The sequence below is a fragment of the Pelophylax lessonae genome (assembly GCF_965119305.1).
Source record: "Pelophylax lessonae genome assembly, chromosome: 11".
In the NCBI taxonomy this organism is placed as follows: domain Eukaryota; kingdom Metazoa; phylum Chordata; class Amphibia; order Anura; family Ranidae; genus Pelophylax; species Pelophylax lessonae.
The window spans coordinates 234,633,656-234,772,339 of record NC_138778.1 but is presented as its reverse complement, the minus strand read 5'-3'; the positions used below and the strand labels follow the sequence as shown (position 1 = coordinate 234,772,339).

The window sequence follows — 138,684 nt, the reverse complement described above, 5'->3', positions numbered from 1 at the left end:
GGGCTGGAAGATTGTATTAGAATGTTTTTTGTTTTTCTTTGGCATTCTGTAAACTTCGAGAAACCCCTTTTTATATTGGTGAGATACGCTCAACTTGAATAGCTCTTCCATTCTTCTGAAAAAGTAAAAAAAACTTAAAAAAAAAAAAATAGTGTAAGATTTTAGAAGAAATATCAAAAAACAGAATAAAAAATAAAAGAATAGTTATTTTGTTGAGATAAAGATTGTGTGTGGAATTGTATGTGTGAGAGCTTCCAAAGTTTTCTTTGGTCTCCACCTTCTCTGAGGGACTGCCTTCAATTTCATCTGTGCCTTGTAATCCCACGACCCCCTCTCCAGTGTCACCCTGGAATGTCTGGCAGAGGGGGTGGGGGGGGGGGGAGTTTATCTATAGGCTTGCTTGAAACTACAAATAAAACTTATAAAATACTATAAAAGTCTGCAGACCAACACTTGTACAGCGCACCTCTTAGCACTGTCTAACCATAAAGTGCTTAATATGGATCTCTATTCATTATTTGTGCAGAAACATAATATTTAAATCCCAATACATAATACTTTTAGAAAATGAAAGCGCAAACAGTGCAAAAAATCAAAAAATGTGCATGAACAATAATTAGTCCTTTAACCAATTTCTGGACTGGAAGGATTTTCCCCCTTAACCACTTAAGCCCCGGAAGATTTTACCCCCATTCCGACCAGGGGGTATTTTGCGATTCGGCACTGCGTGACTTTAACGGACAATTGCGCGGTCGTGCAACGCTGTACCTAAACGAATTTGGCGTCCTTTTTTTCCCACAAACAGAGCTTTCTTTTGGTGGTATTTGATCACCTGTGCGATTTTTTGATCACGCGCTATAAACAAAAAAAGAGCGTCAATTTTGCAAAAATAGCAATATTTTTCACATTTTTTTTATATGAAATTCCCCCCCAAAAAAATGTAAAAATCCAAATTTTTTAACATTTTCGGCCAATTTGTTTTATGCTACATATGTTTGGTAAAAAAAATCGCAAAAAGCGTATTTTGATTGGTTTGCGCAAAAGTTATCGCGTTTACTAACAAAGGGAAAGATTTTTGTCATTTTTGTTGTTTTTTTTAACGCGTAATGGCGGCGATCTGCGATTTTTTTTTTTTTTTTTTTTGCGGTACTGCGACATTGCGGCGGACAGATCGGACCCTTGACTGACATTTTTGACACTTTTGGGGTTACCAGTGACATTTCTACAGTAATCAGTGCTATATATATGCACTGTTACTGTAAAAATACACTGGTAGTGAAGGGGTTAACTTTATTTGGGAGGGAGGGGCTGTGTGTGTCCCTAGGGGCGTTCTTTCTACTGTGATTGGCTGTGGCTTGAGCTGTAAGGACACTGATCAACGGATCTACATAGTAGATCCATGTGATCAGTGTCTTTACAGCGAGGAGAATGACAGGTGGCTTGTTTACACAAGCTGCCTGACATTCTCCCTCTCCCCCGCCGATCGCCGAGTGGCCGGCGGACATCGGGTCCGCTGGTCACACGCGCGGGGGGGTCCGTGACCATGCGGGAGCGGGAGCGCGCCTCCGGGGGCGCGCGCTCGCTCCCTAGACCCTCACAAGCAAGCAACGTAGCCCTACGTTAGTTTGCCTGTGAGGGGCTGACCGCCGACGTAGATAGTCGTGCGGCGGTCGGCAAGTGGTTAATGACCAGGCCATTTTTTGCGATTCGGCACTGCGTTACTTTAACTGACAATTGCGCGGTCGTGCAACGTTGTACCCAAATAAAATTGATTTTATTTCCCCATAAATAGAGCTTTATTTTGGTGGTATTTGGTCACCTGTGCGATTTTTTTTTTTTTTTTTTTTTTTTTTTTCTTTTTTTTTTTTTTTTGCGCTATAAACAAAAAAAAAAGAGCGACAATTCTGAAAAAAAAAAAACAATTTTTTTCACATTCTGCTATATAACATTCCCCCAAAAAAATGGTAAAAATCATTTTGTATTCTGCCACATATTTTTGGTAAAAAAAAAAAATCCCAATAAATGTATATTGATTGGTTTGTGCAAAAGTTATCGCGTCTTCAAACTAGGGAATAGATTTATGTAATTTTTATTGTTTTTTTTACTAATGGCGGCGATCAGCAATTTTTTTGCGGGACTGCGACATTGCGGCGGACAGATCGGACCCCTGACTGACAAACAAAGAGCTGGCGGGGGCACACCCTGAACATGCATTTCTAAAGCTGGTGCAGCTATGAACCAAGCAACCAACATGCATATTTACAGAGAATAGCGCACACATGCAAAAGAAATGACTATCAAAAAAGACAATCCATAAATATAAATGGGGATTTGGTCCCACCATATGGCCATATCGTGCGCAAGCCCACCACTACGTCAAAGTACCCCATTATCAGTGGGTCCTACACTATCCATAAAAAGAAGGATGAATCCAGACCCCCTAACTGACATTTTTGACACTTTTGGGGGGACCAGTGACATTACTACAGTAATCAGTGCTAAAAATATGCACTGTCACTGTACTAATGACACTGGCAGGGAAGGGGTTAACCCAGGTGTGATCAAAGGGTTAAATGTGAGCCTAGGGGGTGCTTTCTAACTGTGTGGGGGATGGGCTTGCTGAATGAACACAGAGACCAGTGTTCCTAAATAAAGATCTCTGTGTTCATTGCTGACAGAACAGCAGTCTGCCTTGCTTACAACATCAGACTGCCGCTCTGTGAGTGATCACGGGTGCCCGGCGGACATCATGGCTGCCGGACCCTCTGATTGACTCCCCCTATGGCCAATTGGCGTCCCCGTGCCCCCACTAGCGGTCCCAGGAAGAGACGTACAGGTGCGTCATTTGACAGGACAGAGTTGACCTGCCGCAGTAAAACTACGGCGGCTGGGCGGCAAGTGGTTAACCACTTCAGCCCCGGAAGATTTTACCCCCCTTCCTGACAAGGCACTATTTTGCGTTTCAGCACTGTGTTATTTTAACGGACAATTGCGCGGTCGTGCGACGCTGTACCCAAACAAAATTTACGTTCTATTTTTCCCACATTTTCAATGACAGGAACTGGGAGACTAGTCAGGATCGAAGGAAAGATGAATGCAGCAATGTACAGAGACATCCTTGATGAAAACCTTCTCCAGAGCGCTCTGGACCTCAGACTGGGGCGAAGGTTCATCTTCCAACAGGACAACGACCCTAAGCACACAGCCAAGATAACAAAGGAGTGGATACGGGACAACTCTGTGAATGTCCTTGAGTGGCCCAGCCAGAGCCCAGACTTGAACCCGATTGGACATCTCTGGAGAGATCTGAAAATGGCTGTGCACCGACCCTCCCCCATCCAACCTGATGGAGCTTGAGAGGTCCTGCAAAGAAGAATGGGAGAAACTGCCCAAAAATAGGAGTGCCAAGCTTGTAGCATCATACTCAGAAATACTGGAGGCTGGAATTGGTGCCAAAGGAGCTTCACCAAAGTATTGAGCAAAGGGGGTGAATACTTATGTACATGGGATTTTTTTTCCTTTTTTGTTATTTTTAATAAACTTGCAAAGATTTCAAACAAACTTCTCTCACATTCTCATTATGGGGGAGGGGTTTGTAGAATTTTGAGGAAAATAATGAAGTGAATCCATTTTGGAATAAAGCTGTAACGTGGAAGAAGTGAAGCGCTGTGAATACATTCCGGATGCTCTGTATACTCAATGCAAAGTTCCTTCCCATAGAATATTCTAGTATAAATCGGTATGTTTGTGATGATTCCCATACATCGGAGATTCATGGCACATGGAATCCTGGGTGGCGCGCCGGTTTTCCCTGTTGATCCCAATGATCTCTCTGCGATGGATCTGCGGATCATCCTGCGATGTCGGTGTTCCAGTTACAGTATTACACGGACTTCTCTATTCCGGTCAGTCTGATATTATTATTATTAGCATTGCTGGACATTTCTGATTCACATAATCCGTTATTCCATGACGGCTGTCTTCTCTAAGGAAGTATTGTTCTGTCTCATCCATACAGCCAGTTTATTTGTCCCAGGACTTTAAATGAGGCACAGCCCATACAACCAATAAATAACTCCTGTCCAACATTGTTGTTTAACCACAAGGGCACACCGGCCTAGTGCATTATCTCTTAGACAGGTTTATTAAAATAATAGTTAAAAAATACTCACAAACGAGTTTCTTGATAAAAAGCACATCAAATAGATATAAAATCCTCAGCAACAAGATCGGGATTGAATCGTCCCCTGAAGCTGTGCAGGCTTACGCGTTTCGAGGCGGCGCCTCTTCCTCAGGGCCTGAAGAGCATGTCTAAACACATGCTTTATATATGAACAATGAACAAAGACTCAGTGGATTCATTACAATTAGGTGGGTTCAGTACAATTAGGTGGAGTCCCTCCCACTCCAGGGCGTGTGCATGAAGTACCCACCCACAAGCTATCGTCTATCAAGGATGGAGTCATACCCCCAGAGACTAGGGAGGACACAGTTAAAATTAAATGATTCATATATTTTTCCCATTTTTCTATATGAAATTCCCCCCCAAAAAAATGTAAAAATCTAAATTTTATAACATTTTAGGCCAATTTGTTTTCTGCTACATATTTTTGGTAAAAAAAAAATCGCAACAAGCGTATTTTGATTGGTTTGCGCGAAAGTTATTGCGTTTACTAACTACGGGAAAGATTTATGTCCTTTTTTTTATTGTTTGTTTTTTTTTAACTATTAATGGCGGCGATCTGCAATTTTTTTTTTTTTTTTTGCGGGACTGCGACATTGCGGCGGACAGATCGGACCCTTGACTGACATTTTTGACACTTTTGGGGTTACCAGTGACATTACTGCAGTAATCAGTGCTATACATATGCACTGTTACTGTAAAAATGACACTGGCAGGGAAGGGGTTAACTTTATTGGTGATCAGTGGGTTCAATGTATCCCTAGGGGGGTGTTTCTAACTGTGGGGGGGCGTGGCTTGTGATGTAACCACAGACATATACGATCCTACATAGCAGGATTGTATGATCTCTGCAGTTACACCAGGGAGAATGACAGACGGCTTTGTTTACATCAGCCGCCTGTCTTTCTCCAGCGGGAGATTGCGAGTGGCCGGCGGACATCGGAGGCGCCGGTCACTCGCACGGGGATGTCAGGGAATGAGCGGGGGTGGGAGCGCGCCTCCGGCGGGAAGCGCTCGCCCACTAGAGGCTCCTGGGTGAGCGACATAGCCCTACCTCGGTTTGCCCAGGAGAGCCAGACTGCCGCAGTAAATAGTCGTGCGGCAGTCGGCAAGTGGTTAATAAATGGAAAAAAAAGGATAAAATGGTAACAAGCTGAGTTGTAATAAATCCATATTAATGCATTTCATACATAATTACCCCCTTCATGCCTAAAACCTTTTTCTGACATTTGTTGCTTACATGTTAGCCACTTTAGCACCGGAGGATTTTCCTGCTTTACCTCCAGGCCACTTTTTGCGATCCGGCACTGTGCAACTTTAACTGACAATTGCGCAGTCATGCAACACTGTACCCAAACGAAATTTACGTCCTTTTTTCCCACAAACAGAGCTTTCTTTTGGTGGTATTTGATCACCTCTGCGCTTTTTTTTATTTTTTAGGATATTAATAAAAAAATGCGACAATTTTGAAAAAATAACAATATTTTTCTACTTTGACAGTTAAAAAATATCCAATATATTAAATTTTTGTCATATATTTAGGCCAAAATGTATTTAGCTACATGTCTTTGACAAAAAAATTCTCAATGAGCGTATTTTTAACCGCTTTAAGACCCGAAGATTTTACCCCATTCCTGACCAGGCTATATTTTGTGATTCGGCACTGCGTTATTTTAATGGACAATTGCGCGGTCGTGCGACGCTGTACCCAAATTAAATTGACGCCTTTTTTTTCCCCCCACAAATATAGATTTCTTTTGGTGGTATTTGATCACCTGCGATTTTTACTTTTTGTACTAATAAACCAAAAAACAGCGACAATTTTGAAAAAATAACAATATTTTTCACATTTTTTTTTATATGAAATTCCCCCCCCCAAAAAAATGTAAAAATCAAAATTTTTTTTAACATTTTAGGTCAATTTGTTTTCTGCTACATATGTTTGGTAAAAAAAAAAAATCGCAATAAGTGTATTTTGATTGGTTTGAGCAAAAGTTATCACAGCTACTAACTACGGGAAATTTACGTAATTTTTATTGTGTGTTTTTTTTTTTTTAACTAGTAATGGCGGCGATCTGCGTTTTTTTTTTTTTTTTTTTGTGGGACTGCGACATTGCGGCGGACAGATCGGACCCCTGACTGACATTTTTGACACTTTTGGGGGTACCAGTGACATTATTACAGTAATCTGTGCTATACATATGCACTGTTACTGTAATAATGACAGTGAAGGGGTTAACTTTTATTGGTGATCAAGGGGTTAAATGTATGCCTGGTGCTTACTGACGTGTGTGGGGGAGGGGATTGTGTGACACAGACACAGATCGCAGGTTGAGCTATGCTGAATCCTGTAATCTGTCCCTGGCTGTCACAGAGGAGATCTGCCTGCTTTGTTTACACAAGCGGGTGGATTTCCACACTCGATCCCCGACGATCGGGGAAGAGCAGCGGTGATCACCGCCTCTCCCCCCCTGGTCCGACTCCCACTGTGACTGAGAACAGCGGGAGCGAGCCTCCGGCGGCGCGCACGTGCCGCCGAGAGAGGAGAATGTCTGGTGACGTAGGTCTACGTCGCCAGACGATAACGAGCCACTGTGCCGCAGTAGCAGCACAGTGAGCAGTGGGAAAGTGGTTAAAATTCATATTTTCTGCTAGAAAATGACTTAGAACCCCCAAACATTTTATATATATATAGCAGAGACCCTAGAGCAGGGGGTCTTCAAACTTTGGCCCTCCAGCTGTTCGGGAACTACAATTCCCATCATGCCTAGCCATGTCTGTGAGTCTCAGAGTTTTACAATACCTCATGGGATGTGTAGTTCCGGTACAGCTGAAGGACCAGGGTTTGAGGATCCCTGCCATAGAGAATAAATTGGGATTGTTGCAATATTTTATGTCACGCCGTATTTGCGCAGCGGTCTTTCAAATGCAATTTTCTAGGAGGAAATACACTTTCGTGAATTAAAAAAAAAAAAAAAAAAAACAGTAAAGTTAGCCCAATTTTTTTGTATATTGTAAAAGATGATGTTGCACTGAGTAAATAGATACCGAACATGTCACGCTTTAAAATTGCACACACTTTCTCACTGAGACGCTGGAACATATTGGTTTTCGGAGTCGTCTGATGTCCTGGATTCGGGCTATTTACTCCAGACCCTCGGCGAAGGTCAAAGTTAATGGCTCACTTTCGGGCCCCCTTGAGATATCTAACGGGATTTGTCAGGGATGCCCTCTTTCCCCCCCTGATTTTTGTCTTGACGTTGGAGCCCTTTTTACGATCGGTGCGGGCCAATGTAGATGTCGCTGGATTGTCAGTATCTGCGACAAAGTCGCCAAAGGTGGCAGCGTACGCGGATGATCTCCTTTTCTTCCTCACTAAACCTCTCACCTCTCTTCCCAATCTTATGAAGGAATTTCAAATATATGAATCCCTCTCGTTCTATTAAATAAACCATCAGAAATCTGAGGCACTTGCGGTCGCAATGCCGTCTGCTCTATCGGCTCTACTTGGAGACGATTTCCCTTTTAAATGGAGTTCTTTGTATATTCGATATCTGGGAATTTCTCTCCCGAATTGCCCGGATAAGATTTTTGACTACAACTTCCCTCCTCTACTAATCTGAATTAAAAAGGATCTGGAGGGTTGGCGGAGTGGTTTATTCTCCTGGTTCGAGCGTTGCAATATTATAAAGGTGAATGTGGTGCCTCGCCTTCTTTATGTGCTACAGGCACTACCTATAGCCATCCCTTCCTCCTTTCTCAGGAAAGTGAATCGCTCCTTTTGGGAGTTCCTTTGGATTAGGGCCCCCCCCGCCTGGCTTTGAAAATCCTCCGCATGCCTAAACTATGTGAAGGTATGGCATTACTGGATGCTACGGTTTACTATGAGGCCGGTCATCTGGCTCGGGTCTTAGACTGGTACCGACATGGATCCTTGAAACAGTGGGTGCATCTGGTGAGACATTCGGTGGGTTCTCCCCCCGAGTCTTTTCTCTGGAGCCCCTCCCCCAAGCCCAGGGAGATGGCGACCCACCCCGACCATAGGCGCCACTTTAGCCGTTGGCAGATGGATGTGCCATGGTGGCCGGTTGGCTACTCTGCCGTCGCCTTTATTCCCGGTGATCGATAACAGGACAGCAGACGCGTTTCACACCTTGTGCTTATTCATTGCTCAGTTCAGGAGTGACCTGGAAGTCCACCGACTATCCCGCACAAAATGGCGGGCTTGGTGGAAACCTTTAGCCTTCAGAGAGCGGAATCCGGACTCATCGACACCCGACACGAAGTCCGGATTCCGCTCTCTGAAGGCTAAAGGTTTCCACCAAGCCCGCCATTTTGTGCGGGATAGTCGGTGGACTTCCAGGTCACTCCTGAACTGAGCAATGAATAAGCACAAGGTGTGAAACGCGTCTGCTGTCCTGTTTGTCTTGTGTTCCTGTCTGATGTACCTTTTGATTTGAAGAATAAAACTCAAGTTTCCAAGTTCCTGGGTCTGGAAGTGCCACTTTCTTTTCTACTTACATGCACTCCTGAACTCTGACATTACATTTAACACTCTGTCCTTTTGGCAGAAGATACGGCTTACTCATTTTTTACAATCTCTTCCGTCAGCGCCCTTGTTTGCCCGACGCCTCACTCACTTTGAAGATCTTTGTGCTGATCTCTCCCCATAAGATTTCCCTGTTATATAGTATGCTGACTACACCCGAATCCTCGTTCCGGCCTCCGTATATCGCCCATTGGAAAAAGGACTTAAACCTGACCTTTTCGGACTACCAGGTAGACCGATTGCTGTTCTTCGCATACAAAATCTCGTCATGCACTAAATACCAGGAAGCTGGTTATAAGTGACTTTCTTGATGGTTCTACACCCTGACTAAACTCCACAAGATGTTCCCTGCCTGCTCCGACGTATGTTGGAGATGCGGAGAAGAAGTGGGCTCCTTTCTCCATGTCTTCACCTGATCACAGTCTTTCTGGACGTCAGTGCTTCACATTACTCAAAAATTTACGGAACATACCCTCATGCTCCACCCGGCCCTTTTCCTCCTCCATCATCGCGACTTTCCGAGAGCGTCTTACCGGAAATCAATCTTACCGCTTCTGCTTACAGCTGCCAAGAGCTGCATCCCCCTTCTCTGGAAACAGACCCAGCCCCTTACGGTAGCTATGTGGCTACGCAAAGTGGCATACCTTAATGAAATGGAGGACCTCGTAGCGGCCGAGCGCGGCTCTAGAGACAAAGTCCTGAAACACTGGTATTATTGGCATGAATTTACGTTCTCTGCGGAGTACAAGGATTTGATTTCTTAAAGCGGATGGGGCATGGGGGTTGGCAAGCCATCAGTACCCACCAGCAGTACCAGCCAGCAGTACCCCCCACCACCTTCCTTCCCACCCCCTCTTCTTCTTTCTTATCATTACTTTTCTTCCCAACCTCTTTCTTTTCTAATCCCCTAGCACTATACCTCCTTTCCTGCTCTTTCTATTAGAAATGAGCCCGTCTCATGGGCACGAAACTTGTTTCCCCCTCCCCGGGGGCATACGTGTAGATGACTTCCTCTATAGACGCTACTATGGTTGCTATCACCCTGGGTATTTCTTCCAAGTTCCCGTTTGCCGGCCATATGATGGATGCCGGTGGGGACGGAGAATTCTCCAGAGTTGTCTTGCTATTCTACCATTATTTTACCACTCACTTTGCTTATTACCAAGGTGGCCCTAGCGAAGTAGACTAATTTGCTTCATGATTTCTCAGGCGTACCATTTCAGTTTAACGAGTACTCCTATGTTCAGTTTAATGAGGTTTCTGTATGGCGGGGTTACATTTTTCCCTCCATGTCTTCCCCGTTTTCATTTTATATACATATGTATATTTGTTTATTGAGTACTGTTTTTCCTGGTACATTTCATTTGTTTTACTGTATGCCTTCATGTTTCCATAAATAAAGAATTTATAAAAAAATTGCGCACACTCGCGGAATGTCAACAAACTTTGGTACTTAACCACTTGCCTACTAGGCCTATTTTTGACATTTGGTGTTTACAAGCTAAAATCGGTTGTTTTTTTAAGAAAACTACTTAGAACCCCCAAACATTATATATATATATATATATATATATATATATATAATTTTTTTTGCAGAGACCCTAGAGAATAAAATGGAGATTATTGCAATATTTTTTATCCCACCGTATTTGCGCAGCGGTCTTCCAAACGCAATTTTTTGGGAAAAAATTCACTTTTTTTAATTAAAAAATTAGAGACCAGTAAAGTTAGCCCAATTTTTTTCCATAATGTGAAAGATAATGTTAAAAATGTAAAATGTAAACATTCCTTGTAATAGAAAAAGGCACGACAGGACCTCTTTTTTTGTGAGATCTGGGGTCAAAAAGTCCTCAGATCCCACACGTACACTAAAAGATAGAAAAAAAAAAAAAAAAAAACGGACCTTTAAGCCGGTTGCTAGGCAACAATGTTTGCTGTCACTCCGGTCCTCCAAGACCATAGAGTCGAGTGAGGGCAAGCTTGCCCTCACTCGACATCCTGTCTGTGAGGATTCGGGACCCGATTGTTTTCCCCGCTGCCGGCAGGTCCGGGAAGCGGGGAAAAGGACCGGGACGCGGCGAGAGGGGGGGGGCGGTGCACCTCTTCCGCCATCCCGGTAGGGTGATCCCGCGGCGTATCTGCCACTGGGACCACCCTTATCGGAAAACCGACCGCCTGCAGTTAAAAAAAATACCAGGGTTATGGCAACTATCTGCTGCCATAATACCGGTATTTAGGTTTAAAAGCAGGACATATATATACATTGGCCGGTAGGGAGGTGGTTAAAAATCTTCAGAGGCGAAGATTTAAAAAATTGTAACGGTTACCAGTTTAGAGTTACAGAGGAGGTCCAGGGCTAGAAATATTGCTCTCGCTCTAACGATTGTGGCGATACCTCACATGTGGTTTGAGCACCGTTTACATATGTGGGCGGGACTTGCGTATGCGTTCGCTTCTGCGTGTGCGCACGGAAGGATGGGGAGCTTTAAGTTTATTTATTTTTTTCTTAATATATTTTATTTTATGTAATATTTTTTTTTTTTTCACTGTCCATTTAAAATTCATTTTTTGATCACTTTTATTGCTGAGAGAAGGAATCTAAACATCCCATGTGACAGTAATAGGAGTGACAGGTACTCTTTATGGAGGGATCTAAAAGACCCCAAATCTCTCCTCTGCACTAAAAAGCATTAAAAACACCAAGTTTGGCTGTTTTGAATGCCTTTTTGTTTTTTTAAATCTGGCGCCTTTAGGGTCCATTCACACTAGTGCGACTGGTCAGGCGACTTGGTCGCCTGACAAGTCGCGGTCGGTCGCTCGCCATTGAATAGTACAAGACCCGTTCTAATTGGAGCGACACAAGTTACTCCGACTTAGAAAAAGTGTCCTGTACTACTTTGGGGCGACCTGGAGGCGACTTGCATTGACTTCAATTATATGAAGTCCGTGCAAGTCACGCTGTGCACCGCGACTTCACAGGTCGCCCCACAAAGTCGTGTCACGCCAGTCTGAATGGGCGCTTAAGGCTTCAGTACCCGGAAGTAATTTCATGATGTCACTTCCGGGTTGTTACATCAGGGACCCGATCAGAGCTGAATGCGGCTGTGTTCAGGTCTTCAGCAAACCGGTGGACGTGCCGACTGGTGGGAGAGGAGACCTGGGCGAGCCGTGGAAGGCAGCAGGAGAGGCGCGGGGGGGGGGGTAAAACCCCAATCCTCTCCCACTCCTTGTAATGCTGAGCTGCATCGGTTGTCATTATAAGAAAGCCGAGTGTCGGCTTTAAAAAACGGTACCGGGGTGACGCCTCCTATCTGTATATCCTCCCGCTGAAACCCCCCAGGGCCGTACAGGGACCTTTGGAGGGGCAGCTGCTCGAAGTATAAAAGGGGCACATGGAACACGGCTTTATATAGGGCTGTGCTCAAAATATCAATACAGCAATGTATGGTGACACATTCCTGATACACGTATCCACACGGATGATTTTCTATTGATAGGGCAGGAAAATGCTGGGATGCAGCTTTGAAAAAGAAACGGAACAGAAAAGACTATTTTAAGTTTCAAAGTTAAATTTTTTTGTGTCTTAAGTTGTGCCGACCTGAAAACTTTTTCTTCTCTGTTATACAGAATAATAAAGAAGGTGCTGCTGGTGGTTACTGCTGGTGGTTACTGCTGGCTGGTACTGCTGGCTGGTACTGATGGGAGTAACTTCTGGCTGGGTACTGCTGGCTTGTACTGCTGGTGGGTACTGCTGGCTTGCACTGCTGGCAGATACTGCTGGCCAGTTCTTCTGGCGGGTACCACTGGCTGATACTGCTGGCGGGTACCACTGGCTGATACTGCTGGCGGGTACCACTGGCTGATACTGCTGGTGGGTACTGCTGGCCAGTTCTGCTGGCGGGTACCACTGGCTGATACTGCTGGCGGGTACCGCTGGCTGGTGCTACTGGTGCGTACTGCTGGCTGGGTACTGCTGGCTGTTACTGCTGGCTGGGTACTGCCGGCTCCTCTGAGATGGAGAGTATGAGGTGCGGCACTGGAGGAAGCATGTGACTGCAGTAGAGAGCAGAGCCGATTGTTTCCTGTATCTCTCGGTCTCCTCACAGGCGTACTGCATTTGATATCACTCCGCCTGTGACAGGACGGAGCCGGAACTATACAGGAGGCATCGGCTCCGTTCCGACTCAGGAATGCGCTGACAGCTGGGACATCACGCAGCACTTGCGGGTGTCGGGGAGCTGAAGCTCAAATGCGGGAGACTCCCGAACCTCACAGGAGACTTGGGATGTTTGCCTTGACAAAAGGGCACTTTGGGCATCAAGGGGCAAAGGAGCAAGTGCTCAAGCACCCTCCCCCTCTGCATGTGCCTGCAACCTCCTGAAGCCGAGGCCCCATATTTGCGCTCCGTCGGTGCAAAGGGGTTAAATACCGGGAACATAAAAAGTCTACACACCCCGGGTAAAATGTCAGCTTTCTTCCCACTGGAAGACCCGAGCGACCAGCCGTCTGGCCGGAGTCCCGGACAAAGCCGGAATCGCCACTGATTGGGTCTCCAATGTAGTAACCCAAAAGTGACGTCACTTCCGGTTTAGTCGGCTGCCAATGGCGCCGATTTAAAAAAATCCAAAGTATTCAAAAATGCCAAAATTACGTTCTGTGTAATAAAATAGGACGCCGGGACAAGGTATTGAACCCGCTAACTGAAATATATGTAACCACTTCCCCCACAATCATGTCCCTGTACCTCATTAGGAGGAAGTGGTTGTAGTGCGATGATCTGCAGATGCGGGCGTCACCCCCCGGTGCCGCTTTTTAGAGCCGGTAGTCGGCTTTCATGTGATGACAACCAATGTGGCTCATGCCATTATCACAACAGAGCGGGAGGGGACGCTCACTGATGTGTGCTGATGAGGCTGCACTAATGGGCACTGCTTAGGTGGCACTGATGGGCTGTACTAGTGACGTGGCACTGCTAGGCAGCACTGACAGGTGGCACTGATAAAGTGGCACTTCATGTCCACAGCGGCGGTAAGGAACGGGCGACCGATCAAGTCCGCAATCACAACCAGTGGCCAAACTACCAGGGTCGCAGAGGCAGACACTGAAAGACTGAAAGGGAGGCATCAGCTGAGAAGCTGACGACCAATAGGATGAAAGAAGAGGAACTCTCACTCTGCAAGGAGACCCCAAGACACAGAGGCATCCCTGGAGACACGCGACTGACTAAGTGATTAACTGCCAGATGACAGTGCAACTGATCCCATCTTCCACTGCCACTGATCCCATCCCCTCGCCACCACTGCCACTGATCCCACCCCCCTCACCACCACTGCCACCGATCTCATCCAACTTACCACCACTGCCACTGATCCCACCCCCCTCACCACCACTGCCACTGATCCCACCCCCCTCACCACCACCGCTGCCATGGACTCACCCTCTTCACCACCACCGCAGCCACTGATCCCATCTTCCTCACCACCACTGATCCCACCCCCTTTCACCACCACCGCTGCACTTATCCCACCCCCCTTGACCACCACAGCTCCGAATGATCCCATCACCTTCACCACCACCCCTGCCACTGATACCATCCCCCTCACTACCATTGTCACAGATTTTTTTTTTCCCCCTCACCACCACTGCCAGGGACCCACGTCATTCACCACCACCACTGCCAGGGACCCACGTCATTCACCACTACTGCAGCCACTGATCCCATCCATCTCCTCACCACCACCACAACTGCCACAGATCCCATTCCCCTAACCACCACCACTGCTGCTGCTGATCCCATCCCCCTTCACCACCATGGCTGCCACTGATCCCACTCCCCTTTACCACCACTGAAGCCACTGGTCCCATCCTCCTGACCACCACTACCGCTGCCACAGATCCCATTCCCTTCACCACCCCCACCGCTGCCACTGATCCCACCCCACTCACCACCACTGCCAACAGATCCACCCCTCTCATCACCACCAACGCTGCCACAGATCCCACCCCCCTCACCACTGCCACTTATCCCACCCCGCTCACCACCACCGCTGCCACTGATCCCAGCCCCCTCACCACTACCATTGCCACGGATCCCACCCCCTTCACCACTGCCACGGATCCCACCCTGTTTACCACCACTGCTGCCATTGATCCCACCTCCTTTCACCACTGCCATGGATCCCACCCCCTCACCACTAGGGATGATCGAATTTTTCAAAAGTTTGGTTCGACCAGAACTTCCAGAAAGTTCGGCCCGGATTTCAGAACCCCATTGAAATCAATGGGACCCGAACTTCGGTAATCAAAAAAACCCATTTTGAAGCCCTAAAACCCAATAAATGCCCCTAAAAAGTGCCTAGGGTTCTGGGTCATGCCCCAGAGACTATTAATCACACAACAAAAAAGTTCTTAAAAATTGTCATTTTTGATAGAAAGCCAATTATTGAAAAGATTATTGAAAAAAAAAAAGAGATTTTTTTGATTTTGACTTTGGATTTAGCATCTGGTGGGTCTAAAAAGTGTACATGTGAAGTTTCAGCTCTGTAACATGTCCAGAACCAGAAAAAAAAAAGATTGTTTCTCTTAGGTCACTTATAGAACAGGGATATGGCTCCGCTATTTTCACACTTTGCCGGTTTTGTAGCAAGTGTTTTTTTGGGCATTTTTTGGGGGTTATTGGAGGCAGGCATAACATCAGAACTTCTGTGTAGGGGTATATATACACACACACTTATATGTATATATACACATACACATATATAGGTGTGAAAGTAGCAGAACACTATGCTTGCACTAATGAAATGATTAACAGGCATATGGCTCCGCTCCTATCACACCTATATATGTGTATATATACATACATGTGTGTGTATATATATACCCCTATACAGAAGTTCAGATGTTTTGCCTGCCTCCAAAGACCCCAAAAAAAACGCCTGCATTAAAACACCTGGGTGTTTTTTTTTTTTGGGCATTTTTTTGGGGTCTTTGGAGGCAGGCAAAACATCTGAACTTCTGTATAGGGGTATATATACACACACATGTATGTATATATACACATATATAGGTGTGATAGGAGCGGAGCCATATGCCTGTTAATTATTTCATTAGCGCAAGCATAGTGTTCTGCTATTTTCACACCTATATATGTGTATGTGTATATATACATACATGTGTGTGTATATATACCCCTATACACAAGTTCAGATGTCATGCTTGATTCCAAACATGTCCTCAAAAAAGCCCTATAAATGCCTGCAGCAAAAAGCAGGCTGACCGGAGAGAAGCCATATCGCTGCTCTGTAAGTCACCTAAGAGAAACGATCTTTTCTCTATAGCGGTCACCCTGACATGGAAGGGTTTGGTCACCCTGCCATAGCAGTCAGTGTCAGTTCACCCTACACTACGGTCACCCTGACACTTAACACTTTCCCTACAGAAACTACATTTTTTAAGCTAACTAAAGTGGAAAATAGCACCCTAACTACACTAGATATCCCTTTCCTCACACTAATAAATGCTAAATGACACTTTTGAAGCAGAAGTAACAGAACTGTTTCGACTCTCTTCCATGTCCCTGTATTAAAATGGTAGAGATTTGGCGGGGCTATCTTATATACTGGGGGGCGTATTCACTAATGATTGGCCTCTGGACCCCCTAGTCACTCCAATCACATTCCTAGCATTCTCCTGCCCCATCAATTGGCTTTTACTGATGGTTCTGGTCCAATCACAGGCTTTTAAAGCCCATTTCCTGTCCCATTGCATTTTGGTCGGTTCTGGTTGCCGAATTCCGAACTTTTTCAGCAAAAAGTTCTAAATTCGGCCGAACCTCGAACATTCAACCGTTCGATCATCCCTACTCACCACCACTGCTGCCACGGACCCACCCCCCTTTCACCACCACCGCAGCCACTGATCGTCAATTCCCCTCACCACCACGTGGGGGCCACATGGGAGGAATTCAGACTACTGCTGTGGTGTAGCCCAGGCACCAGGAAACAATTTCCAGTTGCCATTGTGACCTGGCACCTGGGCTGCTTTATTGGGTTTTTTGCCTTCCTCTGGATCAGCTGTTGGTATAGGATGATGTATATGGAAGTTTTCTAATTCAGTGTTACTTTTTGTTTTTCTCTATTGGTGGAACTGGATGGACTGTATGTTTTTTAACAAGAATATCTATGTAACCATGTAATTATGTAACTATGTAACAATGTAATTATTTGTCACATGGTAGCTGGCTGGACGGGATGAATGAACACAGAAGTGATCCAGTATGTGAGGATCCGGGTCTGCTGGAAGAAGTGCAGCTCATGTCCTCGGCATGTAGAGAATGTAAATCCTCTGATCTCCAGGCTGGCGCTCTCTCTGGTCAGGTTGGGGGTAAAGGTCTTGTTTGCTGAGCTGCTTGTAAAAGGCGTTCCTTTACAGATAAATACCCGGATAAATTTTACTATCCCACAAAAAAACAACCCGAGCCTCCGATCGCTTTTCCCTCTTCTCACCAGAAGTGATCCTTTCGTTTCTCCCAGGCGTCCGCCTCTAAATCAAAGATCATCTAGAGCCCAGGGCAAGCATGCCAAACTTCACCCCCCCCCGAAGATGTATGAGCATTATGTGTCAGAAAAATTCACCCACAAAAATCTGCACGCCTAACCCCTAAGCATAAATTCCTCCTCCGCCCAGTACAAATCCACCCCCTACTGAAATCCTCCCTCTCAATACAAAACCTTGCCCACACCATCCCCCAAATCCCCCCAGCTTAAATGCCCCCCCCCCTTCCCTCAACCCCCCCAAAAAAACAAAATTCACCCCTCGTAGCACAAATCCTCTACTACTAAAATGTCCCCTCCTAGTACTCATCCTCTCCCCCTCACTTTAATCCCTTCCTCCCAACACAAATTCCCTCCAAGTCCCCCCTCCAAACAACAAATCCCCCCTAAATCACCACTCTTAGCACCTCCCCCCCCCCATCTCCCCTCCTACAACAATACTTACCCACTGCCATCCCTCCAAATTCCCTCCAAGTCCCCCCTCCAAACAACAAATCCCCCCTAAATCACCACTCTTAGCATCCCCCCCCCCATCTCCCCTCCTACAACAATACTTACCCACTGCCATCCCTCCAAATTCCCTCCAAGTCCCCCCTCCAAACAACAAATCCCCCCTAAATCACCACTCTTAGCACCCCCCCCCCATCTCCCCTCCTACAACAATACTTACCCACTGCCATCCCTCCAAATTCCCTCCAAGTCCCCCCTCCAAACAACAAATCCCCCCTAAATCACCACTCTTAGCACCTCCCCCCCCCCATCTCCCCTCCTACAACAATACTTACCCACTGCCATCCCTCCAAATTCCCTCCAAGTCCCCCCTCCAAACAACAAATCCCCCCTAAATCACCACTCTTAGCATCCCCCCCCCCATCTCCCCTCCTACAACAATACTTACCCACTGCCATCCCTCCAAATTCCCTCCAAGTCCCCCCTCCAAACAACAAATCCCCCCTAAATCACCACTCTTAGCACCCCCCCCCCATCTCCCCTCCTACAACAATACTTACCCACTGCCATCCCTCCAAATTCCCTCCAAGTCCCCCCTCCAAACAACAAATCCCCCCTAAATCACCACTCTTAGCACCCCCCCCCCCCATCTCCCCTCCTACAACAATACTTACCCACTGCCATCCCTCCAAATTCCCCCTTTCAACACAAATTCCCTCCACCAATCTCCTTGTGGCACCCCCCATGATACCAAAGTACCCCTTGTCCCGATGTACTGCCGATATTTTCAACTTGCCGGAAGTTTCAACCACACACGTCACTTCGTCTGCGAGTATGAGACTTCTAATGCAATGCCCTGGCCGTGAGAGTCCATGCCCCTGCACAGTGGAAAACACTGTGCACGAGAGTTGTAGTTTTCGGCAAGATGTTTCAATGCAACTGCGCATGCGCCCAACATTTGGAAACTCCAACTATATGCAGCTCCAAATGTCGGGCGCATGCGCAGTTGCATTGAAACATCTTGCTGAAAACTACAACTCTCGTGCACAGTGTTCTCCACTGTGCACGGGCATGGACTCTCGCGGCCAGGGCATTGCATTAGAAGTCTCGTACTCGCAGCGGAAGTGACGTGTGTGGTTGAAACTTCCGGCAAGTTGAAAATATCGGCAGTACACCAGCTCTGCCCAAAACTCTCAAAGTTTACCCAGGAATCCTCCTAACTACCTCAATACTGACCAGTTCCCCCCACCCCCCGTCCTGCCCAGCCCAATTCTCAGCTTTCAGCGCTCTCACACTTTGAATGACAATTACGCGCTCAAACAACGCCGCACCCATATGACAGTTTTATCATTTTCTTCACCCAGATAGAACTTTCTTTTGTTGGTATTTAATCACCATAAAATGGCCTGGTCATTAAGGGGGGTAAATCTTCCACGGGGGAAGATGGTTAAGTCATTTTATTGCCAAAAATTAAGATTTTTACATGTGCAAAAAATGTTCTGTAGAGCCGAACCGGAATCCGGAGTGCAATACCGAATACACGGGGGAGAGGAGGGGGGCGGAGAATACCGATTTCTGAGCGATCGTCTGATAATTAGATCGCTGCTACACCGCTTTTCAGGGACAAACTGGACTGTTCATTGTCAGTGTCATGATTGCACTTTCCTATGTTCTGGTTGGTGTCATGATTGCACTTTCCTCCGTTCTGGTCGGTGTCATGATTGCCCTTTCCTACGTTCTGGTCGGTGTCATGATTGCACTCTCCTACGTTCTGCTCTGTGTCATGATTGCACTTTCCTCCGTTCTGGTCGGTGTCATGATTGCACTTTCCTATGTTCTGGTCGGTGTCATGATTGCACTTTCCTACGTTCTGGTCGGTGTCATGGTTGCACTCTCCTACGTTCTGGTCGGTGTCATGATTGCCCTTTCCTACGTTCTGGTCGGTGTCATGATTGCACTTTCCTACGTTCTGGTCGGTGTCATGATTGCACTTTCCTACGTTCTGCTCGGTGTCATGGTTGCACTTTCCTACGTTCTGGTCAGTGTCATGATTGCACTTTCCTACGTTCTGGTCAGTGTCATGATTGCACTTTCCTACGTTCTGGTCGGTGTCATGGTTGCACTCTCCTACGTTCTGGTCGGTGTCATGATTGCACTTTCCTTCGTTCTGGTCGGTGTCATGGTTGCACTCTCCTACGTTCTGGTCGGTGTCATGATTGCACTTTCCTACGTTCTGGTTGGTGTCATGATTGCACTTTCCTACGTTCTGGTCGGTGTCATGGTTGCACTCTCCTACGTTCTGGTCGGTGTCATGATTGCACTTTCCTACGTTCTGGTTGGTGTCATGATTGCACTTTCCTACGTTCTGGTCGGTGTCATGATTGCACTTTCCTCCGTTCTGGTCGGTGTCATGATTGTACTTTCCTACGTTCTAGTCGGTGTCATGGTTGCACTTTCCTTCGTTCTGGACGGTGTCATGATTGCACTTTCCTATGTTCTGGTTGGTGTCATGATTGCACTTTCCTACATTCTGGTCGGTGTCATGGTTGCACTTTCCTTCGTTCTGGTCGGTGTCATGATTGCACTTTCCTACGTTCTGGTCGGTGTCATGGTTGCACTTTCCTTCGTTCTGGTCGATGTCATGATTGCACTTTCCTACGTTCTGGTCGGTGTCATGATTGCACTTTCCTATGTTCTGCTCGGTGTCATGGTTGCACTCTCCTATGTTCTGGTCGGTGTCATGGTTGCACTTTCCTACGTTCTGGTCGGGGTCATGATTGCACTTTCCTTCGTTCTGGTCGGGGTCATGATTGCACTTTCCTACGTTCTGGTTGGTGTCATGATTGCACTTTCCTACATTCTGGTCGGTGTCATGATTGCACTTTCCTTCGTTCTGGTCGGGGTCATGATTGCACTTTCCTTCGTTCTGGTCGGGGTCATGATTGCACTTTCCTACGTTCTGGTTGGTGTCATGATTGCACTTTCCTACATTCTGGTCGGTGTCATGATTGCACTTTCCTTCGTTCTGGTCGGTGTCATGATTGCCCTTTCCTACGTTCTGGTCGGTGTCATGGTTGCACTTTCCTTCGTTCTGGTCGGTGTCATGATTGCACTTTCCTTCGTTCTGGTCGTGTCATGATTGCACTTTCCTACGTTCTGGTCGGTGCCATGATTGCCCTTTCCTACATTCTGGTCGGTGTCATGATTGCCCTTAACTAACGTTCTGGTCGGTGTCATGATTGCACTCTCCTACGTTCTGCTCTGTGTCATGATTGCACTTTCCTCCGTTCTGGTCGGTGTCATGATTGCACTTTCCTATGTTCTGCTCGGTGTCATGGTTGCACTTTCCTACGTTCTGGTCGGTGTCATGATTGCACTTTCCTACGTTCTGGTCGGTGTCATGGTTGCACTCTCCTACGTTCTGGTCGGTGTCATGATTGCCCTTTCCTACGTTCTGGTCGGTGTCATGATTGCACTTTCCTACGTTCTGGTCGGTGTCATGATTGCACTTTCCTACGTTCTGCTCGGTGTCATGGTTGCACTTTCCTACGTTCTGGTCAGTGTCATGATTGCACTTTCCTACGTTCTGGTCAGTGTCATGATTGCACTTTCCTACGTTCTGGTCGGTGTCATGGTTGCACTCTCCTACGTTCTGGTCGGTGTCATGATTGCACTTTCCTTCGTTCTGGTCGTGTCATGATTGCACTTTCCTACGTTCTGGTCGGTGTCATGGTTGCACTCTCCTACGTTCTGGTCGGTGTCATGATTGCACTTTCCTACGTTCTGGTTGGTGTCATGATTGCACTTTCCTACGTTCTGGTCGGTGTCATGATTGCACTTTCCTCCGTTCTGGTCGGTGTCATGATTGTACTTTCCTACGTTCTAGTCGGTGTCATGGTTGCACTTTCCTTCGTTCTGGACGGTGTCATGATTGCACTTTCCTATGTTCTGGTTGGTGTCATGATTGCACTTTCCTACATTCTGGTCGGTGTCATGGTTGCACTTTCCTTCGTTCTGGTCGGTGTCATGATTGCACTTTCCTACGTTCTGGTCGGTGTCATGGTTGCACTTTCCTTCGTTCTGGTCGATGTCATGATTGCACTTTCCTACGTTCTGGTCGGTGTCATGATTGCACTTTCCTATGTTCTGCTCGGTGTCATGGTTGCACTCTCCTATGTTCTGGTCGGTGTCATGGTTGCACTTTCCTACGTTCTGGTCGGGGTCATGATTGCACTTTCCTTCGTTCTGGTCGGTGTCATGATTGCACTTTCCTACGTTCTGGTCGGTGTCATGATTGCACTTTCCTTCGTTCTGGTCGGTGTCATGATTGCACTTTCCTACATTCTGCTCGGTGTCATGGTTGCACTTTCCTACGTTCTGGTCGGTGTCATGATTGCACTTTCCTTCGTTCTGGTCGGGGTCATGATTGCACTTTCCTTCGTTCTGGTCGGGGTCATGATTGCACTTTCCTTCGTTCTGGTCGGGATCATGATTGCACTTTCCTACGTTCTGCTCGGTGTCATGGTTGCACTTTCCTTCGTTCTGGTCGGTGTCATGATTGCACTTTCCTACGTTCTGGTCGGTGCCATGATTGCCCTTTCCTACATTCTGGTCGGTGTCATGATTGCCCTTTCCTTCGTTCTGGTCGGGGTCATGATTGCACTTTCCTTCGTTCTGGTCGGGATCATGATTGCACTTTCCTACGTTCTGCTCGGTGTCATGGTTGCACTTTCCTTCGTTCTGGTCGGTGTCATGATTGCACTTTCCTACGTTCTGGTTGGTGTCATGATTGCACTTTCCTACGTTCTGGTTGGTGTCATGATTGCCCTTTCCTACGTTCTGGTCGGTGCCATGGTTGCACTTTCCTTCGTTCTGGTCGGTGTCATGATTGCCCTTTCCTACGTTCTGGTCGGTGCCATGGTTGCACTTTCCTTCGTTCTGGTCGGTGTCATGATTGCACTTTCCTACGTTCTGGTCGGTGCCATGATTGCCCTTTCCTACATTCTGGTCGGTGTCATGATTGCCCTTTCCTACGTTCTGGTCGGTGTCATGATTGCACTTTCCTACGTTCTGGTCGGTGTCATGGTTGCACTTTCCTATGTTCTGGTCGGTGTCATGATTGCACTTTCCTCTGTTCTGGTCGGGGTCATGATTGCACTTTCCTACGTTCTGCTCGGTGTCATGATTGCACTTTCCTACGTTCTGCTCGGTGTCATGATTGCACTTTCCTACGTTCTGGTTGGTGTCATGATTGCACTTTCCTACATTCTGGTCGGTGTCATGATTGCACTCTCCTACGTTCTGGTCGGTGTCATGGTTGCACTTTCCTTCGTTCTGGTCGGTGTCATGGTTGCCCTTTCTTTCGTTCTGGTCGGTGTCATGATTGCACTTTCCTTTGTTCTGGTCGGTGTCATGGTTGCACTTTCCTACGTTCTGGTCGGTGTCATGGTTGCACTTTCCTATGTTCTGCTGGGTGTCATGATTGCACTTTCCTATGTTCTGGTCGGTGCCATGATTGCACTTTCCTACGTTCTGGTCGGTGTCATGGTTGCACTTTCCTACGTTCTGGTCAGTGTCATGATTGCACTTTCCTACGTTCTGGTCGGTGTCATGGTTGCACTTTCCTATGTTCTGGTCGGTGTCATGATTGCACTTTCCTCTGTTCTGGTCGGGGTCATGATTGCACTTTCCTACGTTCTGCTCGGTGTCATGATTGCACTTTCCTACGTTCTGGTCGGTGTCATGATTGCACTTTCCTTCGTTCTGGTCGGGGTCATGATTGCACTTTCCTTCGTTCTGGTCGGGGTCATGATTGCACTTTCCTTCGTTCTGGTCTGTGTCATGGTTGCACTTTCCTACGTTCTGGTCGGGGTCATGATTGCACTTTCCTTCGTTCTGGTCGGGATCATGATTGCACTTTCCTACGTTCTGCTCGGTGTCATGGTTGCACTTTCCTTCGTTCTGGTCGGTGTCATGATTGCACTTTCCTACGTTCTGGTCGGGGTCATGATTGCACTTTCCTTCGTTCTGGTCGGGGTCATGATTGCACTTTCCTTCGTTCTGGTCGGGATCATGATTGCACTTTCCTTCGTTCTGGTCGGTGTCATGATTGCACTTTCCTTCGTTCTGGTCGGTGTCATGGTTGCACTTTCCTTCGTTCTGGTCGGTGTCATGATTGCCCTTTCCTACATTCTGGTCGGTGTCATGATTGCACTTTCCTACGTTCTGGTCGGTGTCATGATTGCACTTTCCTACGTTCTGGTCGGTGTCATGGTTGCACTTTCCTATGTTCTGGTCGGTGTCATGATTGCACTTTCCTACGTTCTGCTCGGTGTCATGATTGCACTTTCCTACGTTCTGCTCGGTGTCATGATTGCACTTTCCTACGTTCTGGTCGGTGTCATGATTGCACTTTCCTACGTTCTGCTCGGTGTCATGATTGCACTTTCCTACGTTCTGCTCGGTGTCATGATTGCACTTTCCTACGTTCTGGTCGGTGTCATGATTGCACTTTCCTACGTTCTGCTCGGTGTCATGATTGCACTTTCCTACGTTCTGCTCGGTGTCATGATTGCACTTTCCTACTTTCTGGTTGGTGTCATGATTGCACTTTCCTACATTCTGGTCGGTGTCATGGTTGCACTTTCCTTCGTTCTGGTCGGTGTCATCATGATTGCACTTTCCTTTGTTCTGGTCGGTGTCATGATTGCACTTTCCTTTGTTCTGGTCGGTGTCATGGTTGCACTTTCCTACGTTCTGGTCGGTGTCATGATTGCACTTTCCTTTGTTCTGGTCGGTGTCATGGTTGCACTTTCCTGTGCTCTGCTCGGTGCCATGATTGCACTTTCCTGTGCTCTGCTCGGTGTCATGATTGCACTTTCCTGTGCTCTGCTCGGTGTCATGATTGCACTTTCCTATGTTCTGCTCGGTGTCATGATTGCACTTTCCTGTGCTCTGCTCGGTGTCATGATTGCACTTTCCTATGTTCTGCTCGGTGTCATGATTGCACTTTCCTGTGCTCTGGTCGGTGTCATGGTTCCTCCATTGAGAATGTTGCTCTCCCCCTCCCTCTATCGGTTTGCAGAGTGGCTCCGCCTCTGACAAGGAAACGAAACTGCTAAGCAGAGTATATATATAGAAATTCTCTGGTGGAGTGCAGAGGACACCGAGCTCTAGAGAAGATCACCAGCCTCTATCTCTGCCCTCACCCGGCCTCTATCTCTGCCCTCACCCGGCCTCTATCTCTGCCCTCACCCGGCCTCTATCTCTGCCCTCACCCGGCCTCTATCTCTGCCCTCACCCGGCCTCTATCTCTGCCCTCACCCGGCCTCTATCTCTGCCCTCACCCGCCCTCTATCTCTGCCCTAACCCGGCCTCTATCTCTGCCCTCACCCGGCCTCTATCTCTGCCCTCACCCGGCCTCTATCTCTGCCCTCACCCGGCCTCTATCTCTGCCCTCACCATGGCTCAGTCTCTGGATGAGATGCTAGAAGAGCTGACCTGTTCCATCTGTCTGAGTCTCTTCTCCACCCCGGTCACCATACCCTGCGGTCACAACTTCTGCTCCCAGTGCCTGGAACTCTGCTGGAAGGACTCTGCCTATACCTGTCCCCAGTGCCGCTACGCCTTCACCAGCAAGCCTGAGCTGAGGAAGAACACCCTGCTGAGTAACCTGGTGAGCATGGCCCAGAATGCCCAGGGGGACGAGGGCACCGCTGACCCCGAACAGCAGGAGGTGAAAACTGATGAGGAGCCCGAAGAGGAGGAGGAGGAGGAGAGGGTCAGGGAGGGCACCGTGCTGTGTGACAGCTGTATGAGGAACCCCGCTGCTAAAACCTGCCTCACCTGCATGGCTTCCTTCTGCCAGGACCATCTTCTGCCCCACCTGGACAGCCCGGCCTTCAGTGACCACCAGCTCAGCCAGCCCCTAGGGGACCTGCAGCAGAGGAAATGCCCGGAGCACAATAAGCTCATGGACCACTACTGCTGGGACCACGGGAAGTGCATCTGCTGCTATTGTGCCCTCAACCACAAAAAGTGCCAGACGTATACCCTGGAGGAGGGCAAGAAGAGGAAGGAGGTAAGCCTATCCCTGTCTGTGTGCCATATTATGTGTATCTGTGCCAGGTGTACATCCTGGAGGGGGCAAATAGAGGGAAGATATGGGCCTATCCCTGTCTGTGTGCCATATTATGTGTATCTGTGCCAGGTATATACCCTGGAGGGGGGCAAGAAGAGGAAGGAGGTGAGCCTATCCCTGTGTGCCATATTATGTGTACCTGTGCCAGGTGTACAACCCGGAGGGGGCAAGTAGAGGGAAGATATGGGCCTATCCCTGTATATCTCTTATATGGTGCCAGGTGTACACCCTGGAGGGGGGCAAGTAGAGGAAATGGATCAGCCAATCAGCTTCCAGGTTTTATTATCAAAGCTTAACTGAACAAGGTGAAGGTAGAAGCTGATTGGCTCCCACGCACAGCTGCACCAGGTTCTGAGTGCTCCAGTTTTAGTAAATCTCCCCCCATTATGTCACGTATGGTGTGAGTTATACACCCCACTGGGGGGCAAATAGAGGCGAGACGATCATATTGTACATGTCAATAGAACAACCCAATCCAACCCAATAACAACCTAATCCAACCCAAACCAACCCAATCCAACCCAAACCAACCCAATCCAACCCAATCCAACCCAATCCAACCCAATCCAACCCAATCCAACCCAATCCAACCCAAACCAACCCAATCCAACCCAAACCAACCCAATCCAATATGTCCGAGGATTGGTGAGTGAAGTGTATAAATATATAATGATATAAATATACGGCGGGTAAAATAATCATTCAACCCGGCACCATTTTTCTCGGTAAATCTATTTCTATGACATGAAATGTCCCCCACATATCAGTAACAAGCCATGCAATCCATCCATACACAGACACCAAATCCAATCCATCCATACACAGACACCGAATCCAATCCATCCATACACAGACACCGAATCCAATCCATCCATACACAGACACCGAATCCAATCCATCCATACACAGACACCGAATCCAATCCATCCATACACAGACACCGAATCCAATCCATCCATACACAGACACCGAATCCAATCCATCCATACAGAATCGGCAGTGGTCACCCAGTGTAGACTTTGGCTAAAATAGTTGCCTTCGGATCAGACTTCTAAGAAGGCCTTGACTGATCTACCCTTTCAGGGTGATCGCCTGTTTGGGGCTACCCTTGTTGACATTATTAAAGGTATTACAGGGGGTAAGAGTACCTTTCTCCCACAGGCTAACAAGGGTTAGGACCCTCATCACAGACGGGGTCCCTCCTTCAGCACATAAAAAGTTTTTTCCTCCCTCAGAGACGAGTGATAAAGGATCAAAGTCTTCCAAGGCCTCCTCCGGTGGCTGCAAATGACCATGACCTGGAAAACAGAAATCCGGTTTCTCCAGACCAGCAGATAAGGCCCCTTCAGCCTGAATCTGCGCCCTCACCCGTATCTGGGGTTGGGGGGACGTCTTTGCCGGTCTCCGGATCTGTGGCTATCCCGGATACAAGACAAGTGGATGCACGAGGTCATACGGTCCGGCTACACGAGGTCATACGGTCAGGCTACACGAGGTCATACGGTCCGGCTACAAGATCGAGTTTCGATCTGTCAGTCAGGTAAGGTTTTTCCCTTCCAATGTCCTCAGATCGCTTACAGGCTCTCTTTGGGGCGGTACAGGACCTGGTACAACAAGGAGTAACCGTTACGGTTTCCGTTCTTGGATCGTTTTCAGGGCTTTTACTCAAACCTGTTTACGGTCCCCAGGAAGGAGGGCAAGGTGCGTCCTATTCTGGACCTGAAGGCACTGAATGGCTTTGTGGGAGTTCAAAAATTCAAAATGGAATCCATTCGCAAGGTGGGGGCCTCCCTACACCAGGGGGATTTCCTGGCCTCCATAGTCTACCTTCACATCCCAATATGTGCAAGACATCAACGGTTTCTGTATTTTGCCATGGGAGAGGATCACTATCCGTTTGTGGCGTTACCCTTTGGTCTCGCCTCTGCTCCTCGGGTCTTCACAAAGGTGTTGGCTCCGGTCCTGGCTTTGTTATGCCAGCGGGGGATTTCGGTCCTGGGTTACCTGGACGATCTGCTTCTCTGTGCGGAGTCTCCCACGGTGCCGGTGACAAACTTAGAGATCACCATGTGAACTCTGGAGGAGTTCGGGTGGATTGTGAATCTCCAGAAGTCGTCCCTGGTTCCTTTCATGAGGCTGGACTATCTGGGCCTGACTTTGGACTCATCCTCAGCCAGGGTGTAACTTCAAAAACTCCAGTCTGGGATTCAGCTGTTGCTGTCCAGAAAATGGTTGTCCCTTCGAACTTGTATGAGAGTTCTGGGACTGATAGTGTTGTCCTTCGAGGCGGGAACCTTATGCTCAATTTGACACGAGAATATGCCAGAAGGAAATTCTTCTCAAATGGAACAAAGATCCAAGTTCTCTGGACAATCAGATCCAGTTGAGCCTGGTGACCAGGGGGTCCCTCTTATGGTGGCTTCGGTCTCCGACGCTCAATCAAGGAAAATCCTTCTTCCCCATATATTGGACAGTGATCACCACGGATGCCAGTCTGTCCTGGTGGGGAGGTGTTCTTGACAAGCTTTCTGCTCAGGCGGTCTGGTCTCTGGAGAAATCCAGGTTACCAATCAATGATCTGGAGCTAAGAGCGATCAGGCTTTGCCTAATCCACTGGACGAAGCACCTTGGGGGCTGTCCAGTGCGCATTCAATCGGACAATGCCATGGCTGTGGCTTATGTCAACCACCAAGGGGGCACCAGAAGTGTCCTTGTGGCCTTGGAGGTGGCAGGAATCCTTTGGTGGGTGGAACGCTTTGTTCCAGCTCTTTCTGGCGTTCACATTCCAGGAGTGGAAAATTGGCAGGCGGATTACCTCAGTCAGCAGACCTTGGCTCCAGGGGAATGGTCTCTCCATCCGGAGGTGTTCCAGCAATTGTGCCTTCATTGGGGCACTCCAGACGTAGATCTGTTGGCGTCTCGGAGCAACAGGAAAGTGCAGAGGTTTGTGGCCCGCTTTTTGGACCCTCTGGCAGACGCCACAGAAACGCTGGTGGCTCTGAGGGGTCAGTATCGGCTGATGTATGCTTTTCCTCCGCTCAAATTGCTGCCGAAACTTCTTTGCAGGATTGAGGCAGAAAGGATTCTGGTCATCCTTGTGACTCCGGAATGGCCTCGCCGGGCTTGGTACGCCGACCTGCTCAGGCTAGTCGCAGGCGTTCCTTGGAGACTTCCTCTCAGAGAGGATCTGCTGTCTAAAGGACCAATCTTCCATCCTGCTTTACGATCGCTGGCTTTGGCGGCTTGGCTGTTAAAAGCCAGGTGCTGAAGGACAGGGGATTGTCTGCTTCTGTGATTTCCACTCTGCTTTAAAATGAGCAAAGCAACTTCTAGAAAGATCTATCATCGCACTTGGAAGTAGTATATTGCGTGGTGTGAGTCTCGTGAGGTTCCCCCTCGCTCTTACTCGGTGACTCGGATCTTGGCTTTCCTTCCTTTTCCTTCAATTTTTGATCAAAATTTGGCCTTGAGTACTATCAAGGGTCAGGTTTTGGCCATGGCAATTTTCTTCCAAAGGCCATTAGCCACCCATTCCCTTGTACATAGTTTTAGCCAAGGGGTGCGACACTTGGCTCTTCCGGTGCGACCTCCGTTGCTACATTGGGACCTTAATTTGGTGCTGTCAGTTCTCCAGAAACCTACCTTTGAAAATATTCGTGAGATTCCCCTGCTTACTTTATCTCATAAGGTGGCCTTCTTGGTGGCTATCACTCCTGTGCGCAGGGTGTCGGAACTGGCGGCGTTGTCCTGTCGTTCTCCCTATCTGGTGGTTCACAGGGATAAAGTGGTACTTCGTCTGGATCCGTCCTTTCTTCCGAAGGTGGTTTCCAGGTTCCATTTAAATGAGGACATTGTGTTACCCTCCTTATGTCCTAAGCCTAAACATTCGAAGGAATTTGCATTGCATACTTTGGATGTGGTTTGGGCAATCAGGGTGTACTTGGCGACTACTAAGTCTTTTCGAAAGTCAGATTCACTCTTTCTCATGGATGAACCAAAGAAAGGGCGTCTGCTGTGACTATTTCCAGATGGATCAGACAGACAGTTGTGCAGGCTTATTCAATTAAGGGTCAGGTTCCTCCTTTCCCTGTTAAGGTGCACTCTACTTGGGCGCTTAGTGCTTACTGGGCTTTTCGCCATCAGGCATCTGTGGTTCTGGTTTGCAAGGCGGCTACCTGGTCGTCTGTTTATACTTTCACAAAGTTTTGTAAAGTGGATGTGCTGGCATCTGCAGATGCTTCCTTTGGCCGCAAAATTTTGCAGGCCACCGTTTAAGTGTGTTTTTAGTCTCACTCGAGGGTGTTTAATGTTTTTTCAGGTGGGTCTCCTCTTGTTGTTCTGTTGAGTCCTAGGTTGCCTGGTTGGCTATGGTTCAGCCTTGGGGAATTATTTTCTGCTGTTCCCACCCGTCATGGTTTATGGCACTTCTTTGGGACATCCCTACTGCTATTGAGAACAGAAGACTGAGTCCGTCAATGACCGATAAAGAAAATGGGATTTTTGTCTTACCGTAAAATCCTTTTCTCTGAAGTTTATTGACAGACGCAGTACCCGCCCCTCTGTTATTGAGTTGGGTTGGTATTGTTTTCTCTGACACTACTTTGATACAAAACTGACATCCTATGGCAGGGAGAGAGGGTATACCCCCTGGGATTGCCCATAGGCGTAGCCATAACTTTTTTTCTGCCTAGTGTCCTACTCCTGTAGGGGGCAGTATAACCCTACTGATATTGAGAACAGAAGACTGCACCAGTCAATGAACTTCGGAGAAAAGGATTTTACGGTAAGACAAAAATCCCATTTTCTGAATCATGGGATTGCTGGTCAGTAAATATCTGTATCTACCAACATTTGCTCTAATTTTCGGATGATCATGTGATAATGTGATAACATTCTTATCATTATGTTCTGTGAGTGGAATAACGGCTCCTCTCTGGTCCCTATTATTAGATTTGTCAAAAAAACAGCTCCTTCCCGGTTCTGAGAGATGCTTTTTATTATGTTCTCTTCAGACATTTAGATGTTGCATATGGAGCCAGCTTTGTATTGGGTCGGGTCTACATCCTGGAGGAGGGCAGGGGGAGGAAGGAGTTGAGACCATCCCTGTGTGTAACCACATGTTATGTATTGGGTCAGGTCTACACCCTGGAGGAGGGCAGGAGGAGGAAGGAAGTGAGACCATCCCCGTGTGTAACATTGTTACATGTTATATATTGGGTCGGGTCTACACCCTGGAGGAGGGCAGGAGGAGGAAGGAAGTGAGACCATCCCCGTGTGTAGCATTGTTACATGTTATATATTGGGTCGGGTCTTCACCCTGGAGGAGGGCAGGAGGAGGAAGGAGGTGAGACCATCCCCGTGTGTAACCGCATGTTATGTATTGGGTCGGGTCTACACCCTGGAGGAGGGCAGGAGGAGGAAGAAGGTGAGACCATCCCCGTGTGTAACATTGTTACATGTTATATATTGGGTCGGGTCTACACCCTGGAGGAGGGCAGGAGGAGGAAGGAGGTCAGACCATCCCTGTGTGTAACATTGTTACATGTTATATTGGGTCGGGTCTTCACCCTGGAGGAGGGCAAGAGGAGGAAGGAGGTGAGACCATCCCTGTGTGTAACCACATGTTATGTATTGGGTTGAGTCTACACCCTGGAGGAGTGCAGGAGGAGGAAGGAGGTGAGACCATCCCCGTGTGTAACCACATGTTATGTATTGGGTCAGGTCTACACCCTGGAGGAGGGCAGGAGGAAGAAGGAAGTGAGACCATCCCCGTGTGTAACATGTTATGTATTGGGTCGGGTCTTCGCCCTGGAGGAGGGCAGGAGGAGGAAGAAGGTGAGACCATCCTTGTGTGTAACATGTTATGTATTGGGTTGGGTCTACACCCTGGAAGAGGGCTTGAGGAGAAAAGAGGTGAGACTATCCCTTTCTATCATATAGTGTATGTCACATATGGTGCCAAGCTCACGCCCTAAAGGAGAGCTGTATGTGGAGAGGTAAGAAAACGAATGTACGTCAGGCCAGCAGGGAAATACCAATTTTGTAGAATATTTGCTGGAATTACTGCCACTGAATATTGTTCTTTTTCAGCTTTTTTACACAGATCTGCTGCGATCTTTGGACCAGAAGATAGAAAAAGCCACCAACACTGCCGAAGACATCAATTATGAGCAGCGCAAAGTAATGGTGAGTTGACTTTTGGAGGATTTGAGGAGCACTTAGAACTTTCTTTGTGTCCAGCCATCCGATGGATTGCAATGTTTCACCTCTTGGACTTAGTCCTCAGGATAGTGTGCCCACCAGACATACTTCTAAGTCCTAGCACAGATCTCTTCTCTAAGGCTACAGCTGCACCAAGCATGAGGCCACAGTACCCTGGGCCTTGGACCGCATATAGGTGTTATACCTGTACCTTCCTGTCAGAGTGCACTTAAGGAAGCAAAGTACTCCAAATGAACCCGTTATTTGTGCAGATGGCCACCAATCATCTAGCTTCATCCTTTGCTGCTTTTTTGCAGGACAACAAAATCTATTCTACAGGGTCAGTTCCCCAAGGGTAACACCATAAGGGCCTGTGCTGACAGGGAGCTGCATATTTCTTAAATACAGCTCATTGCCTGGGGCATTTGACCTTCTTTTGAGGGGGGGAAGGGGGAGTGCCAACAATGAATAGGCATTGGGAGTGGGTGGGTGATGTCATGGCTCCAGGAGTTCAGAGCTGTTGTTGAGCGCTTCCTGACCCAGGGGAGCCAGAGCTTCTCAATCACATGACCACAACAGATTAAAAAATGTATTTCCAAAGACCTGTTATGCTGCATACTGTAGGTAGGAGGAGGGAGGCTGCTTTTGGAACCCTTGCTTTTTCATAGGTTTGTAAATAATATTGAGTCTGGGATTTCAGTCTTTGCAGATGACACCAAGCTTTGCAGTGGAATAACGTCCTTACAGGATGTTTCCAACTTACAAGCTGACCTCAATGCAATGTTTCATTGGGCAACTATGTGGCAAATGAGGTGTAATGTTGATAAATGTAAAGTTCTGCACTTGGGGACTAAGAATGTGCATCATACTGTATATGCTAGGGGGAGTACAACTGGGGGATACAATGGTGGAGAAGGATCTGGGGGAGACAATGGTGGAGAAGGATCTGGGGGAGTCAATGGTGGAGAAGGATCTGGGAGAGACAATGGTGGAGAAGGATCTGGGAGAGACAATGGTGAAGGACCTGGGGGATACAATGCTGGAGAAGGATCTGGGGATACAATGGTGGAGAAGGATCTGGGGGAGACAATGGTGGAGAAGGATCTGGGAGAGACAATAGTGGAGAAGGATCTGGGAGAGACAATGGTGGAGAAGGATCTGGGGGAGACATTGGTGGAGAAGGATCTGGGGGATACAATGGTGGAGAAGGATCTGGGAGAGACAATGGTGGAGAAGGATCTGGGAGAGACAATAGTGGAGAAGGATCTGGGAGAGACAATGGTGGAGAAGGATCTGGGAGAGACAATGGTGGAGAAGGATCTGGGAGAGACAATGGTGGAGAAGGATCTGGGAGAGACAATGGTGGAGAAGGATCTGGGAGAGACAATGGTGGAGAAGGATCTGGGAGAGACAATGGTGGAGAAGGATCTGGGAGAGACAATAGTGGAGAAGGATCTGGGAGAGACAATGGTGGAGAAGGATCTGGGGGAGACAATGGTGGAGAAGGATCTGGGAGAGACAATGGTGGAGAAGGATCTGGGAGAGACAATGATGGAGAAGGATCTGGGGGAGACAATGGTGGAGAAGGATCTGGGGGAGACAATGGTGGAGAAGGATCTGGGAGAGACAATGGTGGAGAAGGATCTGGGAGAGACAATGGTGGAGAAGGATCTGGGGGAGACAATGGTGGAGAAGGATCTGGGGGAGACAATGGTGGAGAAGGATCTGGGAGAGACAATGGTGGAGAAGGATCTGGGGGAGACAATGGTAGCAAAGGATCTGGGGGAGACAATGGTAGAGAAGGATCTGGGGGAGATAATGGTGGAGAAGGATCTGGGAGAGGCAATGGTGGAGAAGGATCTGGGAGAGACAATGGTGAAGGACCTGGGGAGACAATGGTGGAGAAGGATTTGGTGGAGACAATGGTGGAGAAGGATCTGGGGGAGACAATGGTGGAGAAGGATCTGGGGGAGACAATGGTAGAGAAGGATCTGGGGGAGATAATGGTGGAGATAAATCTGGGGGAGACAATGATGGAGAAGGCCCTGGGGGAGACAATGATGGAGGAGGCCCTGGGGGAGACAATGGTGGAGAAGGATCTGTGGGAGACAATGGTGGAGAAGGACCCGGGGGAGACAAACCTGGAGAAGGATCTGGGGGAGACAAAGGTGGAGATAGATCTGGGGGAGACAATGAGGGAGAAGGATCTGGGGGAGACAATGGTGGAGATAGATCTGGGGGAGACAATGATGAAGGCCCTGGGGGAGACAATAGTGGAGAAGAATCTAGGGGAAACAATGGTGGCGATAGATCTGGGGGAGACAATGATGGAGAAGGCCCTGGAGGAGACAATGGTGGAAAAGGATCTGGGGGAGATAATGTTGGAGATAGATCTGGGGGAGACAATGATGGAGAAGGCACGGGGGGGGGGGGCAATGGTGGAGAAGGATCTGGGGGGAGACAATGGTGGAGAAGGATCCGGGGGAGACAATGTGGAGAAGGATCTGGGGGAGTCAATGTTGGAGAAGGATCTGGGGAAGACAATTGTGGAGAAGGATCTGGGGGAGACAACGATGGAAAGGGACCTGAGGGAGACAATGGTGGAGAGAGATCTGGGGGAGACAATGGTGGAGAAGGATTTGGGGGAGACAATGGTGGAGAAGGACCCGGGGAAGACAATTGTGGAGAAGGATCTGGGGGAGACAACGATGGAAAGGGACCTGAGGGAGACAATGGGGGAGAAAGATCTGGGGGAGACAATGGTGGAGAAGGATTTGGGGGAGACAATGGTGGAGAAGGGTCTGGGGGAGACAATGGTGGAGAAGGATTTGGGGGAGACAATGGTGGAGAAGGGGATATGATCGCCATGTATAAATATATAAGGGGGTATATGATCACCATGTATAAATACATAAGGGGGGATATGATCACCATGTATAAATACATAAGGGAGGGATATGATCTCCATGTATAAATACATAAGGGGGGATATGATCTCCATGTATAAATACATAAGGGGGGATATGATCACCATGTATAAATACATAAGGGGGGATATGATCTCCATGTATAAATACATAAGGGGGGATATGATCACCATGTATAAATACATAAGGGGGGATATGATCACCATGTATAAATACATAAGGGGGGATACGATCTCCATGTATAAATACATAAGGGGGGATACGATCTCCATGTATAAATACATAAGGGGGGTATGATCTCCATGTATAAATCTATAAAGGGTGTTGAGTTTTTCACTTTAAGCACAACAAAGAGGACAAGGGGGCGCTCTTTATGTCTAGAGGAAAAGAGATTTCATCTCCAAATACGGAAAGGTTTCTTCACCGTAAGAGCTGTGAAAATGTGGAATAGACTCCCTCCAGAGGTGGTTCTGGCCAGCTCACTACATTGCTTTAAGAAAGGTTTGGATTCTAACTGGATAGTAACATTTATAGGTCAAGCTGATCCAGGGAATATTAGATTGCCTCTCTTTTCCTCTGCTGTAGTAAATTGGATCATGCTTTGCTGGGTTTTTCGCCTTCATCTGGATCAACTGCGGGTATAGAATTGTGTATATGGGATTTATGATTTTCTTTTCCACCTCTATTGGTTTAACTCGATGGACTTGTGTCTTTTTTCAACCAGACTAACTAGGTAACTATGGCGCTATGTAACCATGGCACTATGTAACCATGGCACTATGTAACTGTGGCACTATGTAACTATGGCGCTATGTAACCATGGCACTATGTAACCATGGCACTATGTAACTATGGCACTATGTAACTATGGCACTATGTAACCATGGCACTATGTAACCATGGCACTATGTAACCATGGCACTATGTAACCATGGCACTATGGCACTATGTAACTATGGCGCTATGTAACCATGGCGCTATGTAACTATGGCACTATGTAACCATGGCGCTATGTAACCATGGCGCTATGTAACCATGGCACTATGTAACCATGGCACTATGTAACTATGGCACTATGTAACTATGGCGCTATGTAACTATGGCGCTATGTAACTATGGCGCTATGACACTATGTAACTATGGCACTATGTAACTATGGCGCTATGTAACCATGGCACTATGTAACTATGGCGCTATGTAACTATGGCACTATGTAACTATGGCGCTATGACACTATGTAACTATGGCACTATGTAACTATGGCGCTATGTAACCATGGCGCTATGTAACCATGGCGCTATGTAACCATGGCGCTATGTAACCATGGCACTATGTAACTATGGCACTATGTAACTATGGCGCTGTGTAACTATGGCACTATGACACTATGTAACTATGGCGCTATGTAACTATGGCACTATGTAACTATGGTGCTATGTAACCATGGCACTATGTAACTATGGCGCTATGTAACTATGGCACTATGTAACTATGACACTATGTAACTATGGCTCCATGCCTTTTTTTAACCCTTGTAGTTAACTTTTACTTCCACTTTTTCACATTCAGGAAAATGCCAGAATGAAGAAGGAGTTGTTGGAAGCGGAGTTTGAGGAAATAAAGGTCCTGATTGAAGAAGAGCGGATGAAGGCCATGGGTAAGATTGAGGAGGAGGAGAATAAACTGAAAAACAAGTTTAACTTCACCAAGAACGTCCTGAGCAAGAAGAAAAATGAGTTTGAATCCACGAGAAGCAAAGTCCAATCTCTTCTGCAGGAGGAAGACGACCTTCAGTTCCTGAAGGTAAGAATCCGTTCTCTTAAGGCGTATGTGAACCCGGAACTTATAAAACAACCCATGCTGTACACTATACACCTACCAGGCAAAACATTTGTGCAAATATATAAAAAAATGATCTATATAAGTGATCACATGACCTCTGTTCTCAGCTACATAGGGTCAGGTTCACACATACCACATTGGATCCCTGCATCCAATTCACATGACAGGAGAGTGTGCCAGCTCTCAATGGACACACAGCTCCGGGGCGGCCACGTTCCCTATTGGGTCCTGTGCGTCTTTGAGTCAGATTCAGGTGCAAATCCCGACAGAAATTCGAACCTGATTCGCACTTGAATCGGTGAACAGGGACGCACTGGACCCCATTCTGGGAACCACAGCATATGTGAGCCCAGCCTCAGGGGCTTAGAAAGCTGCGGGGTGGAGACTGCAGGGAAGGCGTGTCAGAAGGAGACAGAGAAACAGCAGTACACTGATCTTTTAAGTAAAATGTTGTGCAGAGGGCGTGTCAGCACAAGTATGACCAATGGAGGACATGCAGGCTTTGCTCTCAAGTAGAATGCAAAGAAGAAAACTGACTGCGTTGGGATGGATTTGCTTCCATGTCTAGTGTGGTCAGTTTGTAATAGGAAAACAGAGTGACTGGTAGGAACATTGGGTATTTCACACAAAGGAAGCAATACACAGAGAACAAGAGACATTTTAATGCAATCACGTGACAATATGACAAATATGAAATGTTTTAGTAACACGCACTGTCTGTCTCCCCATGAGTACTGACCTCTGCATGTCTGCACTCATCAACTCCTGCTAATTCTGAACCCACATACTACTAAAACCTACAGGACAATGGGACATGTCCCTCCATATAAGTCATACTGCCATATTACCTCTCACCCTTCTGCTTCTTCTAACATCTGGAGATGTTTCCCACCATCAATTACCTTTGACCAACACACCGGCACCCCCTATCCTTTAACAGCGGCCACAATCCATACAATCTGGTTTCTATTCCTCTTCTTCCTAGAACCAGCCTCCCCTTTTCCTGTGCCCTTAGGAATGCCCTCTCTGTCCGTAACAGACCTCTGTCCAGGACCTTTTTATCACAAACTCCTTTAACCTACTTGCAATTACTGAGACCTGGCTTCATGAATCTGACTGTCCCTCTCCTGCTGCCCTCTCCCATGGTGGCCGCCTCTGGACTCTCTCCCAGGTCTAGTGGATGGAAGGGAGGCGGAGTTGGAATCCTCATTTGAAGCTCACTGTATTTGTCTATTCCTTTATTCTCTCCAGGTTCTTTGAGAATTGATGTGATCTATCGGCCTCCTGGACCAGTATCAGGCTTCCTTGAAGACTTCTCTGCCTGGCTACCCTACCTTCTCTGTTCTGAGATTCCCACAATTATTCTCGGTGACTTCAACATCTCTGTTAATGTTGACACCCCTCCTGCTACTTCTGCTACTTCTGAGCCTAACCTCCTCTTTTGACCTAAAACAATGGACACATGCTTCTTCTCACTCTGATGGCAACTGCCTTTGCCTCTCCCTGATTACCACCTTATTAGCTTCACTCTCTCTTTGTTTTCCTCCACCTTGCCTTCCAACTAACGGACAGTTACCTGTAGACACCTTCACCATCTTAACCCTTTTCTTCTTTTTTCTGCAACAGATCTCCTCTATGACAAAATCTCATCTCTGTCCTGCCCCAACCTATCTACTTCTGTCTACAATAGCTCACTATCATCCTACCTGGACAAACTGCCCCTCTCACTACACAAAGAATCAGGCCTGACCCCTACAACCCCGGCAAACAGATGACACCAGAAGTCTCAGAAAATGTAGCCATGCTCTTAAGCACCTGTGGTGTAAGACTAAATCCCAGAAAGACTTCAACCAATACGAATCTGCCTTCCAAAAATACATTTCCGGCCTCCTCACTGCCAAGCAGACCTATTTTATCACTCTCATTAACCCCCCTTTTACACAGTCCCCATCAACTCTTCTCTACCTTTAACCACTTAAGCCCCGGAGGATTTGGCTGCTAAACGACCAGAGGGCATTTTGCGATTCGGCACTGCGTGACTTTAACGGACAATTGCGCGGTCGTGCGACGCTGTACCGAAACGAATTTGGCGTCCTTTTTTTCCCACAAACAGAGCTTTCTTTTGGTGGTATTTGATCACCTGTGCGATTTTTTGATCACGCGCTATAAACAAAAAAAGAGCGTCAATTTTGCAAAAATAGCAATATTTTTCCCTTTTTTTTATATGAAATTCCCCCAAAAAAAAATGTAAAAATCAAAATTTTTTAATATTTTCGGCCAATTTGTTTTATGCTACCTATGTTTGGTAAAAAAAATCGCAAAAAGCGTATTTTGATTGGTTTGCGCAAAAGTTATTGCGTTTACTAACAAAGGGAAAGATTTTTGTCATTTTTGTTGTTTTTTTTTTTAACGCGTAATGGCGGCGATCTGCGATTTTTTTTGCGGTACTGCGACATTGCGGCGGACAGATCGGACCCTTGACTGACATTTTTGACACTTTTGGGGTTACCAGTGACATTTCTACAGTAATCAGTGCTATACATATGCACTGTTACTGTAAAAATGCACTGGTAGTGAAGGGGTTAACTTTATTTGAGAGGGAGGGGCTGTGTGTGTCCCTAGGGGCGTGATTCTAACTGTGATTGGCTGTGGCTTCAACTGTATGCAGAGTGATCAATGGATCTACATAGTAGATCCATGTGATCAGCTCTCATACAGAGAGGAGAATGACAGGCAGCTTGTTTACACAAGCTGCCTGACTATCTCCCTCTCCCCCGCCGATCGCAGAGTGGCCGGCGGCGATCGGGTCCGCCGGTCACGCGCGCGGGGGGGTCCGTGACCACGCGGGAGCGGGAGCGCGCCTCCGGCGGCGCGCGCTCGCTCCCTAAACCCTCACAGGCGAGCGACGTAGACCTACGTCACTTTGCCTGTGAGGGGCTGACCGCCCACGTAGATAGTCGTGCGGCGGTCGGCAAGTGGTTAACCACTTAAGCCCCGGAGGATTTGGCTGCTTAAAGACCAGGGCCTATTTTGCGATTTGGCACTGCGTGACTTTACCGGACAATTGCGCGGTTGCGCGACGCTGTACCTAAATGAAATTGACGTCCTTTTTTTCCCACAAACAGAGCTTTCTTTTGGAGGTATTTGATCACCTGTGCGATTTTTACTTTTGCACTATAAACAAAAAAAGAGCGACAATTTTTGAAAAAATAATATTTTTCACATTTTTTTATATGAAATTCCCCCAAAACAATGTAAAAATCAAAATTTTTTAACATTTTAGGCCAATTTGTTTTCTGCTACATATTTTTGTTAAAAAAAATCTCAATAAGCGTATTTTGATTGGTTTGCGCAAAAGTTATTGCGTTTACTAACTACGAGAAAGATTTGTAATTTTTATTGGTTTTTTTTTTACTAGTAATGGCGGCGATCTGCGATTTTTTTTTTTTTTTGCAGGACTGCGACATTGCGGCGGACAGATCGGACCCCTAACTGACATTTTTGACACTTTTGGGGGTACCAGTGACATTACTACAGTAATCAGTGCTATACATATGCACTGTTACTGTAAAAATGACACTGGCAGGGAAGGGGTTAACTTTATTGGTGATCAGTGGGTTAAATGTATCCCTAGGGGTGTGATTCTAACTGTGGGGGGCGTGGCTTGTGATGTAACCACAGAGACATATGATCCTACATAGCAGGATTGTATGATCTCTGCAGTTACATCAGGGAGAATGACAGATGGCTTTGTTTACATCAGCTGCCTGCCTTTCTCCCTCTCCAGCGGGAGATTGCGAGTGACCGGCGGACATCGGAGCGCGAGTGACTGAGCGGGGGCGGGAGCGCGCCTCCGGCGGCATGCGCTTGCCCCCTAGAGGCTCGCGGCCGAGCGATATAGCCCTACGTTGTTTTGCCTGTAGGGAGCTGACTGCCGCCGTAAATAGTCGTACGGTGGTCGGCAAGTGGTTAACACCCTCTCACACAGTCCCCATCAACTCTTCTCTACCTTAACTCTATACTTTGTCCTCCACTGCCTCCACCAACTAACTCACTCACTGCCCAGGAGATCGGCAATCACTTAAAAAATAAGATTGATCCAATTTGTGATGAGATCTCCACTGTACAGATATCTCCCTTACCTTACACTCCTTGTCCACCTGCACAATCAATACTTCCCTCATTTAACCCAAACACTCTAAAGGAAGTCACTAAACCTTTTTCTAACGGCCACCTAACCACCGGTCCCCTGGACCCTGTTCCCGCTCAAATACTACACTCACCCTCTGACTCTATCCTACATTCTCTAACTTACATCTTCAAATTCTCCCTCTCTTCTGGCATCTTCCCCAACTCTGTAAAACATGCACTAATCACCCTCCATAAAAAGGCCTCTGTAGACCCCACCTATCTTAACAACCTGTGCCCCATCTCCTTACTCCTTTTTGTTTCAACTCCTTGAACGCCTGGTCTACAACCAACTAACTGAGCACAAACTTCCTGATCTCCTTCAGTCCAGATTTTGGCCTCAACCCTCCACAGAAACTGCCTATCACGTACCTGGTGGAGATCGAGCTGTAGAGGGGGCTTCTCTTGCACCTCCTGTCCCACACCCCTGGTATAGATGACAGGCGGTGTAGGACACAGAGTGGCACGAGGGCCGGTATAGCAGGTGGTGCCTTGCCAGGAGACTGATGGCTGTGGATCACCGGATGAGCACCTGGAACTGGAACTCGGTGATGCTGGATTAAAAGGCAGGAGCGAAGCCGGAACACAAGCCAAGGAGTCGTCAACAGCCGGGCAGCGCGGGTACAGGAACGTGAGACAGAAGCGGAGTCAGGATACAAGCCGAAGTCGGTACACAGTCTGACAGCGAGGTACAAAGGCACGAAGACAGGAGCAGGGTCAAACACAGGAAGGGGTCACAGGTAGGCAGGCAGGAATCCAAAGGAGAGACAAGGGCAAGCCGGGTCGGTATGGGTAATCCAGAAGCAGGTCAGGGCACAGGTAAACAGGAACAAGCTGAAAGACCACTCAGCAATGTTCTCCTGTCACTGCTCAGTTTAAATAGGCCGCTTGGCGCCAAATGCGTGTTCGCGTGTGCATGTGTACGCTTCCACCAATGCCTGTTTGGGTCCAGCTGAGCGTCTCTTACACTGCCCTCCTAAAACTCACAACTCCTTACTAACAGCTAAAACCAATAAATACTATTCTATACACCTACTCTTGGACCTCTCTGATGCCTTTAATACAGTTGACCACCCCCTCCTCAAAAACTCTATTTCCTTGTTGTCCGTGACTGTACTCACTTTCAGTGTCACGTCCAACTCTACTTCTTCCTCTCATATTCCTCTTACCATCGGAATCCCCCCAAGGTCCTGTCCTTGGACCTCTCCTATTCTCAATCTACACCTCTTCGATGCCAATGACACCCCATCATTCTCCTCACACATCACTAGTTTACTAACAGACATATCAGCCTGCATGTCAAACCACTTCCTAAAACTCAATCTGTCCAAAACCGAGCTCATAATAATTCCTTCACCATGTGCCCCTTCCCCCGACTTCTCTGTCTACATCAGCCTTTCTCAACCTTTTCAACACAGAGGAACCCTTGAAATAAATGTCTGGTCTCTGGGAACCCCTGCTAAAAATTAAAAATCTACAACTCATGACACATTAATGTGACAGTCATTGGGAAGAATTACATAGTTAGTGAGGTTGAAAAAAGACATCAGTCCATCCAGTTCAACCTATGATGTGTGTGTGTGTTTGCTGTTAACCGTACATTGTATACCCCTGTATGTTGTACATTGTATACCCCTGTATGTTGTACATTGTATACCCCTGTATGTTGTACATTGTATACCCCTGTATGTTGTACATTGTATACCCCTGTATGTTGTACATTGTATACCCCTGTATGTTGTACATTGTATACCCCTGTATGTTGTACATTGTATACCCCTGTATGTTGTACATTGTATACCCCTGTATGTTGTACATTGTATACCCCTGTATGTTGTACATTGTATACCCCTGTATGTTGTACATTGTATACCCCTGTATGTTGTGGTCTCTAAGGTGCCCATCTAATAGTTTTTTGAAACTATCAATGCTTCCTGCTGATACGACTGCTTGTGGAAGAGAATTCCACATCCTTACTGCTCTTACAGTGACGCCTTTCCTCTAGTTTTAGTGAGTGGCCACGTGTCTTATTGTGTTCCCTTACTCTGAATAGTTTGTTCCTTATGCTCGGGTCACCAGTACGGTATTTGTACATTGATATCATATCCCCCCTCAATCGTCTCTTCTCCAGAGAGAATAAGTTCAGTGCTTGTAGTCTTTCCTCATAGCTGATGTCCTCCATTCCCCTAATTATTTTTGTTGCCCTTCTCTGGACTCTCTCCAGTTCCAGCACATCCTTCCTGAGGACCGGTGCCCAGAACTGGACAGCATACTCCAGATGTGGCCGGACCAGAGTCTTGTAGAGCGGGAGAATAATCTCTTTATTTCTGGAGTGAATCCCCTTTTTTATACATCCCAGTATTCTGTTGGCTTTGCTTGCAGCGGCTTGGCATTGCATGCCACTGCCAAGCCTGTTGTCTACCAGTACCCCCAGGTCCCTTTCCATCCTAGACTCCCCCAGAGGCCCCCCCCCCCCCTAGTGAGTAGCTTGCTTTCTGGTTTCTGGCCCCCAAGTGTATTACTTTACATTTTTCAACATTAAACCTCATCTGCCATGTAGTTGCCCCTCCCCCACCCCGTTATTTTGTTCAGGTCCGCTTATAAGGTTTCCACATCCTGCATAGAAGATATTGGCATGCTTAGTTTAGTATCATCCGCAAATACTGAGATTGTACTCGATATCCCCTCCTCTAGATCATTTATGAATAAATTAAACAGGATTGGTCCCAGGACAGAACCCTGGGGGACCCCACTTTCCACACCTGCCCAATCCGAGTACTCCCCATTAATCACCACCCTCTGGACTCTCCCCTGGAGCCAGTTCTCTATCCAGGTACTCACCCTATGGTCCATACCTACCTTCCTTAGTTTGTACAGTAAGCGTTTGTGGGGAACGGTGTCAAAGGCCTTTGCAAAGTCCAGATACACCACATCCACAGACCTTCCATTATCCAGATACACCACATCCACAGGCTTACCTTTATCCAGATACACCACATCCACAGGCTTACCTTTATCCAGATACACCACATCCACAGGCTTACCTTTATCTAGGTGGCAGCTCACTTCATCGTAGAAGGTTAATAGATTGGTTTGGCAAGAACGATTTTTCATGAATCCATGCTGATTACTACTTATAATACCGTTTTCATTACTAATGTCTTGTATGTGGTCCCTTAACATCCCCTCCAAAATCTTGCAGACTACTGATGTTAGGCTCACAGGTCTGTAGTTACCCGGGATACACCTCGGCCCCTTTTTAAATATTGGTACTACGTTGGCCTTTTTCCAATCGGCTGGCACCATACCCGTCTGTAAACTATCCTTAAAGATCAAGAATAACGGTCTGGCAATCACCTGGCTGAGCTCTTTAAGAACCCTCGGGTGCAAGCCACTCACCCAACAAATTAAATTCAAGATACTAACAACTTTACAAAGCCATCCACAGCTCTGCCCCCAGCTATATCACTAACCTGGTCTCAAATAACCTACCAAGACCTCCTCCTTTCTAGTTCCCTTGTCACCGCCTTCCATGCTCACCTCCAGGATATCTCCCAAGCCTCTCTCATCCTATGGAACTCCCTTTCCCAATCTGTCTAACTGTCTCTGAATCTATCCATCTATAGACAATCCCTGAAAACCCTTCTCTTTAAAGAAGCTTATCCTGCTTCTAACTAATACAATGAGTTTTTACTTTCTCAGTCAGCTCATCCCCCACAGTTATTACCTTTGTATCACTTGACCCCCCTTTGACCTTTCCTTTTGTACCAAATTGTATTGTAACTGTAATGTCTGCCTTCTTTTTGTAAAGAGCCAAACAAACTGTTGGCGCTATATAAATCCTGTAAAAATAATGTTTGTTCTCCTTTGAATTCCATTTTCTATATTGCCAGTCCACTCATGAGTCCCATTCCTTGTACACCTGTCCCCCCCATGAGCACTGCCAACTGTATGTCTGTCCCCCCCAGGAGTCCTGTTCTCTATATGTCAGTCCCCCCAGGAGTCCTGTTCTCTATATGCCTGTCCCCCAGGAGTCCTGTTCTCTATATGTCTGTCCCCCCCAGGAGTCCTGTTCTCTATATGTCAGTCCCCCCAGGAGTCCTGTTCTCTATATGCCTGTCCCCCAGGAGTCCTGTTCTCTATATGTCTGTCCCCCCCAGGGGTCCTGTTCTCTATATGTCAGTCCCCCCAGGAGTCCTGTTCTCTATATGCCTGTTCCATGAGGAGTCCTGTTCTCTATATGTCTGTCCCCCCCAGGAGTCCTGTTCTCTATATGTCAGTCCCCCCAGGAGTCCTGTTCTCTATATGCCTGTTCCATGAGGAGTCCTGTTCTCTATATGTCTGTCCCCCCCAGGAGTCCTGTTCTCTATATGTCTGTCCCCCCCAGGAGTCCTGTTCTCTATATGTCTGTCCCCCCCAGGAGTCCTGTTCTCTATATGTCTGTCCCCCCAGGAGTCCTGTTCTCTATATGTCTGTCCCCCCCAGGAGTCCTGTTCTCTATATGTCTGTCCCCCCCAGGAGTCCTGTTCTCTATATGTCTGTCCCCCCCAGGAGTCCTGTTCTCTATATGTCTGTCCCCCCCAGGAGTCCTGTTCTCTATATGTCTGCCCCCCCCCCCCCCCCATGAGTCCCCTTCCCTATACTGTATGTCTTCCTTTCACAAGCCCTGTTCTCCTTTCATCAGTCTCCCCTAAGCAACTTCATTGCTTTAAAGCAAAGTTCAGTGGTGAGAAAGTTGCCCCGCGTGGGCGGGTACTTGGCTGAGGAGATCTTATTACTTGAGGCCACAGAGATATAAGAAGCCAGCGAGTTATTAAGCGACCCAACCCCCAAATATTTATAAATTACCATTTTGGTTGGAGTGTAAACCATCAGTAAACCAAAGCTGGATTATGTATTTTTTTATTTTTTGCTTTATGGCAGAGAGCCACCAAAATGAAAGACACCACATCCAAAGAGCCATTCAAGCCGAAGATCACCTTCGATGAGAAGCTACTGCAACAAATATATAAGAACACCAAATCCCTCAAAGAGACCGTCAAACACAAGATCGCCAGCCCAGGTAAGGGCTCTGCTCATTGTCACCTCCAGGGGGCATTACTGGGTTTACACTAATAGGTGGCACTGATAGGCACTAATAGGTGGCACTGATGGGCACTGATAGGTGGTACTGTTGTTTTAGGATTGAAGTTTAATAGTGCCTTCTAATCTGTATCCTCTAATGCAGTACTGATAGGTGGCACTGATAGGTGGCACTGATGGGCATTGATAGGTGGCACTGATGGGCACTAATAGGTGGCACTGATGGGCACTGATAGCTGGCACTGATAGGTGGCACTGATGGGCACTAATAGGTAGCACTGATAGCAAGCAATGATGGACACTGATAGCCGGCAATGATAGGCACTGATGGGTGGCATTGATGGGCACTGATAGGTGGCACTGATGGGCAATAATAGGTGGCACTGATGGGCACTGATAGCCGGCAATGATAGGCACTGATAGGCAGCACTGATAGGTGGCACTGATGGGCACTAATAGTTGGCACTGATGGGCACTGATAGCTGGCAATGATGGGCACTGATAGGCGGCAATGATAGGCACTGGTAGGCAGCACTGATAGTTGGCACTGATGGGCACTAATAGTTGGCACTGATGGGCACTGATAGCTGGCGATGATGGGCACTGATAGGCGGCGCTATTGGCACTAATGCGCACTAATAGGTGGCACTGATGGGCACTGATAGCCTGCAGCGTGAACTGAGGAAAGTCGATTACTGGCACTTCCTGGTTGCCGCTGTGATTGGTCACAGCTGATCATGTGGTAAAGAGCTTACGCCATAGGCTCTTTACCGAGATCAGAGATGCGGTGTGTCCGAGCGACACACACAGCACCACTGATCGCCACTCTGCGTGCCCCAGCGGCTTTTCCTGCTGGACGTCATATGACGCCCCCAGTCGGGATAACTGGTCCCCCGCCCGGCCATCATTCTGCTATAGGCCGGGTGGGACATCGTTAAAATCAAGTTGAAAGAAGGCATATCCTAAAATGAAGGGAAGTCATCTCAGGGGCCCACGCCAACCCGCAGCAATCCAGGGAGGTGCAGGGAGAAGCCGTCTGCAGCATATAGAGCGACTAACAACATCAGAGCCAGTTGGACAGCGTGGGAATATTCAAGGATGACCTCAGATGCCAGGGGCGTGGTTACACATTTTAAGGTAGTAACGCCTCTTTTTCAAGCCTGTCACAGGCTTGAGAAAAAGGCATTACCGCCTTGAAACGCGTAGCCACGCCCCTGGCACCTGACTTTAATCCACTGAGCAGCTGCTCTGGGGCTAAGCAAGCTGTCATTGTGTGGACTTAGGAACTGTGTTTAGCTCTTCTCATTTTTGAGGCTACTGGCGGTGTTTGCACCATAAACTCATTTTACTAAATGTGGTACAGACCAATACTGATCTCTGACTTCACTCTCGCTCCAAGAACCCTGAAACCATCTAACCTCTTCCTCTCCCTTCCATACAGAGGAAGCTCCAGAATGGAGATCAACCAGGACGCCAGAGCCGGGGTCCAAACCGGAGCCAGGTAGAGACGTTGTGATATGATGGAATAATACGGGAGGGGTCAAAGTATATTCTGCTCTCACCTAGGAGGGGATTCTCTATGTAGTTATCTCTACAAATCCTAAACCTTTTATTCTTATAATCGTCATTTCATCCACAATAATTCCACCCCCTGTAATGAGATACAGTGCCTTGTAAAAGTATTCACACCCCTTGAAATTTTCCACATTTTTTCATGTTACAACCAGAAACGTAAAAGTATTTTATTGGGATTTTATGTGATAGAACGACACAAAGTGGCCATAATTGTGAAGTGGAAGGAAAATGATAAATGATACAAATAAATCTGTGAAAAGTGTGGCTGCATTTGTATTCACCCCCCCCCCGGAGTCAATACTTTGTAGAACCGCCTTTCCCTGCAATTACAGCTGCAAGTCTTTTTGGGGATGTCTCTACCAGCTTTGCACATCTAGAGAGGACATTTCTGCCCATTCTTCTTTGCAGAATATCTCAAGCTCTGTCAGATTGGATGGAGAGCGTCTGTGAACAGCAATTTTCAAGTCTTGCCACAGATTCTCAATGTGATTTAGGTCTGGACTGTGACTGGGCCATTCTAACACATGAAACCATTCCATTGTAGCTCTGGCTGGATGTTTTGGGTCGTTGTCCTGCTGGAAGGGGAACCTCCGCCCCGGTCTCAAGGCTTTTCTTCTAAGATTGTCCTGTATTTGGCTCCATTCATCTTCCCATCAACTCTGACCAGCTTCCCTGTCCCTGCTGAAGAAAAGCATCCCCACATCATGAGGCTGCCACCACCATGTTTCACAGTGGGGATGGTGTGATCAGGGTGATGTGCAGTGTTAGTTTTCCCCCACACATAGCGTTTTGCTTTTAGGCCAAAAAGTTGAATTTTGGTCTCATCTGAGCAGAGCTCCTTCTTCCGCATGTTTGCTGTGTCCCCCACATGGCTTCTCCCAAACTGCAAACAGGACTTCTTATGGCTTTCTTCCACCAATGGCTTTCTTCTTCTCACTCTTCCATAAAGGGCAGATTTGTGGAGCGCACGACTAATAGTTGTCCTGTGGACAGATTCTCCCACCTGAGCTGTGGATCTCTGCAGCTCCTCCAGAGTTCCCATGAGCCTCTTGGCTGCTTCTCTGATGAATTCTCTCCTTGCCCGGCCTGTCAGTTTAGGTGGACGGCCATGTCTTGATAGGGGCCCGGCTGGTCAGTTTAGGTGGACGGCCATGTCTTGGTAGGGGCCCGGCCGGTCAGTTTAGGTGAACGGCCATGTCTTGGTAGGGGCCTGGCCGGTCAGTTTAGGTGGACGGCCATGTCTTGGTAGGGGCCCAGCCGGTCAGTTTAGGTGAACGGCCATGTCTTGGTAGGGGCCTGGCCGGTCAGTTTAGGTGGACGGCCATGTCTTGGTAGGGGCCCAGCCGGTCAGTTTAGGTGGACGGCCATGTCTTGGTAGGGGCCCGGCCGGTCAGTTTAGGTGGACGGCCATGTCTTGGTAGGGGCCCGGCCGGTCAGTTTAGGTGGACGGCCATGTCTTGGTAGGGTTGCAGTTGTGTCATACTCTTTCCATTTTCCCATGATGGATTGATCAGCGCTCCGTGAGATGTTCAAAGCTTAGGAGATTTTTTTATAACCTAACCCTGCTTTACACTTCTCCACAACTTTATCCCTGACCTGTCTGCTGTGTTCCTTGGCCTTCATGATGCTGTTTGTTCACTAAGGTTCTCTAACAAACCTCTGAGGGCTTCACATAACAGCTGTATTTATACTGAGATTAAATGACACACAGGTGGATTCTATTTACTAATTAGGTGACTTCTGAAGGCAATTGGTTCCATTAGATTTTAGTTAGGGGTATCAGAGTAAAGGGGGGTGAATACAAATGCAGCCACACTTTTCACAGATTTATTTGTATCATTTATCATTTTCCTTCCACTTCACAATTATGGCCGCTTTGTGTCGTCTATCACATAAAATTCCAATAAAATACATTTACATGTTGGTTGTAACATGGACAATTTCAAGGGGTGTAAATACTTTTTCAAGGCGCTGTATCTGCCCCCCCTTATAGGATCTCTTAGTTTTATCTACAATTTTGTTTTCCATCCATACAAATCAGAGCTTTTCCGAAGGCTGATGATCATCATTTCATCCACAATGATTCCACCTCCTGTGATTGGATATCTGTCACCTCCATTAAGGGATCTGTTAGTTTTATCCATTACTTTGTTGTCCATTCCATACCCTTTGGAGGAGCTTCTCAGAAGGTGTCATCCCGGCCTCCAGCCTACAGGGGGGGATGTGGTGCCATTACACTGCCGGCACCTAATAGGGAATATCTGGGCACCGGCACCACTCTATAACCTCTCATCTGCCGTTCTCTCCATACAGCGGAGTTCAATAAATGGAAGCCTTCCCCCCAAAAGTCAGAGGAGAACTTTGAGAAGCCGTACAAGAAGAGTGAGTGTCAAATGTAGATCTTCTGAGAACTCTAACACTGATCTCTCCATTCCCAGGAGGGCTGATTTGATTGGTTAACGGTTATTTAACCTTACCCCTTGAAGCTCCTCCTAAAGATATAAGAAGTGCGTGTGGAGGGTTGGGGGACCTTAATGTGCATGGTTAAAAAATCTTGAGCCAAGTGCAGGGGTCAGGAGTACTTAACTCACAGAGTGCAGGGGTCAGGAGTGTGTAACTCACAGAGTGCAGAGGTCAGGAGTGTGTAACTCACAGAGTTCAGGGGTCAGGAGTGTGTAACTCACAGAGTTCAGAGGTCAGGAGTGTGTAACTCACAGAGTGCAGGGGTCAGGCGTATATAACTCACAGAGTGCAGGGGTCAGGAGTGTGTAATCCACAGAGCGCAGGGGTCAGGAGTGTGTAACTCACAGAGTGCAGAGGTCAGGAGTGTGTAACTCACAGAGTGCAGGGGTCAGGAGTGTGTAACTCACAGAGTTCAGGGGTCAGGAGTGTGTAACTCACAGAGTGCAGGGGTCAGGAGTGTGTAACTCACTGAGTGCAGGGGTCAGGCGTATATAACTCACTGAGTGCAGGGGTCAGGAGTGTGTAACCCACAGAGTGCAGGGGTCAGGAGTGTGTAACTCACAGAGTGCAGGGGTCAGGAGTGTGTAACTCACTGAGTGCAGGGGTCAGGCGTATATAACTCACTGAGTGCAGGGGTCAGGAGTGTGTAACCCACAGAGTGCAGGGGTCAGGAGTGTGTAACTCACCGAGTGCAGGGGTCAGGAGTGTGTAACTCACCGAGTGCAGGGGTCAGGAGTACATAACTCACCGAGTGCAGGGGTCAGGAGTATGTAACCCACAGAGTGCAGGGTTCAGGAGTGGCTAACACACAGAGTGCAGGGTTCAGGAGTGGCTAACACACAGAGTGCAGGGGTCAGGAGTACATAACTCACCGAGTGCAGGGGTCAGGAGTACGTAACCCACAGAGTGCAGGGGTCAGGAGTACGTAACCCACAGAGTGCAGGGGTCAGGAGTACGTAACCCACAGAGTGCAGGGGTCAGGAGTGTGTAATCCACAGAGTGCAGGGGTCAGGAGTGTGTAATCCACAGAGTGCAGGGGTCAGGAGTGTGTAACTCACAGAGTGCAGAGGTCAGGAGTGTGTAACTCACAGAGTGCAGGGGTCAGGAGTGTGTAACTCACCGAGTGCAGGGGTCAGGAGTGTGTAACTCACCGAGTGCAGGGGTCAGGAGTACATAACTCACCGAGTGCAGGGGTCAGGAGTATGTAACCCACAGAGTGCAGGGTTCAGGAGTGGCTAACACACAGAGTGCAGGGGTCAGGAGTACATAACTCACCGAGTGCAGGGGTCAGGAGTATGTAACCCACAGAGTGCAGGGTTCAGGAGTGGCTAACACACAGAGTGCAGGGTTCAGGAGTGGCTAACACACAGAGTGCAGGGGTCAGGAGTACATAACTCACCGAGTGCAGGGGTCAGGAGTACGTAACCCACAGAGTGCAGGGGTCAGGAGTACGTAACCCACAGAGTGCAGGGGTCAGGAGTGTGTAACCCACAGAGTGCAGGGGTCAGGAGTGTGTAATCCACAGAGTGCAGGGGTCAGGAGTGTGTAATCCACAGAGTTCAGGGGTCAGGAGTGTGTAACTCACAGAGTGCAGAGGTCAGGAGTGTGTAACTCACAGAGTGCAGAGGTCAGGAGTGTGTAACTCACAGAGTGCAGGGGTCAGGCGTATATAACTCACTGAGTGCAGGGGTTAGGAGTGTGTAACTCACTGAGTGCAGGGGTCAGGAGTACATAACTCACAGAGTGCAGGGGTCAGGAGTGTGTAATCCACAGAGTGCAGGGGTCAGGAGTGTGTAACCCACAGAGTGCAGGGGTCAGGAGTGTGTAACCCACAGAGTGCAGGGGTCAGGAGTGTGTAACTCACCGAGTGCAGGGGTCAGGAGTACGTAACTCACCGAGTGCAGGGGTCAGGAGTATGTAACCCACAGAGTGCAGGGTTCAGGAGTGGCTAACACACAGAGTGCAGGGGTCAGGAGTACATAACTCACCGAGTGCAGGGGTCAGGAGTACATAACCCACAGAGTGCAGGGGTCAGGAGTGTGTAATCCACAGAGTGCAGGGGTCAGGAGTGTGTAATCCACAGAGTGCAGGGGTCAGGAGTGTGTAATCCACAGAGTGCAGGGGTCAGGAGTATGTAATCCACAGAGTGCAGGGTTCATGAGTGGCTAACACACAGAGTGCAGGGGTCAGGAGTATGTAACGTACAGAGTGCAGGGGTCAGGAGTGTGTAACTCACCGAGTGCAGGGGTCAGGAGTACATAACTCACCGAGTGCAGGGGTCAGGAGTATGTAACCCACAGAGTGCAGGGTTCAGGAGTGGCTAACACACAGAGTGCAGGGGTCAGGAGTACATAACTCACCGAGTGCAGGGGTCAGGAGTATGTAACCCACAGAGTGCAGGGTTCAGGAGTGGCTAACACACAGAGTGCAGGGTTCAGGAGTGGCTAACACACAGAGTGCAGGGGTCAGGAGTACATAACTCACCGAGTGCAGGGGTCAGGAGTACGTAACCCACAGAGTGCAGGGGTCAGGAGTACGTAACCCACAGAGTGCAGGGGTCAGGAGTGTGTAACCCACAGAGTGCAGGGGTCAGGAGTGTGTAATCCACAGAGTGCAGGGGTCAGGAGTGTGTAATCCACAGAGTTCAGGGGTCAGGAGTGTGTAACTCACAGAGTGCAGAGGTCAGGAGTGTGTAACTCACAGAGTGCAGAGGTCAGGAGTGTGTAACTCACAGAGTGCAGGGGTCAGGCGTATATAACTCACTGAGTGCAGGGGTTAGGAGTGTGTAACTCACTGAGTGCAGGGGTCAGGAGTACATAACTCACAGAGTGCAGGGGTCAGGAGTGTGTAATCCACAGAGTGCAGGGGTCAGGAGTGTGTAACCCACAGAGTGCAGGGGTCAGGAGTGTGTAACCCACAGAGTGCAGGGGTCAGGAGTGTGTAACTCACCGAGTGCAGGGGTCAGGAGTACGTAACTCACCGAGTGCAGGGGTCAGGAGTATGTAACCCACAGAGTGCAGGGTTCAGGAGTGGCTAACACACAGAGTGCAGGGGTCAGGAGTACATAACTCACCGAGTGCAGGGGTCAGGAGTACATAACCCACAGAGTGCAGGGGTCAGGAGTGTGTAATCCACAGAGTGCAGGGGTCAGGAGTGTGTAATCCACAGAGTGCAGGGGTCAGGAGTGTGTAATCCACAGAGTGCAGGGGTCAGGAGTATGTAATCCACAGAGTGCAGGGTTCATGAGTGGCTAACACACAGAGTGCAGGGGTCAGGAGTATGTAACGTACAGAGTGCAGGGGTCAGGAGTGTGTAACCTACAGAGTGCAGGGGTCAGGAGTATGTAACATACAGAGGGCAGGGGTCAGGAGTATGTAACACACAGAGTGCATGTCTCAAAAGTGTGTAACATACAGAGTTCAGGGGTCAGGGGTGTGTAACGCACAGGGTGCATGTCTCAAAAGTGTGTAATGCACAGAGTTCAGGGGTCAGGAGTGTGTAACCCACATTGTGCATAACATATTCATGACCCTGCACTAAGTGCAGGGGTCAGAAGTGTGTAATGTACAGAGTACAGGGTCAAAGGTGTGTAATGTACAGAGTGCAGGGGTCAGGAGCATAATCCATCAAGTTCAAGATTTTTTAAAGTAACAGACAGTCTCTGTGGCTAATGGGTCTCATCCTAAACTAGTTGTAGCATCCTCTACCTCCCTCCCATTATCCCTTCTGATTGGCTGGGACTTGTAGTCCTGCCATCTCTGATTGTTGGTTGTACAGTCGCACTTTCCAAGGGATGTCGGGCTAACTCTGGTACAGACCATCTTATAATACTGGTCATTGACTTTGAATGTCCAAGAATCATGACACCACCTAACCTCTTCTTCTCCCTTCCATACAGAGGAAGCACAAGAATGGAAATCACCAAGGATGCCAGAGCCGGGGTTCAAACCGGAACCAGGTAGAGACATTGTGATAGGATGGAATGATACGGGAGGGTCAAAGTCTGCTCTCACCTAGGAGGGGATTCTTTACAAATCTTCACATTCCATCCTCATTTCATCCACAATGATTCCACCCCCTGTGATTGGATATCTGTCACCTCCATTAAGGGATCTGTTCGTTTTATCCATTACTTTGTTGTCCATCCATACCCTTCGGAGGAGCTTCTCAGAAGGTGTCATCCCGGTCACCAGCCTACAGGGGGGGTTGTGGTGCCTTTACACTGCTGGCACCTAATAGGTAATATATCAGCACCACTCTATAACCTCTCGCCTGCCTTTCTCTCCATACAGCGGAATTCAATAAATTTACGCCTCATTTCCCCCCAAAACTCAACGAGAACAACCATGAGAAGCCACACAAGAAATGTAAGTGTAAATAGTGGGGTGCATAGATCAGGGGTCCATAACTCAGAGTGCAGGGGTCAGGAGTGTGTAACACACAGAGGGCAGGGACAGGGGTGTGTAACATACAGAGGGCTGGGGTCAGGAGTGTGTAACGTACAGAGTGCAGGGGTCAGGAGTGTGTAATTTACAGAGTTCAGTGGTTGGTCAGTAGTGTGTAATGTACAGAGGGCAGGGGTCAGGAGTGAGTAATGTACAGAGTGCAGTGGTCAGGAGTGTGTAATGTACAAACTGCAGGGGTCAGGAGTGTGTAGCGTACATAGTGCAGAGGTCAGGAGTGTGTAATGTACAGAATTCAGGGGTCAGGAGTGTGTAATATACAGAGAGCATGGGGTCAGGAGTGTGTAATGTACAAAAATGTAGGGATCAGGGGTGTGTAATGTACAACAAACAGGGGTCAGGAGTGTGTAACTTACAGAGTGCTGGGGTCAGGAGTATGTATTGTACAGAGTTCAGGGATCAGTAGTGTGTAATGTACAGAGTACAGGGGTCAGTAGTGTGTAATGTACAGAGTGCAGGGGTCAGGAGTGAGTAATGTACAAACTGCAGAGGTCAGGAGTATGTAATGTGCAGAGTGCATGGATCAGGAGTGTGTAATGCACAGAGAGCTGGGACAGGGGTGTGTAACATACAGAGTGCAGGGGTCAGGAGAGTGTAACGTATATAGTGCAGGGGTAAGGAGTGTGAAACGTACATAGTGCAGGGGTCAGGAGTGTGAAACAAACATAGTGCATGGGTCAGGAGTGTGAAACGTACATTGTGCAGGGGTCAGGAGTGTGAAATGTACAGAGTGCAGGGGTCAGGAGTGTGTAATACACATTGCAGGGGTCAGAAGTGTGTAACACAGAGTGCAGGGGTAGGGAGTGTGTAATGTACAAAGTGCAGGGGTCAGGAGTGTGTAATGTACAGAGTGCAGGGGTCAAAAGTGTGTAACACAGAGTGCATGGGTCAGGAGTGTGTAATGTACTAAGTGCAGGGGTCAGGAGTATGTAATGTACCAAGTGCAGGGGTCAGGAGTGTGAAACAAACATAGTGCATGGGTCAGGAGTGTGAAACGTACATAGTGCAGGGGTCAGGAGTGTGAAATGTACAGAGTGCAGGGGTCAGGAGTGTGTAATACACATTGCAGGGGTCAGAAGTGTGTAACACAGAGTGCAGGGGTAAGGAGTGTGTAATGTACAAAGTGCAGGGGTCAGGAGTGTGTAATGTACAGAGTGCAGGGGTCAGGAGTATGTAATGTACAAAGTTCAGGGGTCAAAAGTGTGTAACACAGAGTGCATGGGTCAGGAGTGTGTAATGTACTAAGTGCAGGGGTCAGGAGTATGTAATGTACCAAGTGCAGGGGTCAGGAGTGTGTAACATACAGAGTGCAGGGGTCAGGAGTGTGTAATACACCTACTGGGGATTCCAACAGTAGTATCTCCCTGCCATCGTTCCCAGTTCTCTCTGTCCTCCTTCACACTCCTCTTGTCAAAAAATATTAATCCCAGCAGCTATGGTGGGATCCTTTGTACTGGTGGCAGACCCAGAAAATCAAATACCGAGATCCACGCAAACCACATTGTAACTGATTAACCCTCTACAGCATCTAACAGAGAAAAAAGAGATATTAGTCCTGGGTGGAGTGACCCTTTAATAGGGATGTATGCTGTTTACCTTCCATGTTCTTGTGTTACTGGAGATGCCACCCTTGTGCCCCTACATGAGGACAGATGATGGCAGAGAGACATATAAAAGATCTTCCTGCTCGGATCACAGGATAGATAATAATACTAAGGTCCCCCCGTGTCTGTACCCCTGACAGACCCCGGTGTCAGGGATTTCCCAGCCAGGGGACTGCGGCTTGTCCCCGAGGAAGGATAGCTCAGGGGGGGGGGGGGCACATTAGAGCCTGACTGGTGATGGCCCCAAACACTAAACAACCAATGTGAAATGATTGATTATTAACCAGAAATCAGACACAGGGAGGGCACCACCCAAACCTGTGAGGGCACAGAGACCCCGAATCTGAACCTCAATCAGTTGTGCTCTTGTTTTCCAGATAGACCGCCTCCTTTTAGAAATGTCCCACCAACTGCTGCGGAGTCACATCCACCTGAAGGTACGTACAATGGAGGTCTGATGAAAGAATGGAGCTAAGGACATCCGCCAAATAATTTGAGGGGGAAGGAGTGGTGCTGGCAGGGGAGGACTGGGCGGGGGAGCAGGGGGGCAATTGCCCCCTGGGCCACTCTGATGCCCCTTAAAAAGCAGCACCACTTCTGCCACAGACATGCCTAAAGGATTCCTGGTGAAGAGAAGTAAAAAGTCCCTGCTGCTGATCTACTGGGCGGGTTGAAGACAAGGACAGAGCGCAGGCCTAACCCCCCCCCAGCATGGATGGTGTAAGCTGTGTTTTGAGTAGAGGCCGGTTCCATGCCCCATTGGAGACTCTCCTTCAGCCCCAACTGAGCTGTCCCAGCTCCCCCCAACCGCCCCTTGCTGGCCAGGTCGGGAACCCGGATTCAACTGGTGAGTAGAGAGTACCGGGAGCGGAGCTTCAGCCTGGAGTGGGGGCCAGGAGGAGCCTGGGAAGAGGGAGAGTGTGAGGGGGGCCGAGTTGCTGCACCATGGGCTTCTGGTTTGTACATGCCCCCTGGGCCGAAAGTTGCCAGTCTGCCCCTGGGTGCTGGTGTTCCATATCACAGGGAGGAGCCATAATGATCTGCTCTCCACCCCCTAAGAGTCGTCTGTTGTGTAAGAGAAGACTTCTAATAGTCATGGTATGCGGGGGAAAAAAACACCCCTACCCTACAAAAAAATCTGACTTTATCGACTCAGCATAGGAGACACAACAACATATATATGTATAAAAATAATATCTTTAGTACAAAAAAAAGTTAAAAACACATCTCGATATAAACAAAATTTAAAATTAACCGCAGTGCCCCTCAATAGATCCAAGGGATGCATAACTCCCAAGTATGTACCTACAAATGACTGGAAGTATATAATACACCGATACATAAACCAGTACAAGTATATAATACACCAATACATTAACCAGCAGATATGAAGTATTGGTTAGGTTTCTGCTTTTCCAGTCATCAAGGTCGTGGTCAACGTGTTTCACTAAATATGGCTTCTTCAGGACCTGATATATTGAGAAAGCATCACTTCATATAAAACATGAATAGTATCATATTAGTGAACAATATACAGTGCCTTGAAAAAGTATTCACACCCCTTGAAATTTTCTACATTTTTTCATGTTACAACCAAAAACGTAAATGTATTTTATTGGGATTTTATGTGATAGACCGAAACAAAGTGGCACATAATTGTGAAGTGGAAGGAAAATGATAAATGATACAAATAAATCTGTGAAAAGTATGGGGGACATTTTTATTCACCCCCCTTTAGTCTGATACCCCTAACTAAAATCTAATGGAACCAGTTACCTTCAGAAGTCACCTAATTAGTAAATAGATAACACCTATGTGTCATTTAATCTCAGTATAAATACAGCTGTTCTGTGAAGCCCTCAGACAGAGGTTGGTTAGAGATTCTTAGTGAACAAACAGCATCATGAAGGCCAAGGAACACACCAGACAGGTCAGGGATGAAGTTGTGGAGAAGTGTAAAGCAGGGTTAGGTTATAAAAAATCTCCCAAGCTTTGACCATCTCACGGAGCGCTGTTCAATCCATCATGGGAAAATGGAAAGAGTATGGCACAACTGCAACCCTACCAAGACATGGCCGTCCACCTAAACTGACCGGCCGGGCCCTTACCAAGACATGGCCGTCCACCTAAACTGACCGGCCTGGCAAGGAGAGCATTCATCAGAGAAGCAGCCAAGAGGCCCATGGGAACTCTGGAGGAGCTGCAGAGATCCACAGCTCAGGTGGGAGACTCTGTCCACAGAACAACTATTAGTCGTGCGCTCCACAAATCTGCCCTTTATGGAAGAGTGAGAAGAAGAAAGCCATTGGTGGAAGAAAGCCATAAGAAGTCCTGTTTGCAGTTTGGGAGAAGCCATGTGGGGGACACAGCAAACATGTGGAAGAAGGAGCTCTGCTCAGAGGAGACCAAAATTCAACTTTTTGGCCTAAAAGTAAAACGCTATGTGTGGGGGAAAACTAACACTGCACATCACCCTGAACACATTATCCCCACCGTGAAACATGGTGGTGGCAGCATCATGGTGTGGGGATGCTTTTCTTCAGCAGGGACAGGGAAGCTGGTCAGAGTTGATGGGAAGATGGATGGAGCCAAATACAGGACAATCTTAGAAGAAAAGACTTGAGACTGGGGCGGAGGTTCACCTTCCAGCAGGACAACGACCCAAAACATCCAGCCAGAGCTACAATGGAATGGCTTACATCAAAGCATATTCATGTGTTAGAATGTCACAGTCCAGACCTAAATCACATTGAGAATCTGTGGCAAGACTTGAAAATTGCTGCTCACAGACGCTCTCCATCCAATCTGACAGAGATGAGATATTCTGCAAAGAAGAATGGGCAGTAATGTCCTCTCTAGATGTGCAAAGCTGGTAGAGACATCCCCAAAAAGACTTGCAGCTGTAATTGCAGGGAAAGGCGCTGTCAGAAATTAATAATAAATTAATAATATCTCGCTGTGCCTCCATTATGTCAGAATGTTTATACTGCTCTGAATATAACAGTGTCTATTTATGGTTAATAATAAGCAAAGATCTATGAGGAAGGAGAATCTTCACTTATGTCCATAAATCAATATGTAGCGAATTCTTTTTATTGATTAATTTCTTTTTAAAAGCATATACCAATCTTAGTGAAAACAGTCTACAGTATGGAATATATATAAGAATAGTTATTCACCAGACGTGTAATCACAATAAATGATCAAACTTGAGATGACACAAAAAGAGAACTTTACATAAATACAAACTTCAAACAATGAATGTAATGTGATTTGTAGCTCAATAATGAAAGTAAAAATAAAGCAAGATTACATTTTCTCCAGGTAAAGTATAAACCATAAATGAATGTTCTATATATAATCAGACCACAATTGTCTGCACAATGCACAGTCTGATAGTCACTCCACTGCAGATGAAGCAATAGGCTATGCATTATTATTTAATAAAAATGTTATAAAAACAACAATCATCTCTTTAGAGAAAAATCTATGGTTTATACGGCTGGGATTGTACTCTCGTTACCCTTTAGCATTAAATGTAAAACATTTAAGGAAGTACATAAACAATATTGAATAATAATCAAATAATTAGCAAGGCATATTTACCATATTTAAAATGGCCGCTAGCTTAGAATGGTCGTTACCAGAGTCTTTAAGATGGCTGCATTTCCAATATGGTGGCCAATTATGGAGGAGTTTCGTTTGGCATCCCTCAAAGGTTCAGATACATGATGGAGCGAAATAGAGTCTGTGTTGATGAGTCTATGCATGGTTGTAGTAGTGTGTATGTTGTAAGTGTGATGTATATTGGGCAAAATGTCATGTGTCATGTGTCTCTCTCATCTGGGCTTTTATATGGTATAGAACAAAGGACTATTAAAATTACCATAAGTTAAACCCAGAGGGAGTAACATAATCCCTATTGGTTGGAACATCTTATTCATTAACTGGTGATGTCATAGGGTGACACCTCTTAGTCAACCAGTATATTAAAATTAAATCAAGATTTCTCCATTTAAGACTATTATAAAACAACATAAAATGTAACCATGCTCTCATCTATTACATGTCCATTTAATATCCACCAGGTATCTGAATAAAGATTAAATCTGGTAACACCACCTTAATATTTAATATATCTTATTTATATATATATATATATATATATATATATATATATATATTGGATTTTACTTTTTAACCCAAGACTTCAATTACCGTAGTAGCATTCAGTGACCCATGATGGCAGTATTGCATTGCTCTTAGGTTCAGTATATAGCAATATAGCAGCATTATTTATCTTCAAATAAACTTTGCACCTTATATTGACATATAGCTTACAATTCAGACCTCCTAGACTAAACACCTGGCAAGGCCAGAAAAAAGTTTTGATGATGCTTTACCACTTACAAGAGCTTATTTACTGAAGCCTTACTAAACATGCAATGATGAGTCATCAAAATCAGTAAAGTTAGAATTTAGCAAAATATGAAACAATTATAATATATAACAGTTTTCTACATTTCTATGTATGCTAGTTATATATATTTCATTGTTAATATTATGTTACATATAAGATTATAACATATCTGTAAATTTTATTTTTAAATGGGTTTAAGCATAAGAAATACTGACTAAGGTTAAAAATACTGACTAAGGTTTATGATTCCAAACAGAGATAAGATTACCTTGGAATAGCGTCTCTTAGACTTATATCTAAGGAAAGTCAACATACTATTTATTACCTTAGGTCAACACAGCATGTCTGGGGTAAACCTGTTGAATAGGCACTTTTAAAGGAGATTTAACCTTTCAGTAACCTAACAAAAAATGGATGTCATTGCTTCAACATTTCTATGTAAAATAAAATATCTATATAGGACTATGCCATGATTCAATTCTTCTTTTATTTACTCTACCCAATAACCCTGACAGCGTTTCTACAAAGTATTGACTCCGGGGGGTGAATACAAACGCAGCCACACTTTTCACAGATTTATTTGTATCATTTATCATTTTCCTTCCACTTCACAATTATGGCCACTTTGTGTCGGTCTATCACATAAAATCCCAATAAAATACATTTAGGATTTTGGTTGTAACATGAAAAAATGTTGGGAAATTTCAAGGGGTGTGAATACTTTTTCAAGGCGCTGTATAACATTTAACAAAAACAAATATCAAGAATCTTTTTATACATATATATGTTGTTGCGTCTCCTATTCTGAGCTGATAACGTTTTTTATTTATTTTTTAATAGGGTAGGGGTGGTTATTTGTGGAACCCAAGGACAAAGACGATTGCTTCATCTAGGACAGCCACCGGTGCAATGGTCATCTGTAGACAGCTTAAAGCAGGGGTCTTCAAACTATAGCTCTCCAGTTGTTCAGGAACTACAATTCCCATCATGCCTAGTCATGACTGTGAATGTCAGAGTTTTGCAATGCCTCATGGGATGTGTAGTTCTGCAACAGCTGGAGGGCCGTAGTTTGAGGATCCGTGGCTTAAAGGAAGCCTATGATAAAAGACATCCATTGGCATCCATTGCTGATTCCTCCTCCTGAATGTGGCATTAGCCTGGCTGTCATTCGGATCGAATGACTTCAGTGTTTTTCGACCCACAACAAGTATGCAGGTTAGAAGTTGTGACTCCACTGGCTGCATGCTTGTTCTTGGTCAGTGTTTGCAGGAAGAATTGTACAAGACAGTCAATTTATGGTTATGTAGGGTACAGCAGGTCAAGAACAAGGAGGTCCTGGTTTTGAGACATGTGACTATTGCTGCCACCAAAGCTTCTGTCATTTTATAGCAGTTACACATAATGAAAATCCTTAAGAGACCCTCTTTATGTTTCAGTGAAGCCAGGCAGAGCTCCGCGCCCCACTGCCGCTACTCCGCGCCCCGCTGCCGCTGCTTCGCCAGACTCCAGAGAACAAGTCCTGAAATGTAAGTTCCACCCTGACACCCGTTGTCCCCTGTGTGGGAAGATCTCCCCTCATCTGTGGTTTCTATCACTGGCTCTGTTTCCTCTGCAGATGCTGAGACATTGTTTGTTGACGCCCGCACCGCGCACAGGAAGATCACCATGCATGACAATTTCACCAAGATGGCCGTCAGCGACACCCCCGTAAACTACCCGGACGACCCCTTAAGGTTTGTCAGCTGCTCCCAGGTGCTGGGTCGCCATGGCTTCTCCAGAGGCATTCACTACTGGGAGGTGGAGAAGGAGGCAGGGAACTTCAGCGGCTTTGGCGTGGCCTACCAGAGCATCGCACGCCTCGGATCGGAGAGCCGCCTTGGCCGGAACAAAGTGTCCTGGTGCATTGAGTGGTGCAATGGCAAGCTACAGGCATGGCATGATGATAAGCAGACCGACCTCACCACCCCCAACACCAACAAATACGGGGTGCTGCTGAACTTTGACGATGGCTACGTGGCGTTCTACTGTATTGGGAAAAAGTTTAGCCAGATTTACAGATTTAATGCCCGTTTTACCCAGCTTGTCTTCCCCGCCTTCTGGATGTTCTCCAGTAAAACCACCCTCTCTCTGTGCCAGTCCTACCAGCTGTAGCCTGGAGCAGGGAGGGGAGGGGCTTGTACTCATTAGCAGGGTGGTAATATTGTGGAATAGTAATCATAAAATTAGACCAATTTAATGTGTAAAGGAAACCAAAGCCATTGGTTAATAGATTTGGTGAAAGTGCGGAAGGGTTGAGACCACATTAGGTTTTTTTTTTTTTTTTTCATTCTCTGTCCTGTGAGAGACATAAATCTACTTTACATTCCATCTACTTCCTGTCCCAGATACTCAGCAGAAAGTAAGAGTTGGGCTCTTCGATGGTAGAAGATGTCCCCTCATAGGCAGTTGTCCCATTGGAAGATCTTCCCTCTGTTCCTCTTCTGATCATCACACAGAACTGTTGGATTTCCCAGTTGGATTTCCTTTGTGGTGTGAGAGGATATTCCCTCGTAGACAGGTGTCTCATTGGAGGATCATCCCTCTGTTCCTCTTCTGGTGACAACACAAAACCGTTGGATTTCCCATGACTATCTGGGTTAGGACCCCATTATTATTTTTTTTTTCATTCTCTGTCCAGTGAGGGAGATTTCCATCTACTTCCTGTCCCAGATACACAGCAAGAAGTAACGGGAGGGCTTTGTGGTGTGAGAGGATATTCCCTCGTAGACTGGTGTCTCATTGGAGGATCTTCCCTCTGTTCCTCTTCTGGTGAAAACACAAAACAGTTGGAATTCCCATGACTATCTGGGTTAGGACTCCATTTTTTTTTTCATTCTCTGTCCAGTGAGGGAGATTTTCATCTATTTCCTGTCCCAGATATACAGCAGGACGTAGGAGGAGGGCTCTTTGGAGGTAGAGGATATCCCCTCATAGACTGTTGTCACTGGAAGAGGTGTCCCATTGGAGGATCTTTCCTCTGTTCCTCTTCTGGTGACAACAGAAAACAGTTGGATATCCCATGACTTTCTGTCTCTAACAATGGCCACCGGGACAGACGGAGAGGGTGAATATCACAGGAGAGGGTGAATCTCAAACAGACAGCACTAAAATCCCCAAAAGAGGGCCAAACCCTTCCATACTCCATCCAAGGAAGGTCTTATCTTTACATACACTGTAATTATGCTTACATATTTTTATAGATTTTTTTTGTTTCTTTCTTTAATTGGTGTCATTCTTACAGAGCGCCCCATTCATGTGTGCACATTGCATGTTTTAGGTTTGTTTTACATGTGTTACCAGTGATCTCTATAAAATGTGCATTTTTCTGTAAACCAAATCAAAGACACGGCAAGGAGGACCTTCTCTAACACACCTAAAACGTGCACATGTGAACAGGGCCTCCTACCCCTATAGAAGGGGCTGTGTGGTGTATTGAGTGTAGTTGTAGAATATCAATCGTAAATAATTATCCTTATACATAGAATGTCTGCAGACATTTCCACAATGCACTTCTCTGACCTGAGTTTGGTGGAGAATGTTTGGGAAACACTGGAGAGTTCAGAAGAGAATTCAGACAGGAAAATGTTTGATTGCTGTGGAGTTTTCTAGAATCTGAATCATGGCATAAAATCAGAACAGAATAGCGTCATCCAAGGAGGCGGGCTCAGGAAATCCTTGTAATACAGATCTCTGTCTCCTCTGTAATGCAGATCTCTATCTCCTCTGTAATGCAGTTCTCTATCTCCTCTGTAATAGAGACCTCTATCTCCTCTGTAATGCAGTTCTCTATCTCCTCTGTAATACAGTTCTCTATCTCCTCTGTAATGCAGTTCTCTATCTCCTCTGTAATGCAGTTCTCTATCTCCTCTGTAATACAGTTCTCTATCTCCTCTGTAATGCAGTTCTCTATCTCCTCTTTAATGCAGTTCTCTATCTCCTCTGTAATGCAGTTCTCTATCTCCTCTGTAATACAGATCTCTGTCTCCTCTGTAATGCAGATCTCTATCTCCTCTGTAATACAGTTCTCTATCTCCTCTGTAATGCAGTTCTCTATCTCCTCTATAATACAGATCTCTGTCTCCTCTGTAATGCAGATCTCTATCTCCTCTATAATACAGATCTCTATCTCCTCTGTAATGCAGTTCTCTATCTCCTCTGTAATAGAGACCTCTATCTCCTCTGTAATGCAGTTCTCTATCTCCTCTGTAACGCAGTTCTCTATCTCCTCTGTAATGCAGTTCTCTATCTCCTCTGTAATGCAGTTCTCTATCTCCTCTGTAATGCAGTTCTCTATCTCCTCTGTAATGCAGTTCTCTATCTCCTCTGTAATGCAGTTCTCTATCTCCTCTGTAATGCAGTTCTCTGTCTCCTCTGTAATGCAGATCTCTATCTCCTCTGTAATACAGTTCTCTATCTCCTCTGTAATGCAGTTCTCTATCTCCTCTATAATACAGATCTCTATCTCCTCTGTAATGCAGTTCTCTATCTCCTCTGTAACGCAGTTCTCTATCTCCTCTGTAATAGAGACCTCTATCTCCTCTGTAATGCAGTTCTCTATCTCCTCTGTAATACAGTTCTCTATCTCCTCTGTAATGCAGTTCTCTATCTCCTCTGTAATACAGTTCTCTATCTCCTCTGTAATGCAGTTCTCTATCTCCTCTGTAATACAGTTCTCTATCTCCTCTGTAATGCAGTTCTCTATCTCCTCTGTAATGCAGTTCTCTATCTCCTCTGTAATACAGATCTCTATCTCCTCTGTAATGCAGTTCTCTATCTCCTCTGTAATGCAGTTCTCTATCTCCTCTGTAATGCAGTTCTCTATCTCCTCTGTAATGCAGTTCTCTATCTCCTCTGTAATAGAGACCTCTATCTCCTCTGTAATGCAGTTCTCTATCTCCTCTGTAATGCAGTTCTCTATCTCCTCTGTAATGCAGTTCTCTATCTCCTCTGTAATACAGATCTCTATCTTCTCTGTAATACAGATCTCTATCTCCTCTGTAATGCAGGTCTCTATCTCCTCTGTAATGCAGTTCTCTATCTCCTCTGTAATGCAGTTCTCTATCTCCTCTGTAATGCAGTTCTCTATCTCCTCTGTAATACAGTTCTCTATCTCCTCTGTAATACAGATCTCTGTCTCCTCTGTAATGCAGATCTCTATCTCCTCTGTAATACAGTTCTCTATCTCCTCTGTAATGCAGTTCTCTATCTCCTCTATAATACAGATCTCTGTCTCCTCTGTAATGCAGATCTCTATCTCCTCTGTAATGCAGTTCTCTATCTCCTCTGTAATACAGATCTCTATCTCCTCTGTAATGCAGTTCTCTATCTCCTCTGTAATGCAGTTCTCTATCTCCTCTGTGCAGTCTATTGGATAATATGAGGTGTTAAATGACAGAAAAGCTTATATTTTTTCAGTGTATGGAGCAGTAGGGGTCTGGTGCTCCCTACATACTCATTGGATTCCAGTGAATAGTGTCTGCAAGACTGTGATAGAAGTCATCAGTGCAGACCACATCCTCCATACTATTGTCATGTGACAGGCAGGGGGGATTACCCCAATGTATCATTGTCATGTGACAGGCAGGGGGGATTAACCGTTATACCATTGTCATGTGACAGGCAGGGGAGATTACCCCGTTATGTCATTGTCATGTGACAGGCAGGGGGGGGATACCCCCATGTATCATTTTCATGTGACAGGCAGGGGGATTACCCCGTTATACCATTGTCATGTGACAGGCAGGGGGGAATACCCCCATGTATCACTGTCATGTGACAGGCAGGGGGGATTACCCCGTTATACCATTGTCATGTGACAGGCAGGGGGGGAATACCCCCATGTATCATTGTCATGTGACAGGCAGGGGGGATTACCCCGTTATACCATTGTTATGTGACAGGCAGGGGGGGAATACCCCCATGTATCATTGTCATGTGACAGGCAGGGGGGATTAACCGTTATGTCATTGTCATGTGACAGGCAGGGGAGATTACCCCGTTATGTCATTGTCATGTGACAGGCAGGGGGGATTACCTCGTTATACCATTGTCATGTGACAGGCAGGGGAGATTACCCCGTTATGTCATTGTCATGTGACAGGCAGGGGGGGATTACCCCATTATGTCATTGTCATGTGACAGGCGGGGGGATTACCTGTTATGTCATTGTCATGTGACAGGCAGGGGGATTACCCCGTTATGTCATTGTCATGTGACAGGCAGGGGGGATTACCTCGTTATACCATTGTCATGTGACAGGCAGGGGGGATTACCCCATAATGTCATTGTCATGTGACAGGCAGGGGGGATGACCCTGTTATGTCATTGTCATGTGACAGGCAGGGGGGATTACCCCATAATGTCATTGTCATGTGACAGGCAGGGGGATTACCTGTTATGTCATTGTCATGTGACAGGCAGGGGGGGATTACCTCGTTATACCATTGTCATGTGACAGGCAAGGGGGATTACCCTGTTATGTCATTGTCATGTGACAGGCAGGGGGGGATTACCCCATTATGTCATTGTCATGTGACAGGCAGGGGGGATTACCCCATAATGTCATTGTCATGTGACAGGCGGGGGGATTACCTCGTTATGTCATTGTCATGTGACAGGCAGGGGGGATTACCCCATAATGTCATTGTCATGTGACAGGCAGGGGGATTACCTGTTATGTCATTGTCATGTGACAGGCAGGGGGATTACCCTGTTATGTCATTGTCATGTGAAAGGCAGGGGGATTACCCTGTTATGTTGTCATGTGACAGGCAGGGGGGATTACCCCCTGTTATGTCATTGTCATGTGACAGGCAGGGGGATTACCCTGTTATGTCATTGTCATGTGACAGGCAGGGAGGATTACCCCCGTTATGTCATTGTCATGTGACAGGCAGGGGGATTACCTGTTATGTCATTGTCATGTGACAGGCAGGGAGGATTACCCCCGTTATGTCATTGTCATGTGACAGGCAGGGGGATTACCTGTTATGTCATTGTCATGTGACAGGCAGGGGGGATTACCCTGTTATGTCATTGTCATGTGACAGGCAAGGGAGATTACCTTGTTATGTCATTGTCCTTTGACAGGCAGGGGGGATTACCCCGTTTTACCATTGTCATGTGACAGGCAGGGGGATTACCCCAATGTATCATTGTCATGTAAGAGGCAGGGAGTATTACCCATTTATACCTGTGTCATGTGACTAGCAGGGGGGATTACCCCGTTATGTCATTGTCATGTGACACGGAGGGGAGATTACCTCGTTATGTCATTGTCATGTGACAGGCAGGGGGGATTACCCTGTTATGTCATTGTCATGTGACTAGCAGGGGGGATTACCCCTTTATGTCATTGTCATGTGACAGACACGGAGGGGAGATAACCCGTTATGTCATTGTCATGTGACAGGCAGGGGGGGGGAATTACCCCGTTATACCATTGTCATGTGACACGGAGGGGAGATTACCTCGTTATGTCATTGTCATGTGACAGGCAGGGGGGTTACGCTGTTATATCATTGTCATGTGACAGGCAGGGGAGATTACCCCGTTATGTCATTGTCATGTGACAGGCAGGGGAGATTACCCCGTTATGTCATTGTCATGTGACAGGCAGGGGAGATTACCCCGTTATGTCATTGTCATGTGACAGGCAGGGGAGATTACCCCGTTATGTCATTGTCATGTGACAGGTAGGGGAGATTACCCCGTTATGTCATTGTCATGTGACAGGCAGGGGGGAATTACCCCGTTATACCATTATCATGTGACACGGAGGGGAGATTACCCCGTTATACCATTGTCATGTGACAGGCAGGGGGATTACGCTGTTATATCATTGTCATGTGACAGGCAGGGGGATTACGCTGTTATATCATTGTCATGTGACAGGCAGGGGGATTACGCTGTTATATCATTGTCATGTGACAGGCAGGGGAGATTACCCCGTTATGTCATTGTCATGTGACAGGCAGGGGGGAATTACCCCGTTATACCATTATCATGTGACAGGCAGGGGGGAATTACCCCGTTATACCATTATCATGTGACACGGAGGGGAGATTACCCCGTTATACCTTTGTCATGTGACAGGCAGGGGGATTACGCTGTTATATCATTGTCATGTGACAGGCAGGGGGATTGCCCCGTTATACCATTGTCATGCGACAGGCAGGGATGTTTACCCCAAAATTTAATTTTCATGTAACAGGCAGGGGGGTTACGCTGTTATGTCATTGTCATGTGACAGGCGGGGGATTACCCCATTATACCATTGTCATGTGACAGGCGGGGGGTTACCCCAAAAGGTAATTGTCATGTGACAGGCAGGAGGGGTCACAATGTTATGTCATTGTCATGTGACAGGCGGGGGGGGTTACCCCAAAAGGTAATTGTCATGTGACAGGCAGGGGAGATTACCCTATTATGTTTTTGTCATGTGACATGAGGGAGGATTACCCATTTATATCATTTTCGTGTGACAGGCGAGGGGATTACCCCAATGTATCATTGTGATGTGACAGGCAGGGGGGATTACCCCGATGTATCATTATCATTATCATTTGACAGGCAGGGGGATTACTGTACCCCAATATATCATTGTCATGTGACAGGTGGGGGAATTACTCTGGCTCAGTGGATCCAAGTTCAAAAAGCACCCGTGAAATGGTTGACTGTTTCCCTGCAGTGCAGAGACATGTTTTTACAAAGAATGATGCAAACCTGATGGTATTTAGAAGGTCCCCAGAATATCCCCTAATAAAACCATTTGTTATGGTACTCGCAGAACCCTTTCCAGTATGTCCAGACCTCCTTCTCTCAAGGTCTCTACCAAGGCCTCCAGACCTCCTTCTCTCAAGGTCTCTACCAAGGCCTCCAGACCTCCTTCTCTCAAAGTCTCTACCAAGGCCTCCAGACCTCCGTCTCTCAAAGTCTCTACCAAGGCCTCCAGACCTCCTTCTCTCAAAGTCTCTACCAAGGCCTCCAGACCTCCGTCTCTAAAAGTCTCTACCAAGGCCTCCAGACCTCCGTCTCTTAAAGTCTCTACTAAGGCCTCTGTAACACCTTCTGTCAAAACCTCTACCAAGGCCTGCGTAACACCTTCTGTCAAAACCTCTACCAAGGCCTCCAAAGCACCTTCTGTCAAAACCTCTACCAAAGCCTCCAAAACACCTTCTGTCAAAACTTCTACCAAGGCCTCCAAAACACCTTCTGTCAAAACCTCTACCAAGGCCTCCGAAACACCTTCTGTCAAAACTTCTACCAAGGCCTCCAGAACACCTTCTGTCAAAACCTCTACCAAGGCCTCCGAAACACCTTCTGTCAAAACCTCTACCAAGGCCTCCGGAACACCTTCTGTCAAAACCTCTACCAAGGCCTCCGGAACACCTTCTGTCAAAACCTCTACCAAGGCCTCCGGAACACCTTCTGTCAGAACCTCTGGCAAGTCTTCCAAAACACCTTCTGTCAAAATCCCTGCTAAGACTTCCAGTGGTGCTCACAAAACACCTGCCAGGACCTCCACTGCCACTCGCAGAACCAAGAAATAAAGAACTACCTAAAACAACGATGGGCCTGTCCTACAATCAGAAGGTTATTTAAGCCCCAGTTCTTGAAGTGTCTAGTCTTATCGCCAGCTCTCCTTCGTGAATAGGAGCTAATATACTTACTAATTGTTTTACTTGTTGCTGACCTGGATTGTCCTGACTACTCTCTTGCCTGCCATATGCCCATGACCTCTGCACGGACCTGACTACTCCTCTGCCTAGCATTTCACGTACAGTCTCCAAAACATAGCCATTCTCTTCCAGCTACCTCCATGGTGGGTCAATAAAAAGGGTTGCAACCTGGTGACCGCTAGCAGAGAAGGCAACTGGGACCATTAGGGTTCCTGGACGATCCCCACTATCAAGAGCTCTGGTGAAAACCAGCTGTCACTTAGACTCTGCACCTCAGGTCCACACCTCTGGCTGAGTTCAACGTAACCTTATCTGTACTGTACAACAGTATGAAGAATTGTTATATGACCCTTATCATAAAAAAAATCATATGTAATTATGTGCTATCTAATAAAAACAAGACAAGGAAATTAAATGTGTGCTTCGTGTGGAGTAAAGCAATTTTGGGGTGGTGGTGTTGGTGGGGGAGGGGGGGGGGATAACTGTAGGCAAACAGGAACAGGGCCATATAACTTCAGGGAGAAATGTGGGTAAGAGATCTACAGACAGATAAGGACCCAGTAGGGAAAATGGTCTTCTATGTGTGGTCTACACCAATATATCCGAATACCCTGCAGGCCACTTGACCTATACCCAAGTTTTGGTTTTATTGCTTATAAATATTGCATTTACCATATATAGCTCTGACATATACCGCAATGCTGTACAGAGAACACTGAGATAGTCACATCAGTTTTTGTACTAGGGGAGCTTACACTCTAAAGTCCCCTCCCCCACAGTCACACACTATTATTATTATTGTTATTATGCCTTGACATATATACAGGGAACGCAGCTCTTTTGGGAGCCCCACCCTTCTTTATCAATATTCTAGTGATCCTGGAACACATCTGCATCTGACACTGGAACTCCCCCTTGCAGGTTCTCCCTGCTTCTCACATATAACAAAGGAACAGCTAGTGAGTGGAAGAGATACAGGATAGGACCCACATCCCTATTGCAGAAAGAAAAAGGAGAGGAGGAACCCCCCTGAATGGGACTTTAATGGTCTTTATCCTAATGATTGTTTTTAACCCCAAAAGGTGAAATGTAGTACAGAAAATAATTAAGATTTAGTTACGGTACATATTTATTATTGCAAAAAGTACAAGACATAAAACATACAACAAAGGATGGCTAGCCCTAATAAGACTCCATCATAGGTTGTCAATGTGTATACAGACACTTGCACATAAATGTGTAAACAGATTACTCATAGAGCAACATTGCTGCACATCTGACGCGTTTCTGGATTTTATTCCTTCTTCAGGGGTGTATGAATGGTGTAGTCCAAGACAACACTTATGATGCAAAGAGTTACATAATTTCCAGCATTTTATATAAAATCAACACATTGTTATATCCATCCCAATGGACCAAGAGGAGCAGCAAACAAGATTACGCATACAGATGTCCCAACCATGGAGCCCAGCTAGACCTAGCAGAACGCCACAGCGGCAAAAACGGCATGCAGCGAGAGCAAAATCTCAGTCAGAAAATGGAGACACGCAGACTTCCGGCCACCATCCAAAGGAGGCAGGCCCCACCCGGCCACCATCCAAGGGAGGCAGGCCCCACCCGGCCACCATCCAAGGGAGGGAGGCCCCACCCTTCTTTATCAATATTCTAGTGATCCTGGAACACATCTGTGTCTGACACTGGAACTCCTCCCTGATTCTCACATATAGAAAATCTGAAGTAAAAACAAAAGTCTATTACTAAGAAGGTTCTCCTTATACTGAGGGACGTTTCTGATAGGTGGTAGAAGATGCAGAGAAAGTACACTCCAATTCTCCTCCTCCCACTCCGATTCATTACACTTAATGCCTGGCTTTGTTCTTTTCTGCACCCCTCATACATAACATGGTGAAAACTACAAACTTCAAGGTATCCTTCTAAGAAACGTGAGCATTATTCTGAACATTATGCAAATCATCTGCATGTCTCTAAACCCTCGGAATGCAGACCTGTGGGTATGTTGATGTTTTCCTTTCTGTTCCAAGAAATGGCATCTGCAGACCTGAAGGACTGGCTGGGCGGCTTTGCTTGGAGAAGAAGATGGATCTGGTGGCTCTGAGCCATGGGCAGGACCTTAATGAGGAGTGCATGGTCTGTGTGTTGACTCAGGAGACATATGAGGTTACAACTTGTCTGGTATGCAGAGAGTGGTCCCAGGAATGGTCAGCACTGCAGACATGCTAAAGCACTCTGTTCCAGGTCACATGTTGTACCAGTGCCATCTTAAGAGCATTAAAGGGCACTGGGCAATGCAGAGCACTGGGGCCCTGCCTACACAATCACCCACGAGGATAAAAATGCAAATTATCGATAAGGCGATATTTATTGGTACAGCAGTGCCAGGCTAATGACAGCTTCCAAGTTCGGCGGCTGGGTCCGGTGAACACACACCCGGACGGGAGTCAGACTCAACTGTCCTGTGTGCGCCTGTTCTGGTGGAGGCGGACAGGCATTCTTATAGTTGTGGGCTCCCTCTTTACGGCCCAAGTGGCCTGACAGCAGCGCAGGGTCGACAGGCACTTGCCACCTGCTAAGTTTAGCAGCGGGATGCAAACGGGAATCGGGACTAATGCTTGGCTGGGGCTGGGTCGCTGGGCAGGTGGGGCCCCCCCGGGCAACTTCCTAGCGTGCCCATTCGGTGAGATGGCCCTGGGTTGAACAGAAGGGGATTCCCTGTACATACTGCCTCCATGCCCCTGTACCTGCTGAGAAATCCTGCCTGTGGTGTGAAGCTTGGTTTTGTAACAATCACATGAGAATCCACAGTAATATACCAGAACATGTCTTATCTGATCCAAGCACTTTCTTTGACATTAAAAAGTGTCCAATCCACAAAAAGGTCCTGGAGTAATACAACACCAAGGGCTCTGCTCTACCTGTATCTGTTCATCCTGAAGCAGAGGTTATAATCAACACCAGTGGAGATGCTGGAGGGGGCCTCTAAGAAGAAGGTGAGACTGAGACACATTGTCCTCTAAGAAGAAGGTGAGACTGAGACACATTGTCCTCTAAGAAGAAGGTGAGACTGAGACACATTGTCCTCTGAGAAGAAGAAGAAGGAGAGACTGGGACACATTGACCTCTGAGAAGAAGGAGAGACCGGGACACATTGACCTCTGAGAAGAAGGAAAGACTGGGACACATTGACCTCTGAGAAGAAGGAGAGACTGGGACACATTGACCTCTGAAAAGAAGAAGAGACTGGGACACATTGACCTCTGAGAAGAAGAAGAAGGAAAGACTGGGACACATTGACCTCTGAGAAGAAGAAGGAGAGACCGGGACACATTGACCTCTGAGAAGAAGAAGGAGAGACTGGGACACATTGACCTCTGAGAAGAAGAAGGAGAGACCGGGACACATTGACCTCTGAGAAGAAGAAGGAGAGACTGGGACACATTGACCTCTGAGAAGAAGGAGAGACTGGGACACATTGACCTCTGAGAAGAAGGAGAGACTCGGACACACTGACCTCTGAGAAGAAGAAGGAGAGACTGGGACACATTGACCTCTGAGAAGAAGGAGAGACTGGGACACATTGACCTCTGAGAAGAAGGAGAGACTCGGACACACTGACCTCTGGGAAGAAGAAGGAAAGACTGGGACACATTGACCTCTGAAAAGAAGAAGAGACTGGGACACATTGACATCTGAGAAGAAGGAGAGACTGGGACACATTGACATCTGAGAAGAAGGAGAGACTGGGACACATTGACCTCTGAGAAGAAGGAGAGACTCGGACACACTGACCTCTGGGAAGAAGAAGGAAAGACTGGGACACATTGACCTCTGAAAAGAAGAAGAGACTGGGACACATTGACATCTGAGAAGAAGGAGAGACTGGGACACATTGACATCTGAGAAGAAGGAGAGACTGGGACACATTGACCTCTGAGAAGAAGGAGAGACTCGGACACACTGACCTCTGGGAAGAAGAAGGAAAGACTGGGACACATTGACCTCTGAAAAGAAGAAGAGACTGGGACACATTGACATCTGAGAAGAAGGAGAGACTGGGACACATTGACCTCTGGGAAGAAGAAGGAAAGACTGGGACACATTGACCTCTGAAAAGAAGAAGAGACTGGGACACATTGACATCTGAGAAGAAGAAGAAGGAGAGACTGCGACACATTGACCTCTGAGAAGAAGAAGAAGGAGAGACCGGGACACATTGACCTCTGAAAAGAAGAAGGAGAGACTGGGACACATTGACCTCTGAGAAGAAGAAGGAGAGACTGGGACACATTGACCTCTGAGAAGAAGGAGAGACTGGGACACATTGACCTCTGAGAAGAAGGAGAGACTGGGACACACTGACCTCTGAGAAGAAGAAGAAGGAGAGACTCGGACACATTGACCTCTGAAAAGGAGGAGGAGAGACTGGGACACATTGACCTGAATAGTAGGAGAGACTAAGACACATTGACCTCTTGTTAAAAAAAAAACAATACCTTGACCTCTGGGAAGAAGAAGGAGAGACAAGGACATATTCTGGACACGTTATCCTCTGAGAAGGAGTAAAGAAAGCAGCAAAAGTAAAGGAAAGAGTCAGTGCCATATTTAAAGCCATCCAGAGACAGCTGAGAGTCCTACAGAAGACGGGCCTGGCTACCATCTCCATACAAGGAGAGATTCTCTCACTCTTCAATTTGGGAACTGATCCAACACCTAGAGTTAAAGAAGGATGAGGTCACCAGGAAAATGCATCACATGGATGAGCTGTTTAATTTGACTGACACCCCGGGGTTGATTTACTAAAACTGTAGAGTGCAGAATTTGGTGCATCTCTGCATGGGAGCCGATCTGCTTCTAATGTCACCTTGTTCAACTAAGCTTTGATAATAAAACCTGGAAGATGATTGGCTTCTATGCAGAGGTGCATTAGATTTCGCATTCTCCAATTTTAGTAAATCAACCCCACTGACTGTGTTAAAAGACCAAGGATCAGATAGCTGGGGTCCTTTCAGTCCTGAGGATGGAGATGCTGAAGACAGTTGGAGATATCATGCTGGTGATATAGATGAGAGTATAATCTTTGAGTGCAGGCAGGTTTTTCCAAAATTATAACTGAAAATGATTGGTTGTAGGTGCAGGAAACGTCCTATTTACTACTAATGACATCCGGATTCGGGAGTACTTAAAAATGACAACCTGGTTCTACAAAGATCAGTCCTCCAGTGACTCAGAGAGGTTCCACGACCACGATAATAAAGTACTAAACACAAGGACATTTTTCCCTGGGCGATTGTGCCGGCAAGTGGAGAATGTGGGGAGTGGATGGTCGGGGTGTGTTCAGTCAGTGGCGTTGCTACGAGGATGCAGGGGTTGTGGACTGCACCCAGGTGACCCAGGAGTGACACCAGGGGTGGCTGGGAACTGACTGTTCAGTGACTGGGGGGAGCAAAGCGGAAGCAGGAGGCGGTGATGGCGGCAGCCTCTGATCACAGAAGTAGCTGTCTTGGCAAAGCAGGTCGGAGTCCCGGACTGTGGTTGTGCCTTGGTAGCCACGCTACACACATCTGGTAAAAAGGAGCTGGTGGGCTGAGGGAAGGTGAGAGTCCAGTGTCATTTTTTTTGTGGGGGGGGATCTCCTGGTGTAGTATGGGGAAGCCCCCTTCTCTCTCTATCACCCCCCTATTTCCCCCCTCCCTCTCACCCCTCTCCCCCTCCTCCTCTCTCACTCTACCCCCATTTCTTTCAGGGACGAGCACTGTGGCAGGGTAGTGGTGGGTGGTGGGGGGGAAGCAATGTGGCAGGTTAGCAGGGGGGGATGAGCACTGTGGAAGGTTATGGGGTGGGGGGTGCACTGTGGCAGGTTAGCGGAGGGGGGGCACTGTAGCAGGCTTGTGGTGGTGGGGGTGACACCATGCTTTACCGCATCAGGTGACACCCACCCTAGTGACGCCACTGTGTGTGTTACAACCGTAAAGATAGACAAGGGTCCCAGCTTTGGATTGGATGCAGCAAAAAGTCCCGGGGTTATATGGCAAGGAACATCGTTATGTAGCCGGACCCCTTCCAGGTGTTCTGCGGCAGGTTAGCAATCTGTTTGGAATACATGTTCGGTCGACTGTCCTGTCTGTACATTCTAATTTGACGTGTCTATACCTTTTACTGAGTCCCTCACGGCTGCGTTTTGTGTGGGCCCTTAAACAGTAATTTAAAGGATGATTCTGAGCTGCTTCCTACGTGTGTTACAGTCAAAAATTAATTGTTCGATCACAGAGAAGAGTCATGCTGTAAACTCCACTTCATGTTGCTGTGTCTCACATTTACAGCCTCAAAGGGGTCTCCAAATTGCCTCAGAGTCCCCATCACAGTTCCTACTTCCATCAGGGTCCTCATCAGAGCCACCTTACATCAGGGTCCTCATCAGAGCCCCCCTTACATCATGGTCCTCATCAGAGCCCCCCCCTTACATCAGGGTCCTCATCAGAGCCCCCCTTACATCAGGGTCCTCATCAGAGCCACCTTACATCAGGGTCCTCATCAGAGCCCCCTTTACATCATGGTCCTCATCAGAGCCACCTTACATCAGGGTCCTCATCAGAGCCCCCCTTACATCATGGTCCTCATCAGAGCCCTCCTTACATCAGGGTCCTTATCAGAGCCCCCCTTACATCAGTGTCCTCATCAGAGGCACCTTACATCAGGGTCCTCTTTAGAGCCCCCCTTACATCAGGGTCCTCATCAGAGCCACCTTACATCAGGGTCCTCATCAGAGCCCCCCTTACATCAGGGTCCTCATCAGAGCCCCCCTTACATCAGGGTCCTCATCAGAGCCCCTCTTAAATCAGGGTTCTCATCAGAGTCCTCCTTACATCAGGGTCCTCATCAGAAACCCACCTTACATCAGGGTCCTCATCAGAGCCCCTCTTACATCAGGGTCCTCATCAGTAACCCACCTTACATCAGGGTCCTCATCAGAAACCCACCTTACATCAGGGTCCTCATCAGAGCCCCCCTTACATCAGGGTCCTCATCAGAAACCCACCTTACATCAGGGTGCTCATCGGAGCCCCCCTTACATCAGGGTCCTCATCAGAGCCCTCCTTACATCAGGGTCCTCATTAGAGCCCCCCTTACATCAGGGTCATCATCACAGTCCCTCCTTACATCAGGGTCCTCATTAGAACCCCCAATACATCAGGGTCCCCATCACAGTCCATCCTTACATCAGGATCCTCATCAGAGCCCCCCTTACATCATGGTCCTCATCAGAGCCCCCCTTACATCAGGGTCCTCATCACAGTCCCTCCTTACATCAGGGTCCTCATTAGAGCCCGCCTTACATCAGGGTCCCCATCACAGTCTATCCTGGGGTGTTGAAGGAGCACTGGATACCATGGTCATACACAAGGACATAGCATGCACCTGGTTGTGCTTGCTATAAGGTGATAGTGGTTAGCATCTGCCCCCCCCCCCCCCCCCCAGGAGACAAAGTAGAGAAACCAGGCGGTAGAGAAAACAGATGGGAGGTAGGTTCCAACAGTCATGAGGGTCCTGATCACGGGATATTGCTAAGCCACTCAAAATCAGAATAATCAACCAACAGGTCCAAGTAGAGGAAGTGACCTTTAATCTTGGATAGGGACCCCTGTATTATCACTTAAAGAAAAGCAATGTCATTAGAGATGCACATTTTGTTGTAGGAAGAAAAAACGTTTCCCCAAAATGAGGCGATTTGGTGACCCCTCCCCCCTCCACTACTAATTGTGTAGGCCCGATACTCGGAACATCTCCAACAATTACTGGAGAAGGGGGAGACCCTGGGGGAGCGCGGTCCCAGGCAGACCACCTGGTCATTGTTATCCTGGAGGTATGAGGACGGGGATGATTTGTAGGTGAGTGCACAGCTCTTCTTCCAATCCTCACCCAGGACATTTACATAGTTACGTAGTAGGTGAGGTTGAATAAAGACAATAGTCCATCCAGTTCCCCCTGTGTAGGTGTGTGTGGCCGTAATCATCTCTCATACCCCTGAATGTTCTGATCCTTGAGATGTACATCTAAGAGTCTTTTGAAAGCCACCATACTTCCCGCAGAAACCACCTCTTGTGGTAGAGAATTCCACAGTCTTGTAGCCCTAACAGTAAAGAACCCCCCGCCTTGCCTGAGTTTAAAACGCTTCTCCTCTAATCGCATTGTATGTCCTCGAGTCCTCATGCAATCCTTGCGACTGAATAGCTTTTTTTCTATGCGGAGATCACCATTGAGATATTTATAAATTGCTATCATGTCCCCTCTCAGGCGTCTCTTCTCCAGGGAGAATAAATCAAGCGATTGCAAACGCTCTTCATAATTAAGGTCCTCCAATCCCCTAATCGGTTTAGTTGCCCTTCTCTGGACTCTCTCCAGCTCCAACACATCCCTTCTGAGGACTGGTGACCAGAACTGGACAGAATACTCCAGATGCGGTCGGACCAGAGTTTTATAAAGTGGAAGGATTATAGTCTTATCTCTGGAATACATCCCTTTCTTTATACATGCTAATAATCTGCCGGCTTTGGCAGCTGCAGCTTGACATTGCATGCTATTACTAGGTCTATCTTCTACTAGAACCCCCAAATCCTTCTCCATTCTGGATTCCCCCAAGGGTTCCCTTCCTAACGTGTATTGTGTTTTTATGTTTTTAGCCCCCAAGTGTAAAACCTTACACTTCTTCACATTAAACCTCATTTGCCATGTCATTGCCCACTCTGTTATTTTATCCAGGTCATTCTGTAGGATATCTGTTTCATGCTGTGCAGTTATTGCCCTGCCCAATTTAGTGTCATCTGCAAAAACTGATATCGAACTCCTGATCCCGTCCTCAATGCTGTTTATGAATAAATTTCATTCCATTACCATATTATAGAAGGTCTCCTCCAGAAGTTCTCCTATCTCATCAGCCAGTAAATTTGGGAAATCTCCCTGGATGGGGTTCAGGGCCAGAAAAAAATGTTGACGCATTGTGAGTGTAAGGCTGGCCATTCGTTATACAATACTCTTATACAATTTTCCTTTAGATTTACCAAAACTGTATAATATGAGGTCACACCTAAACACTTTCCATGTGTATGCAGTCAGGCCCGCTCTTCCACTAAATTCCCGTATATACTCGCGTATAAGCCAAGTTTTTCAGCACATTTTTTTGTGCTGAAAACGTCCCCCTCGGCTTATACTCGAGTCAAAAAAAATGACAACTTTAGCGTTAAAAATGGCGCCGCCCGGCGCCAACGTGTCACCGCGCATGCGCCGTCGCCGCTCGGGACAGGCCATACATGTTTGGCTATTCCCGGGAATAGCCGAATGTATACAAGATTTCCCGAGCGGCGGCGCATGCACAATGACGCGTCGGCGCTGGGCGGCGCCATTTTCAAATTTAAAGCACTTCTGGAACAGGTAAGTGAAACACAGCCGCACTACCTGCCAGTATGCGGGGCTGCGGACATACTACAAGGGATGCATTGCTGCAGGCATGGTACACCTGTACAATGCCCGCAGCACTGCATCTCCTGTAGTATGCCCGCAGCCCCGCATTCTCTTGCACTATGCCCACAGCACTACATTGTCCTGTACCATGCCCGCAGCCCTGCATTCTCCTGTACCATGCCCGCAGCATTCTCCTGTACCATGCCCGCCGCCCTGCATTCTCCTGTACCATGCCCGCCACCCTGCATTCTCCTGTACCATGCCTGCAGCCCTGCATTCTCCTGTACCATGCCCGCCTCCATGCATTCTCCTGTACCATGCCCGCCACCCTGCATTCTCCTGTACCATGCCCGCCGCCCTGCATTCTCTCCCTAGGCTTATACTCGAGTCAATCATTTTTCCCATTTTTTCGTGGTAAAATTAGGGGCCTCGGCTTATACTCGGGTCGGCTTATACTCGAGTATATACGGTAGTTAAAGGAAATGGAACAAGAAAATTGTGTATGCCCTCTCAAAAGATGGAGGTAGCTGCCTCTTCAGTGTATGGATGAATCTAGGCATGCTTGGGTGGAGAGAACCTGGTGCAGATGAGGCCAGGAGTCCCCGGGAAAGTCAAGGAAGTGAAATTGTTTATTATTTAATTTGAATGTCATCTTCATATACATCACCCTGATAGTGCATGTTTTCTACATTTCCCTTCCTTGTAATATTTTGTAGATTCAGGTGTACATGGGGCGGCCATTTCTCCTCATTACATATGCAGGATCTGCTTAGTTGTGCTGCACGGTGATTGTGCATGTAACGGATCAACTGACCCCCCGACTGGGTACCTCTGTTGACGGATGCTCCTAGTGCTTCCCGAGGGCTCCAAGCACTCCACCTCACACGATAACCACCACAAACCCCAGGAACCACCGCAGCTTGGTTGGGGTCTCGCCGTCTCCTACCCACCCTGGACCTACGACAAGGCTCCAGGTTCCAGTGGGTGAACCTCTCTTTCCCCAGAGAGTGAAGCAGGAACAAGCTCTTACAAGAGCTTAGTGATTATTCAAGGGAGTATGAAGAGCATAGCAATCCCTTGTAGCAGATTCCCCTAATAGGAGACAGGACTCTAGATTGAGGGTGAAGTAGAACTCAAGGTTTAATGGTACAGCTGCTCTTTTATACAGTTTTCCCCCACAAGGTTACCGCCCAGGTGGACCTTGTGGGGAAAAGGACATGAAATTCACAATCCAATAAAAACAGAGTTTTACACTCAGTCACTCCCATACAGTGTACACAATCCCTCCCCTCTGCCTGATTACATTATCATATGCAGATGAAATTGTATTCAGAAACAGAATCAACCTGAACTAATTATCTAGCCATCTGGACAGAACAATGTGAGGTCATTAACATTTAACAATGGGACAGGCAGACTTAACACAATCCACATCCCACCTCAAAACAGACAATAGGACATGACTGCCAATGACCGTCTGTCCATCTCCTGCATTGAAGTACATGGAATACACATCTACGTATTGCTATGATTAGGAGTCAGACTTCATGGCAACAGGCTATAGGTCTCACAGTGTAAAGTGGGATTAAATCTTCATATTTCTTGAGAGATATTGTTGGTAAATATTACTCTCCCATTTGAAGTTATCCAAACCATATTCTCAGTGTCCATTAAGAATCTGTCTTTCACTACCAGTGACTGTGAGTACGGTCAGAGCCCATTCACACTAGCACGACTTGTGAGGCAACTTGTGTAGCCCCAGGTCGCTTGACATAACAAAAGCAATGTTAATCAATCAGTGCCGTCTTAATTGGCACTACTGAAGTCGCGACTTCAGAAAAGGGTCCTGTACTACTTTGAGGCGACCTGTGATCCGACTGTCCCATATACTTCAATGGGAGTCGCCTCCTTATCTTAATTGAAGAGACTTGTTATCAGACTTTCCAGGAAGAAGAAAGAGATTAGCCAGGCATTCCCCACAGACAAAGCCGCCTGTCTCTTCAAAGTAGTGCACAAGTCTCTTCCAAGTCTCTTCCAAGTCTCTAAACAAGTCTCTTCAAGTCACGGGGCGACTTTCTGGTCGTGGTAGTGTGAACCGGCTCTCACAGTGTCTTCCTGCTCCTCTCCTTCTATGTGTACAATTCACATCAGACTGATTAGAAATAGACATTTCCCCTTTAATACCTCACTGTAAGACTCATTCCCCCAGTTTGAGGCTGCTCTAATTTCTCAGCAATGGCGACATCAATGTAACAAGTGAAATGATTCTTGTATTTGTCTGTATAATAATCCTGTGATTGTATCTCTCATCCGATGATTCCTGGATTTCCATTTACTGATAATAAATTCAATGAATTCTGCTGGTGTGATTTTTTTACGGGGAAGGTGTCAGTGGGGTTTCCAAGACAACCCCTTGCTAGAGTGCCTTGAAAAACTATTCACACCCCTTGAAATTTTCCACGTTTTGTCATGTTACAACCAAAAACGTAAATGTATTTTATTGGGATTTTATGTGATAGACCAACACAAAGTGGCACATAATTGTGAAGTGGAAGGAAAATGATAAATGATAAAAAAAAATCTGTGAAACTTGTGGCTGCATTTGTATTCACCCCCCTTTAAGCCACACTATACAACTGTTGTTGTTAGATTTCCTTTAGATTTACCTTCAATTATGTAGTGCAGGGGCCTGCCTGATTGCATACAAATTGAAAGTGTTTAGATTTGACCTCATATTATATGGTTTTGGTAAATCTAAAGAAAAAACTCTAAAGACAATTGTATAGCGTGTATGGCCCATTACTCTGATACCCCTAACTAAAATCTAGTGGAACCAAATACCTTCAGAAGTCACCTAATTAGTAAATACAATCCACCTGTGCGTCATTTAATCTCAGTATAAATACAGCTGTTCTGTGAAGCCCTCAGAGGTTTGTTAGAGAACCTTAGTGAACAAACAGCATCATGAAGGCCAAGGAACATACCAGACAGGTCAGGGATAAAGTTGTGGAGAAGGTAAAGCAGGGTTAGGTTATTAAAAAATCTCCCAAGCTTTGACCATCTCACGGAGCTCTGTTCAATCTATCATGGGAAAATGGAAAAAGTATGGCCTGTTGTGCATTTTACACGTTCGAGAATATTATTCTGAGCGAGTATAATGAGTTCTTTTTGATTGATTAATTTCTTTTTAACAGCATATACCAATCTTAGTGAATACAGACTACAGTAGGGAATTTATAAGTATATTTATTCACAAGACATGTATTCACAATAAATAGTTAGACTTGAGGTGACACAAAGAGATAGCTTTGACATAAAATTCCAACTTAAAACGATAAATGCAATGTGATATGTAGTTCCATGATAACATTAAAAAGAAAGCAAGATTACATTTCCCCAGGTATAGTATAAACCATAGATAAATATTCTGTATAATCAGACCACAATTGTCTGCGAATTGCGCAGCCAACAGTCGCTCCACTGCAGTTGGAGTGAGAATAGGCTATGCAAAACGGGAGACTAAATCGCTAATATTGCGCTAAACTTGATACTAATAAAAACGTATAAAAAAAAAAAAATCAGCTTTTAGAGAAAAATCTACTATGGTTCATATGGCTGTGACTGTAATCTCGTTACCCTTAAATATGAAATATAAAACATATAAGGAATGAAATAAATGATAGTAAATAATAATCAGATAATTAGCAAGGTCTGTTTACCACATTTAAAATGGCTGCTATCTTAAAATGGTCGTTACCAGAGTCCTTAAGATGGCTGCCTTCCCAAAATGGTGGCCAGTTAGGGAGGAGTTTCATCTGGCGTCCTTCAAAGTTGCAGATAAAGGATGGAGCAAGATGGAGTATGTATAGATGATTATATGTATGGATGTAAGTAGCGTTTGTGTTGTAAGTGTAATGTATGTTGTCGTAATGTGTCCTATCACATCTGGGGTTCCTTTTTATATTGTGTTGAACAAAAGGGCAGTAAAATTACCATAAGCCGAACCCAGTGGGAGGAACTTTATCCCCATTGGTTGGGATTACTTAACCATTAACTGATGAGGTCATTGGGCGACACCTCTACTAGTCATTCAGTATATTGGATATTAGAATTATATAAGTTCTTCATTTAAGAATAATCATAAAAACAACATAAGAATCTATCCATATTCTCATAGTATATATATATATATATGTCCATCTAATATCTCCATCATGTATCTAGGTAAGGATTGGACCTGGTAACGCCGTTTTAATAAGGATATATTACTAATACGATATATATATATTGATTGGAAATGACTGATTTGCCCAGATACTTTACATTTAGTAGCAGTAAAAATGATATAGATACATATACAGTTATATATATATATTGCTACACCACAACTTGTATATGTTAACTTTTCTACACATGGGTTATTTCCAATCAGAATATTATCCATTAACCTCCCTGGCGGTATGATTCTTTTGGATTTTAGGTGCTGAAAGCGGTACCATTATTTTAGGTGCTGAAAGCATGTAATTCTTGTGAATGAGCAGCCCAAACCAACTGTATACATTTATTATACATATTATATATATATATATATATATATATATATATGTATGTATACATATATTATGTATACATATATTATATATATATATATATATATACGTATATATATATATATATATATATATATATATATATAATGTATACAGTTGGTTTGGGCTGCTCATTCACAAGAATTACGTGTATATATATATATACGTGTATATATATATATATATATATAATATGTGTGTGTGTGTGTGTATATATATATATATATATATTATATATATATATGTATGTATATGTGTATATATATACGTATATATATATATATTGTATATATATGTATATATATATATATATATATATACATATATTTACATAAAAAGAACAGTAAAACTGCAGGAAAGGGCACTGGGGGGTAATGTAATGTGATTTTATTTTATTTTGAACGATATCAGTGTGTTTGGTGCATTTTACATTCGAATTTGCCGCCGGCTCCACCCCCCGGCGGACGTCACGTCGCCGGAGACGGAAGCCGGGGCTCGCAGACGATCGGGAGAGAGCTCCGCCGCCGCACACCGCTCGCAGTCTTCGCTGGATCCCGGAGAAAAAGTAAGTAAAACCTCCTCCAGCATCCAGCGATCTTCTTAGCGCTACCCCGAGTGTGACTCGGGGTTACCGCTTTTGGCACTAAAATCTTACCCCGAGTCACACTCGGGAATACCGCTAGGAAGGTTAAGGGATTATTATGTTAACAACAATACAATCATGATTTGGGACTGGATTATAAAATATGGGAGACATTCTGACCATTATACACTACTATGTAATTCCCAATATAAGATTGTCATAAAATCATAAGTTCCACACCCCCTTTGGTATATGATGGGACAAGGATGTTGCATAAGCTTATGATTATATAAAATGCATTTGAAGATGCAGTTCTAATCAGTCTAAGTGAACAACATTTATTTGACACCATGTAGCTTCCAATGGACAATTGTCTGTATGACACAATCTCTACCCCCGTCTGTGGTGAAGGTAAACGAATTACGGGTTCTTGTCTTTGTCCAGGCTGTTTTCCATTTGTTTGACTTCTCAGGGTAGAAACAATAGTTTATTTGCTAGGGAATAGATGAACACAGGTGTGATCCTGAAACTGGTTGAATTCTGCCATTGTGGAGAAAAATTTAATTGCCAGAGCATTATATTCAAAGTTTATCTAAACAAAATTTCCTTTTGGGGGCAGACGACCTAGCTTCTCATCTCAAGGACATGTAAATAACACAAATTCAACAATGGACGCAGTGTGTGCTTCAAACTGAAGGTATTTTGACTGAATCAGTGACAAGGTCATTTGAGGCCTCAAAGTTCACAATTCTTGACCTGTAATAGGAAAAATGTATTTCTATTTAGTACTGGAAGTCTAACATGCCCAACTGCAACCCTACCAAGACATGGCCGTCCACCTAAACTGAGCGGCCGGGCAAGGAGAGCATTCATCAGAGAAGCAGCCAAGAGGTCCATGGGAACTCTGGAGGAGCTGCAGAGATCCACAGCTCAGGTGGGAGAATCTGTCCACAGGACAACTATTAGTCGTGCGCTCCACAAATCTGCCCTTTATGTAAGAGTGAGAAGAAGAAATCCATTGGTGGAAGAAAGCCATAAGAAGTCCCATTTGCACTTTGGGAGAAGCCATGTGGGGGACACAGCAAACATGTGGAAGATGGTGCTCTGCTCAGATGGGACCAAAACTGAACTTTTTGGCCTAAAAGCAAAACACTATGTGTGGGGGAAAACTAACACTGCACATCCCCCTGAACACACCATCCCCACTGTGAAACATGTTGGTGGCAACATCATGGTGTGGGGATGCTTTTCTTCAGCAGGGACAGGGAAGCTGGTCAGAGTTGATGGGAAGATGGATGGAGCCAAATACAGGACAATCTTAGAAGAAAAGACTTGAGACTGGGGCGGAGGTTCACCTTCCAGCAGGACAACGACCCGAAACATCCAGCCAGAGCTACAATGGAATGGTTTACATCAAAGCATATTCATGTGTTAGAATGGCCCAGTCACAGTCCAGACCTAAATCACATTGAGAATCTGTGGCAAGACTTGAAAATTGCTGTTCACAGACGCTCTCCATCCAATCTGACAGAGCTTGAGATATTCTGCAAAGAAGAATGGGCAGAAATGTCCTCTCTAGATGTGCAAAGCTGGTAGAGACATCCCCAAAAAGACTTGCAGCTGTAATTGCAGGGAAAGGCGGTTCTACAAAGTATTGACTATGGGGGGGGGGGGGGGGGGGGTGAATACAAATGCAGCCACACTTTTCACAGATTTATTTGTATCATTTATCATTTTCCTTCCACTTCACAATTATGTGCCACTTTGTGTCAGTCTATCACATAAAATCCCAATAAAATACATTTACGTTTTTGGGTGTAACATGACAAAATGTGGGAAATTTCAAGGGGGGTGAATACTTTTTCAAGACACTGTATGTATTACACAGTTTCTGAGGCTAATTTAATGCAGATAAGGCGCCAAGTGAGTTTAATTACCATTTAATCAGCCACAGAACCCGTGTAATTCGTGTGTGTTTGGGTTTAAAGGGATGAGGTGGCAACTCTACTCTAAATAAGATCTGATGGCTTAGGTGCCTTTCCTTCCAGTCAATGACCTAAACCTTACAGAGCGGGCGAATCTTACTCTATGTGTAAATTCCTATTCACATGACTTGCAGAAATAAGAGGCATTCCGACCTGAATAATAGGACATCATTAGAACTGACATACAGTATCTGACAAAAGTAAGTACACCCCTCACATTTTTGTAAATATTTTATTCTATCTTTTCATGTGACAACACTGAAGAAATTACACTTTGCTACAATGTAAAGTAGTGAGTGTACAGCTTGTATAACAGTGTAAATTTACTGTCCCCTCAAAATAACTCAACACACAGCCATTAATGTCTAAACCGCTGGCAACAAAAGTCAGTACACCCCTAAGTGACAATGTCCAAATTGGGCCCAATTTGCCATTATCCCTCCCATGTAACTCGTTAGTGTTACAAGGTCTCAGGTGTGAATGGGGGGCAGGTGTGTTATATTTGGTGTTATCGCTCTCACTCTCTCATACTGGTCACTGGAAGTTCAACATGGCACCTCATGGCAAAGAACTCTCTGAGGATCTGAAAAAAGAATTGTTGCTCTACATAAAGATGGCCTAGGCTATAAGAAGATTGCCAAGACCCTGAAACTAAGCTGCAGCACGGTGGCCAAGACCATACAGCGGTGTAACAGGACAGGTTCCACTCAGAACAGGCCTCGCCATGGTCGGCCAAAGAAGTTGAGTGCACGTGCTCAGCGTCACATCCAGAGGTTGTCTTTGGGAAATAAAGGTATGAGTGCTGCCAGCATTGCTGCAGAGGTTGAAGGGGTGGGGGGGTCAGCCTGTCAGTGCTCAGACCATACGCCGCACACTGCATCAAATTGGTCTGCATGGCTGTCATCCCAGAAGGGAGCCTCTTCTAAAGATGATGCACAAGAAAGCCCGCAAACAGTTTGCTGAAGACAAGCAGACTAAGGACATGGATTACTGGAACCATCTCCTGTGCTCTGATGAGACCAAGATAAACTTATTTGGTGTCAGATGGTGTCAAGCGTGTGTGGCGGCAACCAGGTGAGGAGTACAAAGACAAGTGTGTCTTCCTACAGTCAAGCATGGTGGTGGGAATGTCATGGTCTGGGGCTGCATGAGTGCTGCCGGCACTGAGAAGCTACAGTTCATTGAGGGAACCATGAATGCCAACATGTACTGTGACATACTGAAGCAGAGCATGATCCCCTTCCTTAAGAGACTGGGACGCAGGGCAGTATTCCAACATAACCCCAAACACCTCAAAGATGACCACTGCCTTGCTAAAGAAGCTGAGGGTAAAGGTGATGGACTGGCCAAGCATGTCTCCAGACCTAAACCCTATTGAGCATCTGTGGGGATCCTCAAATGGAAGGTGGAGGAGGGGAAGGTCTCTAACATCCACCAGCTCTGTGATGTCATCATGGAGGAGGGGAAGAGGACTCCAGTGACAACCTGTGAAGCTCTGGTGAACTCCATGCCCAAGAGGGTTAAGGCAGTGCTGGAAAATAATGGAGGCCACACAAAATATTGACACTTTAGGCCCAATTTGGACATTGTCACTTAGGGGTGTACTGACTTTTGTTGCCAGCGGTTTAGACATTAATGGCTGTGTGTTGAGTTATTTTGAGGGGACAGTAAATTTACACTGTTATACAAGCTGTACACTTACATTGTAGCAAAGTGTCATTTCTTCAGTGTTGTCACATGAAAAGATAGAATAAAATATTTACACAAATGTGAGGGGTGTACTTACTTTTGTCAGATACTGTAACTCAATACTAGAGTTCACCATTGGGGGGCGTTGCTGGTGAAGTTTGTTCTTTCACATCTTACTTCCAGTAAAAGCCACGAACTAGGCTGGGGTTGGGGGAGGGCAGATGTGGATTTTCATATAAAGAGAATGGAGACTTTTTGGCTTTGTCCTTCTGTATGATCCCATTCCCTACATTGGGGATTTACAGAGGAGAGGAAGATGTCACCCGGTGATGGGTTTATTTGTCCTTAAATGAAAAGGACAGAAAATAATAACCCCGTACTGAGTGTTTGACCTCAGCAGTTCACCACCGCGGCGCTCTCCACATATCCCACCCAACCGGACCAACCGGTTCTCACATATTTCATACATTCCAATACAACACACCGTGCAAACTTCACAGTTCCCGTGTCCTTGTACTATGTCCCTGTACTCTGGTCCTTATTGTGTCCTTGTACCATGTCCCTGTACCCTGGTCCTTACTTTGTCCCTGTACTCTGGTCCTTATTGTGTCCTTGTACCATGTCCCTGTACTCTGGTCCTTACTTTGTCCTTGTACCATGTCCCTGTACTCTGGTCCTTACTACGTCCCTGTACTCTGGTCCTTATTGTGTCCTTGTACCATGTCCCTGTACCCTGGTCCTTACTACGTCCCTGTACTCTGGTCCTTATTGTGTCCTTGTACCATGTCCCTGTACCCTGGTCCTTACTATGTCCCTGTACTCTGGTCCTTATTGTGTCCTTGTACCATATCCATGTACCTTGGTTCTTATTGTGTCCTTGTACCATGTCCTTGTACCTTGGTCCTTATTGTGTCCTTGTACCATGTCCCTGTTCCCTGGTCCTTACTGTGTCCTTGTACTATGTCTCTGTTCCCTGGTCCTTACTGTGTCCTTGTACCATGTCCCTGTTCCCTGGTCCTTACTGTGTCCTTGTACTATGTCCCTGTTCCCTGGTCCTTACTGTGTCCTTGTACCATGTCCCTGTTCCCTGGTCCTTACTGTGTCCTTGTACTATGTCCCTGTTCCCTGGTCCTTACTGTGTCCTTGTACTATGTCCCTGTTCCCTGGTCCTTACTGTGTCCTTGTACTATGTCCCTCCTCTGTGTCCCTCCACTGTGTCCCTGTTCTGTATTCCTCTTCTATGTCCCTCTTCTGTGGCCCTGGCCTGTGTCCCTGTACTATGTCCCTGTCCTGTGTCCCTGTACTATGTCCCTGTCCTGTGCCCCTCTTCTGTGGCCCTATACTATGCCCCTTTTCTGTGGCCCTGTACTATGTCCCTCCTCTGTGGCCCTCCTCTGTGTCCCTCCTCTGTGGCCCTCCTCTGTGTCCCTGTAGGGAAGGTGTGGGGGGGGGGTCAGTAGAAGGAAGCACAGCCTGCAGGGGGGGACACAGAAGATGGACACTCCCAGAAGTGTTGGCCTCAGTGGAGAGGTGATTGGAAGGGTGTTCCCAGGGGGCGGGAGGAGATCGGTGATTGGTCCATTCTATACATTTGTATCTCATATTTATTGTTTCATTGTAAACATTTTGCAGCAAATGTATTCTAAAAACCTTAAAGTGATAATAAACCCGAATCCAACAATGCCACCCATCACAGCTTCCCAGTCATCAGAGGTGGCGGCTGCATTCCTTTTCTTTTTTGCCATTTGCATTCGAGCTGAACGTTACTCACTTTTTATATTTTGTTAATCAGGCTCCTACTCCTCCCTACCCCCCTTCACCCCCCCCCCCCCACCAAAACCCCCAATTTTGTCACAAGAGTTGGCAGTGCGACAGATGAAAGTGGGACCATGCAAGATTCGCTGAGTGGGTGAGAATGTTATTTCAGCCCTCCCCAGCAGACCAGGTAAGGGGGAGGGGGTCTGAACAGAGGTGTAATTCGAACCTTTAGAGCCCCGTGTCCCCTTCCCCCCCACAGTGGCGAAATGCCAAGACCCGGTTGCAAGTGCGACCATTGTGACCCTGGTAGTTCTGCCACTGGTGTCAGTAGTTTTTTTATTTATTTATTATTTAAAATTTTTACCATTTTATTTTATTTATTATTTTACAATTTTTTATTTTTATAATTTTTTAGGAGCCCTGTTGGGGGGGGCTTTGGTGAGCTATCGGGGGGGGGGGGTCTAAACAGACCTCCAATGTTTCAGCTTTGGGACAGAGAAAGGAGATTGAGGACACAGCTCTCCATTTCCATCTCTGCAGCCTCAGCTGTACAGAATGAATGGACAGGAAGATCTCTGCACCGAGGCTTCCCATTCATTCACAAACTGAAGCATAGCAAACACAGTTATGGATGAACACAGTTTACTATGCTTCAGGTATGAATGGACAGAGTCAGTGATTGGTACAGATCACTGACTCTATTCATTAAGACATGGAAGGGGGCCGATAAATGTGTCCTTTCCTGCTCCCCATCCTGACAGCGTCCCCTGCAGCAGCCGGCGGGTGAGGGGATGGGGGAACCCGGCAGCGCTGTGGGAGATGAGGGGGGGGGGGGAGTACACAGGAGCCTGATCACAGCAGGAGGTGGATGAGAGGGGCACAGTGGCGGACGGTGCTCCATGAGTCGAAGAGGGGGGCACCGGACGGACCACACCATACCCCCCACCCCCCTGTCGCTGGCTCACTCACCCTGGACATGTGGAGGGCGAGCAGGCAAGCAGCGGCGGCTTCCCCGTCAATCTCCTGCGTCTCCTGTTTCCTCCCTCCTCCTCCTCTTTGGCCAATGCCATGGCTTTTCCTTTCGGCCAATCGGGGAACGGGTCTCATGATTGGCCAGGAGGAGGATCCGTGTGACAATAGCAAATATACATTCGCTATTGTCCGACAACTGGGTGGGCTCAGGGCGCAGTGCTCTGCACCAAGCCCACCCTTTTTTGAAGCCTATTCGAGCCTCTGGCTCTAATCACGTGCTTCAAAAAAAAAAAACCCATTGGAATCCATGCGTCCGGCGCCCCGCATGTAGATTAGGGGGCTGGATGCATACATAGGGGGGCCACGCCCCCTGCGCCCCCGATGGACGGGCCACCACTGGAGGGGCGGCATGTAGAGGAACTAAACCCCTCCATGTTCACTTATTAACTCTAATTGCTGTTATAAGGCTGCAGATCTCATCTTTTTCCTTCCTGTTACCTTTAGCATTGTAAGATTCAAAAAGGATCAAAAGTTCATGAATTCCATTGCCGTAAATTCCACACCTCGTCCGTGAAATGGCGCACAGCCCTCCCACCAACACACTTTTTAAGACTTAACTCTCCAGATTCGAAGCTGCATTTTCATTCCTCTTCCTGGTGCGGCCAACCTGCAAGACGGGATGAGCTGCTCTGTCTGCCTCGATACGAAGTCCGGGTTGGTGACACTAAGATGTGGACACAACTTTTGTCAAAAATGTGTCACCTATGTGCTCAGCGCTCCAGAGGAGTCCGGGGTGTCGGCCTGTGCGGAATGCCAGCAATGGCTCCAGGAACAGCATAAAAAAGAAGAGCTTCAGAACCTGGACTCTTCCCAATCAGAACTGAACCTGGACTCTTCCCGATCAGTGCAGGACACGGACTCTTCCAAATCAAAACCGAACCCGGACTCTTCCCAATCAGAACTGAACCTGGACTTTTCCCAATCAGTGCTGGACACGGACTCTTCCCAAACAAAAGCGAACCCTGACTCTTTACAATCAGAACCAAAACCCAAATCTTTACAATCAGAAGTGAACCTGGACTCTTCCCAATCAAAGCTGAACCGGGACTCTTCCAAATCAAAGCTGAACCGGGACTCTTCCCAATCAAAGCTGAACCCGGACTCTTCCCAATCAGAAGTGAACCGGGACTCTTCCCAATCAAAGCCGAACCCGGACTCTTCACAATCAGAACCAAAACCCAAATCTTCCCAATCAGAAGTGAACCCGGACTCTTCACAATCAGAACCAAAACCCAAATCTTCCCAATCAGAAGTGAACCCAGACTCTTCGCAATCAGAACCAAAACCCAAATCTTCCCAATCAGAAGTGAACCCAGATTTTTCCCAATCAAAGCTGAACCCGGACTCTTCCCAATCAAAGCTGAACCCAGACTCTTCCCAATCAGAAGTGAATCCAGACTCTTCACAATCGGAACCAAAACCCAAATCTTCCCATTCAGAACCAAAACCCAAATCTTCCCAATCAGAAGTGAACCCGAACTCTTCACAATCAGAACCAAAACCCAAATCTTCCCAATCAGTAGCGAACCTGGACTTTTCACACTCAGAAGCGAACCCGGACCCTTCACAACCAGAACCCATGGGATCCAGGGCATTCTGTACATTTTGTATGCACTCCTCTGTCCCGGCTGTAAAATACTGCCTACGTTGTGAATCTTCCCTGTGTGCTCTACACATTCTAGTCCACAAAGTGTCACCAGATCACGTCTTATGCGATCCCACCTCTTCCCCCCATAACTACAGCGCCCTCACCCACAAAGGGTCCGATGAGGTGATGATGGACCTCCTTCTAGAGAAACTGATCACAAAGAAAGAAGAGACGCAGAAACGAGTTCTGAGCCTGCAGGAGCACCAGGAGAAGGTGAGGGAGAAAGCTTCAGAAGTAAAGGATGGGGTCAATGTCCTGTTCAAAAGACTCCGGAAACAACTGAAAAGAATCCAGAACCGAGTCCTACTAGAGACGTCCTGGCAGGAGGAGAAGGTTTCACAGTCGGTTTCGGATCTGATCCAGAAGCTGGAGATGGAGACGGAAGAACTGTCCAGGAAAGTCCATCATATTGAGGATCTCCGGGCCTTGCATGGACCTTCGCGTTTCCTACAAGATGAGGTTTTCCGGGACATCAACCAGGCAGCGAATGCAGAGGAGAACCTGGAAGATGAGGCTGGAGATGTGAATGAAGAGACAATTTCAGAGATCATACATAACGATTTATTTCAGATGATAATCGATGTGTGTCCGGAAATCCGCACTCAGTCCCTGACAAGGGTCCAGCTGGATATGGACACCGCAGCTGATAATGTCTGCATCTCAGAAGACCTGCAAGCTGCATCCTGGTCAGTGTTAAGTCAGAATCGTTCGATGACTCCTCAGCGATTCGAGTCCTTCCAGGTTCTAAGCAGCACAGTCTTCCCCTCGGGGCGATATTACTGGCAGGTAAAGAGCAGCAGCTCGGGAAGCTGGAGAGTCGGGGTGTGTTACCCCAGTATGGACCGCAGAGGAGATGCTTCTGTTATTGGGAATAACGATAAATCCTGGTGTGTGTGTCAGATCTGTGACCATAATAACGTCTTCTCCCACGCAGCAATGCATGACGGAGAAAACGCTGCTTTCACTCTTTCCTGTACCAGAGTGGGAATTTATCTGGATTATGAGGCGGGGCGACTCTCCTTTTATGAGCTGGGACTCCCAATCAGACACCTCCACACCTTCACCACCACCTTCACCGAGCCCCTCCATGCCGCCATCTACGTCTGTGGTGAGGAACAGCAATGCCCCACATGGGTGAGGTTCATGGACTGATCTTTTCTCTGAATTGACTAATCTATATAGTGAAAGCCTACTCCCCTACCCCTCCTCCCCTTCCCTGGGGCAAATCTGGCTTTTCAGGGGGTGGGGGTGGGGGATGATTGATTAATATATTATGCCAAAATATACCCCAACCTTCCTGTAGTCACCATGAATGTGGATTCTCCTATGTATAAGAAAAGTATTTATATTATTACATTCTGCTATTAATTGTAACATTGTTGCTTCCTGTGGTTTGATGTTCTACAGCTTTAACTGTAGAGAACCCCTCCTATAGTGAGGGGGGAGGATGAATGATTATGATATTATGCCAAAATTTTCCCCAACCTTCCTGTAGTCACCATGAATGTGGATTCTCCTATGTATAAGAAAAGTATTTATATTATTACATTCTGCTATTAATTGTAACATTGTTGCTTCCTGTGGTTTGATGTTCTACACACAGGGATTCTCAAACTACGGCCCTCCAGCTGTTGCAGAACTACACATCCCATGAAGCATTGTAAAACTCTGACATTCACAGACATGACTAGGCATGATGGGAATTGTAGTTCCTGAATATCTGGAGGGCCATAGTTTGAAGACCTGTGTACAGCTTTAACTGTAAAGAACCCATCTTATAGTGAGGGGGGGGATGATTGCTTAATATATTATGCCAAAATATTCCCCAACCTTCCTGTAGTCACCATGAATGTGGATTCTCCTATGTGTAAGAAAAGTATATATTATTAATACATTCTGCTATTAATTGTAACATTGTTGCTTCCTGTGGTTTAATGTTCTACAGCTTTTACTGTAAAGAACCCCTCCTATAGTGAGAGGGGGAGGATGATTGATTAAGTTATTATGCCAAATTTTTACCCAACCTTCCTGTAGTCACCATGAATGTGGATTCTCCTATGTATAAGAAAAGTATTTATATTATTACATTCTGCTATTAATTGTAACATTGTTGCTTCCTGTGGTTTAATGTTCTACATGCAGGGATTCTCAAACTACGGCCCTCCAGCTGTTGCAGAACTACACATCCCATGAAGCATTGTAAAACTCTGACATTCACAGACATGACTAGGCATGATGGGAATTGTAGTTCCTGAACATCTGGAGGGCCATAGTTTAAAGACCTGTGTTCTACAGCTTTAACTGTAAAGAACCCCTCCTATAGTGAGGGGGGAGGATGAATGATTTTGATATTATGCCAAAATTTTCCCCAACATTCCTGTAGTCACAATGAATGTGGATTCTCCTATGTGTAAGAAAAGTATTTATATTATTACATTCTGATAATAATTGTAACATTGTTGCCTCCTGTGGTTTAATGTTCTACAGCTTTTACTGTAAAGAACCCCTCCTATAGTGAGGGGGGGGGGGGGTGATTGATTAAGTTATTATGCCAAATTTATACCCAACCTTTCTGTATTCACCATGAATGTGGATTTGCCTATATATAAGAAAAGTATATATGATATTAATACATTCTGCTAATAATTGTAACATTGTTGCTTCCTGTGGTTTAAAGTTCTACAGCTTTAACTGTAGAGAACCCCTCCTGTAGTGATGATAGAAATCTCCTTTGCTTTGTATGTAATGGATAACTCTGTCCTTGAGGTTTAGCTCAAGGCCCATTCATACCAATGGACACTGGATCCATCACGCTGGATGGTCTTTTTTCAACTAGATTACCTACGTAACTATGTAACCAATGGGTTTTACCATACTTTGATGTAGGTGCCAGAATGCTGGCATTGTGGTTGCTGGTGTCCGGTCACAGTATAGGCCAGTGATGGCAAACCTTGGCACCCCAGATGTTTTGGAACTGCATTTCCTATGATGCCCTCTGAACCCTGCAGTGTAGTTGAGCATCATGGGAAATGTAATTCCAAAACATCTGGGGTGCCAAGGTTCCCCATCACTGGTAAAGGCCATGCATTGGTCACAACGTTCCTGCCGGTATGAGTGTGAACTCCACCCGGCCAACCCCAACTGAATAATTCCTCGTCTGGGGTCAATCTGCCTCAACCACATTCGTCCCTCCATGGGGCGATGTTCTCCAGACCTCCAGGTAGGTTCTTAAGTCCCTGGCATCCCAACCCAGAAGCCTCCCTATTGGTTGCTGAGGGTCCCCTCAAACAGAAGAGCCAATAGGAAAGCTAAAAGAGTGGGCCTGTACGTGAGAAGTTGAGATTTGCATATGACTGAGTTGCTGGGTTCATCAGAGGTTCACCTGAAGTTATGGATAACTCTGTCCTTGAGGTTTAGCTCAAGGCCCATTCATACCAATGGACACTGGATCCATCACGCTTGATGGTATTTTTTCAACTAGATTAACTACGTAACTATGTAACCAATGGGTTTTACCATGCTTTGATGTAGGTGCCAGAATGCTGGCATTGTGGTTGCTGGTGTCCGGTCACCGTATAGGCCAGTGATGGCAAACCTTGGCACCCCAGATGTTTTGGAACTACATTTCCTATGATGCCCTCTGAACCCTGCAGTGTAGTTGAGCAACATGGGTAATGTAGTTCTAAAACATCTGGGGTGCCAAAGTTCCTCATCAATGGTAAAGGCCATGCATTGGCCAAAACAAGGTTCCTGCCGGCATGAGTGTGAACTCCACCCAGCATCATGGGAAATGTAGTTCCAAAACATCTGGGGTGCCAAAGTTCCTCATCAATGGTAAAGGCCATGTATTGGCCAAAACAAGGTTCCTGCCGGCATGAGTGTGAACTCCACCCGGCCAACCCCAACTGAATAACTCCTCGTCTGTGGTCAATCTTCCTCAACCACATTCGTCCCTCCATGGGGCGATGTTCTCCAGACCTCCAGGTAGGTTCTCAAGTCCCTGGCATCCCAACCCAGAAGCCTCCCTATTGGTTGCTGAGGCTCTCCTCAAACAGAAGAGCCAATAGGAAGGTTAAAAGGGTGGGCCTGTACGTGCCAAGTCGAGATTTGCATATGACTGAGTGTCCGGGTTCATCAGAGGTTCACCTGAAGTTATGGTGGAATGGGGCACTGGTGATACAAGACTAGGAGAGGAAATATAACTGACACAATAGGGGGGAGATTTACTAAAACTGGAGAGTCTAGTGCAGCTCTGCATAGAAACCAATCAGCTTCCAGGTTTTATTGTCAAAGCTAAGTTGATTGGCCACCATGCAGAGCTGCACCAGATTTTGCACTCTTTAGTTTTAGTAAATCCACCCCCGTTCACACTAGCGCAACTCTAAATGCGACATTCATGCGACTTTACACCATCTGGCACTCAAGTCGCAAGAAAGTTGCATCAAAGTAGCACAGGAACCTTTTCAGGAACTTTAAGTCGCATAGATTGGATTGGGTGCCGTTGAAATCAATGGGATTCTTTATGTCTCCAAAGTCGCATAACAAGTCGCACTGGTGTGAACGGAGCCTCACACTGATAGAAAACATGGAGGGGGTCTCCGTGCCATAAACCACCACTGAGAACTTCCAGCACCGCCATCATTTATATATTCCCCATAACACACATCCTATGGGTGAGGCACTCCAATACAGGGGGGAACCCCTGAAAGCCAATCAGAACCCACCTTCTCCTGACCTCAGCAGAGTGAAGTTTGATTGGTTGCTGTCGGGTCACTGCCCACATTTACACCTCTAGCCTTAATAATAATAATAATAATAATCACCACTTCAGCCGTGGAAGATTTCCCCCCTTCATGACCAGAGCATTCTTTGCTATTCAGCACTGCGCTACTTTAACTGGTAATTGCGTGGTCATGCAACACTGTACCCTAATGATATTTAGGTGGGCGGCTCGATCTGTGATAAGTGAGTCAATGAGACTCGGCTGATCACATATCGGAGTAAAGGGCCAATCCCGCCTCTTACCATGTGATCAGCTGTCAGCCAATGACAGCTGATCAGGTGATGTAAACAGAAGTCGATCATCGTATTTTTCCTCACGCTGATAGCAGAGGCGATTACAGGCTTGTGTAAACAGGAAATCGGTTCTACACACGGAGAGCCACTGCTGCCTCATCAGTGCCACCTGCCAGTGCCCACCAGTGCTGCCTATCAGTCCCCATCAGTGCCACCTATCAGTGCAGCCTCATCAGTGCCCACCAGTGCTGCATCATCAGTGCCCATCAGTGCAGCCTCATCAGTGCCTCCTGATAAGTGCCTATAAATGCCGCCAATTAGTGGCCATCGGTGCCACCTATCAGTGCAGCCTCATCAGTGCCCACCAGTGCTGTCTTAACAGTGCCTCCTAATAAGTGCCCATCAATACCGCCTATTAGTTCCCATCAGTGCCCCCTAAGAGTGCCCACCAGTGCTGCCTCATCAGTGCCTCCTAATCAGTGCCTATCAATGCCGCCTATTAGTGCCCATAAGAGTGCCACCCATCAGTGCCCACCAGTGCTGCCTCATCAGTGCCCATCAGTGCAGCCGCATCAGTGCCTCCTAATAAGTGCTCATCAATGCAGCCTATCGGTGCAGCCTCATCAGTGCCTCCTAATAAGTGCCCATCAATGCAGCCTATTAGTGCCCACCAGTGCAGCCTCATCAGTACCTCCTGATCAGTGCCCATCAGTGCTGCCTCATCAGTGTCCATCAATGCAGCCTATTAGTGCCCACCAGTGCAGCCTCATCAGTACCTCCTGATCAGTGCCCATCAGTGCTGCCTCATCAGTGTCCATCAATGCCGCCTATTAGTGCCCATCAGTGCCACCTATCAGTGCAAGTTGGAAAATAAGTAGTCTAAACAATAGGCTACCTATAGCGATTGCTTCCGGCTTGCGTTCCGCCCCTCACTACCGTCACCACGCTGTGCGTTCCAATCTAGATTCTAAAAAAAATCGTTTTAAGCCTGAATAGGTTCTGGTGCTATAAGGCACGCAGGACCCACAACATTTGGTGAGTGATTGAATTCTACATTATCACTTGGATGTAACACAGCACCTAGCACTTTAATATAAGAAAATCTGCACTGAAGAATCAATGTTTATATGAGAACCATTTGCACTGTTTTTGGAACTTTCACCTGATTATTAATTTTTATTGAACACTTATTTATTGGACTTTTTATCGATGGTATTTATTTGTGCACAATATTGTATGTATTTGAAGCAAGCGCTATAGGTAGCCTATTGTTTAGACTACTTACTTTCCCACCTATCAGTGCAGCCTCATCAGAGCCCACCAGTTCTGCCTCATCAGTGCCCATCAGTGCAGCCTCATCAGTGCCTCCTAATAAGTGCCCATCAATGCAGCCTATCAGTGCCACCTATCAGTGCCCATCAGTGCAGCCTCATCAGTACCTCCTGATCAGTGCCCATCAGTGCTGCCTCATCAGTGCCTCCTGATAAGTGCCCATCAATGCTGCCTATTAGTGCCCATCAGTGCAGCCTCATCAGTGCCCACCAGTGCTGCCTCATCAGTGCAGCCTCATCAGTGCCTCCTAATAAGTGCCCATTGATGCAGCCTATTAGTGCCCATCAGTGCCACCTATCAGTGCAGCCTCATCAGTACCTCCTGATCAGTGCCCATCAGTGCAGCCTCATCAGTGCCTCCTGGTCAGTGCCCATCAGTGCTGCCTCATTAGTGCCCATCAGTAAAGGAGAAAAATGACCTGTTTGTAAAATGTTATAACAAACTATAAAAAAAATATGAATTTATTTTTTAATTTTCTATCATTTTTGTTCCTTTTTAAAAAAAAAATACCCCCCCCCCCCCAGCGGTGAATAAATACCACCAAAAGAAAGCTCTATTTGTGTGAATAAAATGGTAAGAGTTTTTTATTTTCAGCCTCGCCAAAGAGCACGATTTGTACTAATAATATAAATGTCTATTGTTTATGCAAAACCTTTAATAAATATATCTTTAAAAAAAAAAAGATAAAAATGTCATATGGGTACAGTGTAGCCTGACCGCACAATTGTCATTTAAAAGTGTGACAGCGCTAAAAGCTGAGAATTGACCTGGGCAGGGGGGGGGGGGGGGGGAGGAGGAGTGCCCGGTATTGAAGGGGGGGAGTGCCCGGTATTGAAGTGGGTAATAAAAACTTATCATCATCCTTATTATTATTACTATATTTGATAGATTGAGGACGGTTGACAACTTCTGTTCTTACTGCAGTCTGTGGCCCCATTGGTGAGATTTTCCCTCACTTCCTGTCATGGGTGACACCGTATGAGCAGCACAGGAAATGAGGGGAATTCTCCATAATAAGCAATGTTAATGTTATGTTGTAATGTTAAATTGTGACATTGTTACCAAACCAGGGCCGGGACAAGGGGTGGGCAGTAGGGACCCAACAGCCACCCTGTCTTCTCTCCAGCGGCTGAAAGGACTCCAGGGAGAAGGCCAGTCCACGCGAAACCTCTGCAGTGGGAATGTTCTACGAGAGAGGCAGAGGTTGGCTGGGAGAATTCGGGACAATTTGTTTGGGGTATGGTGTGGGTACAGACATTGGGGGACTGGAACTAAAGAGTACCTTCAAAGTCAACCCGTTTGGGGTCCCCTCCTGTGTTAGTCTCCTTCTGAAAAGGGAGAGATGTGACCGGAGTCACATTGGTTGGAGGGCCTGTGGAACACAGCTTACCTTAGAGAGGTTGGGCAATCCCCTCAGCCCCTTAGAGAGGTTGGGAAATCCCTCTCTCAGCCCCCAAGGCCCCTCTTATATCTAAGTCACCCTGTGTCTATTAGGGACACAGGGTGACCAAGAAGTCCAGTCTGGTCTGCCCAAACCAGACTTCCACAGACTGATCTATGAGAGCTCCATGCGCCCTGCAAGGACAAACTTACAAACTATGTGGAACTTTATCAAGGAAGCTGCCATGATGGATTGACTCTTTGGGACTTGTTACCCGACAAACTCAGGCACAGACTGATTAGAGGTCTGGTACCTGGTTAGTCTACCTTTGGGGGGAAGATATGTGACTGTACTCACCAACCATCACTGGGAGTGAAAGACAGATTCCTAATTGACACTGGGAATATGATTTGGATTGCTTCAAATGGGTTCTGTGTTTACACTTATGATAATGTGTATTGTACCTCAATGTCAGAGACGGACAATCTGTCACTGGCCGTCGCTTCCTATTGTCTGTGTATTGAGGTGTGATGTGGATTCTGTTAAGCTGGTCTGTCCCATTGTTAATGAACTCGAATATTGTTTCTGTCCAGGTGGCTAGATAATTAGTTCAGGTCAAATCTATTACTGTATACAATTTCATCTGCATATGATAATGTAATCAGGCAACCCCCTGACCTGTGTTTGGTAATCTGATCAGGAGGGGGATGTCCATGCTGTATATAAACTGTATGACTGTTCAGTAAAGGAGAAGGTTCCAGTACAAGCTAAGTTGTCGGCTAGCTTTCTATGGGGGTGGCTGGAAAATCTGATATCTATGTTCAAGACTGAAGGAAGCCGTATACTGACAGAAGTCCACAAACAAACACAGTGTGGGTCGGGGTTCTGTTACAGTGCCCATCATTGGTGTCAGTGGGAGGAATAGTGCCCCAAGGGTCCGATATAGGCAAGCAAAGGGCTGCATCCGGCAACTGGGCCACAGTTTTAGACCACTGATATAGAGAAACAATTTGTTCTGAAGCTCAAAGAGACGTCACACATCTGTGGCACAGACTAATTTTATTGATTTTGATACAATTTTTCAGGGAAGACTACAACCCCCATCAGTGTCTTATGTCTGTGTCCCTATTGGAGTTTATTCATCACTTCCTGTCTGTGTGACAACATTGCCATTAGGACAGGAAGTGAGAGAAAATATCCCCAAGAAGGTCTCAGAGGGCGATAATAACCTGACCGCAGTGCTGACCCCTCCCACCACCATGTCCTGGGCGGAGTCAGACTTTGTGAGCCGGAAGTTGGAGGTGTCCATGACTGACCACTCCCAGCTCCATGTCCTGGGCGGAGTCAGACTTTTTGAGACGGAGGTTGGCGGTGTCCATGGCTGACCACTCCCAGCTCCATGTCCTGGGCGGAGTCAGACTTTGTGAGCCGGAGGTTGGGGGTGTCCATGGCTGACCACTCCCACCTCCATGTCCTGGGTGGAGTCAGACTTTGTGAGCCAGGGGTTGGTGGTGTCCATGGCTGACCACTCCCAGCTCCATGTCCTGGGTGGAGTCAGACTTTGTGAGCCGGAGGTTGATGGTGTCCATGGCTGACCACTCCCAGCTCCCTGTCCTGGGTGGAGTCAGACTTTGTGAGCCAGGGGTTGGTGGTGTCCATGACTGACCACTCCCAGCTCAATGTCCTGGGTGGAGTCAGACTTTGTGAGCCAGGGGTTGGTGTTGTCCATGACTGACCACTCCCAGCTCAATGTCCTGGGCGGAGTCAGGCTTTGTGAGGTGGAGGTTGATAGTGTCCATGCCTGACCACTCCCAGCCTCATGTCCTGGGCGGAGTCAGGCTTTTTAAGCCGGAGGTTGATGGTGTCCATGGCTGACCACCTCCAGCTCCATGTCCTGGGCGGACTTTGTGAGCCAGGGGTTGGCGGTGTCCATGGCTGACCACTCCAGGCTTTATAATAAGATGTCCAGACATGTTCTGATCCACTCTCTGTGCTCCTGGAAACTCTCCAACGGCTTGAAGATTTTCCCAGAAGCTTCCGAATGCGATTCCCTTCCATCGTCTTCCATCCAGCGGAGCAGAGCCTAGACACACATCACAGGGGGTTAGATGACGGGGGAGGGGCATGCGGAGTATGAACTTTAGTATTCTAAAATTGACATCTTTGCTGTCCCATATTTCCATAGAAACGTGCAGAGTTCTATTAGTGATTAGAATATAAATAAATCCGCGCTAAGGATGTCAGAGGATAAATTAAATGCGTGCACAAGTAAGCTGCAGCCTCACTTAAAATATAGCCAAGGGCTATATAAATATGTATGTAAATATGAAGTGATGGCGCTGCTTATAAAGTGCAAACAGGTATATATAAATATGTAAAGCGAAAAATATGATGTAAAAACACAGATGTGATTGAGAAATAAAAATATAAATATAGATGGTGAATATGTAAATAATACCACAATATAGTGAAATTCTAACATAAAATGGTATTGAGAATGAGTTAATATGAAATATATGAAAAAATATAAAAATATAGTAATAAAATAAAGTGAAATATAAATAACCACCAGAGTGCGTAGTATGAAAAGCAAAGTACTAAAATATATATATCTCTTAGTATATACCTAAAATAATAATATCAGCATGTGGCAATAGAAATACATAGGCAATGGTATAAAAGATGTGCAAAAAGTGCAACAATTAAATTGGGTGTGCAGGAAACTTTTACAGAAAAAATATGAGTAAAGTGCGGGAAACTGTTTTTACAAAGTGCAACAAGAAGTGATGTGATCTAGATTCATGTGATAAATAATCCGTATAATAATAAAGGTGCAAACAATATTATGGGCAAGCTCAATGTGCAAAGAAATATGAACTCCAAGGTAGAAATGAGAAATGGTATAAGATCAGATCAGCTATTAAGATAAGTCCATATATAGATGGTTGTGCCCCGAGGAGTGGTGAATGGATAAGTATCCAGCGGTGACCCCCAAGGTGGGTGACTGGCGAGTGGTGGGGAAACCTCTAGTAGAAAAACCTACTCACCAGATGTACCCACCCCACACAGGGGTATAGGGCAGGTACTGTAGTAATATCCTGTTGGTCCTGGCTCTGGGTAGTGGTTCCCTTCCTGGGGGAGATGTAGTATAGGGTCCGCAGGGATATCCTAAAGTGAAATCCTATCCGGTAGTGGGATATCCAACGATCCGTGGGGTGAATTGATAGGGCCACTCAAAGGTATGTGGATGGAGGGATAGACAATTCCATCATTAGTCCAGAAATAGATCTAGAGTTCTTCTGCATGCAGTCTGCTGGATCTGGGGGTCAGTTAAGAGGTCAGATAACTGACCCCCAGATCCAGCAGACTGCATGCAGAAGAACTCTAGATCTATTTCTGGACTAATGATGGAATTGTCTATCCCTCCATCCACATACCTTTGAGTGGCCCTATCAATTCACCCCACGGATCGTTGGATATCCCACTACCGGATAGGATTTCACTTTAGGATATCCCTGCGGACCCTATACTACATCTCCCCCAGGAAGGGAACCACTACCCAGAGCCAGGACCAACAGGATATTACTACAGTACCTGCCCTATACCCCTGTGTGGGGTGGGTACATCTGGTGAGTAGGTTTTTCTACTAGAGGTTTCCCCACCACTCGCCAGTCACCCACCTTGGGGGTCACCGCTGGATACTTATCCATTCACCACTCCTCGGGGCACAACCATCTATATATGGACTTATCTTAATAGCTGATCTGATCTTATACCATTTCTCATTTCTACCTTGGAGTTCATATTTCTTTGCACATTGAGCTTGCCCATAATATTGTTTGCACCTTTATTATTATACGGATTATTTATCACATGAATCTAGATCACATCACTTCTTGTTGCACTTTGTAAAAACAGTTTCCCGCACTTTACTCATATTTTTTCTGTAAAAGTTTCCTGCACACCCAATTTAATTGTTGCACTTTTTGCACATCTTTTATACCATTGCCTATGTATTTCTATTGCCACATGCTGATATTATTATTTTAGGTATATACTAAGAGATATATATATTTTAGTACTTTGCTTTTCATACTACGCACTCTGGTGGTTATTTATATTTCACTTTATTTTATTACTATATTTTTATATTTTTTCATATATTTCATATTAACTCATTCTCAATACCATTTTATGTTAGAATTTCACTATATTGTGGTATTATTTACATATTCACCATCTATATTTATATTTTTATTTCTCAATCACATCTGTGTTTTTACATCATATTTTTCGCTTTACATATTTATATATACCTGTTTGCACTTTATAAGCAGCGCCATCACTTCATATTTACATATCTATTAGTGATTAGCATAATACTGGATATGTATAGGATAAAATGGCGATCGTTGCAATGTTTTTTGTCATGCAGTATTTGAGCAGCGTTCTTTCAAACGCAATTTTTTGGGAAAAAATACACCTCACTGAATTAAAAAAAAAAATAAACTGTAAAGTTAGCCCAATTTTTTTTGTATAATGTGAAAAAAGATGTTACGCCGAAAAAATAGATACCCAACATGTGGAATGACGACAAACTTTGGTAATTAAAAATCTCCATAAGCGATGCATTAAAATGGCCCCTCTTATGTCTAAGTCACCAGTTAGCAAAAATAATAATAATATTAATAATAATGATAATATAATAATAAATAATAATAAACCCATATGACAGGGCGGAGCTGTGACAGCGATGTGTAAAGAGAGAGCAGAGCAGCAGCTGATTGCCTTCAGACTCTCTCTTCCTGACTGAACCATTCATATCAGACATAGGGTGTAACATGAAACATGGGAGCATACATTCCCCCTCCCCCTTTACCAGATTTGTAGGGGGTTTCTTGCTCCAGGCTGTCATTCTTTAAATTCAGTATGGCTACACATGACTCCGCCCATAAACGGTGCAGAACCTCCGCATTGCACCCATGACACACTGATCACAGTTGCAATGCTAAGCAGGCCGGTATAAAAAAAAAATCAATTATTATTCATTACTGTTATCACATTCATTCAATCATTTAAAGGTGGACTTTGTCCCGGAACCTCCTACAAAGCCATGTAATAGGTCAGGAAGGAGTAGGGGGCGGAGTAACTTTGCTTACCCAATCAATTGTGAGTGTAACTTTTCACCTGGAGCTACTGAGCTCTGTTTTTCAGCAAAGCAGCTAAGAATAGACAGGTATACAGTGCATCCAGAAAGTACTCACAGCGCTTCACTTTTCCCACATTTTGTTATGTTACAGCCTTATTCCAAAATGGAATAAATTCATTATTTTCCTCCAAATTCTACAAACCCCTCCCCCATAATGACAACGTGAGAGAAGTGTGTTTGAAATCTTTACAAATTTATTAAAAATAAAAAGGAAAAATCCCATGTACATAAATATTCACACCCTTTGCCATGTACATAAGTATTCACCCCCTTTGCCATGACACTCAGAATTGAGCTCAGATGCATTCTGTTTCCACTGATCATCCTTGAGATGTTTCTACAACTTGATTGGAGTCCACCTGTGGTAAATTCAGTTGATTGGACATGATTTGGAAAGGCACACACCTGTCTATATAAGGTCCCACAGGTAACAGTGCATGTCAGAGCACAAACCAAGCCATGAAGTCCAAGGAATTGTCTGTAGACCTCGGAGACAGGATTGTATGGAGGCACAGATCGGGGGAAGGGTACAGAAACATTTCTGCAGCATTGAAGGTCCCAATGAGCACAGTGGCCTCCATCATCTGTAAATGGAAGAAGTTTGGAACCACCAGGACTCTTCCTAGAGCGGCCGCCTGGCCAAACTGAGCGATCGGGGGAGGGGGCCTTAGTCAGGGAGGTGACCAAGAACCCGATGGTCATAGTTACATAGTTACATAGTTACATAGTTACATAGTAGGTGAGGTTGAATAAAGACAATAGTCCATCCAGTTCAACCTGTGTAGGCATGTGTGGCTGTAATCATCTCCCATACCCCTGAATGTTCTGATCCTTGAGATGTAAGTCTAAGAGTCTTTTGAAAGCCACCATACTACCCGCAGAAACCACCTCTTGTGGTAGAGAATTCCACAATCTTGTTGCCCTAACAGTAAAGAACCCCCCGCGTTGCCTGAGGTTAAAACGCTTCTCCTCTAATCGCATTGTATGCCCTCGAGTCCTCATGCAATCCCTTCGAATGAACAGCTTTTTTTCTAAGCTGGGATCCCCATTAAGATATTTATAAATTGCTATCATGTCCCCCCTCAGACGTCTCTTCTCCAGGGAGAATAAATCGAGCGATTGTAGACGCTCTTCATAGTCAAGGTCCTCCAATCCCCTAATTAGTTTAGTTGCCCTTCTCTGGACTCTCTCCAGCTCCAACACATCCCTCCTGATGGTCACTCTGACAGAGCTCCTGCATTTCTCTGTGGAGAGAGGAGAACCTTCCAGAAGAACAACCATCTCTGCAGAACTCCACCAATCAGGCCTGTATGGGTGTGGTCAGACAGAAGCCACTCCCCAGTAAAAGTCACATGACCGCCCGCCTGGAGTTTACCAAAAGGCACCTGAAGGACTCTCAGACCATGAGAAACAAAATTCTCTGCTCTGATGAAACAAAGATTGAACTCTTTGGCCTGAATGGCAAGCGTCATGTCTGGAGGAAACCAGGCACCGCTCATCACCTGACCAATACCATCCCCTACTGTGAAGCATGGTGGTGGCAGCATCATGGTGTGGGGATGTTTTTCAGTGGCAGGAACTGGGAGACTAGTCAGGATGGAGGGAAAGATGAATGCAGCAATGTACAGAGACATCCTTGATGAAAACCTTCTCCAGAGCTCTCTGGACCTCAGACTGGGGCGAAGATTCATCTTCCAACAGGACAACGACCCTAAGCACACAGCCAAGATAACAAAGGAGCGGCTACGGGACAACTCTGTGAATGTCCTTGAGTGGCCCAGCCAGAGCCCAGACTTGAATCCGATTGAACATCTCTGGAGAGATCTGAAAATGGCTGTGCACCGACCCTCCCCCATCCAACCTGATGGAGCTTGAGAGGTCCTGCAAAGAAGAATGGAAGAAACTGCCCAAAAATAGGAGTGCCAAGCTTGTAGCATCATACTCAGAAATACTGGAGGCTGGAATTGGTGCCAAAGGAGCTTCACCAAAGTATTGAGCAAAGGGTGTGAATACTTATGTACATGGCAAAGGGTGTGAATACTTATGTACATGGGATTTTTTTCTTTGTTTTATTAATACATTTGCAAAGATTTGAAACAAACTTCTCTCACGTTGTCATTATGGGGGAGGGGTTTGTAGAATTTTGAGGAAAATAATGAATTTAATCCATTCTGGAATAATGTAGTAACATAACAAAATATGGAAAAAGTGAAGCGCTGTGAATACTTTGTGTGCAAAGGGGCGGAGAGCGTTAGCGGTGTCATGTGGTGTCAGGTGATGGCCCAGCTACACAGCATCTCCACACCTTGTATCTCTCAGCCAGAGTAAAGCCGATGGCGGATTGCAGTTTGCGCAGGCAGATAGGACAGAGGTCCAGCGGCCTCCGATCGGACTCTTCCAGGTGATTGGATCCCTGCATCACACACTGCAGCCACTGGCAATGGCGGAGGCCGAACATGTGACCGATCTCGTGTGTCAGCGTCTGAAACACAAAAGTAACGATTGTTACAAATGCTGAAGGAAGCAATCCCTGCAACAAAGGTACACGATGGCGCAGTACAAACATGGAGGACCTTACCTTGCAGGATCGGAGGAGGAGAGTGCTAGTGATGGGCGGAGTGTAATACCCATTAAATACCGAGTAATCCCCCTTCGCTGGTCTCTTCCCCTTCAATCGACCTTTGTAGGCGGAGCTGTAAAAATCGTCATCGTAACGAGCGAAACTGAAGACTCCGCTCCCTGCCGAAACACGGACAACGTGTCACCCTCCATATACAAGAGAGGTAATTTCATGTATTTCATGTGTCACCCAACTGAAGACTCCGCTCCCTGCCGAAACACGGACAACATGTCACTCTCCATAGACAAGAGAGGTCATTTCATGTATTTCATGTGTCACCCAACTGAAGACTCCGCCCCCTGCCGAAACATGGACAACGTGTCACCCTCCATAGACAAGAGAGGTCATTTCATGTGTGTCCCCCAACTGAAGACTCCGCCCCTGCCAAAACATGGACAACGTGTCCCCCTCCATAGACAGGAGATTTAATTTCATGTGTGTCACCCAACTGAAGACTCCGCCTCCTGCCGAAACACGGACAACGTGTCACCCTCCATAGACAGGAGAGGTAATTTCATGTGTGTCACCCAACTGAAGACTCCACCCCCTGACGAAACACCGCCGTGTCACCCTCCATAGACAGGAGAGGTAATTTCATGTGTGTCACCCCAACTGAAGACCCCGCCTCCTGCCGAAACACCGCCGTGTCACCCTCCATAGACAGGAGAGGTAATTTCATGTGTGTCACCCAACTGAAGACTCCGCCTCCTGCCGAAACACCGACGTGTCACCCTCCATAGACAGGAGAGGTAATTTCATGTGTGTCCCCCCCAACTGAAGACCCCGCCACCTGACAAAACGCAAACGTGTCACCCTCCATAGACTGGAGAGGTCATTTCATGTGTGTGCCTCAACTGAAGACTCCGCCTCCTGACGAAACACGCACGTGTCACCCTCCATAGACAAGGGAGGAATTTCCATGTGTGTCACCCAACTGAAGACTCCGCCTCCTACCGAAACATAGACAACGTGTCACCCTCCATAGACTAGAGAGGTCATTTCATGTGTGTCATCAAACGAAAGACTCCGCCCCCTGCCGAAACATGGACAGCATGTCACCTTCCATAGAAGACTAGAGAGGTCATTTCATAAGTGTCCCCGAACTGAAGACTCCGCCCCCTGACAAAACACGGACAACGTGTCACCCGCCATAGACAAGAGAGGTAATTTCATGTGTGTCATCCAACTAAAGACTCCGCTCACTGACAAAACACGGACAACGTGTCACCCTCCATAGACAGGAGAAGCAATTTCCTGTGTCACCCAACTGAAGACTCCGCCCCCTGCCGAAACACCGACATGTCACCCTCCATAGACAGGAGAGGTAATTTCATGTGTGTCCCCCAACTGAAGACTCCGCCTCCTGCCGAAACACGGACAACATGTCACCCTCCATGGACAAGAGAGATAATTTCATGTGTCCCCCCAACTGAAGACCCTGCCCCCAGACGAAAAACGGACGTGTCACCCGCCATAGACGAGAGAGGTCATTTCATGTGTGTCATCCAACTAAAGACTCAGCCCCTGAAGAAACACGGAAAATGTGTCACCCTCCATAGACAAGAGAGGTAATTTCATGTGTCCCATAACTGAAGACTCCGCCCCCTGCCGAAACACGGCCTGATCTTCCCTCCCCCCGGTATCACTAATCGGTCTTTACAGGAGCAGTGACAGGGTCACTTTAGATGCTCATTTCCATTTCTCTGTGCGTTTTTAGAATGTCACTCCAACGCGTTTCAGCACCTGCAATGCACCATAACGTGTTGCAGGAGATCACATTAAATTTAGCGGCACGTCTGATTTTTGGGCGGTTTTGGTGTGTTGGCGGCGTGTATCAATTGCAATGCAGACATAGACCCTGCAGGACAATGAACAAACACTTAGAGCGTGCTCCTCCCACCTTCTGTGAGTGACGCCGACCCGAAGACGAAGTTCCAGGAGTCCTGGGGGTACAGGTCTATCATGGTGGCCCCCACTATACAGAATGCGTCAGCCGGCTTTATCGTCTTCAGATACCGGAGGAGATCACCTGGGGGGAAAGCACAGACTGATGAAGTCATGTGACGTAACGCGTAGGAGCAGAAGTGGGTGACATAATTTCCTGTGTAGGTCATATTGGTACTCCTTTGATGCATTATTCAGTCTGATGACTACTATATCCGTGTGAGCGGCTTTTTATCGCATCCTTTTTACTTTTACATAAATTACTGAACTATGGAAGTCCTTGTTTTGTTTTGGCTCGTTCTCTGAGATTAGTGGAGAGTCAACTCGATTACCTATTCATGTTTATTGATATTTTGAAGCATTATTGTTATTTTTGCTATTGTTGTACACAGTAGACGTGTAGTTAGTTTCATTCCGAATCAAAGTCTGATCAATTTTTTGTTATGCGTGAATTCAGATGTATTCAAATTTCTGAATTACAATAGTAAAGAAATTAAAAGAATCCGAAATAATAAAACGAAAACTTTGGTTAAAATTTGGATAGTTATTTTTAATTGGATTTGTATAGTTTTTTAATCAAATTTGAAATTTAGAAGAGAATTAAACAGAATGGAAAATAAAAGAATAGAATAGAGCAAAACAGAACAGAACACAAAATAAAAAAATGTAAAAAAAATAGAAAATAAAAGAAAATAAATAAATATAATAGAATAAAAATAAAAGAATACAATATAATAGAGCAAAACAGAACAGAATAGAAAATAAAAGAATGGAAAAAAATAGAATGGAAAATAAAAGAATAGAATAGAATATAATAGAGCAAAACAGAACCGAATACAAAAAAAAAAAGAATGGGAAAAAATAGAATAGAAAGCAAAAGAATATAATATAATAGAGCACAACAGAACAGAATACAAAACAAAAAAATGGAAAAAAACTAGAATAAAAGGATAGAAAATAAATGAATATATTAGAATAAAAAATAAAATAATAGAATATAATAGAGAAAAACAGAACAGAATACAAAAAAAAAAAAATAGAATAGAAAATAAAAAGATAGAAAAGAAAGTAATAGAATAAAATAAAAAAAAAGAATATAATAGAATAGAGCAAAACAGAACAGAATATAAAATAAAAGAATGGGGAAAAAAATGGAATAGAAAATAAAGGGAGAGAATAAAAAATAAAGGAACAGAATAGAAAAAAAAGAATAGAGTAGAAAAGAATAGAATTGAAAATGAAATAATAGAAGAGAATAGAATAGAAAAAACAATAGAATAAAATAAAATATAAAGAATATAACCTTCTTCTGAAATTTTAATAGAATGAATTCAAATTTGAATAGAATAGAATAAAATAAAATAGGATAGAAAATAAAAGAGTAGAATAGAAAATATAAGAGGAGAATAGAGAAGAAAAGCATAGAATTGAAAATTAAATAATATAAAAGAATAGAATATAAAGAATATAACCTTCTTCCAAAATTCAAAATATAATTAATTTAAATTCGAATAGAACAGAAAAAAATGGATTAGAATAGAAAATAAAATAAAAGAATAGACAAAAACAATAGAATAAGATAGAAAGAATATAACCTTCTTCTGAAGTTTGAATATGAATAGAACAGAAAAGAATAGAATAGAAAAAAATAGAAAGAATATAACCTTCTTCCAAAATTCAAATTTTGAATAGAATAAATTTGATTTCAAAATGGATTTTGAATTGAATTCGAATGGAATTTGAATTGATTTGAATTTGGTTGAATTGAGTTAAAAAAAAAAAAAAAAAACGAATTCCGAAAACAAATTAAGTAAATAAAACAAGTTTAACTAGACTAGTTTATGTGAATAACGAATTTGATTCGAACCTGAATAAAGTAAACAAATTCATGTAAATAATGAATCGAAACGAAGGGAATGTTCCCGCTCTGCACATGTCTAGTACACGGATACTTCTTGTGTTTATTTTTCCTCATGGCTTTCCATCACCGGGCATTGCTTGTACCTCAGTTTTATTTGTGTGTTGGCGCCCCTAGAGGGTGTTTTCTGTCATTATGTAGATATGCCGATATCACTTATCCTGTCACGGCTCTCGCCATGCCTTAAAGACAGCCAGGCGTGGCCGCCGTTAAGTACCTAACATGGGATTTGAACCTGGGTACTTTGATGTCCTGTCTTGTTATCCTGCCTCAGAGCCACACGTCAGCTCATATGGATCCAGTCTTGTTAATCTGGTATTGCCTGCAGCACTAGGGGGCTGGACTTCACCTGAGTATACTCCTGTCTCTCATTGTCCACCTGAAGCTAATTGCTCATTTAAGCAAGCTATAAAACACTGCCTCTCGCAGTGTCAGTTCATTGCAGATCTTTGTTCCAGATTGTTCCTGTTTGTCAGACTTTGTTCCTATTTCCTGAGTGTGTGTTCCAGACTGACTCCGGCTTTCATCCTTACCTTCGCTCCTTGTTGTTCCTGCGACCTTATCTTCCTCCCATCTCCTGATCCTTATCCGGACTCGTGTCATCCAGTGACTACAGTTATTCCTGGACTTCCCTTCCCATTGTATTCCTGCCGGTCCTGCTTATTGGAGCACCTTTCTTGCCAAGCCCCCGTGCACAGATTCACAGCCCAGGTGGCTTTCTTACCTGGTCACCTTGGACTGTGGATATCTGCAAGGGTGAGCGTACATCTCTGCGTTACAGACTCCAACAAAGGTAAGAACCCTGACATATCCTTTCTGTCCTTATTCTGCATTTGTTTTTACACCTCCTTATTATAGATGTATCACTTTATTATTATAGAGTTATCTTTTTATTATAGATTTATCTCTTTATTATTATAGAGTTATCTCTTTATTATTATTATAGATTTATCTCTTTATTATTATAGATTTATCTCTTTATTATTAAATATTTATCTATGTATTATTATAGATTTATCTCTGTATTATTGAGATTTATCTCTTTCTTAGAGATTTATCTCTTTATTATTATAGTTATCTCTTTATTATTATAGATTTATCTCTTTATTATTAAATATTTATGTATTATTATAGATTTATTTCTTTATTATTATAGATTTATCTCTTTATTATTATAGACTTATGTCTGTATTATTATAGATTTATCTCTTTATTATTATAGATTTATGTCTGTATTATTATAGATTTATCTCTGTATTATAGATTTATAGATATTTTTGTACGGATGATTGATTGTTGGTGAATTTATTATTTTTTTGGGTTACACATTTACCTGTGAGGATTGTTATTGTCTTTTGGAGGCGGGCCGCCACCTCTGTAGTGTGTTTATTATCACTTGTTATTACATAGGGAGTATTGCAGCGTTATTTTCTGTTGTGGTGGGATCAGTCTGGATACATGTGGTGTGCGCACAGTGCGCGCTGCTAGTGTCAGAGATCTGCTGACTTCAAGGATTAGTCCAGACAAAGCTGATATTATCATGGTGGGCTGAGTCTGGGGCGCTGATGTATCCTCCCCATTCTCTCGCTCAGCACTCCACTATTGGCTGCCATTACACATTATTTGTGATTGGTAGAAGTGAGCCACCTTCATCAGGGTTGTGGGGAAGTGGGCGGAGCTGAGAACACAGATCTCCTATGCTGGGCTCCCATGCATAGGACCTGGCCATTGAGGTGTGGGGATCAGTGTGATGTCCCACGTTACCAGCGTGGATCTGCAGATTGTGGGAGGAGTCATTGACTCGGAAGCGGCAGCCAGTCTGCGATATGCTGATCGGCCCCTGGACCTTCACTGGAAGACCATGGAAGAAGGCCTGGCAGTATCCCGTCAGCCAGGCGATGTATTCCTGCGTGTGCCGGTCCGTGTCCCCAAACTGACCTGCAAAACCAAGAGGAAGACTCCTTATTCAGAGGATCAGCATGACTGCCAGGCGACCCGCATTCCCAGGAGGCCCCGATGTCTCTGATCTCAGATTGTGGCCACACACCGGGAAAACAGATATCGTGGTGTCCTGAAAATGCTGCTCACCTGGCAGTCATGCTGCACCTCTGATCTCAGAGTGTGGCCAGCGAATCGGAGTACTGTAGTCACAGGATCAGCATGACTGCCAGGTTGACCTGCATTCCCAGGAGGCCCCGGTATCTCTTATCTCAGAGTGTGGCCAGTGAGTCAGAGAGTACTGAAGTCAGAGATACTGAGGCCTCCTGGGAATGCAGTTTACTGGGCAGTCATGCTGATCCTCTGACTTCAGTACTCTGATTCACTGGCCACACTCTGAGATCAGAGGATCAGTATGACCGCCAGGCGAGCAGCATTTCCAGGATGCCATGTTATCTCAAATCTCAGTGTGTGGCCAGTGACTCAGAGTACTGAAGCCAGAGGATCAGCGTGACTGCTAGGCCGACGTTTCTCAACTCCAACAGGTCAGGTTTTTAGGATTTCCCTCGGATGATACGGCTGTGGTAATTACTAAGGCAGTGAAACGGATCAAATCACCTGAGCAAAATAATGGAAATCCTGAAAACATGACCTGCTGGGGGTACTGGAGGACTGGAGTTGGGAAACATTGTGCCAGGTGACCCGCATTCCCAGGAGGCCCCTCTGAGCCAAGGAGGACGTCTCTATCTTCTCAATCTTTTCATTTCCTCCCACAAATATCTTTCAGTAATAATTTCCCATCAATGAGAATCTCCCCCACCACAGCCGGGGCCAGAAGATCTGAGGAGGACCCCAACATGAGATGTCTGAGGAGGACCCCGACATGAGATGTCCGAGGAGGACCCCAACATGAGAGGTCCGAGGAGGACACCGACATGAGAGGTCCGAGGAGGACCCCGACATGAGATGTCTGAGGAGGACACCAACATGAGAGGTCCGAGGAGGACCCCGACATGAGATGTCCGAGGAGGACCCCGACATGAGATGTCCGAGGAGGACACCGACATGAGATGTCCGAGGAGGACACCGACATGAGATGTCCGAGGAGGACACCAACATGAGAGGTCCGAGGAGGACACCAACATGAGAGGTCCGAGGAGGACACCAACATGAGATGTCCGAGGAGGACACCAACATGAGAGGTCCGAGGAGGACCCCAACGTGAGAGGTCCGAGGAGGACCCCAACGTGAGAGGTCCGAGGAGGACCCCAACGTGAGAGGTCTGAGGAGGACACCGACATGAGGTGTCTGAGGAGGACACCAACATGAGATGTCCGAGGAGGACCCCAACGCGAGATGTCCAAGGAGGACCCCAACGCGAGATGTCCGAGGAGGACCCCAACGCGAGATGTCCGAGGAGGACCCCAACATGAGAGGTCCGAGGAGGACCCCAACGTGAGAGGTCCGAGGAGGACCCCAACGTGAGAGGTCCGAGGAGGACACCGACATGAGAGGTCTGAGGAGGACACCAACACGAGAGGTCTGAGGAGGACCCCGACATGAGAGGTCTGAGGAGGACACCAACGTGAGAGGTCTGAGGAGGACACCGACATGAGGTGTCTGAGGAGGACACCGACATGAGGTGTCTGAGGAGGACACCAACATGAGATGTCCGAGGAGGACCCCAACGCGAGATGTCCAAGGAGGACCCCAACGCGAGATGTCCGAGGAGGACCCCAACGCGAGAGGTCCGAGGAGGACCCCAACGTGAGAGGTCTGAGGAGGACACCGACATGAGGTGTCTGAGGAGGACACTGACATGAGATGTCTGAGGACACTGACATGAGATGTCCGAGGAGGACCCCAACATGAGATGTCCAAGGAGGACACCAACATGAGATGTCACAAAGTCTGCTGCCTCCATGTTTGTGATGGAATCTCCATATACTCCAGAATGTTATGAAGAGCGATCGGATGAATGAAACGATGCGTCATGCATCCTGAGACCATTCATGTGTGGGGTTGTTTCTCAGCCAAGGGAGGGGCTCACTCATAAATTTGCCATGAATGAAAAATGGTCCAAAAACATCCGAGAGCAACTTCTCCCAACCATCCAAGAGGAGTTTGATGAGGAACAATTTCCAGCATGATGGATCTTCTTCCCATAAGGCAAAATTCATAACTAAGTGTGACTTGGGGTACAAAACCTGGAAATGTTGGGTCTATGGCCAGGAATCTCCCCACAACCTTCATCCCATTGAGAACTTGTGGTCAGTCCTCAAGAGATTGGGTGACCAAAACCCACAAACTCCAAGTATTGATACTGGAAGAATGGGAGGTGGCCCCGGTATGGGAGGCGGTCCCGGTATGGGAGGGAGGGAGGCGGTCCCGGTATGGGAGGGAGGGAGGCGGTCCCGGTATGGGAGGGATGGAGGTGGTCTCGGTATGGGAGGGATGGAGGCGGTCCCTGTATGGGAGGGAATGGAGGCGGTCCCGGTATGGGAGGGGATGGAGGCGGTCCCGGTATGGGAGGGGATGGAGGCGGTCTCGGTATGGGAGGGGAGGGAGGCGGTCCCGGTATGGGAGGGAGGCGGTCCCGGTATAGGAGGGATGGAGGCGGTCCTGGTATGGGAGGGGATGGAGGCGGTCCCAGTATAGGAGGGAGGGAGGCGGTCCCGGTATTGGAGGGGATGGAGGCGGTCCCGGTATTGGGAGGGAGGGAGGCGGTCCCGGTATGGGAGGGATGGAGGCGGTTCCGGTATAGGAGGGATGGAGGCGGTCCCGGTATAGGAGGGATGGAGGCGGTCCCGGTATAGGAGGGATGGAGGCGGTCCTGGTATGGGAGGGATGGAGGCGGTCCCGGTATTGGAGGGGATGGAGGCGGTCCCAATATGGGAGGGGATGGAGGCGGTCCTGGTATGGGAGGGATGGAGGCGGTCCCGGTATTGGAGGGGATGGAGGCGGTCCCGGTATGGGAGGGAATGGAGGCGGTCCTGGTATGGGAGAAGATGGAGGCGGTCTCGGTATGGGAGGGGAGGGAGGCGGTCCCGGTATGGGAGGGGATGGAGGTGGTCTCGGTATAGGAGGGATGGAGGCGGTCCCGGTATTGGAGGAGGTCCCGGTATGGGAGGGGATGGAGGTGGTCCTGGTATGGGAGGGGATGGAGGCGGTCCCTGTATGGGAGGGGATGGAGGCGGTCCCGGTATGGGAGGGGATGGAGGCGGTCCCGGTATGGGAGGGGATGGAGGCGGTCCCGGTATGGGAGGGGATGGAGGCGGTCCCGGTATGGGAGGGGATGGAGGCGGTCCCGGTATGGGAGGGGATGGAGGCGGTCCTGGTATAGGAGGGAGGGAGGCGGTCTCGGTATGGGAGGGGATGGAGGCGGTCCTGGTATGGGAGGGGAGGGAGGCGGTCCTGGTATGGGAGGGGAGGGAGGCGGTCCCTGTATGGGAGGCGGTTCCTGTATGATATAATCATACTTCCAGGAACATGTGACACAGAGGAACAGACTTTGTGACAATTTATATTTGTGTCATTCTCAGAAGTTTTGGCCCCGGCTGATCACATCCACCAATCAGAGGAGAGATCTATACAATCCTCCATATACACTCCCCAGACACTTTATTAGGTACACCAATTCAGTTGCTCGGTAACACAAACTGCTAACCAGCCAATCACATGACAGCAACTCAATGCATTTAGGCATCTAGACGTGGTGAAGTTAAAACTGAGCATCAGAATGGGGAAGAAAGGGGATTGAAGTGATTTACCCTCCCCCCTCTATAGGGATCCCCGGGTCATGTGACCATTCTATACCCTCCCCCCTCTATAGGGATCCCGGGTCATGTGACCATTCTATACCCTCCCCCCTCTATAGGGATCCCCGGGTCATGTGACCATTCTATACCCTCCCCCCTCTATAGGGATCCCGGGTCATGTGACCATTCTATACCCTCCTCCCTCTATAGGGACCCCCGGGTCATGTGACCATTCTATACCCTCCCCCTCTATAGGGATCCCGGGGCCATGTGACCATTCTATACCCTCCCCCTCTATAGGGATCCCGGGTCATGTGACCATTCTATACCCTCCCCCTCTTTAGGGATCCCGGGGTCATGTGACCATTCTATACCCTCCCCCTCTATAGGGATCCCGGGGTCATGTGACCATTCTATACCCTCCCCCTCTATAGGGATCCCCGGGTCATGTGACCATTCTATACCCTCCCCCTCTATAGGGATCCCGGGGTCATGTGACCATTCTATACCCTCCCCCTCTATAGGGATCCCCGGGTCATGTGACCATTCTATACCCTCCCCCTCTATAGGGATCCCGGGTCATGTGACCATTCTATACCCTCCCCCCTCTATAGGGATCCCCGGGTCATGTGACCATTCTATACCCTCCCCCTCTATAGGGATCCCCGGGTCATGTGACCATTCTATACCCTCCCCCCTCTATAGGGACCCCGAGTCATGTGACCATTCTATACCCTCCCCCCTCTATAGGGACCCAGTGTCATGTGACCATTCTATACCCTCCCCCTCTTTAGGGATCCCGGGGTCATGTGACCATTCTATACCCTCCCCCTCTATAGGGATCCCGGGGTCATGTGACCATTCTATACCCTCCCCCTCTATAGGGATCCCCGGGTCATGTGACCATTCTATACCCTCCCCCTCTTTAGGGATCCCGGGGTCATGTGACCATTCTATACCCTCCCCCTCTATAGGGATCCCGGGGTCATGTGACCATTCTATACCCTCCCCCTCTATAGGGATCCCCGGGTCATGTGACCATTCTATACCCTCCCCCCTCTATAGGGACCCCGGGTCATGTGACCATTCTATACCCTCCCCCCTCTATAGGGACCCCGGGTCATGTGACCTCCTCACCTATGGTCTGTACATAGATGCTCCTCCTCTGGGGGGAGGGGATTCGCCTCTCAGACTTCTCATAGAACTCCTGGAAGGACTCGGCCGGCTCGGGGTGGGAGGAGATCCAATCAGAGGGGGAGGAGTCAGAGATCGGCCTGAAGAGGGCGCTGTGCGGATTGAAGGCTTCATTCATCAATTTCTTCTCCACCGCTGAGAAACGCTCATACTGATCCCTACACGTAGGGACTCCGGAAATCAGAGCCCCGCGCAGCGTCTCCGGGGAGTGCGGGAAACCCTGCATCTGAGATACCAATAATGTCATCAGAACCTCATACCTCCCGATCCCTACTACAATGATCAGAACCGCATACCTCCCGATCCCTACTACAATGATCAGAACCGCATACCTCCTGATCCCTACTACAATGATCAGACCCTCATACCTCCCGATCCCTACTACGTGGAATAATCAGACCCTCATACCTCCTGATCCCTACTACATGGAGTGATCAGACCCCCATACCTCCTGATCCCTACTACATGGAGTGATCAGACCCTCATACCTCCCGATCCCTACTACATGGAATGATCGGACCCTCATACCTCCTGATCCCTACTACATGGAATGATCAGACCCTCATACCTCCTGATCCCTACTACATGGAGTGATCAGACCCTCATACCTCCTGATCCCTACTACATGGAATGATCGGACCCTCATACCTCCTGATCCCTACTACATGGAATGATCGGACCCTCATACCTCCTGATCCCTACTACATGGAGTGATCAGACCCTCATACCTCCCGATCCCTACTACATGGAATGATCAGACCCTCATACCTCCTGATCCCTACTACATGGACTGATCGGACCCTCATACCTCCCGATCCCTACTACATGGAATGATCAGACCTCCATACCTCCCGATCCCTACTACATGGAATGATCAGACCCTCATACCTCCTGATCCCTACTATATGGAATGATCAGACCCTCATACCTCCTGATCCCTACTACATGGAATGATCAGACCCTCATACCTCCTGATCCCTACTACATGGAATGATCAGACCTCCATACCTCCCGATCCCTACTACATGGAATGATCAGACCCTCATACCTCCTGATCCCTACTACATGGAATGATCTGACCCTCATACCTCCCGATCCCTACTACATGGAATGATCAGACCCTCATACCTCCTGATCCCTACTACATGGAATGATCGGACCCTCATACCTCCCGATCCCTACTACATGGAATGATCGGACCCTCATACCTCCTGATCCCTACTATATGGAATGATCAGACCCCCATACCTCCCGATCCCTACTACATGGAATGATCGGACCCTCATACCTCCTGATCCCTACTACATGGACTGATCGGACCCTCATACCTCCCGATCCCTACTACATGGAATGATCGGACCCTCATACCTCCTGATCCCTACTACAATGATCGGACCCCCATACCTCCCAATCCCTACTACATGATCGGACCCTCATACCTCCCGATCCCTACTACAATGATCGGACCCCCATACCTCCCAATCCCTACTACATGATCGGACCCTCATACCTCCCGATCCCTACTACAATGATCGGACCCCCATACCTCCCGATCCCTACTACATGATCGGACCCTCATACCTCCTGATCCCTACTACAATGATCGGACGCCCATACCTTCCGATCCCTACTACATGGAGTGATCAGACCCCCATACCTCCCGATCCCTACTACATGGAGTGATCAGACCCTCATACCTCCTGATCCCTACTACATGGAATGATCAGACCCTCATACCTCCCGATCCCTACTACATGGACTGATCAGACCCTCATACCTCCTGATCCCTACTACATGGAATGATTGGACCGTCATACCTCCTGATCCCTACTACATAAAATGATCTGACCCTCATACCTCCTGATCCCTACTACATGGAATGATCAGACCCTCATAACTCCCGATCCCTACTACATGGAATGATCAGACCCTCATACCTCCCGATCCCTACTACATGGAATGATCAGACCCTCATACCTCCCGATCCCTACTACATGGAATGATCAGACCCTCATACCTCCTGATCCCTACTACATGGAGTGATCAGACCCTCATACCTCCCGATCCCTACTACATGGAATGATCAGACCCTCATACCTCCTGATCCCTACTACATGGAATGATCAGACCTCCATACCTCCTGATCCCTACTACATGGAATGATCAGACCCTCATACCTCCTGATACCTACGACATGGAATGATCTGACCCTCATACCTCCTGATCCCTACTACATGGAATGATCCGAACCTCATACCTCCCGATCCCTACTACATGGAATGATCTGACCCTCATACCTCCTGATCCCTACTACATGGAATGATCTGACCCTCATACCTCCTGATCCCTACTACATGGACTGATCAGACCTCCTGATCCCTACTACACGGAGTGATCAGACCTCCATATCTCCTGATCCCTACTACATGGAATGATCAGACCTCCATACCTCCCGATCCCTACTACATGGAATGATTGGACCCACATACCTCCTGATCCCTACTACATGGAATGATTAGACCCTCATACCTCCCGATCCCTACTACATGGAATGATCTGACCCTCATACCTCCTGATCCCTACTACATGGAATGATCCGAACCTCATACCTCCCGATCCCTACTACATGGAATGATCTGACCCTCATACCTCCTGATCCCTACTACATGGAATGATCTGACCCTCATACCTTCTGATCCCTACTACATGGAATGATCTGACCCTCATACCTCCTGATCCCTACTACATGGAATGATCTGACCCTCATACCTCCTGATCCCTACTACATGGAATGATCCGAACCTCATACCTCCCGATCCCTACTACATGGAATGATCTGACCCTCATACATCCTGATCCCTACTACATGGAATGATCTGACCCTCATACCTCCTGATCCCTACTACATGGAATGATCAGACCCTCATACCTCCTGATACCTACTACATGGAATGATCCGAACCTCATACCTCCCGATCCCTACTACATGGAATGATCTGACCCTCATACCTCCTGATCCCTACTACATGGAATGATCAGACCCTCATACCTCCTGATCCCTACTACATGGAATGATCTGACCCTCATACCTCCTGATCCCTACTACATGGAATGATCTGACCCTCATACCTCCTGATCCCTACTACATGGAATGATCTGACCCTCATACCTCCCGATCCCTACTACATGGAATGATCCGAACCTCATACCTCCCGATCCCTACTACATGGAATGATCTGACCCTCATACCTCCCGATCCCTACTACATGGAATGATCTGACCCTCATACCTCCTGATCCCTACTACATGGACTGATCTGACCCTCATACCTCCTGATCCCTACTACATGGACTGATCAGACCTCCATACCTCCTGATCCCTACTACATGGAATGATCAGACCTCATACCTCCTGATCCCTACTACATGGAATGATCAGACCCTCATACCTCCTGATCCCTACTACATGGAGTGATCAGACCTCCATACCTCCTGATCCCTACTACATGGAATGATCCGAACCTCATACCTCCCGATCCCTACTACATGGAATGATCTGAACCTCATACCTCCTGATCCCTACTACATGGACTGATCAGACCTCCATACCTCCTGATCCCTACTACATGGAATGATCAGACCTCATACCTCCTGATCCCTACTACATGGAATGATCAGACCCTCATACCTCCCGATCCCTACTACATGGAGTGATCAGACCTCCATACATCCTGATCCCTACTACATGAAATGATCAGACCCTCATACCTCCTGATCCCTACTACATGGAATGATCGGACCCTCATACCTCCTGATCCCTACTACATGGAATGATCAGACCCTCATACCTCCTGATCCCTACTACATGGAATGATCGGACCCTCATACCTCCTGATCCCTACTACATGGAATGATCGGACCTCCATACCTCCCGATCCCTACTACATGGAATGATCGGACCCTCATAACTCCTGATCCCTACTACATGGAATGATCGGACCCTCCTACCTCCTGATCCCTACTACATGGAATGATCAGACCCTCATACCTTCTGATCCCTACTACATGGAATGATCAGACCCTCATACCTTCTGATCCCTACTACATGGAGTGATCAGACCTCCATACCTCCTGATCCCTACTACATGGAGTGATCAGACCTCCATACCTCCTGATCCCTACTACATGGAGTGATCAGACCTCCATACCTCCTGATCCCTACTACATGGAATGATCAGACCTCCATACCTCCTGATCCCTACTACATGGAATGATCAGATCCTCATACCTCCCGATCCCTACTACATGGAGTGATCAGACCTCCATACCTCCTGATCCCTACTACATGGAGTGATCAGACCTCCATACCTCCTGATCCCTACTACATGGAATGATCAGACCTCCATACCTCCTGATCCCTACTACATGGAATGATCAGATCCTCATACCTCCCGATCCCTACTACATGGAATGATCAGACCCATATACCTCCTGATCACTACTACATGGAAGGATCAGACCCTCATACCTCCTGATCCCTACTACATGGAATGATCAGACCCTCATACTTCCCGATCCCTACTACATGGAATGATCAGACCCTCATACCTCCCGATCCCTACTACATGGAATGATCAGACCCATATACCTCCTGATCCCTACTACATGGAGTGATCAGACCCTCATACCTCCCGATCCCTACTACATGGAATGATCAGACCCTCATACCTCCCGATCCCTACTACATGGAATGATCAGATCCTCATACCTCCTGATCCCTACTACATGGAGTGATCAGACCTCCATACCTCCTGATCCCTACTACATGGAATGATCAGACCTCCATACCTCCCGATCCCTACTACATGGAATGATCAGACCCTCATACCTCCTGATCCCTACTACATGGAATGATCAGACCCTCATACCTTCTGATCCCTACTACATGGAATGATCAGACCCTCATACCTCCTGATCCCTACTACATGGAATGATTGGACCCTCATACCTCCCGATCCCTACTACATGGACTGATCAGACCTCCACACCTCCTGATCCCTACTACATGGAATGATTGGACCCTCATACCTCCTGATCCCTACTACATGGAATGATCAGACCCTCATACCTCCTGATCCCTACTACATGGAATGATCAGACCTCCATACCTCCTGATCCCTACTACATGGAATGATTGGACCCTCATACCTCCTGATCCCTACTACATGGAATGATCAGACCTCCATACCTCCCGATCCCTACTACATGGAATGATTGGACCCTCATACCTCCTGATCCCTACTACATGGAATGATCTGACCCTCATACCTCCTGATCCCTACTACATGGAATGATCTGACCCTCATACCTCCTGATCCCTACTACATGGAATGATCCGAACCTCATACCTCCCGATCCCTACTACATGGAATGATCTGACCCTCATACATCCTGATCCCTACTACATGGAATGATCTGACCCTCATACCTCCTGATCCCTACTACATGGAATGATCAGACCCTCATACCTCCTGATACCTACTACATGGAATGATCCGAACCTCATACCTCCCGATCCCTACTACATGGAATGATCTGACCCTCATACCTCCTGATCCCTACTACATGGAATGATCAGACCCTCATACCTCCTGATCCCTACTACATGGAATGATCTGACCCTCATACCTCCTGATCCCTACTACATGGAATGATCTGACCCTCATACCTCCTGATCCCTACTACATGGAATGATCTGACCCTCATACCTCCCGATCCCTACTACATGGAATGATCCGAACCTCATACCTCCCGATCCCTACTACATGGAATGATCTGACCCTCATACCTCCCGATCCCTACTACATGGAATGATCTGACCCTCATACCTCCTGATCCCTACTACATGGACTGATCTGACCCTCATACCTCCTGATCCCTACTACATGGACTGATCAGACCTCCATACCTCCTGATCCCTACTACATGGAATGATCAGACCTCATACCTCCTGATCCCTACTACATGGAATGATCAGACCCTCATACCTCCTGATCCCTACTACATGGAGTGATCAGACCTCCATACCTCCTGATCCCTACTACATGGAATGATCCGAACCTCATACCTCCCGATCCCTACTACATGGAATGATCTGAACCTCATACCTCCTGATCCCTACTACATGGACTGATCAGACCTCCATACCTCCTGATCCCTACTACATGGAATGATCAGACCTCATACCTCCTGATCCCTACTACATGGAATGATCAGACCCTCATACCTCCCGATCCCTACTACATGGAGTGATCAGACCTCCATACATCCTGATCCCTACTACATGAAATGATCAGACCCTCATACCTCCTGATCCCTACTACATGGAATGATCGGACCCTCATACCTCCTGATCCCTACTACATGGAATGATCAGACCCTCATACCTCCTGATCCCTACTACATGGAATGATCGGACCCTCATACCTCCTGATCCCTACTACATGGAATGATCGGACCTCCATACCTCCCGATCCCTACTACATGGAATGATCGGACCCTCATAACTCCTGATCCCTACTACATGGAATGATCGGACCCTCCTACCTCCTGATCCCTACTACATGGAATGATCAGACCCTCATACCTTCTGATCCCTACTACATGGAATGATCAGACCCTCATACCTTCTGATCCCTACTACATGGAGTGATCAGACCTCCATACCTCCTGATCCCTACTACATGGAGTGATCAGACCTCCATACCTCCTGATCCCTACTACATGGAGTGATCAGACCTCCATACCTCCTGATCCCTACTACATGGAATGATCAGACCTCCATACCTCCTGATCCCTACTACATGGAATGATCAGATCCTCATACCTCCCGATCCCTACTACATGGAGTGATCAGACCTCCATACCTCCTGATCCCTACTACATGGAGTGATCAGACCTCCATACCTCCTGATCCCTACTACATGGAATGATCAGACCTCCATACCTCCTGATCCCTACTACATGGAATGATCAGATCCTCATACCTCCCGATCCCTACTACATGGAATGATCAGACCCATATACCTCCTGATCACTACTACATGGAAGGATCAGACCCTCATACCTCCTGATCCCTACTACATGGAATGATCAGACCCTCATACTTCCCGATCCCTACTACATGGAATGATCAGACCCTCATACCTCCCGATCCCTACTACATGGAATGATCAGACCCATATACCTCCTGATCCCTACTACATGGAGTGATCAGACCCTCATACCTCCCGATCCCTACTACATGGAATGATCAGACCCTCATACCTCCCGATCCCTACTACATGGAATGATCAGATCCTCATACCTCCTGATCCCTACTACATGGAGTGATCAGACCTCCATACCTCCTGATCCCTACTACATGGAATGATCAGACCTCCATACCTCCCGATCCCTACTACATGGAATGATCAGACCCTCATACCTCCTGATCCCTACTACATGGAATGATCAGACCCTCATACCTTCTGATCCCTACTACATGGAATGATCAGACCCTCATACCTCCTGATCCCTACTACATGGAATGATTGGACCCTCATACCTCCCGATCCCTACTACATGGACTGATCAGACCTCCACACCTCCTGATCCCTACTACATGGAATGATTGGACCCTCATACCTCCTGATCCCTACTACATGGAATGATCAGACCCTCATACCTCCTGATCCCTACTACATGGAATGATCAGACCTCCATACCTCCTGATCCCTACTACATGGAATGATTGGACCCTCATACCTCCTGATCCCTACTACATGGAATGATCAGACCCTCATACCTCCCGATCCCTACTACATGGAATGATCAGACCCTCATACCTCCCGATCCCAACTACATGGAATGATCAGACCCTCATACCTCCTGATCCCTACTACATGGAATGATCAGACCTCCATACCTCCTGATCCCTACTACATGGAATGATCAGACCTCCATACCTCCTGATCCCTACTACATGGAGTGATCAGACCTCCATACCTCCTGATCCCTACTACATGGAATGATCAGACCCTCATACCTCCCGATCCCTACTACATGGAATGATCAGACCTCCATACCTCCCGATCCCTACTACATGGAATGATCAGACCCTCATACCTCCTGATCCCTACTACATGGAATGATCAGAGTTGTATATTCCGGATTTCCAATAGCAGCCAATCAGAGAGAACTTCCCATATGTCACATGACCTCCCCGAAGGGGGCGTGTACCAAAACCCTTCCTGCATAACATCGCTCTGTCCCTCCCCCTCCTCCTCCTGACAGATACATGCGCCAATCACTGCCTCCCCAGAGACCTGCAGAACATTGCTGGGCGTGGTGTTGCATAGCCCCGCCCCTGTAGGTGTGCTCTCAGATGTAAAAGTGATGTGCAGTCATTGGATGGAGGTGATCTGTGTATCTGTGCGGCTGTAACCAGAAAAATGTCCTGTCTACCCCCCCTCCCCCTTCTCCTGCCATGGGGGCCCCTGTCAACCCCTCCCCCTTCTCTTGCCATGGGGGCCCCTTTCTACTCCCCCTCCCCCTTCTCCTGCTATAGGGTCTCCTGTCTATCCCCCCTTCTCCTGCTATGGGGACTCCTGTCTATCCCCTTCTCCTGCTATGGGGGTCCCTGTCTACCCCCCTCCTGCTATGGGCGCCCCAGCCTACCCCCCCTCCTGCTATGGTGGCCCCTGTCTATCCCCCCCTTCTCCTGCTATGGGGACCCCTGTCTATCCCCCTTTCCCTTCTCCTGCTATGTGGGCCCCTGTCTACCCCCTCCCCCCTTCATTTCTCCTGCTATGGGGGCCCCTGTCTACCCCCTCCCCCCCTTCTGCTATGGGGCTCCTGTCTACCCCCTACCCCTTCTCCTGCTATGGGGGCCCTGTCTATCCCCCCCCTTCTCCTGCTATGGGGACCCCTGTCTACCCCCCTCCCCCTTCACTTCTCCTGCCATGGGGGCCCCTGTCAACCCCTCCCCCTTCTCTTGCCATGGGGGCCCCTTTCTACTCCCCCTCCCCCTTCTCCTGCTATAGGGTCTCCTGTCTATCCCCCCTTCTCCTGCTATGGGGACTCCTGTCTATCCCCTTCTCCTGCTATGGGGGTCCCTGTCTACCCCCCTCCTGCTATGGGGGCCCCTGTCTACCCCCCCTCCTCTCCTACTATGGGCGCCCCAGCCTACCCCCCCTCCTGCTATGGTGGCCCCTGTCTATCCCCCCCTTCTCCTGCTATGGGGACCCCTGTCTATCCCCCTTTCCCTTCTCCTACTATGTGGGCCCCTGTCTACCCCCTCCCCCCTTCATTTCTCCTGCTATGGGGGCCCCTGTCTACCCCCTCCCCCCCTTCTGCTATGGGGCTCCTGTCTACCCCCTCCCCCTTCTCCTGCTATGGGGGCCCCTGTCTACCCCCCTCCCCCTTCTCCTGCTATGGGTGCCCCTGTCTACCCCCCTCCCCCTTCTCCTGCTATGGGGGCCCCTGTCTACCCCCTTCTCCTGCTATGGGGGCCCCTGTCTACCCCCCTCCCCCTTCTCCTGCTATGGGGCCCCTGTCTATCCCCCCTCCCCTGCCATGGGGGCCCCTGTCAACCCCTCCCCCTTCTCTTGCTATGGGGGCCCCTTTCTACCCTCTTCTGCTATGGGGGCCCCTGTCTACTCCCCCCTCCCCCTTCTCCTGCTATCTCCTGTCTATCCCCTTCTCCTGCTAAGGGGACCCCTGTCTATCCCCCCTTCTCCTGCTATGGGGGCCCCTGTCTACCCCCCTTCTCCTGCTATGGGGACCCCTGTCTATCCCCCCTTCTCCTGCTATGGGGACCCCTGTCTATCCCCCTTCTCCTGCTATGGGGACCCCTGTCTATCCCCCTTCTCCTGCTATGGGGGCCCCTGTCTACCACCCCTCCTGCTATGGGGGCCCCTGTCTACCCCCCCTCCTCTCCTACTATGGGCGCCCCAGTCTACCCCCCCTCTCCTGCTATGGGGGCCCCTGTCTATCCCCCTTCTCCTGCTATGGGGACCCCTATCTACCCCCCTTCTCCTGCTATGGGGACCCCTGTCTATCCCCCCTTCTCCTGCTATGGGGACCCCTGTCTATCCCCTCCTTCTCCTGCTATGGAGGCCCCTGTCTACCCCCTTCCCCCTTCTCCTGCTATGGGGGCCCCTGTCTACCCCCCTTTCTCTTCTCCTGCTATGTGGGCCCCTGTCTACCCCCTCCCCCCTTCATTTCTCCTGATATGGGGGCCCCTGTCTACCCCCTCCCCCTTCTCCTGCTATGGGGCCCCTGTCTACCCCCTCCCCCTTCTCCTGCTATGGGGGCCCCTGTCTACCCCCCTCCCCCTTCACTTCTCCTGCTATGGAGGCCCCTGTCTACCCCCTTCCCCCTTCTCCTACTATGGGGGCTCCTGTCTACCCCCCTCCCCCTTCTCCTGCTATGGGGGCCCCTGTCTACCCCCTCCCCCTTCTCCTGCTATGGGGGCCCTGTCTATCCCCCCCTTCTCCTGCTATGGGGGCCCCTGTCTACCCCCCTCCCCCTTCTCCTGCTATGGGGGCCCCTGTCTACCCCCTCCCCCTTCTCCTGCTATGGGGGCCCTGTCTATCCCCCCCCTTCTCCTGCTATGGGTGCCCCTGTCTACCCCCCTCCCCCTTCTCCTGCTATGGGGGCCCCTGTCTACCCCCCTTCTCCTGCTATGGGGGCCCCTGTCTACCCCCCTTCCCCTTCTCCTGCTATGGGGCCCCTGTCTATCCCCCCCTCCCCTGCCATGGGGGCCCCTGTCAACCCCTCCCCCTTCTCTTGCCATGGGGGCCCCTTTCTACTCCCCCTCCCCCTTCTCCTGCTATAGGGTCTCCTGTCTATCCCCCGTTCTCCTGCTATGGGGACCCCTGTCTACCCCCCTCCTGCTATGGGGACCCCTGTCTACCCCCCTTCTCCTGCTATGGGGACCCCTGTCTATCCCCTTCTCCTGCTATGGGGTTCCCTGTCTACCCCCCTCCTGCTATGGGGGCCCCTGTCTACCCCCCCTCCTCTCCTACTATGGGCGCCCCAGCCTACCCCCCCTCCTGCTATGGGGGCCCCTGTCTACCCCCCTTCTCCTGCTATGGGGACCCCTGTCTATCCCCCCTTCTCCTGCTATGAGGACCCCTGTCTATCCCCCCCTTCTCCTGCTATGGGGACCCCTGTCTATCCCCTCCTTCTCCTGCTATGGAGGCCCCTGTCTACCCCCTTCCCCCTTCTCCTGCTATGGGGGCCCCTGTCTACCCCCCTTTCCCTTCTCCTGCTATGTGGGCCCCTGTCTACCCCCTCCCCCCTTCATTTCTCCTGATATGGGGGCCCCTGTCTACCCCCTCCCCCTTCTCCTGCTATGGGGCCCCTGTCTACCCCCTCCCCCTTCTCCTGCTATGGGGGCCCCTGTCTACCCCCCTCCCCCTTCACTTCTCCTGCTATGGAGGCCCCTGTCTACCCCCTTCCCCCTTCTCCTGCTATGGGGGCCCCTGTCTACCCCCCTCCCCCTTCTCCTGCTATGGGGGCCCCTGTCTACCCCCTCCCCCTTCTCCTGCTATGGGGGCCCTGTCTATCCCCCCCCTTCTCCTGCTATGGGGGCCCCTGTCTACCCCCCTCCCCCTTCTCCTGCTATGGGGGCCCCTGTCTACCCCCTCCCCCTTCTCCTGCTATGGGGGCCCTGTCTATCCCCCCCCTTCTCCTGCTATGGGTGCCCCTGTCTACCCCCCTCCCCCTTCTCCTGCTATGGGGGCCCCTGTCTACCCCCCTTCTCCTGCTATGGGGGCCCCTGTCTACCCCCCTTCCCCTTCTCCTGCTATGGGGCCCCTGTCTATCCCCCCCTCCCCTGCCATGGGGGCCCCTGTCAACCCCTCCCCCTTCTCTTGCCATGGGGGCCCCTTTCTACTCCCCCTCCCCCTTCTCCTGCTATAGGGTCTCCTGTCTATCCCCCGTTCTCCTGCTATGGGGACCCCTGTCTACCCCCCTCCTGCTATGGGGACCCCTGTCTACCCCCCTTCTCCTGCTATGGGGACCCCTGTCTATCCCCTTCTCCTGCTATGGGGTTCCCTGTCTACCCCCCTCCTGCTATGGGGGCCCCTGTCTACCCCCCCTCCTCTCCTACTATGGGCGCCCCAGCCTACCCCCCCTCCTGCTATGGGGGCCCCTGTCTACCCCCCTTCTCCTGCTATGGGGACCCCTGTCTATCCCCCCTTCTCCTGCTATGAGGACCCCTGTCTATCCCCCCCTTCTCCTGCTATGGAGGCCCCTGTCTACCCCCTTCTCCTGCTATGGGGACCCCTGTCTATCCCCCTTTCCCTTCTCCTGCTATGTGGTCCCCTGTCTACCCCCTCCCCCCCTTCTCCTGCTATGGGGCTCCTGTCTACCCCCTCCCCCTTCTCCTGCTATGGGGGCCCCTGTCTACCCCCCTCCCCCTTCACTTCTCCTGTTATGGAGGCCCCTGTCTACCCCCTTCCCCCTTCTTCTGCTATGGGGGCCCCTGTCTACCCCCCTCCCCCTTCTCCTGCTATGGGTGCCCCTGTCTACCCCCCTCCCCCTTCTCCTGCTATGGGGGCCCCTGTCTACCCCCTTCTCCTGCTATGGGGGCCCCTGTCTACCCCCCTCCCCCTTCTCCTGCTATGGGGCCCCTGTCTATCCCCCCCTCCCCTGCCATGGGTGCCCCTGTCAACCCCTCCCCCTTCTCTTGCTATGGGGGCCCCTTTTTTACCCTCTTCTGCTATGGGGGCCCCTGTCTACTCCCCCCTCCCCCTTCTCCTGCTATAGGGTCTCCTGTCTATCCCCCCTTCTCCTGCTAAGGGGACCCCTGTCTACCCCCCTCCTGCTATGGGGACCCCTGTCTACCCCCCTTCTCCTGCTATGGGGACCCCTGTCTATCCCCTTCTCCTGCTATGGGGGTCCCTGTCTACCCCCCTCCTGCTATGGGGGCCCCTGTCTACCCCCCCTCCTCTCCTACTATGGGCGCCCCAGCCTACCCCCCCTCCTGCTATGGGGGCCCCTGTCTACCCCCCTTCTCCTGCTATGGGGACCCCTGTCTATCCCCCCTTCTCCTGCTATGGGGACCCCTGTCTATCCCCCCCTTCTCCTGCTATGGAGGCCCCTGTCTACCCCCTTCTCCTGCTATGGGGACCCCTGTCTATCCCCCTTCTCCTGCTATGGGGGCCCCTGTCTACCACCCCTCCTGCTATGGGGGCCCCTGTCTACCCCCCCTCCTCTCCTGCTATGGGGGCCCCTGTCTATCCCCCTTCTCCTGCTATGGGGACCCCTATCTACCCCCCTTCTCCTGCTATGGGGACCCCTGTCTATCCCCCCTTCTCCTGCTATGGGGACCCCTGTCTATCCCCTCCTTCTCCTGCTATGGAGGCCCCTGTCTACCCCCTTCCCCCTTCTCCTGCTATGGGGGCCCCTGTCTATCCCCCCTTCTCCTGCTATGGGGACCCCTGTCTATCCTCCCCTTCTCCTGCTATGGAGGCCCCTGTCTACCCCCTTCTCCTGCTATGGGGACCCCTGTCTATCCCCCTTTCCCTTCTCCTGCTATGTGGGCCCCTGTCTACCCCCTTCCCCCTTCATTTCTCCTGCTATGGGGGCCCCTGTCTACCCCCTCCCCCCCTTCTCCTGCTATGGGGTTCCTGTCTACCCCCTCCCCCTTCTCCTGCTATGGGGGCCCCTGTCTACCCCCCTCCCCCTTCACTTCTCCTGTTATGGAGGCCCCTGTCTACCCCCTTCCCCCTTCTCCTGCTATGGGGGCCCCTGTCTACCCCCCTCCCCCTTCTCCTGCTATGGGTGCCCCTGTCTACCCCCTCCCCCTTCTCCTGCTGTGGGGGCCCCTGTCTACCCCCTTCTCCTGCTATGGGGGCCCCTGTCTACCCCCCTCCCCCTTCTCCTGCTATGGGGCCCCTGTCTATCCCCCCCTCCCCTGCCATGGGGGCCCCTGTCAACCCCTCCCCCTTCTCTTGCTATGGGGGCCCCTTTCTACCCTCTTCTGCTATGGGGGCCCCTGTCTACTCCCCCCTCCCCCTTCTCCTGCTATAGGGTCTCCTGTCTATCCCCCCTTCTCCTGCTAAGGGGACCCCTTTCTACCCCCCTCCTGCTATGGGGACCCCTGTCTACCCCCCTTCTCCTGCTATGGGGACCCCTGTCTATCCCCTTCTCCTGCTATGGGGGTCCCTGTCTACCCCCCTCCTGCTATGGGGGCCCCTGTCTACCACCCCTCCTCTCCTACTATGGGCGCCCCAGCCTACCCCACCTCCTGCTATGGGGGCCCCTGTCTACCCCCCTTCTCCTGCTATGGGGACCCCTGTCTATCCCCCCTTCTCCTGCTATGGGGACCCCTGTCTATCCCCCCCTTCTCCTGCTATGGAGGCCCCTGTCTACCCCCTTCTCCTGCTATGGGGACCCCTGTCTATCCCCCTTTCCCTTCTCCTGCTATGTGGGCTCCTGTCTACCCCCTCCCCCCTTCATTTCTCCTGCTATGGGGGCCCCTGTCTACCCCCTCCCCCCCTTCTCCTGCTATGGGGCTCCTGTCTACCCCCTCCCCCTTCTCCTGCTATGGGGGCCCCTGTCTACCCCCCTCCCCCTTCACTTCTCCCGTTATGGAGGCCCCTGTCTACCCCCTTCCCCCTTCTCCTGCTATGGGGGCCCCTGTCTACCCCCCTCCCCCTTCTCCTGCTATGGGTGCCCCTGTCTACCCCCCTCCCCCTTCTGCTGCTATGGGGGCCCCTGTCTACCCCCTTCTCCTGCTATGGGGGCCCCTGTCTACCCCCCTCCCCCTTCTCCTGCTATGGGGCCCCTGTCTATCCCCCCCTCCCCTGCCATGGGGGCCCCTGTCAACCCCTCCCCCTTCTCTTGCTATGGGGGCCCCTTTCTACCCTCTTCTGCTATGGGGGCCCCTGTCTACTCCCCCCTCCCCCTTCTCCTGCTATAGGGTCTCCTGTCTATCCCCCCTTCTCCTGCTAAGGGGACCCCTGTCTACCCCCCTCCTGCTATGGGGACCCCTGTCTACCCCCCTTCTCCTGCTATCGGGACCCCTGTCTATCCCCTTCTCCTGCTATGGGGGTCCCTGTCTACCCCCCTCCTGCTATGGGGGCCCCTGTCTACCCCCCCTCCTCTCCTACTATGGGCGCCCCAGCCTACCCCCCCCTCCTGCTATGGGGGCCCCTGTCTACCCCCCTCTCCTGCTATGGGGACCCCTGTCTATCCCCCCTTCTCCTGCTATGGGGACCCCTGTCTATCCCCCCCTTCTCCTGCTATGGAGGCCCCTGTCTACCCCCTTCTCCTGCTATGGGGACCCCTGTCTATCCCCCTTCTCCTGCTATGGGGGCCCCTGTCTACCACCCCTCCTGCTATGGGGGCCCCTGTCTACCCCCCCTCCTCTCCTACTATGGGCGCCCCAGTCTACCCCTTCTCTCCTGCTATGGGGGCCCCTGTCTATCCCCCTTCTCCTGCTATGGGGACCCCTATCTACCCCCCTTCTCCTGCTATGGGGACCCCTGTCTATCCCCCCTTCTCCTGCTATGGGGACCCCTGTCTATCCCCTCCTTCTCCTGCTATGGAGGCCCCTGTCTACCCCCTTCCCCCTTCTCCTGCTATGGGGGCCCCTGTCTATCCCCCCTTCTCCTGCTATGGGGACCCCTGTCTATCCCCCCCTTCTCCTGCTATGGAGGCCCCTGTCTACCCCCTTCTCCTGCTATGGGGACCCCTGTCTATCCCCCTTTCCCTTCTCCTGCTATGTGGGCCCCTGTCTACCCCCTTCCCCCTTCATTTCTCCTGCTATGGGGGCCCCTGTCTACCCCCTCCCCCCCTTCTCCTGCTATGGGGCTCCTGTCTACCCCCTCCCCCTTCTCCTGCTATGGGGGCCCCTGTCTACCCCCCTCCCCCTTCACTTCTCCTGTTATGGAGGCCCCTGTCTACCCCCTTCCCCCTTCTCCTGCTATGGGGGCCCCTGTCTACCCCCTCCCCCTTCTCCTGCTATGGGTGCCCCTGTCTACCCCCTCCCCCTTCTCCTGCTGTGGGGGCCCCTGTCTACCCCCTTCTCCTGCTATGGGGGCCCCTGTCTACCCCCCTCCCCCTTCTCCTGCTATGGGGCCCCTGTCTATCCCCCCCTCCCCTGCCATGGGGGCCCCTGTCAACCCCTCCCCCTTCTCTTGCTATGGGGGCCCCTTTCTACCCTCTTCTGCTATGGGGGCCCCTGTCTACTCCCCCCTCCCCCTTCTCCTGCTATAGGGTCTCCTGTCTATCCCCCCTTCTCCTGCTAAGGGGACCCCTTTCTACCCCCCTCCTGCTATGGGGACCCCTGTCTACCCCCCTTCTCCTGCTATGGGGACCCCTGTCTATCCCCTTCTCCTGCTATGGGGGTCCCTGTCTACCCCCCTCCTGCTATGGGGGCCCCTGTCTACCACCCCTCCTCTCCTACTATGGGCGCCCCAGCCTACCCCACCTCCTGCTATGGGGGCCCCTGTCTACCCCCCTTCTCCTGCTATGGGGACCCCTGTCTATCCCCCCTTCTCCTGCTATGGGGACCCCTGTCTATCCCCCCCTTCTCCTGCTATGGAGGCCCCTGTCTACCCCCTTCTCCTGCTATGGGGACCCCTGTCTATCCCCCTTTCCCTTCTCCTGCTATGTGGGCCCCTGTTTACCCCCTCCCCCCTTCATTTCTCCTGCTATGGGGGCCCCTGTCTACCCCCTCCCCCCCTTCTCCTGCTATGGGGCTCCTGTCTACCCCCTCCCCCTTCTCCTGCTATGGGGGCCCCTGTCTACCCCCCTCCCCCTTCACTTCTCCTGTTATGGAGGCCCCTGTCTACCCCCTTCCCCCTTCTCCTGCTATGGGGGCCCCTGTCTACCCCCCTCCCCCTTCTCCTGCTATGGGTGCCCCTGTCTACCCCCCTCCCCCTTCTCCTGCTATGGGGGCCCCTGTCTACCCCCTTCTCCTGCTATGGGGGCCCCTGTCTACCCCCCTCCCCCTTCTCCTGCTATGGGGCCCCTGTCTATCCCCCCCTCCCCTGCCATGGGGGCCCCTGTCAACCCCTCCCCCTTCTCTTGCTATGGGGGCCCCTTTCTACCCTCTTCTGCTATGGGGGCCCCTGTCTACTCCCCCCTCCCCCTTCTCCTGCTATAGGGTCTCCTGTCTATCCCCCCTTCTCCTGCTAAGGGGACCCCTGTCTACCCCCCTCCTGCTATGGGGACCCCTGTCTACCCCCCTTCTCCTGCTATGGGGACCCCTGTCTATCCCCTTCTCCTGCTATGGGGGTCCCTGTCTACCCCCCTCCTGCTATGGGGGCCCCTGTCTACCCCCCCTCCTCTCCTGCTATGGGCGCCCCAGCCTACCCCCCCCTCCTGCTATGGGGGCCCCTGTCTACCCCCCTCTCCTGCTATGGGGACCCCTGTCTATCCCCCCTTCTCCTGCTATGGGGACCCCTGTCTATCCCCCCCTTCTCCTGCTATGGAGGCCCCTGTCTACCCCCTTCTCCTGCTATGGGGACCCCTGTCTATCCCCCTTCTCCTGCTATGGGGGCCCCTGTCTACCACCCCTCCTGCTATGGGGGCCCCTGTCTACCCCCCCTCCTCTCCTACTATGGGCGCCCCAGTCTACCCCTTCTCTCCTGCTATGGGGGCCCCTGTCTATCCCCCTTCTCCTGCTATGGGGACCCCTATCTACCCCCCTTCTCCTGCTATGGGGACCCCTGTCTATCCCCCCTTCTCCTGCTATGGGGACCCCTGTCTATCCCCTCCTTCTCCTGCTATGGAGGCCCCTGTCTACCCCCTTCCCCCTTCTCCTGCTATGGGGGCCCCTGTCTATCCCCCCTTCTCCTGCTATGGGGACCCCTGTCTATCCCCCCCTTCTCCTGCTATGGAGGCCCCTGTCTACCCCCTTCTCCTGCTATGGGGACCCCTGTCTATCCCCCTTTCCCTTCTCCTGCTATGTGGGCCCCTGTCTACCCCCTTCCCCCTTCATTTCTCCTGCTATGGGGGCCCCTGTCTACCCCCTCCCCCCCTTCTCCTGCTATGGGGCTCCTGTCTACCCCCTCCCCCTTCTCCTGCTATGGGGGCCCCTGTCTACCCCCCTCCCCCTTCACTTCTCCTGTTATGGAGGCCCCTGTCTACCCCCTTCCCCCTTCTCCTGCTATGGGGGCCCCTGTCTACCCCCCTCCCCCTTCTCCTGCTATGGGTGCCCCTGTCTACCCCCTCCCCCTTCTCCTGCTGTGGGGGCCCCTGTCTACCCCCTTCTCCTGCTATGGGGGCCCCTGTCTACCCCCCTCCCCCTTCTCCTGCTATGGGGCCCCTGTCTATCCCCCCCTCCCCTGCCATGGGGGCCCCTGTCAACCCCTCCCCCTTCTCTTGCTATGGGGGCCCCTTTCTACCCTCTTCTGCTATGGGGGCCCCTGTCTACTCCCCCCTCCCCCTTCTCCTGCTATAGGGTCTCCTGTCTATCCCCCCTTCTCCTGCTAAGGGGACCCCTTTCTACCCCCCTCCTGCTATGGGGACCCCTGTCTACCCCCCTTCTCCTGCTATGGGGACCCCTGTCTATCCCCTTCTCCTGCTATGGGGGTCCCTGTCTACCCCCCTCCTGCTATGGGGGCCCCTGTCTACCACCCCTCCTCTCCTACTATGGGCGCCCCAGCCTACCCCACCTCCTGCTATGGGGGCCCCTGTCTACCCCCCTTCTCCTGCTATGGGGACCCCTGTCTATCCCCCCTTCTCCTGCTATGGGGACCCCTGTCTATCCCCCCCTTCTCCTGCTATGGAGGCCCCTGTCTACCCCCTTCTCCTGCTATGGGGACCCCTGTCTATCCCCCTTTCCCTTCTCCTGCTATGTGGGCCCCTGTCTACCCCCTCCCCCCTTCATTTCTCCTGCTATGGGGGCCCCTGTCTACCCCCTCCCCCCCTTCTCCTGCTATGGGGCTCCTGTCTACCCCCTCCCCCTTCTCCTGCTATGGGGGCCCCTGTCTACCCCCCTCCCCCTTCACTTCTCCTGTTATGGAGGCCCCTGTCTACCCCCTTCCCCCTTCTCCTGCTATGGGGGCCCCTGTCTACCCCCCTCCCCCTTCTCCTGCTATGGGTGCCCCTGTCTACCCCCCTCCCCCTTCTCCTGCTATGGGGGCCCCTGTCTACCCCCTTCTCCTGCTATGGGGGCCCCTGTCTACCCCCCTCCCCCTTCTCCTGCTATGGGGCCCCTGTCTATCCCCCCCTCCCCTGCCATGGGGGCCCCTGTC

At 48.1% G+C, this 138,684-nt stretch overlaps 2 protein-coding genes across 2 annotated transcripts; one reads left to right on the top strand and one right to left on the bottom strand.

The window, feature by feature from the left end:
* The first annotated feature begins 25,178 nt into the window (after positions 1–25,178).
* On the top strand, positions 25,179–94,288 carry LOC309567509 (uncharacterized protein). Its single transcript, XM_082272893.1, has 9 exons — positions 25,179–25,814; positions 31,965–32,060; positions 36,572–36,805; positions 45,956–46,094; positions 47,556–47,615; positions 54,445–54,523; positions 56,601–56,656; positions 69,577–70,109; positions 92,034–94,288. Exons 1-9 carry the CDS (start codon positions 25,197–25,199, stop codon positions 94,266–94,268), a joined length of 4,050 nt encoding a protein of 1,349 aa, XP_082129019.1. The 5' UTR covers positions 25,179–25,196; the 3' UTR covers positions 94,269–94,288.
* Positions 94,289–102,730: 8,442 nt separating this feature from the next.
* Positions 102,731–119,652, bottom strand: AMZ2 (archaelysin family metallopeptidase 2; the record flags this gene model as incomplete). The annotated part of the gene is made up of 6 exons (XM_082272892.1): positions 102,731–102,928; positions 108,360–108,536; positions 108,633–108,793; positions 110,575–110,703; positions 114,301–114,474; positions 119,370–119,652. The coding sequence occupies 6 exons, from the start codon at positions 119,650–119,652 to the stop codon at positions 102,797–102,799; spliced, it is 1,056 nt and encodes a 351-aa protein (XP_082129018.1). The 3' UTR covers positions 102,731–102,796.
* Positions 119,653–138,684: the final 19,032 nt, after the last annotated feature.

Coding starts and splice junctions, on each gene's coding strand:
- LOC309567509 (XM_082272893.1), top strand. CDS start 25,197: ATGGCTCAGTCTCTGGATGAGATGCTAGAAGAGCTGACCTGTTCCATC. Junction 32,061..36,571: donor ATGAGCAGCGCAAAGTAATG/GTGAGTTGACTT, acceptor TTTCACATTCAG/GAAAATGCCAGAATGAAGAA. Junction 47,616..54,444: donor GGGGTCCAAACCGGAGCCAG/GTAGAGACGTTG, acceptor CTCTCCATACAG/CGGAATTCAATAAATTTACG.